The sequence below is a fragment of the Malania oleifera genome, chromosome 9 (assembly GCF_029873635.1).
Source record: "Malania oleifera isolate guangnan ecotype guangnan chromosome 9, ASM2987363v1, whole genome shotgun sequence".
In the NCBI taxonomy this organism is placed as follows: domain Eukaryota; kingdom Viridiplantae; phylum Streptophyta; class Magnoliopsida; order Santalales; family Ximeniaceae; genus Malania; species Malania oleifera.
In genome coordinates this window covers 79,421,820-79,545,439 of record NC_080425.1, presented here as the reverse complement: position 1 = coordinate 79,545,439, position 123,620 = coordinate 79,421,820, and the positions used below count along the sequence as shown (strand labels likewise).

The 123,620-nt window shown below is 35.8% G+C and overlaps 3 protein-coding genes across 4 annotated transcripts; 2 read left to right on the top strand and 1 right to left on the bottom strand.

Moving 5' to 3' along the window:
• Positions 1 to 4,576: 4,576 nt before the first annotated feature.
• On the top strand, positions 4,577 to 13,499 carry LOC131164172 (uncharacterized). Its single transcript, XM_058121167.1, has 4 exons — positions 4,577 to 4,852; positions 11,894 to 12,004; positions 12,087 to 12,990; positions 13,083 to 13,499. Exons 1-4 carry the CDS (start codon positions 4,673 to 4,675, stop codon positions 13,322 to 13,324), a joined length of 1,437 nt encoding a protein of 478 aa, XP_057977150.1. The 5' UTR covers positions 4,577 to 4,672; the 3' UTR covers positions 13,325 to 13,499.
• A 3,142-nt stretch (positions 13,500 to 16,641) lies between these two features.
• Positions 16,642 to 92,405, top strand: LOC131164692 (MMS19 nucleotide excision repair protein homolog). Of its 2 annotated transcripts, none has more exons than XM_058122082.1 (21): positions 16,642 to 16,878; positions 17,368 to 17,430; positions 17,571 to 17,625; positions 17,808 to 17,905; positions 20,537 to 20,695; positions 20,862 to 20,921; positions 39,550 to 39,738; positions 43,411 to 43,464; positions 62,353 to 62,439; positions 62,553 to 63,270; positions 64,204 to 64,583; positions 65,810 to 65,883; positions 67,000 to 67,105; positions 67,207 to 68,090; positions 75,816 to 75,891; positions 75,995 to 76,106; positions 77,619 to 77,695; positions 78,652 to 78,732; positions 78,973 to 79,052; positions 79,156 to 79,219; positions 91,988 to 92,405. In XM_058122082.1, the coding sequence occupies exons 1-20, from the start codon at positions 16,801 to 16,803 to the stop codon at positions 79,169 to 79,171; spliced, it is 3,447 nt and encodes a 1,148-aa protein (XP_057978065.1). In that variant the 5' UTR covers positions 16,642 to 16,800; the 3' UTR covers positions 79,172 to 79,219; positions 91,988 to 92,405. The 2 variants fall into 2 exon arrangements, with proteins under 2 accessions (XP_057978065.1, XP_057978066.1); XM_058122083.1 differs by having other exon boundaries at positions 91,985 to 92,405.
• Positions 92,406 to 92,788: 383 nt separating this feature from the next.
• On the bottom strand, positions 92,789 to 95,106 carry LOC131164316 (histidine-containing phosphotransfer protein 4). The gene is made up of 6 exons (XM_058121423.1): positions 95,047 to 95,106; positions 94,285 to 94,415; positions 94,070 to 94,138; positions 93,697 to 93,768; positions 93,157 to 93,229; positions 92,789 to 93,055 (listed from the first exon to the last, which is right to left on the bottom strand). The coding sequence occupies exons 1-6, from the start codon at positions 95,104 to 95,106 to the stop codon at positions 93,008 to 93,010; spliced, it is 453 nt and encodes a 150-aa protein (XP_057977406.1). The 3' UTR covers positions 92,789 to 93,007.
• Positions 95,107 to 123,620: the final 28,514 nt, after the last annotated feature.

The following is a 123,620-nucleotide window of genomic DNA, read 5'->3' as shown; positions in this document are numbered from 1 at the left end:
AGTATATGAGTTACAAAAACACAACAATCTCCACCTTGGCAAGTATACGCCCCTTAGGAGAACCTGAAAACATAGTTTGCTACTCCACTTTGAACTTGGGACGTTAGGTTGGGACTGTCTCCCGTCTAGCAACTAGAGACAAACTCCAAGTCCAAGCAACGCGACTTGAACTTGTCGATGGCAGCTTCGGATTCTATCATCAACCCTGATACAGTTGTAGATGCAATAGCCTGAGACTTTGCCCTAGGCTTCCAACAAGGCTTTCCCACAACAGTAAACACAAACGTTGCTGCAAGCCTTTTATTACCGAAGCCCCCTTACATAGTCTTCAACAAATCTCACAACTGACGGTCCACTCTATTGCCTGCCGAAACACCTCATTACACCATCATACATGACTTTTGATATATCCCGGACATCACAGCCCATCCTTAGGTACTGAGCGGTAGACATTTCACATCGATTCTCCACAAAACCCCTTTGAGACAACAAACGAAGTCTCCATAATGTTTCGTCCACAAAGCCACCTTGAGATAACACCAATCTCCATGTGGTTTTGTCCATGCGAATTAGCAAACTAAGACCCATCTTGGTCGTACCCAACACATTCATGTCAAAAAATTTCAACAAAGTTCCCAATTGATAAGCTTTAGTCAAAAATTTTCCCAGCCAATAATATGTCATTCACACACAACAGATACATCACCCCGCTGCATCCTATGTAATGCCCTAACCTAGGTCTACCAAGGAGCACTGCGTTTCTCCTCCTCCACCAACACCAGACAACAAGGGGGTGGGCCTTATCGGACTGATGACTAGTCCCACAGACCACACATGTCCTTTTTAGTGTATTTTGTCCTCACTCATACACTTCTTGAGAAAACTTCCCAAAAGGTCACCCATCCCAAGATTACCCCAAGCCAAGTACGTTTAACCGTGGAGTTCTTATAGGAAGGGCTCCTGAAAAGAAAGGTGTACCATGTTGATATGGGTAGTAACATCTAATCCTTTTAAGCCTTTCTTTTATGGGATATCACATCATATCACCCTCTTCCTCATTGGAAGTCTCACCAACTCCCACACCTAGTACATATGTAATACTTTCATTTCCTCCACCATAACACTTATCCTTTTATTTTCCCCTTTGCCGTGCACAACAACTTGAAAAATAGTAGGAACCTTGATGCAGGTAGTAATGAATGCATTAAACTCCAAAATACCAAATTTATGCCTAAGTGGTGGTCAAATAGTACACATGGCCCAACCGTGATCCAACTGGTCTTCGGAGCTGAAACTTCCTACAATATGAACAACGTCATCTTTGCCTTGAGTATGTAGCTTCACCTGCATCAAATGCCCATTCATACTATGATATTGTTGACCCAAGATAGAACACCCCGCATTTTTGCCCTGAGTATCTAACTCCACCTAATTTACACGTTTGTTGCTGCCACAGTTTTTTGACATTTGTTTCTCTTCCTTTACTTAAGTACGCTGCTCCACGGTTTTATGACCAAAAACCATGTCCTCGATCATCCCTTTGATTTTCATAAGATCATCCAACTTGCACCCACATTTCTTATACCTCAGAAAGATGTACTGTTCGGGCATAACACCAAGCCTAGATCCTTCATCACTAGAATAGTGCATTAGTGGACATCCACTCACAACCAAGTAGTTTATCGCAAAACTTGGCCACAATTCACCTGCAACTCTCCTATCTAGCGATACCTTTGGCGATCAGTCACACGAGAAACATGTCATACTCACTAACTTCACCAAGAAGTACCTTGCAAGCCCTACATATAACCTGCTTTGCTCACAATGTTTGGGTTATCCCACATCAGTTGTGTAAGGGGTTGGTGGTTAGTTATTAAGTGTGAGGGAAAGCTTCACCTCATGAGCTAGCTTTTGGGGTTGAGAAGGCCCAAGACCACCCAACACTAGTATCAGTGGCCATGGTTCAACATTCTCCCAGGATGCCGAGTATGTGGTCGATTTGGAGCCCGATGTGTAGGGGTTTTGAGCCCAATGTGTGAGGGGGAGATTGTTAGGGTTATCCTATATCGGTTGTGGAAGGGGCTTGGTAGTCAGTTATTAAGTGTTAAAGAAAGCCTCACCCCATGAGCTAACTTTTGGGGTTAAGAAGGTGCAAGACCACCCAACACTAGAATAAAAGCCCATGGTTCTACATTTTCCCTGGAATGCCGGGTACGTATGGCTACCAATTTGGAACCCGATGTGTGAAGGGGAGATTGTTGGGGTTATCCTACATCGGTTATGGAAGGGGCTGATAGTTAGTTATTAAGTGTGAGGGAAAGTCTCACCCCATGAGCTAGCTTTTGGGGTTGAGAATACCCAAGACCACCTAACACTAGTATCAGAGCCCATGCTTCAACATTCTCCCTGGGATGCCGGGTACGTATGGCTACTGATTTGGAACCCGATGTGTGAGAGGGAGATTGTTGGGGTTATCCTACATCGGTTGTGGAAGGGACTGGTGGTTAGTTATTAAATGTGAGGGAAAATCTCATCCCATGAGCTAGCCTTTGGGGTTGAGAAGGCCCAAGACCACCCAACAAATACAGAACAATCCACAACCACAAAAAGTATATGAAAGCAATAACAATAACAATGACACCAGGAATTACGTGGTTCGACAATGCTTATATCCACGGGAGCAAACAATAATGATTCATTGTATTCTTGTGTAAATTAGAATAGTAATACAAGAATCCTCTCAATTCTCTCAACAATCATCAACCAACACACTTGACTTACTTAGCATACTATATACAACGTATTCTATGTATATATAAGCCTCGTCGTAGGTTTTCCCCCCGAAACACAACCAAAATAACGTCCAAATATTCAAAATTCAAAATCTGCGAAGGCTATCTTGAGCCATACTGTCGACTAATTAAGCCAAATAGTCGACTGTTTCAGACAAAATGTAAATTGTCCAAATTCTGGAGCCAAATTATCGACTATTTCAGCCAAATAATTGATGGTTTCCCTACTACTCCTTAGCACATGTGATTTTCACTATGTTTTCTTCCTTGTTTATGCAATTCATCAAGTATATGAGTCACAAAAGCACAATAACATGTATCAACACTTGAACCCACTAGTTTAAACGGTCTCCTTTTTGGATATAAATAATATCCCTTGTGGAGTAAGCATAATTCTCCAATAATTGCTTAAGTGACCTCATCCCTAATGCCTTATGTGTTTCATATTACATTCCACGTGCTTTTGAATCGATTTTACTTTCCGCTTCTTAACCCTAGTTAGATTCATCTACCCAACTTAGATGATCTTTTTTTTAACCTTAGTCATACACTTGATCCTCCAACTATTAATTAGCACATTAGGAGAATTAGTTTTGTACATCAACTTTAGGATGTCACTCATTTAAAGTTATAATATCCTATAGGTTCAAATACAACTTATTAGATTGAAAGAGTCCTTATAGACAAACTTGATATGCATACGTAAACACCAACTTGACTCAAAAACATCGTTTATTTATTTATTCAAAGAGTACCTTATATAAATTGAAAAACTGAAAAAAAAAAAAAGAAAGTTAACTTTTTTATGATTATTTTGAAATCTAGAGATACAAAATGAAAACTTATTTTGTTAATTTTAAAGAAACTTTTGTTTTTTCTACCGTTTTCATATAATTCTTGAAAATTTTAAAAAATAAGCTAATTTTTTTAATAATTCTTTGGAAAACTAAAAATAAAAAATAGAAAATATTTTCCACGGCTAAACGGATCCTCAATTTTTGGTTCATATGTCAATACAATTTAAATAAATAAATAAATGAACATTTGTCTTTGAATTTCTCTCATAATATGAAACCTTTAAAAGTTTTTTGGCGCTTATAAAAGCACACTTGAGGCCTATTTAGAGATGAGTTAGTCATTACTCTATAAAGGATTGATACAATATAAATTGAATGTAAAAATGTATCAGAATTCCTCATAGGCACGTTTATATTCATCTTTAATCATCTATAAAAAAAATTATATCTCATCTAATTTAACGGTTAAACATACTTAATATCGAGTTCTATAAGCACACTTAAATAGATGCACGATACTAGCTAATGATGACATATTGCAAATGTCAAAAATAGTTTAATAATCATAGTTAAAATTATAGCCAAAGATTATATACATGGTTATATTTAATTAAAAATGATTATTACGTTAAATTTTTTATTTAAAGGCATTTATTATATATAAATCATTGCCTTTTATGTATAATGTATATGCATAAAATGAATTTTCTCACTCTGTTGATCATTATTGTGATTTCCTAAAATTTCCATATTAATATTGGTGAATAATAAATTCGATGCAATATACGAAAATTTTATATATATGTAAAAAAAATTAATTAAGCAATTAAGAACTAAGATATAAAATTGAAATTCTTTCTGTTGTGTACATTTTTTGAAAACTAAAAATATTTCTTAACACGCTCGGCTCGGCCGAGTCAGGCGGGAGCGACTCGGATTCCAGGAGAAATAGAAGTAATAAACAAATAGCCCGCCTTGGGGAAGACTGTCAGGGAATTCAAATAGAAGAGTATCGCTCTGTGTGGTGTCTGTGTGTGTGTGTGTGTGTGTGTGTGAGAGAGAGAGAGAGAGAGAGAGAGAGAGATGCCGAAGAACGAAGCCGGAGCAAGATCATGGAGGAAGCCGTTGAGGGACGTGTCGAACGGTGGGAAATCCTCGAAACCGCTGAAGAAGAAAGTCTCTGAGACCGAAGGCCGAACTGAAGACGACGTTCTCGATCGCCTTCTTCTTGTTCAGTCCGATATCTCCACTCTCCTCCATCAGGTAGCTTTCATGCTTATCTATCAACCTATCTGTCTATAGAGATAGGTGTGACTACCTTATTCAGTCGGGACAAATTGATTGAAGGAAATGAAAACGTTGTATTAATCTGAGGCTGTTGAAACCCTAGCATTATCTGAGTTTGAGTTCGCATAATTTGACTGGCAATGCTTGAATTTGTTGTAATTTATCTTTGCTTCTTCATTGTTTTTTTCCTTATGGAGAACTCTTTGGCATGCCCTTATGTTCTATTCGGTGAAGATTCTGCAGGAAAAGAGTGAAAATTTGAAATGCATTTTTTTTGTGGAGGGCGGGGGGTGGGTTTCTCTGATGACTTGCTTCATTTCACATTTTGTGTAGTGTAACTGTGTAAGTTCTCATTTTCTTAATGGAATTTGTTCTCATTCTGTATGTGACTTAGAATTGCATGACCTGCTAATTCATATGGTACAGGAATGTTTCAATTGTGATTATGCCATATATTTTCATTGAACAGGTAAAATTGGAAATGTAGTTTTATGTGTTTGATTGGACTTATTGGTTGATTCTGGTTGCATTAGTTGGAATTAGTGCACTAGATGTTATTTCGCAACGAAACCTAAAAATTATGTAGTTTATGCTTGCTTGAATGTAAAGCCATCTTGATTTCTTGTAATTGACATGATGCAAACACAACTCTAAGCATGTAGAAAGTGGAGGAAGATGCATTCTCTTAGTTGATTCTGTCTGTGTTAATAAAAATGTAATGCCATTTGCCTTCTCGCTCTCGGCTCAGCGTGTTCACCCATTTATTTTGCAGCTAATAATGCATAACTTAGTGATTTGTCTATGTTGAATGAAGGTCTGGATGTACGTGTATTTGATGTGATTTAAAAATAAAATAAAAAAATTTGTTGCAATGCATGACGGACAAGTCAAAATAATAGAATACAATCTTTGAAACTTTTTTTGTTTTCAAAGACATTTGGTTTTATTTTTGAAATATAGGAGCATAACTAGGATATCAACGATAATGCCAATTGGCTAGTGATTGAAGACATGATTTGCACCATACAATAAATTTATGTGTTCTGTTGACTTATAAAAGGACTTCTCAGATTTTAAGATTTAGGAATTAGGACTTGCACAACAATGACTTGGCTGTGCTAGTGTTCATCAAGTATTTTCAGGTTGCTTTTCATTCTAAATGCACACTTGCTGATTTTTTTTGATAAATGAATGAGTTGAAATAGTTGCTTTATTTTTACACTGCTGAAGATATGACCTAGTTAAATTGAATTCTGCGATAATGACGGAACAGTTTTTTCACTGCTCCTGCATTACGGTAAAATTTGTAACTTGTGTCTAGTATTAATCCCTCCCATGTTATCTATTGGATATTCTTCTTTTGTTCTTTAGCAAAATGCAAAGGAAAATTTGTGCATATAACTTGGTAGAAAATTGTCTACACCTTCCTTTATTTAATAGCTGTTCGCTAGAAGGCCTAGTGATGCACAGCGAGAAGCAGGTATTTGAATGATTGTTTTGGCCCAATTTGGAGGCCTATTAGGGTCAATGGATGATTGGGTCCTAAACGAAAATATGCTTAGTTAGTTATTGTTTTATTATGTGTATAGTTTGCTTGCAGTAGGTTATGTTTTTGGGGGCTTTTTTGTAATATTTTTGTATTTTAAGGGCGTGTTTGTAATTTCATGTATCTTTAGGGGTATACATGTAATTTATTGTATTAGGCTTTCTCATAAGTAGTGTGTGAAAGCCATGAAGGAGGTGGTTATTGATGAATTTGAATTGAGAAGTGAACCAGAGTTTTCCCTCAATTTTTTCTCTTTTCTCCCCTCTCTTCTTCCTCTTTCCTTGTTGTTCTTCGCCTCCTCTTCTATCCTCAATTTCCTCTAATTTCTCCCTTGGCAGCAAATCCATGATGCTGTCCTGCATCATTTGGTATTAGAGCCCAACCAAGATCTCTTTTTTTCCATTTTCAATCTATTATATCTGATCTCCCTATTCCTTGTTCCGCTGCTTCTAATTTCTGTTGTGTAACTCTAATTTCTGTCTTAATCTGCGTTTCTTCTCTTTCTTTCTCTTAATCCTCCTTCACTCTCACTCATTCTTATAGTTTCTTTTTTTTTTCTTCTGCTCATATCAACCCTGTAATTTTCCCTATGCTGTCAACAAAATCCTGCAGAAACTGAAGGATGGTGTGTTTGTGCAATGTTCTGCAACTTTTTAAGAAATTACAGTTTTGCCCCTCAAATTCAAACCCAAATTTTCAGCCAACATTTCACAACACCACCCATGTCCCATGCCGTTAAAAATAGAACCCCCAAACCCCATCCGCCCACAGCCCAAAAAATTTCTAGTTGTCACCCCTCTTTAATCGCTAAATGCTTGTGCTTTTCTTATCACATCACCACCACCATTGAAATCATCATCCTCTGATCTACCTTTGCCTAAGGTTTCATTGCTGGAAACTCGCGGCCAGCGACTCACACACTTGACATTCCAGCAACGCATGTGGAATTTGTCTGCCCTATTTCAAATCTGTAAAATATTGCTTCCAGCAATGTGTTTCGAATTTTTCATACAAAAACCTGCAATTTTTGAATTTATTTGATGGAAAGGTTGGTCACTTGGGTTTGGTACTCATTTTGAAGGATCTATCAGTGCTGCCAACAATCCAACATCATAATCAGACCAAATTGCTGCGATTTGTAATTTGTATACGAGGGTTTGTTTTACTTGAAGATTGTCCTTGAGAAATTGAGAGCGAAGTTTGTCGGTTGCCTGAAAGAATTGAGGATTCTTAGAAAATTGTATTAAGGTTCCTTAGTGATAAATGCAGCACACACAAACACATAGGCAGCATGGTAACTAATATTTAGCTGTTTTCAAAACTGGAATTATTGTCCAATAGGGTATAAAACATGGAGATACCTTGGAGACTATTGCTAATGCTTTGAATAGGATAACAGATGAAGTTGCAGCCTTAGTTAAGAGGCCCCTGGATTTCCTACCAAACAGGAAAGTGACATAGCTGCTGTCCCTCATACTTTTGAGTTGCATGAAGGCCAAAATGATCATTTGAGTGAGGGGATTAGACTACAAGTTTTAGATTTTAAAGTGATGGTTCCCTTGATGAATTTGATGATTGGTGTATTCTTTGGGGTACTATTCCCAATGGTATGACGTGATTGAAGCTAGGAAATTGTATTTGGCCGAATCAAAATTGAAGGGAATTTTTTTAATTTGGTGGATTAACACGAGATGTTTAGAAGGAGATTTGGTGAGATCACAATTTGGGATAAGATGAAACAAGCCATGCAGGAGCAATTTGTACTTTCCAATTACCAGCAATGTGTTTATCTCCAACTCTTTGATTTGAACTAAGAAGAGAATACGTTGATGGACTAGTAGGTTCTATAATTTGTGCACTCATGTCTCATGCCGATATAGAATGGAAAGAGGATGTGATGTTAACTTTGTATAGAAAAGGGTTGAAAAGCCAACTATTGCCGCTAAATTGGCTAGATGTCATTTCATTACAATTGGGGATGCAATATAAGTTTCTACTCAAATCGAGGAGGATATGGAGCATAATCACCCTAGAGCTACGTCATCCCTTTGATTTAAGAAGAGTACATGTGGAGTTGTATGAGAGAAGTTAGTTGTGCAATTGGGTAAAGGCGTTCACTCAAACAGCCCATCCCTTACAAGACTCCTGAGCATTTTGGAACAACTTCCAAGGTCCAACCAATCATCAAATATCTAGGTTTTGGGCATTGAACTGCAGAATGAATGTCCTAACCAAGTCATTGTTGCTGCAGAAAGAGCAGATGATGATGTTCAAGTAGTTGAAATTGAAGCATAAATCCCTAGTGACTTGAATGATGACGTCAATTTGAAAATCTTATTATTGTTTTGACATATGCTCTCTTTCCACAAGGTTGAAGAAGAAGATTGGAGGCGAATTAGCATCTTTTAGATTCGGGTGATTTGTCATAAGTAGCTTTGTACTTTGGTTGTTGATCCTAGTGGTTGTACACATGCGGTTTTGGAAGAAGTTATGAAGACGTTATATTTGGAAGTTGAACCTTATCCTGACCCGTATAAAATTGCTTCGGTGAACAATGCTAGCTTGAAGGTCCATGATGTTGCTTGCTTACCTTTAAGATTGGTTCAATCATGCAGACAGTGCAATGTGATAGTCTTCCTCTCAAGATATGTCCTATCCTTTTGGGCCATCCATGGTTATTTTATAGGAGTTGTTAGTATGATGGATATGAAAATTTTTATTCCCATCAGCAAAAGAAATATAAGTTGATGCCATCTTGAGCTCTTCCACTCGCTAAGTAGCATATCACTAGTTCCTTTCTTGTGAAGCTTGATGATTCTACATTCTGATGGACTTCTTGGAGGCGAATTAGCATCTTTTAGACTCCTTGGTACATCAAGATTTCTATATATTTAAAGTATTGAAGTTTTAGTCGAAATCAAAATTTAAAACCTTGAACTGCCTAAAATGGGAATCTTGAACCCATCTCCCCCTAGATTCTCTTGGATTCCCAGGGGAATCTAACTAATTGGACTAAAATGCCTATATCATTCTAAAAACTAAGATGTAGTCCCAAGAGGGGGGTGTGAATTGGATTTAAAAATTTTCTCTTAATTCCTTTTAAGACTCCTTAACCTCTTTTGCTTCTTTTAATCAATTCTTGACTTCTTGTTGATTTATTCAATACATAATAAATACTTATGTCTTTATGCAATTCACGGCCTTACAATTATTTAATCAATCAAGTAAACAACCAATCAACCAAATCCGCAAAATATTCAATCAAGACGGTTTTGTTTGCAGCCTTGTAGTGAATGAAATTTTGAATCAAGCCCTGTGGTTAAATGCAATATAAAATCCAATACTCTTTCCAAAAGTTTAGACGTTAAATAAATTTTCAGTTAAAGAGTCTTTGGGTGTTTCACCAATGAACGTACTCCCGTACGGTTTCCGCAAAGTATGGATTAACCAATGTACTCTCTTTCGGTTTCCGCAATCCCAAAAACTAATTAAGCTTAAGTTTATTTAATATCTAATTCACATAGTATATATGATTTAGAAACTTAAAACATCCACGCAATTTATATATGCTGAAAGTAAAGAGCAAGGGAAAGAGAGAGTGAGACCATGGTTTTTACGATGTTCAGCTTATACCCAGACTACGTCCTCGCCTTTGACAAATTACCAAAGGATTCACTAAATTAGTTCCTTTTTCGGGCGGAACAATATCGTTTACACAGTCCTTCAGTAGGCTAGAGCCCGCCTCTCCAAGTGATATCCCCTCACTCGGTCACTCCTTTAATTAGGTTAGAGCCCGCCTCTCTAAGCGATATTGCCACGCTTAGCCAACGATTCAAACAACTTGGTATCGTCAAAAATACTACAAGAATACAAAAGAGTAGCTGCGTACAAAAACACTCTCAAAACAGAGTAGATTAGTACAAATTCAGCACTATGTATTTCATCAATTTAAATACCAATATGAAATAGAATTGAAGCTCAAGTGTAGAGATCACCAAGGGTTCTTTTGTGACTGAGAAAACTCAGTATGAGAACCATATGTTGATGTTTCAGCAGCAATTCAGATGATTTCCCCTAGCAAGAATATGAGCAATAGAGAACTTTGAGAGAGATTGAGAGATTGAATGCAAGTTTGCTGTGTAATTACTTGGTTATTAATTTCTTGGGGTTAAGGTAGTATTTATAAACTTTTTAGGATTAGTTTCCTTGTTGCCCAAGTTACTTGGAGTGTCCACTAAGTTTTTATAACGTTCATATTTGAAAAACTGATTTTTAGAAATTTCCAGTTAAGTTAAAAAATTTGAAATCCCGTGGAGTCAGTCGGCTGGATAGGCGACTAGGTAGTGTATTTCACAGGGTTAGTCGGCTAGACAGGCAGCTGAGGCCTTTCTGTCTACCAGAAATAAATTCAATTAATTTGTCAGTTGGCTGGCTCGACATAGTTCAAAAATGTCAGTCAGTTGGGTGTGTCAGTCGGTTGACTGATCCCAGTGCAAACCATCAGTCGGCTGGGCAATTATTCATTATGATGTTTTCCTGTCAGTTGGTTGAGTAAACCCAGTGTAATCTGGTCAGTCGGTTGACCAGTCATATTTTTGGTTTTTTATTTTTAATTTTTCAAAATTAGTTTTGCTCTCTTGTTTTTGATCTTTCATAAAACATTTTTCGGGTTATTAAAATAGGTCTCTAAGTTCATAAATATCCCCTAAAGAGTTTTAACAATATTTCAAAAGATATTTAAAATATGAAGCACTTACATAAAGACTTCTAAAACTTTGAACATTTTTGGTGCTTGAGTCTTCATGCTTGTCTTTTCTTTGATCTTTCTTTTGCATTGCTTTCCTTTGCCTCTCTTGTTTTTCTCCATGCTTTGATATACTTTCAAGCTCTCTCTCATATACTTCAAACTTTAAAATGTCATCTTGAAATTCATGCTTTAAGCTTCATTTTCATGTTTGATCCTTGTGAGTCCTGAAATATTATTACTCAACAAATATGTTAAGTTTCACTTGTTTGTTAGCATCAAAACAAGATGTTAAGCCTTGTTAGGCCAACACATTCATCACAATGAGAAGACATTGCTCCTTAGTGTTGTTATGATGTACATATAAGTTTATATATTTAGGGACATTTTGGTAATTTTTATTGAAATAACACTAGAGTACCCATGTGAAGCCAAACACAGAAATCTAATATCACCATATATTTTAGGAGGGAGCCAAACAAAACATATTCCCAATAGCAATCTAGTTCTTGTATATTAGATTCCCAAGGGATTTCAGGGGCACTTTTATGATGACCAAATCATATGGCCTTTTATACTTAGCAATTTGCACAGGATTTCATCTTCTGTAGTATTCTCTCTGTTAAAAAAATCAGGCACTAAACTCATGGAAGCTGACAAAAACTGATTGCTGAATATTTCCATTCATTCATGGCTAATTATTCAAAGGTTATTTATTATATTGCAGATTGATGAACTTGTTGTGCAAACATTTAAACTTAAGCCAACGAGCAGGCAGGGAAGAAAAGAAATTGAGTCTTTTACAGACGTCCTATCTGAAATGCTTTGCTCTTTAAAGGTCAGCAACTAGATGATCTTTTTATCTATCCCAATTGCATAATTGCATGACTGATATGTAGTGTTATGTTCTATGAGTGCAGCCCTGGGTTCCCAGATTCCAGAAAGCACTTTCTAGTCCTTCCATGAGGGCTAAGGATCAGTTGGAACAGATATTGGCAAGTAAACCTCCGCCTGCTGTAAATGAAAATGCCAGAAATGTAGCTGACAGTCCACAACAAACTGAGTTGGATTCATTAATTTCTCCCTCACCTCTTGTGTCTTGGCGTGCTGACTGCACTATTGAGAGAGGCAGACAACTCTTTCTGCTCACGCCTCTGCCTATGTCAAAAGCATTGTCATCCAGGAAGCAGCGCTCAAAATCGATATTTGAAAGGATCGCTTCTAATGCTGATGCCGAGCTACCATCATTTTGTATTGTTTCTGAAGATGTTGATGATGGTTTTCTTGAGGGTGTAGCAGTAAAGTCAACACCAAACAAACTTCATGAATCCAGTGCAGCTGAAGTGGTAAACAATTCTGAATGTGGATTTACTTCTCCGCCGAGGTCTTCAAAAAAAGACTGCTCTTTTCTTGTAATGACTCCTTGCCTTAAAATTTCACCTCCTAAGTCTTGTGTGTTGCTTGAACCCATCTCTGAGTCCTCTCTCCCCGACAATGACAACGTCCATAAGTCAGAAATGTCTGATTCCTCTGGCAGTCAGGTTTCCAAGAGTTTGGCCTTAAAGTATCCTGAGCTCTTTGGAATACAACCGACTCATAAATTGGGAATCAGAAAGAAAGAGGTAGAAGCATCGCCTGATTGGTTTATGTCACCACTGAAAACTTGTGTGCTTATGGAGCCACCAGATGAGAAGCCCCTGAAAAATGCTGCTGCCTGCTTTCCCAGGACTACTCCGGCCCTCAAAAACCAAATAGACTTTTCTTCGGTACTAGGGAATGATGTTCAAAGCTCTCGTCATTTAAGGAACAAAAATTTTAGTCAGGGTATGTTCTTTTTTTTTTTTTTCTATTTCTGTTTTCCCTTATGCTAATGTGTTGACACAATGTTGGCTAACAATGCATTGTTTTACCAACAGAACTTGGTGATACCTCATATCTAATAGGAAGCACTCCCATGGGGGAACCTGAAAGCTCAATCCAAATAGGGAAGCATCCTGGTGAGACTACTCTAAAGAAGGAGTTATGGAAAAAGTTTGAAGCCGCCTCTACCAATGGGCTTCATTTTAGCATCTCTGTGCAACAGACTGCCCAAGGAGGATTTCTAGATAGGCTGGATGAGGTTTCCTGTGATGAGACAAGTTCAGAGGGTCTGAGATAACAGACTTTGCTCTTGATGTTAAAGATTGTGATATGTATGTAAATGAGGGTGTATATTCACATGTGTTAAGAGGCTCAATGAGCATTTGTTTACTGCAGTTTTCTGCTGCACTTGTATTGCATTAGAACGCATGTACTTTGGCCCAGCAAAAGTTAAAAGAGATTACTTCTTTTTTTCTTGTTTTGGCAGGCTGGTTGAGCTTCCAAACACACAGCTTTGGTTAGAACTCTCATTTATTAGATGTTTCATGTTCTTCCCCATCCCCTTCCAAACAGACCCCCTGTCTGTTTGAGATAGAAATTATTCAATTTCATATTTAGGTTGCCCTTTTCTTGTAGACTATCTGATTCATTCAGTAAACTGTCTTGGAGAAATGCCCGGTTGCAGTATTGCTGTAATTTTGTCATGCATCTCTGGAATTATTTGCACATATGCTATAAAACTAGGCCGAGCCATAAAGGTTTTTATTAATTTTTTTGAATACTTTCGTTGAAGTTGATCAACAAATACTGTTTTTTTTTTTTATCTTCAAAAACATATCAAATATCATTGGGACCACTGATGTGATAGCCTAATGGTACTAAGGTTGATTTTTCACATCTCCAATGTAACGGAATTGAGTAATGTTTTAAGTCAAAACGACTAGTGTGATTTTTGGACCTCTAGTGCTTTAGCGGAGCTGTATTGATAGGTTTGGCCTCTTAGGCTTAGTGGCTATGGCTCCAACTGGATACTCATACAGATTGAGCTCTAGTTACACCCTGGCCACTATAATTGCCTCCTTCCACCCTTTTTGATTAGTAAAAAAAATCACATAGAACCTTGTATCCTAAGGACATTGCAATGGTTAAGAGGTTAGGATTTTCATGTAAAGGTGTAAGATTTGAATCTTGAAAGGGTTGCAAGTGGTAGATTACTTTTGATTGTGTAATCCAAGCTAGTATGAATCTCTAAAGAACAAAATCAATATATATATATATATATATATATATATATATATATATATAGATAAAAAAAATGAAAAATTTGTGTCAAAAGTGGTAAGTCTGTGCTACATTAGAGCAAACTAAACTGCAAAATTTTAAGTCATCTCAAAGAGTGCGAATTAAAATTTGATTAAAGTAAAGCACGTAATAAGTAAAAATTTTGAAAAACCTTAAAAAATTAGCATATTCAATAATAAAAAATAAATTAGATGAATAAAAAATATATAATTGATCTCTATTGTTGATATTGGATTTACATCTCCTATGTTTTCTAAACAAGCGAAAAACTAGAAAATTATTATTGGCCTACTATCTCTTTGGAAAATTAGAAAGTTGCATATATAAATATGGGATTGAAGAAATGCTTTCACATATAAATAAAAAAATAAGTAATATTTTCAAAGATTGTGAGAACATAAATTTGTCATGAAAATATTCAATTTTGAGCATAGTGGGAACAATTTATGATTATAAATAAAATAAAATTGCAAATGAAAAAAAAAAATTATAATTGCAGTAGTAGAATTTGTCGGCTAAAGCACAACAATGTCCATTCTAACAAAATAGTTAAAAGATTCTCCATAACAAACACCTAATTCTATCTTTAAGCCTACAAAACTATTAAGTTTAATTGTCTAACTACGTTAAATATTCATAGGAACAAGTTTGAATGGTCATTGTTGGAAGGAATAATAAAGGTAATAACACGGAAGATATGCATATGAAGACGAAAAAAGAGTTTGGGGGAGATGATTGCCGACGTCATGTGAATTTATTATAATAAAGACTTGCTTAAGGAGAGAGACTAATACTCAATAACCTTCACAAGTGTATAAATAAAAGTCAAATAGATTTTTTCTTAATTAGAAGGATAAATCATTTATTGTATAAAAATTGTAAAGTTATTCGAGGTGAAAGCTTAACTATGTAAAAATTGTAAAGTTTTAGTGTTAGATATATGTATTAAAAAGTTAAAGATAGAAGATAAAATAAATTAGTGTAAGAGAACTAGGTGGTGGAATCCAACGAAAAAAATATAGTAAAATTTCGAAATAAAATGATCAAAGATAATGTTAGGACTATAGGATGATGCAGACACAAACATTCTTTGAAGTATGATAACTACTAGCTCAATTAAAAAAGACAATAAAAGAGATTTTAGATGAATCAAGAAGAAGATTTTCAGATAGTAAAGAAAATTGCTGGCGGGATTAAGATGTCAAAAAAGTCGTAAAAAAAATGATATAAAACATGACAAAATTGTTGAAATATGAAAAACTTTGAAAAGTATAAAGAGACAAAAAAATGCAAAAAGTAAAGAAGAGAAAAGAAAAGAAAACTTTTATTGAAGTTAAACACAAATCATTTAATAATTTGCATCCTATATTAGATAGAAAAGAAGGGAAAAGAATCATATTTGGACTTGTTAAAGTTAAAGTGAGAGAAATAAATAGTAAGGACTTAAGTAATGTAGAGTATATAAAAAGTGAGGATGATATTGTATTAGTTAAAAAAGAAAACATAAAAGAAAGATGAGAAAGTTTTTCAGTAATCTATTTAATGAAAACCAAGTAGAAGACTTAAATTTAAATTTACTAGCTGAGGAAAGTGTTAGATATATGAGATTTTTATTGCAAAATTAGTGTTAATGATATTAAGTCTGCACAAAAAAAAAAAAAAAAAAAAATAGAAAAGTTACTTACACACAAATTTCGTATTTTTATTTATCTGTTACTTCATGTCATTATACTATATTTAAAATATGCACTAAGTAGTAAGTAGATAAAAGTATAATACTTGAGAATTGAATGTAACATTCTTGCATAAAATAGTGCTATATGTTTTGACACTTAGCATTATCAAACACCAACCAGTGTCATTTTATAGATGAAATAGTGAAAGGAAGTTAAATCACCAATTATATCTATTCCATGATTTATACCACTCCTAATATCTCAAGAATTCTTCTTTAAAGTGTTCTTTTAAAAATATTAAATTTATCTTTATAATTATTAATGATTGTTTCAAAATGCTTTTTTAATTACCTAAAACTATTTCAAAATACTTTTTCAATTGTGTCAAATTTACATTTATAACTATTTATAATTATCCTAAATACCCTCATAACTATCAAAAAGTGTTTTTAAAAGTTTAAAAAAGTAAAAGCACACTAGTGGTGCCTATATCTAGTTTGAAATAAAAAAAATTCGAATTTTATGTCAAAGATATTTTATTTATCATGTGATGATTAAAAAAACCGGCAATTGGAGTTAAAATATTTAAAGAAATTAACTGATAGAAATAAAATTAAATCTTGAAAGTAAGACGCTCATGTTATTATTACTTAAACCCCGCGTTAGTTTCGCTAAGAATCGCCGGCCGCGAGAGCTCCAAAACCCTTCTACGTTCCAATTCTAGAGCGCAAAAACCCCTAGCAGCGAGCGCCCTTTCCTCTCTCTCTCTCTCTCTCTCTCTCTCTCAGGGGAAGCAATGGCGCAAGCAAAACCTCTTCAATGGGTTCAATCCATCGAGTCGTTCGTCGACTCATCTAGCTCTCCAGCCCAGCAGGTTCGAGTTCCACTCAGTTCTCACCACCGTGCTCCAATCTCACACGCACTTCTGTTCTCAGATTCTTTGAGAGGCTTCGTTTGCCTCCATGCGGAAGTGTGATCAAGACAATGTTTTCGTCGATAAATATTGATAAATCTCAGAAGTGCGAGCGTGCTTCACTTGTATTTTTTAAAAAAGCTTTCGTTGGATTTTGTCCTTTGAATTGAACTGAAAATTTAACGTTTATTTGGGTGTTTTATTTTATTATTTTTGGGGCAGCCGTGGGGCTGGGGAAGGCAAAAATCTGTCTGGAAACAATATTCCTTGAAACAAACGGACTAATTTTTTTTTTTTCCCCTTTCCAATTAGGCCAAATTTGGTGAATATTAGAACTGTTCTGGATACTCTATCTCCCTCTCTATTTCTCACATCTGGATTCGTTTGTTCAGTTTACATTTATACCTTGTTTGGGATAGTTTAAATTGTCTGTTCGTAAGTGATTCTCAGGATGCAAGTTTGGACGCCATTGCTTCTCTCTTGAAGAATGATAAATTAACCATAGAAGCATTGGTAAGCTCATGTTCTCTACCTTGTAGTCATATTTTCATCTACTTTTAGGCTCTTATGTAATATCTGCTGGCTTCCCCCCACCCCCCCCCCCCCCCCCCAACTCCTCTATCTCTCTCTTATGCTTTCCTATTGAAATTTAGGTGAGGGAAATGGAGATGTATTTGACCACTACAGACAACATCATTCGTGCTAGAGGTATCCCCTTTTTTTTTGGTTGCATCAAATTAGATTTTGTTAATCTTTGGTGATCATGCTAACAAATAAATCAAATTTAAGCGTTACTTTTGAGTTCATAGATCAATTTCTTCTGCATTGATTAGTTGTTCTTTGCGTGAATGACACAATTAAATTATATACACATTCTGCCTTCATTTCAGGCATTCTTCTTCTTGCGGAATTGCTTGCACGCCTTGCATCAAAGCCTCTAGATAATGCTACTTTACATAGCTTGATTGGATTCTTCACAGAAAGGCTGGTGAGTGGGCTACTCTGTTATTTGTATTTTCTTGATTTTTGATTTCCTTTTTTTTTTCTTTTTATTATTTTTTTAATTTTTATCCTTTTCTCCCTGGGGACCCTTATTTTTGTTTCCTTCTTCCTCTATATCTTTTTGTCCTCCAATAAGCTTTCAAATTACACTGGAAGTCAGGTAAGCACACGTCCTATTTTTTTTTCCTCAGAACAACCTTAGAGAATGAAGCTGGCACTTAAAAATCTTAGCAGTCCTCTCCTAAATGATAAACCGAATCATTGCAAACATAGCACAATTCCTCAACCTCTTATCATTCTTACCCTGCCTAAAGCTTTTAAAAGAAGTAAGCAAAAGAGCATCCAAACTTTTGACAAACCCAAGTTACCCAACACATTAAAATAATTAAGCAACTTGTATCACAAACTCTAAGTAGCAGATTAATGCCATAAGAAAAAAGAATCTGATTCATCTAGAAATTAAATATTTTATCCATATTCCGCATGATTCTTTTTATGCCATGCTTTTGGTGCCCTATGGGAAGGGCACTAGGGCTGCAGATGAGCCATGACAAGCTCGAATATACTTGCTCAAGTGTGTACGTTTATGCAATGAACAAGTTGAAGGATCTCTTACTCAGCCGAGAAGCTACTCACGAATAGCTTGGTTCTTCTTTTAGAACCTCTCAATCAAGGTGTAAGAAATTCTTAGGGTTTTAATTTTATCATTCAAAAGGTGAAAAGGAACTCTTAGTAATAATAATACCTTGGGTTTCTTTGCCCTTGCTAAGCCAGCCTAATAACGTTGGGTTTTGGCCTTATCACTGATTTCAGGTTATGGAACTTGGGTTAAACAAGTGCAGGCCCTAATGTACCCTACTTTTAGCCTAAATAAGCCCACTATATTCTTGTCAAGCCTGATTAAATCCTATTAAACAAATCTAATTTGAGCCTACTAAATGAGACCAACCAAGCCTAATAGCGAGCTACTCACGAGCCGAAACAAGGCGAGCTCATTTATGTTCAGGTTTAGCACATTTATTAAAGACAAAATTAGGTTTTGAAATCCCTCATTTACATAATGAACGAGCTGCTCTTAGTGTGCCACACTGTCAAGCTGCTCGTGAGTGGCCTGGTTCATTTATAGCCCTAAATATGAAAGATAGGGTCTCTTCTTTGATATTCATCTTTTTCCATATCGCCAAATTGGTTCATCTCATTGAACTTGAAAGAATAGTGGCCTTTTTTCTTTTGATAGCAAAAGAAGAAATTTCATTGATAGATTAAAATTTACAAAAAGTGGAATAAGAAATCTCCTTATAGAAAATCTAGGACATGCCAGAATGAAAATACAAAAACAGCAAAACAAAGAAATAGGAAGCAAATGAAAACCACATCTTCCATACTCAAGCTGTCAGATTGCGCCTATCTTGTTCAATATCCAAAAAGCTCACTTCCTTCAAAATGCCAGTAACCAACACCACAACAATGCCATGTAGTGACTCTTTTCTCAAACCAGCATACCATCCATTTTTCTTCACTCAAAAGATATGTGCATTATGCTCCAACATAACCCCTGCAATACTGTAAAAAAAAGTACATTTCCATAAAACAACCCAGCCCTTTGTGCTTCAAAATCCACAAATGGAATAGCCAAAAAGTGCTCCATTGATTCTGGACAAACCCAGCTTTTTCCCAGCTTTCTCACTAGTCAAATATGAGGGCCTTTCTCGTTCCCTTTAATTTTTTTATTTTTTCAAGTTATCAAAAGCGTTAAAAGTGCATTTGTCTATTGTTTTATCCCTAAAAACATTCTTCTAATTACCTTCATGCATAGCCATATTTTGTTAGATTTTCATGTTTATATTTATAATAACTCTGTATCTTTATAATTCACATTTCTCTGTATCTTTATAATTCACATTTCTACTGAGAGAGTAAATTTTGTGGATTGAAACTAGTTTGGTTTGTTTGACAAATTTGAGGTGATGCAAACATGAACTGTTTTTCAATATTCAATGCCCTTGTTTTTGTTTTTGTTTTTTTTTGGTTTTGTTTTTTAGAAGATAGAAAAATAAGCTTTATTAAAAGACAAAAAGTGAATGCAGTAAAGTGATTACACAATGACCTCTAATATGGAGGAAAATTACAAAAATGCCATTGATCAAATAAAGACTTTATGAGATTTTCTTAATTTTTAGAGTAAGTTTATAGGAAACCTTAAAACAATTCAAACGAGAGAAAAATTAGTGGATTTTGTTTATTTTAATTGTATAGGATGTTATAAAAAGTTGAATACCTTTTGTGTTAAGAAAAGGTGGTCTTTTCTGGTTTTTAAATAGTTGGGTTTTGACCGAGAACTATTTGTATCTGTTGGACTTTTGTCTGACGATTTGGATATGTTTGTCTTACTGAATCTTGAGCCATTAGATCTGATTTGCAACTTGTAAGATTTGTACAAGAATCATATGATTCATTGTCAATTCTTTTTTTGCTTCAATTCACAAACTAGATTTAAATTGATAGGCTGGTGAATGAGTTGAATCATAAGATTTAAATTGAAAATGGTAAAATTTGGTCAATGACTATTATAACTTTAGCACGAGATGGGTGACTTATGATGTCATATTTATATCAGGCAGATTGGAAGGCCTTACATGGAGCCCTTGTTGGTTGCGTGGCACTGATGGGGAGGAAAAGTAATGTTGGCATGGCCACTGTTAGTGACGCAAGAGCGGTTGCTGAGTCATATTTACAGAACCTACAAGTGCAATCGTTAGGACAGCATGACAGGAAGGTGGAAACCATGCAATGATTATAACCTCCAATTCTAATTTTTACATATTGAAGAAATTATTGCCATTACCTATTGATTATTATTAATTTTTTTTGCCACCACCTGTTACTCCAGCTTTTTGTTTAGATTTTGAATCATTGGCTTTGTCTTATAAATACTATTGCAGCTGTGCTTTGAGCTTCTAGAATGCCTGTTGGACCGCTATCCTGATGCTGTTGCTTCCCTGGTATCATCTTCAATCTCTGTTTCATCTAGAAGTTCCATTTGCAGTCTTCATTGTTAGCCTGCACAGTGCTGATGTAATTTTGGATGCTCTGCTGATATAATTTTGGATGTTTTGCATTGTTCTCCGTAGTGGTATAACATAGATTGTATGCTGTTGGGCCTTGGATAAATTGGTCAAGGAGTGTGGTGGGGTCAGGCTGCTACTTACCAAAAGAAAAAGTAAATATTATGTAGAAAGATCCGATACTGTTTAATTTTTGCTTGTACTTTCCTGAAATCTGGATGTTTTGGTTATTTAGTTGCTTTTAGGCTCCATTTGGATCACTTTGTGAGAAGAAAGAAAAGGAAGTGAAATAAAATGAAAATAATGTTCCCTTTGTGATTTCTCTGTACCACAAAATGTTCAAATATGATTTCAATTTAGGAAACTTCAAAGGTTAATGATATGTAAAATTTTAAAAATTGTTAATTGATTTTGTGTGTGTGTGTGTGTGTGTGTGTATTTCTTTATTTTTCTCCTTGATGACCAACAAGAAGAAGTGGATTCTCTCATATTTTATTTTTATTTTCTTATTGTTTTTCAAGTTCTAGAAAGAGCCTTAAAGCTGGAAGACGATAGAGTAGTATGGTTTAAGTAGTTTACTTAACAAAATTGTAAGCACTACAAAATTTTTAGATAAATGAAAGAAAAACAATTGTAACTGTTAATGGTTTTTTGGTTGTTTAGCATTATTAGTATGTGCTAGTGTTTTGTTGGTAAACATGAGTTAGTATGAGTAATATAGTCGTTGGCATGTCCTTGACATTTATTGTAAACAGAGGGTGATATGGTCCTTCAACCCCGAATACTTCGACAGTAATAACCATCATGGATTTAAGATTGTTCTGGAAAGGCTAGTTGAACAAGTTAGAAATGAGGGTTTTTTGAAGATGAGCTTGGTTTTATGCCTCTAGGATATTAGCCGCAGAGGCTATATGTGTATTGAGAAGATTAACAGAAAGTTCAGGTGAAAAAAGACTGACATGCACATGATTTTTATTCACCTAGAGAAGATGTTTGTATGCAAGTACCATGGTGGGTTGGGTTCGTTCTAGAAAGGAATGGTGTAGGTGAAGGGAGGGTAAGTATGATAATGGATAATGTTAAGGTTGGAGGGGGTGAGTGTAGGGAATTTCCAATCATTATAGGCATAAATTAGTGGTTTGCCTTAAGACCTTATCTTTTTGCTTTATTTAGGTTTGATGTTTTATGTTATTTGTAGATGAAATATTGCTTGATTGTTGACACTGGAGTTGGAGCAGAATCTAAGTTGGAATTATAGGGAGAAGCTTTTGAATCTATGGTTTTCAAGATGAGTAGAAAGAAGCAAGAAAGAATGAGTGAAATGAAATTTTAATCATCCTAGGAGGAAATATTAAACTTGATAGGGAAGAAATTCTTAGTACTGGTAAATTAGTTTAAGTAGAAGCATGACTGAATGCACGAAATGCATTTTTAACCATTCTTGGTGGAATAATGGGGATAAACTTGATTGGAAGAGATTCTTGCTATCGGTAGGTTTTGGTACATTAGATATTTTATGCAAGATGAAGGAGAAATTGAAGATGTGATACTTGGAGCTAATGCCATTTAGGTAAAATCATGGTTTAATTGTGGGCTATATTGGATTGGCTTGCTGGATCGGACTGGAACAAGTTCTTTACAGGGTCCAAGTTATCTCTTGAATTGGATTTTGATTGAAATAGGGTCAACTTGGCGAAACTTAGGCAACTCGGCCTAAACCAGTCAAACTTGGTGAATGGTTCGGTTGACTCGTAGTTACTTGGGTCACTGCCCCTCCCTCCTGGAATTGAGATCCAGATCAAGAATTTTCGTTCGAGGATCAATAGCGTATGGGATCGATGGGGGTTGATCCAATTTGCCTAAAAAGGTGACGGAAATTAGTTAATCATTTTCCTATGAAATTCATATGAAAACATTCAGAAATTTCAGAACAAATTGTAAGAAAATTGTGATTAAGCTGTGCTTGAATCTTGAATGGTAGAATTTTAACAGAGATGGGATCACGATCGAGAGATAGAGTTGTTTCAGTGACCGAAAAATTTACCAGACCACCAGAGAGAGAGAGATGCTTTGAGTGAACGAGGAATGCCAAACGTTAACCCCTTAACTGTCTTTGAAAGTTGTACAACGCCAGTAATTATGAATTTTAATTTTTTCTATATTGACTTGTTTATTTAAAGAATCTAACAAATTTGTTTACTTATTAATATAATAATATTATTAAAAAGGTAACACATTAATTTATATTAAAAGAAATAGATTGATTTACTAATTAATTATTGTTGTTCATTTGTAAAATTTATATAATTTAATTGAGAATAAATTGGATGATCACGGGTTCGAGCCCAAGGAAACAGCCCCTTTGAATAAAGGAGGGTAAGGCTGTGTATGCTATGATGATCCTTCCCTTACCCTTACAAAGAGGGGAGCCTTGTAGTTGAGGGACGCCCTTTGAGTGATGTGGTTATATTTTTCTCATTGAAATTTTGTAAAAAAAATTGAAAAATTGAAATTTGTAAATTTATTTATTATTATTGTTATTATTATTATTATTATTATTATTGTAAATGTTATTGTTAAGATTTGATTGAAAATGAATGACCTAACTTGAAGATAGGTCTCTCCCTCTATTTATAATACAAATATAAATACATTCTAATGACAATAATACCCTTACTAACTCTTACTGATTAATATACTAACACACTCTATAATAATAATACTAAAAGACATATATAACCTCTAACGCTCCCCCTCAAGCTGGAGCATAAATTTCATAAGCTCCTAGCTAGCTTGTTACAAATGAATCTAACACAGGCACCCCCAACGCTTTGGTAAACAAATCAGCAAGCTGCATATTCAAAGTCACATAAGCGGTTGTAATGAGCTTCTACTCAAGTTTCTCCCGAACAAAGTGGCAATCAACTTCAATGTGCTTCGTATGCTCATGAAAGATCGGGTTGGAGGCAATATGAAGAGCAACTTGATTATCACACATCAACTTCATAGGCTGAGAATGCGGAAAACCCAATTCTTCCGATATGTTCTTGGACCAGACAAGTTCATAGGTAGTGTAAGCTATAGCTCTATATTCGGATTCAACACTTGACCTTGCCACCACAGTTTGTTTCTTACTTTTTGAAGAAACCAAATTACCACCAACTAAGATACAGTACCTGGTGGTGGATCTCCGATCGGAAGGTGATCCAGCCCAACTTGCATTTGTATATCCATGGATATAAGTGTGACCTTGATTATGATATAAAAGACCTCTCCTAGGTGCACTTTTGAGATATCTCAAGATGCGAATTACTGTGTCCCAATGACTTGTCCCTAGAGAATCTAGAAATTGACTCACAACACTTGTTGCAAAAGATATATTTGGCTGAATAACTGTGAGATTATTCAGCTTTCCAACAAGTCTATGGTATTGTCCAGGATTTGGTAGCAAATCACCCATATCTGACATTAACTTGCTGTTTGGATCCATGGGTGTATCAACCATTTAAGATTCCAACAAGCTAGTTTCATCTAACAAATCAAGAATGTAATTCCTTTGTGACACAACAATTATGGTATGAGAGATTTCGATACTTTTATACCCAAGAAGTATTTCAATGGTCCCAAATCATTGGTCTAAAATTTAGTCCGTAGAAAAAGTTTGGGATTCTAAATACCTTTATCATCATCACCATCCACAAACAACAAGAAGGATCCTATCCGATGAAGTATGACGATGAAATATGGAATGATCCACAACACACCGTCAAAGACCAAACTCAAGTACTACAACACTGAAATGACCAAACCATGCTTTGGGAGACTATTTTAAACCATATAAAGCCTTCTTGAGCTGATACATTAATCTCGACTCTCCCTGAGCAACAAACCCTGGTGGTTGCTACATATAAACCTCCTCCTCAAGATCACTATACAAGAAGACATTTTTTACATCTAACTAATGTAAAGGCCAATGACAAGTAGTAGCCAAGGAGATGAACAGACGTACTGATGTAAGTTTGGCAACTTGAGAAAAAGTGTCAGAATAATCTAGACCATTCACCTGAGTGTATCCCTTAGCAACAATACGAGTCGTAGAACCATCAGGGTTGACTTTCATAGTGTAAACCCAGTGACAACCAACCACAGACTTGTTAGGAGGAAGAGGGACCAAGTACTATTGTCATGTAAAACATTCATCTCTTCAACTAAAGCATCCCTCCACCCTGAATGGGCTAAGGCTTTCGAAATAGATTTAGGAAGGGTAGTGGATGACACAGCAGTGATATAACAATAATAGGAGGGTGATAAGGAGTCATAAGAAACATAATTGGAAATGGGATGTTGAGTACATGTGAATTTACTTTTTCAAACAGCAATAGGAGGATCAACATCATGGGAAGTATTATCATCAGACGAGGAAACCAAAGGCCTGGTAGTAGAAGCTAGAGGGGATTCTCTTCCTTGGAGCCGCCGTTGTGAATACACCTGCAAATTAGGATGATTAAGACGATGAGAAGGACTTGAACTACATGGAGACTCAGATGGTTAGTTGGGCAAGGATAACAATATAGAATCTAAAAGATTAGGCAAACGAAGAGACTCATTGAGCTCAGAAGCGCTTAGTAACTGGGTGTAGTAAAGTGTAACTCGAAGAAGGTAGCATCTGCAGAAACAAAGAAGCGATGCAGCACAGGACTTTAACAACTATATCCCTTTTGAGTATATGAGTAGCCTATAAAAAAAACACATTTTATAGCACGAGGATCCAACTTATCCACCCCAGGAGTTAGTTGATGATCAAAGGACACGCACCCAAATATACGATGAGGAAGAGAAAATAAAGATGAATTAGGAAAGAGAATAGAGTAGGGAATTTTACCACTTAAGAACAGAGGATGGCATTTTTTTGATTAGATAACAAGCAGTAAGTACCACATCTCTCCAAAACACTTTAGGTACTTGCATTTGATAAAGTAAAGTGCGATTCATTTCAAGAAAATGTCTATTTTTCTGCTTTGCAACCCCATTTTGTTGAGGAGTGTAGGCCTAGGATGATTGATGAACAATACGAAACTGAGTCATATAAGTAGTGAATTGTGCAGTGAAAAACACTTTAGCATTATCACTTTGAGGTATTCGAACTGGAAAACCAAATTAAGTCTTTATTTCAGAATAAATGGCACTAAATACATGAAATAACTCAAAACGATCTTTTATTAAATATAATCAAGTCATTCTTGAATAATCATCCACAAAGGTTACAAAGTACCAGAAACCCAACTTGGACACGACCTTACTAGGACCTCATACATTTGAATGAACAAACATAAAAGGGCTTGCAGCCCGTTATTGACCCGGGAAGCGAAAGAAACGTGATGGTTCTTTCCCAACTAGGTCTCACAATCGAGACTAGACATGGAACTCAAACGAGGAACAAGACATTTTAACTTTTCTAATGAAGGATGACTCAAGAGACAATGAATTGGAAAGGTGCCGCAGCAGTAGTGCTAGCGGTAGAAGGAGATAGTGGCTCAAAGTGATAGAGTCCACCAGCTTCATGCGCTTCTCCAATTGTGTTCCCCGTCTTCAAATTTTGAATCACCACAGAATCAGGGAAGAATGTCATTGAACAATTCATGGATTTAGTAATTTTGTTAACGGACATAAGATTAAAAGGAAATTTGGGAATTTATAAAACCGAAGGAAGAGAAATAGCAGAAGTGGGATTTACAATCTCAATTCCCTTGATTGTAGTAGTGGATCCATTTGCAAGAGTAACATAAGGTAAATTTGCAGGATATTGAAGAGTGGAGAAAAAGCTAGGTATACCTGTGATATGATCATTGACAACAGAGTCTATGACCGAAAGACTAGGACGATAAGTATTGGATGACAGACAACTGTGTGCTTACTTGATTGGTCAAGAGATGCAATGGGAAGAGAAGCTTGTAGTGACGCTTGATACTGTTGGAACTTGGAATACTCTTCCTCTAACATAGAGACAGTACGTTGCCCCCCACTTGACCCCAAAGGTGAGGAGTTGGTGGTGGCTGCATTGGCTGCCCCCAAAGGTGTGAAGTTAGTAGTGGCTGCATTGGCAACATGTGAAGGTCTGTTGTGAAGATCCCAACACCGCTCAATACTATGATTATTTCGTCCACAATGAGTGTACTTGCGAGGAGTACCTCTGCCTCGTTTGTCTCTGCCACTACAACTACTCTAACCATCGCAATAACTTTTGCGGTTGTTTGGTAAAGAACTAGAATCACTCTGTGTAGTGAAGGCTGTCTTTTCTTGAGCCGGATGCAAGAATAGGAGAATGCGTGCTAAATTAAGCACGAAGGGCACGAGAATAAACATCAGCAAATGATTGCAGCTCGACACTACTGAGCTTTTGGGATTGAACTGCCTCAAACTTTGGTCTTAAGCCTGCTAAAACACAAAAAACTATCATCTACTCCCTCTGCTTCTACATCTCTCGAACGTCAGCAATTATAGGTTGCACGATGTTAAGCTCCTCATGAATACGCTTCATCTCTCCAACATAATCTGCAATGCTCCTATCTCCTTGTTGTAACTAAAAGTACTCCTGGGATGAATCATACATATGTATAATGTTATTGGAGTAAAGAAGTTTGACATAATCCCAAATCTCCTTGAACGTATCTAGATGCATACACATCTGTGTGATTTGTGGCTCCATCGAATTCCATATGAGGGAAACAATCAAGGCATCTTCTAGAACCCACACGCCTTTTCTCTTCTCATCAGAAGACTTAGATTGGAGCAAGTGATCGGATTTCCCTAATCCTGCTAAATAAATCCGAATAGCTTTAGACCATTGAACATAGTTCTTTCCATCCAACTTTTGAGTCATTATTTGTGGGAGAAATGTAGGAAACAAATTTTTGGGATTCATGGATTCCATACCAACACTCACAAATCAGCAATCGTACAAAAAACAAGAAGAACAATCAAAACAAATTGAGTACTAACACAACAACAGACAATATAGCGCTGCCACAGCACTCACAAACAGCAATCACACCAAAAACAAGAAGAACAATCAATAATCGGGACAATCACAAACCATGTGAAGCACCGAAGCAACCACAGACAAGATGAACAACTCATTGACGGATATAGCACTGCCACAGCCTCACAACTGAACATATGAGCGCTGCCACTGCTCCAAAAAACTCACAAGGAAGCCTTCACAAACCCCAAACAGAAATTAACAGAATACCGCGAGTGCATGGTTGAAAAAGGTTGAATTTTTGAGCAAAAAACTGGCCTAACAAGTTGATAATGTAGTCTAAAGAAGGAATGAGAGCATGGCAGAAGAAAAAAAAAGAAAAAATATGGCCAGAACTGCTCTCACATGCCAGCGCGTGGGGTTGGCTTTTCCGGCATTTGGCTGGCATGTAGGGGCACATGGGGGGCCTTTTGGTGATGGGGTTTTGTGGGGTTGTTGGGAGAGGTTTGATTATGGGTATATGGTTGGTTTTGTGATATAGTATGGGATGGAGGTGGATTAGTGAAGAACAGCCATGGGAGTAGTGTTTTTTGGCGACAGCTAAGGGAAATAGGGTTTAGATAGGATCATGCTTTAATACCATGTTAATGTTTGATTAAAAAATGAATGACCTAACTTGAAGATAGGTCTCTCCTTCTATTTATAATAAAAATTAAAATACATTCTAAAGACAATAATACCCTTACTAACTCTCACTAATTAACGTACTAATACACTCAATAATAATACTAAAAGACATATATAACCTCTTAACAATTATTTTGTTTTTTTGGTAATGTAAATATATAAGGGTTCCCACATCATTCTGGATTGGGGGGGGGGGGTAAAGAAGTTAGTTTAGGAGACCTGGATTAGATTAGCAACTTGGAATAGAGGGACACTAACGCGTAAAAGCATGATGATAGTGGGTACGGTGATGAGAAGAAAAATTAATGTAATTTACCTTCAAGAAACTACGAGGGTAGAGTAGAAAGCTAGAAAAAATGAAAAATCAGGATTCAAACTTAGGTACGCTGGACAAGAAAAACATAAGAATGGGGTAGGAATCATTATAGAGAAAGACTTTAAGATAATTTTGTAGATGTCCATATGGTTTTGTAGATGTCCAAAATGTAGGGGATAGAATCATAAAAATCAAGATGATCTTAGGCCTAGAGATAATAAATGTCATTAGTGCTTATGCTTCTCAAATAGGCTTAGAAAAAAATCTTGTGAGAGAATTTTGGGAAGATATGTATAGTATACAAGGGATATCAGAGATTGAGAAAATATTCATAGGAGCTAATTTGAATGGATATGTTGGAAAGGATAATAAAGGTTATAAGAGAATACATGTAGGACATGGATATGGAGACAAAAATGAGTTTGGGGTTATGATCCTAGACTTCGCCTGTCATATGATTTCATTACAATGAATACTTGCTTTAAGAAGAGAGAACACTTAGTAACCTTTGAGAGGTGGACAAAATAAAAGTATAATAGATTTTTTCTTTACTAGGAAGGTAGATTGTCTATCATTTAAGGATTGCAAAGTTATAGCATAGAGTTTTAGTGTTAGATATGTGCATTAAAAAATGGAAGAGAAAGGATAATATAAATCAATGCAAGAGAGCTAGATCATGGAACCTAAAGGAAGAAAATATAATAAGAATTTAAAATAAAATGATCAAAGACAGTGTTTGGACAATAGAAGATGGTGTAGACACAAACATTCTTTGGAATAGGACACTAGCTTTATTAAAAAGATAACAAAAGAGATTTAGATGAATCTCGAGGAAGATTCTCGGATGGCAAAGAAAGTAAAGTAGGTGGCAGGATCAATATGTCCTAAAAGCTGTAAAGACAAAAAGAGTTTGACTTAAAATATGACAATTTGACAAAAATGTAGAAACATGGAAAAATTTGAAAAGTATAAGGAGGCGAGAAAAGATGCAAAAAAAGCCGTTAGTGAAGCTAACCATAGATCATTTAATAATTTATATGCTAGATTAGATACAAAAGGATGGGAAAAATACCTATTTAAACTATCTAAAGTTAAAGAAAGAAAGAACAAGGATGTAGGTTATGTAAAATGTATTAAAAGTGAGGATGCTATTGCCTTAGTTAAGGAAGAAGACAAAAGAAAGATGACGAAACTTCAATAAGCTATTTAATGAAAATCAAGTAGAGACTTTACCTTCGAATTAACAAATGAGGAAAGGGCTAAAAATATGAGGTTTATTTGCAAAAATAGAGTTAATGAAGTAAATTTTGCATTTTAAAAGATGAAAAATGAAAGGATTTAGAAGCCTAAGAGATATTAGACAAATTGGATTTAAAAATGTGTGATGCTGGAGGAATTGAAGCACAATTTGTTGGGCGTAAATTTAAAATGAAGAAGAGTTAGAGGAAGCAAGCAAATCTTAAGTGCTGGGTGAATTACAATGGAAAGGGATTGAAAAAGAGTTTTCTTGGTTAATTGCTCATTTTGCTTCATTGTTTACTGTTTATTTTTATTGTTTTTTTTTTTTTTTCGTTTTTCGTTTTTTTTTTTTTAAATTTTTAGTTTTAATTATTTGGGGTGGATTTCTTGTCCCACAACTTATCTTTCTCAATCTAATATACTTTCTTTTATTATTAAAAAACATGAAAAGTTGAAAAGCTATAGGACTAGATAACATTTCAATTGAAGTTTGGAAATGCATAGGTGATAACAATAACATGATTATATGGTTAACTAATTTATTTAAGTCAATTGTAAAAAGCTAAGAAAATGGCAGACAAATAGAGGAAAAACACTTTCAAACCTATATACAAAAATAAAGGAAATATTCAAAATTGTAACAACTGTCGTGGAATTAAACTTACAAATCAGACAATGAACTATGGGAAAAGGTAGTTGAACAAAGATTAACTTTGGAAATGATGGTGTTAGAAAATAATTTTGGTTTTGTGCTTGAGAGATCTACTACAGAAATTGTATATCTTTTAAGAATATTAATGGAGAAGTTTAGGGAAAAGAACGGGGACTTACATATGGTTTTTATTGATGACTTAGAGGAAGCGTATGACAGTGTATCTAGGGAACTTCTAGGGTGGGTTTTATAAAAAAAAAAAAGGGCATATGTTGTAGGTACAGTGTAGTCATTAAGGATATGTATGGTGGAGTAATGACTAACATTAAGGCTATAGGTGGAGAGGCTAGGGAATTTCTAATCACAAAAATTGTACATCAAGGATCTGCTTTAAGCCCTTATTTTTCTGCTCTAGTGATGGATGAACTTACTAAGAGTGTTCAAAATTAGGTTCCATGATGTATGTTGTTTGCAGATGATATTGTTTTGATTGATGAATTTAAGGGTGGAGTAGAATTTAAGTTAAAATTATGCAGAGAAGTTTTAGAATCTAGAGGTTTTAGGATAAGTAGAAATAAGAAAGAATGTATAAAATGTGATTCAGTCATAGTAAGAGGAATATTGGGGAAAAGGTTAAACTTGATGATCAAGAAGTCAATAACTTTAGTAGATTTTTTTGATACCTTAGATCTATTACACAAGCTGAAGGAGGAATTCAAGAAGAAGTAATGCATAGAGTTAAAGTAGGTCGGGTAAAATGGTGTAGTGCTTTGAGTGTGTTGTGTGATCATAGAATATCCTTGAAATTAGAAGGGAAGTCCTATGGGATCTGTATGACCAGCTATGCTGTGTGGATCAAAGTGTTGGGGGACTAAGAAACAGCATATCCAAAAAGTAAAAGTTGTCGAGATGAGAATACTATGGTGGATGAGCAGTATAATGTTAAAAGATAAATTAAGGAAGACATATTCGTGGTAAGTTAGGCACAACTCCTGTAGAAGATAAGATAAAGGAGGGATGCCTCAGACAGTTTGGGCATTTGCAATGTGGGCCAAATAGTGTGCGAGTAGGGAGGAATAAGCTAGTTAGTGTTAGAGGCAGTATAAGGGGTATGGGTTGCCCTAAAATAATTTGGAATGAGATAGTGAGGAAGGATTTAATAGCCTTGAATTTGTTGGAAGAAATCGTGTAAATTCGCAAAAAAGGATTCATGTATCCGACCCCACCTAGTGGGACTTTAGACTTGTTTATTGTTGTTGTTGCTAATTAATACACACACACACACACATTTTACGTTGATATGAATATTATTGATAATAAATAATTCAAAATCAAGCTTCTGAAATACGCTAGGGTTGTAAATGACATAGTGTTCCTGATAGAAAATGACAACTCCTGAAAAATGAAGTAAATGTATTATGTTCCGTGATTTGGCATGGTTGTTCAAGCGTACCACGGCCAGAAATGGCGTACCAACTAAAGCTTACTCCCCAAGGTTTGGAACCTGGAACCTCTTGGCATGGCAGCCCATGGCCTGCCAACGTGACAGGTTGTCTTGCCAGGTTGTCTTTTTCTTTCATAAGGAGCAAATAAGTATAAACAGAGTTATATGCAGAAGTTTCACTGCATCTACATCTTGGGCAGTTAAGTATAAACATAGTTATATATGGAAGTTTCACCACATGTACATCTCCCGTCTCTTCTATTAATTACAGGAAACAAAGACAATTTTCAGTCGACCTTTTTCTCCCTAAATTGTTTTTAAAATTTCCTCTTTTATATATTCATGAGTAAAATAAAAGTTTTAAATGGCAAGTAGATTAATAAATTAATAAATTAAAAGAAATATTTCCTTATTTTTTTGTATGCTATTATGTCTAAAACTACTCAAAATATGTTTTGCACACTTTCAAGAATATTTTAAAAATAATAAGAAAAATGAAATAAATTCTTTTAATCAGCAAATAAAATCTTATTAAAAGGGCATCAAGGGGATGCCAACCGAGTACCACCAACAAAAAAAAAGATCACCCACACTGCAGGGTGTCACAGAAATCAAGAATTACCAGAGGATCAGTAGAAAACAGCCTACTGTGTCAACTCATAAAAGTAGCAATCCGCTGATCTTACTAATCTTTAGGGGCATAGCCGATTCTTCAAAGGCTCTCCAATTTCTTTCCTTTCAAACACATGAAAATATTGCTAGGGGGATGAGGGTCAAATCTTTCCTCTTCTCTTTTGTGGCCTGGATAGTGGATACCTTTCTAAGCCCATAAATCTCTCACAGAGCTGGCACTGGCCCACTGCTGCCTGGTTTAGGAAAATGCCATGCTCCAAAAGGTCCGTGGTCCAGGGGCAGTGGAGGAGAATGTGATCGATAGATTCAGCATTAACCGTACATAAAAAAACATCTGTCGACAAGGGGCTGCTCCCTTTTTTGCAAGTTAGCTGGGGTTAAAACCTTCTCATGCTTTGCCTCCAAAGCAAGAAAAGCAGCCTTTGTGTTGTAGTTTGTTCCTGGTGGGGGGCGTTTTCTGTAAAAGAAGTGAATCTGCCATTACGATCCAGGAACCATTTTGGTCCATTGCTAATGTTCCGGTGCCGGTACTTGTCCTCTTCCAGCATAAGTGATCCATTCATTGTGCTGGAGTCCATATTTAGAAGCAATGACTCCCTTCCAAAGGTGATCTTTTTCATTTATGAATCTCCATTGCCATTTGCCTGGAAGGGCTTTATTGAAAGTAGAGAATAGAGATGGATTTTAGCTCCAACCCTCCCAAAAAAATAGGTTGTTTAACCACCCCCCTTTTGATAAGGATATTTGAATTCCTCCCTGAGTTCCTCCAAAGGAATCTAGTTTGAATACCGTCAAACCTTTTTGAAACTAAAACAGGTAAAGGAAAAGGGACATGTAACAGATGGGGAGGTTAGTCAAGGTGCTCTTGATGAGTGTCTCTCTCCCGCCTTTTGATGAGAAGTTCCTTTTCCAGCCCACCAACCTTTTCTCGAACTTCTCAATTATGGGATCATACACTCCTTTTCCTTTGAATTTTGGCTCTAAGAGGGAGACTGAGTTACTTTATTGGGGAAGGTCTCTATCTTGCAGCCCAGAAGTGCAGCAAGGAGACGCTCCCAGTGCTAAATAATGTCACTTTTCTATAGATCCAACCTTTGGGCCGGATACTGTCTCAAGCCCAACCAAAATGCATAGAAGGTCAAGGATTTGGTGAGGGTCATCTTCATTGAAAATGATGGTGTCATTTGCAAAGAGAAGATGTGAAACTACCATAAACCTCCCATTTTTACCCATATTGAGACCTTTGAGGAGCCCTCTTTTGTTGGCTTAACACTTCCACCATCAAGATAAACAAAAAGGGAGAAAGGGGATCACCCTGCCTTAAACCTTTAGAGGAGCAAAAGAATTCAGGTGGGCTGCCATTGTTGAGCACATAGAGAAACTTGGGCATTGGTGAACTCTCCAAAAACCCATTATCCTAAGGATATAAAGAAGAAAGTTCTAGTTAACATGATCAAAAGCTTTTCTTTATGTTGAGCTTACAACCCCTTTTCTATCCTGACGATAGGCATCCACAACTTTGTTTGCAATAAGGGCTGCATCCATGAGCCAGCAATGAAAGCATCTTGGTGCTGCCAAATGACTTCTGGAATGGCCTTTTTCATCCTTGTAGCAAGGATTTTGGCCATGATCTTATTGATATTTCCCACAAAGATGATTGAGTGAAAATCCTTGATATTGCAAGCCCCAGATTTCTTTGTAATCAAGGTAATAAAAGTGGCATTAACACACTCATGAATCCGCCTATTCTGCAGAACTCCTAAAAAATGCTCTGAATATCATGCTTGAGAAGGCCCTAGTTTGTTGGATAGAAGACTAAGGAGAAACCATCAGGGCCAATTGCTTTATCCCTGTTACATTCCGTGAGGGTTTGATAAATTTCTGCTTCATCTAAATGCCTTTAAAGCCATGCTGAAGTGGAAGGGTTAAGAATCTGAAGTTGATTCCATCCACTCTTGGCCTCCAGGCTTAGATTTAGTATGGAGGTCGATGTAGAAATTGCAAATTCCCTTTTTTATATCCTCTTCTTTAGTCAAGATGACGCAATTTCAATGCTAGATAAGGTATTGAATCTGCGGTGAGCATTTGCTGTCTGGTGGAAGAAACTAGTGTTTCAATTCCCATCCTTGAACCATAAGGCTTTGAATTCCTGCATCCTAGTGATCTCTTCCATATTAACAATGCTGCCAATTCTTTCATGTGCAAAAACCTTCTGGCCTTCCTTTCGTGAGTCCTTGACTGAGTTCCTCTTCACCCAGCTCTTTGATGCCGTCAAGGATTATGGTCTTTTTCACTTGAACATTTCCAAAGGCACTTTTGTTCCACACCTTCAGTTTTTCTCTCAATCTCTTCAATTTCAAGACAAACACAAAGCTGGCTTTCTCCTTGAAGTTGAGCTTAAAACACGATTGCTTAATTTGGCACCAAAGCCATTGTTCTTGAGCCATATGTTTTTGAATTGAAAAGGAGTTGGCCCCCACTTAACTCCTCTTGTATCATGGAGTATAGGGAAATGATTCAAAATGGGCCTAGATAGGAGGTTCTGAGTAACTTTAGGGAAGTGAGTTTCCCAATCTGCAGAAGTTAAGAACCGATCGATCCTCGAAAGGAGACTCCCTAGAGTTGGACCAAGTGAAAGTGGCACCGATGAGTGGAAGATTAATGAGGGCATCCCTGTTCATGAAGTCCAAAAAATCTCTGATGCTTGTGTTCCCCGAGTTAGCACCGCTTCTCTTATAAGGATACACAACCATCTTGAAGTCTCCCTCAATGATCCAAGGAGGATCTTACTGGCTTCCAACACCCAACTAGAAAAGTTGTCTAGAGGATCCTTCACCCAAGCCAGGGTTATCCAATTCCACCACAGTATGTTTCCATAAAAGAATAATGCCCCCCTGCACTACCAGCAGCTCCAAGGAAATCTACCCAGGCCTCCTGTCCCCATAAAATTTTGACCATAGAATGATCTGCCGCTTCGAATTTAGTTTCCTGCAAACAAACGCCACCTCTCCAATCTTTGAGAAAGGAGTTAATTAAAATCTTTTTTGATCTGTCACAAGTTCCCACATGTTCTACGAGATCAGCTTTCTCCACATTAGTTCACCATAGGACCCCGGTTGCGGGTAACCTCCTCCTTGTTAGAGTACCCTCCTGCCTTCTTGTAATTCATTAAAACTCTGACTAAAAATTCCATTTGTTTTAATTCTCTGTCAGTGTCGATCTTATTACTGACCGTGTGTTCTTTGATGTTAACTCTCCATTCGTCCCTTTTTTTTTTTTTAATCCCAAGTAGTCTCAAGACTCCATCTTTGAAGCCTTCAAACGATGGGTTCACTAAGCAACTTCATGTTTCGGAGAACCCAACAAGAGACTTGCCCCTCAAAATGGGTGCCGTCTGTGTCTATACCTTTCAGCACCAGAAAGTTGGGGAAGGGGAGTGCACTGCAAAACTTCAATGCAAGTGCTTTGAAATGATCTCCAGGTCATCATTATTAGCCTGAGTATTGGTGGACTTCTCCATGTCATCCTCTTCTTCCCGAGCTCGTGTTTTTTGTGAGGATTCCTGTAGTGCAACAATCTCTCCAAATCTGATTGTGTTTTTCTTGGCACAAACTGGGCCTGCATGGAGCTTGAAAGAGGTGAAGGAAGTAGGTTGGCATTGAGAAGGGGGCCATTATTAGATGCTTGAGGGGGTGAGAGGCTAAACAGAAAAGACCTACCAGAGCCCAAGCCCAGGCCCACCCCAAGGTCTGCAAAAGAAGGGAGTGATTTGAGCCTGACTGGTCTGGCCCACAAAATTAAAAAAAAAAAAAAAAAAAAAAAAAAAAAATCTGAAGTCCCCTGGTTTGTCGGATTTTGAGTCAAATTTTCCCAGATGTTTATTATCCCTAAACACAAAACATTTACAGCCAAAGACAAGAAAGTAAGAGATGTTTGGTCTATGGCCATTCCACAGTTCTTAGGGGGTTTTGTTGAGAGAGGGCCTGATCAAGACTCTGTTGCTCAACAATACTTGTGAAGGAGCACATGGCACCAGTCGTCATCCCTGACCCTTGCAAGTTCTCTTTCTGCTTGATGGCCATGGAGACCCTCAAGGAGCTACTGCAGCAGGGCAAGAACATGCAATCTCTTGTTGAGTCTGAGTCGGTACTACTTTGATTGAGGTGAACACCTTCTTTTTCTCCATTTGTGGGTTGATTGGCATTATCATTCTTGGTGCAGAGACCTTCTTCCTTTTCGAAGTGGGAATCCCCTGTCAACCTAACTCGACTGCTGAAGATGAGATCTTATGCCAACCTCCGAGTTGCAACCTCTAGAAAGGCGATTTTTCTCCAGCTGCCACTGTTAATCTTCATCAGGGCAAGGTAGTTGGCAATTGGCATGTTAGTTGGCTTTCCAGTTGCAATGACAAGGTTTTGTCGTTGTTACTCATTTGACAGTACCAAGGCGTTGTCATGGGTCTTTTGTTTCTGGACACCTATAATCTTTCCAAGCTGCAAGGAGAGAGAAGGTCCTTAGTTATCTCTCACACAAATTTATATTTATATTATGTTATTTTTTGACTGTAATGGTTCAGTTACTGGTTTGACCTGATCCAACTGACTCAGTGGCCCTTATTTATTTCTCAAATGGATTTTTATATTTATATAATATATTTTTTGACATTACTGGTTCAGTTACTGGTGATCCAACTGACTCAATGGTCCTAGCTGTTTCTCATGTGAATTTATATATTTATGTAATGTCATTTTTGACATTACTGGTTTGACCTGATCCAACTGAATTGATGGTCCTTATTTATTTCTCATGTGAATTCGTCAGTTTTGATGTGTTGTGTAACAATAGAATAAATTAAAAAGAAAGTTATAAAGAAGAGGGTTCCAAAGGTAAAGGTTGTGCTAAAATGAGTGGCATAATTCTAAAAGATAAAGTAAGGAATGAATGCTTCTATAGTGAACTAGCATAAGATATGATGAAGTTAAGTTGATTTGGGCACTTGCAATGTATAACAAATAGTGCAATCAGGATGAGGGGTGAATTTAGTGGTTGTTAGAGTCATTAGGAGGAGGAGGTGCAGGCCTAGAATAACCTGAACCAAGTTAGTAAGGATTTCGTCTTAACTTCTTATGGAATAGAGTGTTGTCCTTAGATTCTTTTTTGCAGGTCCACTCTCTTGGTTTCTTTTGGGGTTTTTCACTGTCCAAGGACTGAAGGCAGCTCTATTGTAATCTTTCAATTAATTGATTTATATTTGCCCTACGCCTACTGTTAAGGACTTCTTGTCCTCTTCTCTTATATATTGTTTTGATTTCTAAAAAAATTCTCTTATCTGAAAAAAGTTAGTAAGGATTTGATCACATGCTATTTCGAGAATATTGCCTATCCATGCAGAAAATTGTAAATATGGCCAACCCCAAACTGGGGCAAGGGGGGCTAGTGGGACTCGTGGTTGGTTGTTGTTGTTTCAATCCAACTGTTTAAGGTCCAGTACTCGTGATAATTAAACTAAAACAGAATCTTGTGGTTGAAAGTCAAATATATGATCGTTTTATATTCAAGAAAAACTGCAAGTTTGGTCAACATGATGACTCGAAAGCCATATGGGTTAAAGATAAAACCTTTTATTCTGTTTAGTCAGTTATTGAGTTATAAAGTGACCACTCAATCAGGAAGCTAGTTCTTAGTCGTATTATGTGAGACCTCTTTCCTATTTCCAGATTGTGTTGTCTTTTAATTATTGGTTTCTAGTTGTTGCTGATTCTCTAGATGATCAATTGACATGCAACACATTAGGGAAAGATATGTCTGTGGCGTAGGAGAGCTTGGGTTAGGAAAAATAAGGAATTTAGAGTTTGTATTTAGGATAGAAAGTAGAATCATCGTTAGTGGTTAACTATGGCGATATTTTTGTAGTGGTTTAATCACAAGAAGGGTGGCATAGATGGAACATGTAGCTGGAAATTCTGTGAAGCAAGAAGACTTGGATTTTAGATAGATACTGTTAGGGTTTTATGGTGAAGACAAGGAAATATTCTAGGTTTTTAGGGCTGTGATGAGGGTTGTAATGAGAAGGAAAACTTCAGATGCTGTGAACAGTTAGCGTGAATAATGTCAGGGAGGCAAAAAAGAAGGATAGGGTCCACCTAGATTTTGTGAGTAATCCACTCAGAACCCCCATGAAATCACATGGATAAGTGAAAGTACTGTGCTGGAAAATTCTTATTCATTCATTTATCAAAAATTCAAATGGCTGCAACCCATTTTTAGACTGCACACTTACCATTCCTGAGAGAACTCAATTTCCTGGGAAAGCAAGGAACTTCTAAAACCAATCCATGCTTAACTTCCAAGCATATAATTGGAGAATTGGATGACTCTTAAAAATTACCCTACAAATAACCCGTGAAACTAACTTCAAAATAAGAAATTGTTACTCTGCTAGAAAATAAAAAATTATCACTTTGCCACAGCAAATAGCAATATTAAAAATCTTGCTTTTCCTTGATCTTTTTAGTGCCTGCATTTATTATATATAATTCTTGTGATCTCTCTCTCTCTTATGTGCATAAAAAGATGCTCAATTTGTCCAATTTTACAGTTTCATATGTGATTCAGGGTGATGACCTTGTGTATGGAATCTGTGAAGCCATCGATGGAGAGAAGGATCCACAGTGCTTACTTCTCACATTTCATATTGTTGAGCTTTTGGCACGGCTATTTCCAGATCCAGCTGGTCCACTAGCAAGTTTTTCTGGAGATCTTTTTGACATTTTGGGATGTTACTTTCCTATCCATTTTACACATGTAAGCTGAATCAGTGCTAAATTTTTTCTCTGAATATATTTGTCTCTACATTTGAATATTTGCATTTTTTGGGCTGTATTATATGAATCTTGGTTTTCAATAGGTAACTCTGTTACATAACATTTTTTGGGTTCTACACACTGGTGAATCAGTGTGAAGAAAATTCAGTTAATAGTGGCTGTTACGGACCGCTACCGTTACGGAACGGCCACTAAGACCATTATATAATTGCTAGAGGACTGTTACAGCAATTGTTTTCTTCTTTCCAATTTTCTTTTTTTACCCCTTCATAAATCATTCTTGATAAGCTATGTGAAGAGGTGGTGGAGAAGATTAAAATGAGGAGGGTGATAATTGTACTAAAATTATTTATTTTTATTGATATTGACAAGAGATGCATTAATTAACAATTTGATATGAACTATTTTTGTAAAAATATATTTACTTTGATACTACTAGTTTGATATTTCTTTTTCTATATTATTCAAATTCAACCTTCTTTTAGTTCTAGTGTTGTTGTGTTCCAGATTGTTAGTACTTGTTATTTAATGATAATTTTTATAAATTTATACATTATAATTGTAAAGCTTAGGCTACTTGTTGGTCTAAATTTATTTGATTTTTATTACTTTAGCAAATAAAATAATAGAACTTGTTTAATTTGTTGCATTATTTGTATTTTTTATGTTCCTAATAGATTAATGGAGTATATAATGAATTTTATTTTAGTCATTAATTTATCACACATGATTAGGGAAAAGGGACACTTATATATTTTTTTTGTCAATAATGGTTTAAAACAAATGTACAATTTTTTGCCCCTTACTAAACAACATTAGTAAGTGGACCTAAAGGATCCAAAATGCATTAAAGCTATTTTTAAGAAGGTTTGAGAGCTTAAAAATGCAAATAAACCAATATATATGAGATTGTGTGTGCTTGAAAAAAAAAATCACAGCCATTACACCTACTTCCCGTTATGTAGATCCACTACTCTCGCTTTTTTGCTACATCCATTACTGTTGTGCTACGCTACCCGCCGCCGCTATTTAAAACCATGATATGAATTTGAATGCTTTACTAAAGCTGGATTTTCTTATGGTATTTTTTTTACGATGTGAAATATTGTGTACTTTTTGATCTTTTGTTTCACTTTCATTCAAAATAAATGGTTCTGTTTTGTACCAGAATGAACTACGACTTGTTTCTTCTCAGTTTACTATTCTTCACTGTATCAACAGTTTCATCAAGATGTTCTTGTTGGGCATAATTGTATAGGGTGATAGGTGAATCAAGACCATCATGCATGTGCATCTTAGTCTGTGTAAGCACCCAAGTATGTCACTGACCATGTTTTGCATGTTTTAGCTGTGTATTTGTGTTTGTTTATGAATGTGATAATGTATTTAGGGGTCATTGTGTTTGTGTCTATTGCACGTATGAGGTTGGCACTTGAAGTAGAATAATGATGCCTGAAGGTAGTTAAGTAGTTGGCCAAGGATAAGAAAAACTTGCTGTTCAGGTGTAAAAAATAGAGAGAGCTCGCGTTTTAGAACAAACTAAGATTCAGTGGGAGATATAGCTCGATTCCCTGAAAAGATGTCTAAGATATCTGGGCAACAGGCAGTACAGAGTTTGGGATGCTCTGTTAATTGCCTTAAAAGTGAGAAGTTGCTGGATTTTCACCCAAGCAAGGTGATGGTATATTTGCACTCAAATTAATTTGGGATCTCATGATAAGGTGGTGTTAGGTTTACAGAATACAAAAGAGACTCCCATAAAATGATATTCCCAAGAATGAGATTCTTGGGAATGAGATGGCTGTCTTGAGTGAATATTTTTTGTTTGGTTTGTGTTTTCCTAGCAATGTATATGGGATACTTGCTTTGACAATTGGCTCAACATGGGTTACAAGCATTCAAAAAAGATGAGTGTGAGCAATATATGAATAGTAATCATATTTTCAGCACAAAAATCTAGTAAGAATATGTATCAAATTAAATCCATGCTCTGAAAATTTCAACTGTCATAAATTAAAAAGTCAACACTTCATGATCCATTTAACCAAAATAATTGTTTTGGGGGGGGGGGGGTATGTGATATCAAAATTTCCAGCATTATTTCACATTATTATAACAATATAACGTAACAGTAATATCACTTGTGCTTTATGGAAGAGACCAAACAGATCATCAAATTTCTTCCAAGGCTCAATGATCACTCATAAACAACAGGGACCTAGGCTACATATCTCCTATTCTTTCAATGCACTCAGTCATAAGTGGAAGAAAAGCTCTTTTAGTTTAAGTGTTTCAATAACTTTAAATTTTGTTGATAGTTTACCCATATAGGTTGTGGGTGACTGGATGCTTTTTTATATTATAAATTATGTTTTTGGGTACTTTGAGAGTGTCTCTTCTGGATTCTTTTTGGAAATGATACAACATACATTTTTCTGGGGAGAAGAAAAGGAAAGCCACCAAGTGAAAAGTTACCAATCCATTCATTGTTCCAAAAATAAAGTCTTTTTTTTCCATATTTCCTTGAAAAGAGAAACAACTGTTCTTTGGCTCACATTAAATCTAACATGCTTAAGAAACCTCTTCCCCAGACTGTGCATATGCGGAAGCTTTGTGCACTGGGCTGCCCTTTTTTTTTAAAGAAACCTCTTCCAAAATATCAGTTGTCATACTATATTGTAAGGAAAATTGTTCTATTAAACTTGAGAGAACAGTTCAGTATGATGCAGTTTGGAACTGCATTTTTTCTCGTGAACTGTATGGAAAGTTTATAGAGTTTACTTGTTAATAAGGGGAAACATAGTGATGAGATTGTTAGGCTCTTGTGCGGACAAGAATTCACTCTGGATTTTATTGCAAATCAGAAATTGATTTCCTGATCAAGGATTTTGCTTTTAGCTCCAAAAATGTGAAATCCAAGACTCACATTGATGGAGCAATATGTTTGTCACCACCACCATAAATTTGGATTATAAGAAGTTTCAGTGATTTGGGATTGTGTAAGAGAACTGATGGATCGGGGACAGGAATATTAAACTAAGGTGTGTTTGGGGAAAAGTTGAAAATATATTTAGATGTTTTTTATTTTATTTTAATAAATGTAATTATTTTTTTAATAAAATGCTTTTAGACCTCCCTGTATCATCTCAAAAGGGTTGATGATGTTTTGGTTAGTCCAGGCTGTTAGAGTTTACTTGTATATTTGAATTGTTACATATATGTAAAGTATAAGAAAAAGAAAAAATCACTAAAGGCACGAAGAGGACGCATCTCATGCACAGGAACAAAGATTTAAAGGAGAAAGAAACAATAGAATCAATGGCAGCTTGGCTACTAGCAACCTGTCCATTGTGTTGGAAATACTAGATTTTAATCAATGGCTGGTTGCTATTAACAACCTTTCCCTCCAAACCAGCTAAAAAAATCTGTTGCTTGGGAACTGCTCATATTGCCTGACCCTATATTTATGCTAGATTGTTGCTCTTACGTACTTTTTAGTTTATCTGTGTGACATATAAAGCGGGTTTTATTTATTGGCTGCATTCATTTCTTTGAAAGTGTCCTGTTTATTCTCATATACAGAAACATGCACTCATGCATCTATATGCTTCTGTACTTGTTAGTTCACACATTTTTTACCTTACTTTATCAGCCTCAAGGTGAAGATCTTGATTTGAAAAAAGATGACCTTTCAAGGGCCTTAATGGTATGTAGTCCATGTTCATATGTTTCATTGAGTTATTTTCCTTTTTGCATTTCATGGGCTTGAAGTTTCATATAACAACTTTTCCTAAATCAACGTTTAAAGTTTTTTAGATTATGAAAATCTTTACTCAACTGCTTTTTTTGGGTAGATTGCGGATGTTTCATTAGTTCCTGTATTTATTTTACTCTTAGGGAGAGATTCCATGGTAAGACTTGCCTAAGGTTGCTTAAATGTTTTAGTACATGATGCTGACAATATGTCGTTTTTATTCAAATGCTTCATCTGTACATGGGCATTTGCCATTTAGCATTACTTTTGGTTTGATTTTTGATAAGAGTTCACTGGCATTAAATAATGAAAATTTTTAGTTGACATTGGTGACGTTTCATTTGTTCTCATGAGTACTTTTCACTACAAGGAATAGATTTTATGGTAAGGCAAATGAAGGTTTAACTGATATTTTCACACGCACATGCGTGCACACACATGCTCATGGAGAGAATGAAGTAGTTCTTGTCATATTAGTTGTTACTTGTTACAGGTGCAGTGAAAAATGAGCTTTTGCTCTGGCAAGATATTGTGAGAAAGATCACATATGACCGCAAATAAAGTTACTTTTTTGCCTATGGAGAAAATTTGTGATGCTTAATGACATTGCATTGTTCTTTCAATTGTCTTTCTTGTCCTCCATGGTACATTTCATGCAAATTTCATGACGCTTACAGACATTTTTTTGGCTGCTTTATAGTGGATAAAAATTTTACTGATGAAAAAGTTGACAACGGCATGTTGCACACCTGATATAGAAGGATCAAGTAAGATGTTAGAAACAAAATTCAAGGAATTTAGCAAGGAAGTGCTGCCAGTAGAAAGTGTCCGGCTTAGAAGTTAACTCGGACAGAGCTCAGCAACACCAGTAAAAACAAAGCTTGGCACTTGGCAGCACTCTTGTAAACTCTTACAGAATATAAAAGTCCCCAAAACTGTTGAGGAGAGGTAATCCTTGTGCCCTTTCCATAAAATCATTAAGCTCTTACTAAGAACTGGTTTCCAAGTACTGTGAACTGCTTTCTTAAGACCAACTCCAAGATTTCTCCTTACAAGTTACAATTGCTAATCCACACACTTGCATTCCCATTTAGGCATGCAAATGGAACCCCAAGATGATATATCTCATCTCTTCCGCAGATATAATCCTAGTTGAATTTATTTGAATTTTATTTATTCTTCTAGAATGGAATGGGAAACAAATGATGTCAGATGGATAGAAAAGGCAGTACATAGAACCAAAATTAACACTCCCTTTGCCATCCATTTGTGATTTATCCTCTACTGCTTGCAAAGAGGTGTTTGGGATTGTCGAAAAGGCTAAAAATAATATCCTTGCTGAAATTGTTGGGTTGGATAGGTTGGAGGAGTGTGGTTTTCTAGATGAGGAGGATAGGGCTAGAAGGTCTAGTCTTTGCAGTGACTTGGAGATGTTGTTATGTAGGGAGGCTATGAGTTGGCGTTAGAAATAAAGGGTTAAGTGGGTTAGAAAAGGATTGCAAATCAGGCTTCTTTCTCCTAATAGCTTGTGGTAGGAGGAGGAAGAATGTCATTAAGGAGATGGAATTAAATTTGGGGATTAGGATTAGGGATCATTCTCAGGTTGGAGAGGATATTGCAAAATTCTATAAGCATCTGTTTACCAAAGATTGCTTGAGCAGGCTTATGTTGGGAGCCCCGATTACAGGCCCATCTAGGTGAGATCTGCTCAGTGGTTAGAGAGGCCTTTTGTGATGAAGATGTGTAGGGATGAAGCCCTGGACCTCACAGCTTCATGATGGCCTTTTATCAGGAGAATTTGGGGATCTTGTACAAGGACATGATGGGTTCTTTTTTTGAGGAATTCTATACAAATGAGGTAGTGGGTGATAGTGTGAACTCTACCTTCTTCACCTTATCCCCAAGAAAGAGATATCTATGAGGATGGGGGATTTTAATCCCATTAGTCTTGTTACTAGCCTACACAAGATCCTTTTTAAGGTCTGATCTATGGGGCTGGTTCTATGGGAGACAGTGACCATGGCTCAGTCTGCTTTAATTAAAGAGAGGCAAATTTTAGGTGCTGTATTACTGACCAATGAGTTCACAGAGGTTTTTTTTTTTTTTTTTTTTTGTGGGTGAGGGTAGGAAGGGGCTTGTCTTCAAGCTGGATTTCGAGGATGCTTATGACAGGATGAGTTGGGCTTTTTGGACATAATGATGAGTAGGAAAGGTTTGGGGCTGTGTGGAGAAAGTGGATTAGAGGGCGTCTGAATTGGACAAATATTTCGATCATTGTCAATGGTCAGCCTAGGGAGTTGTTTAGGGCCTTTAGGTTCTTAGGCAAGGGGATCTGCTTTCTCTGTTCTTGTTTTTCCTGGTGGCTGATATCTGAGCAGGATGTTCTTCCATGCTTAGGAGTTGAGGGGGTGATAAAGGGTCTTTTTGTTGGCAGGGAGGAGGTGGAAGTTTCTCATCTTGTTTGCAGATGATATTATGCTGTTCCTCGATGACAACATTGTGAAATTCTGAAAGGAAATTCTTGTGCCAAAAATTTTCAAAAAGATTTTGGGATTATAGATCAACTTGTCCAAGAGTGGAGTGGCCGGTATTAATGTGGATGACATGGTTCTAGAGAGGTATAAGGCCCTAGAACTTTTTTCAACCTTGGTGTGGCTGCTATCCTATCTCGGTCTCCCTCTTAGCAATACTAATTCAATGGCATTATGAGATCGTGCAGTTGAGAGGGTTAGTAGGAGGTTGGAGGTGTGGAAAATGCCTTTTTATCTTTTGGAGGTTGTACCACTCTCGTTAATGCATCCCTTTCTAATGTTCTTGTTTGCTTTCTATCCCTCTTTAAAGTGCCAAGTGCGTTGCTAGGAACCTTGAGAGGATGATGCGTGCCTTTCTTTGGTCTGGCTTTGTGGGTGAATAAGAAAGATCATCTTGTTAGTTGGGAGGTGCTGAGTAGGTCAAATCAAGAGGAGGGATAGGGGTTGTTGTTGTGGTTTCCAAGAGCATCTTCCTGATAGGGAAATAATTGTAGAGTTTCCTCTGAGGTTCACTCTTTATGGCACAAGTGATCAAAAGGCAGTGTGTGTCTCATCAGAATGGGCGGGACTCTTTAAGAAATGCAATATTTCTTATGCATGCCCATGGAAGTTCATGTCCCAAGTTGCTTCTCTTTTCCTCTCCTTGACCTAATTCAAAGTTGGGAATGGCTGCAGGGTTTGATTCTAGAGGATGTATGGGTAGTTGAGAGCTCTTTGGAGTTGAAGGTGCCTTGCCTATTCCGACTTTTCCACCCTTTCCGATACACCTAATAGTGATTTTTTTTTTTTCTCTTTTGAGGGGGTTTCTCTTTATTGGGACTCATATGATTTTGGGAATCTCAATGAAAGAGAGGTAGCTGTCGATGAGCTTCCAATCTTACCTCTTTGGTCCATTTTGTTCCAATCAATAGGGGGGTGATAGGGTTTGGGAGGTTGAATCTTTAGGCTTCTTTTGCACTAAATCTTTCTTCCTTCATCTCCTTAAATCTCCTTCCCTGAACCTTCTCCCTTGGAGCTGTATCATTTGGAAGGCTAAGGTTCTTTTCAAGGTTTGAATCTTCATTTGGATGGCGATGTTGGATAGGATTAACGCGCATGGTTTGTTACAGACTAGAAGGCCTTTCAAGGCCCTCAACCATGGTTTGAAATCGCGGTCGCGGGTAACGTCGCGAAACGGTCGCGGGAGACGCGGGTGTTACGTAACGGGAAGCGGGTGTAACGGTCGTGAATTTTTTTCACGCATGCACAACCATGCCAAAATTAAAAAATAAGCATGAAATCCATTAATACATGATTTTTAATGAATTTTGAAGGCTTTCATTCAACCTACAAATGCTTTTTAATAGGCATTATGATTTTTCTATTAATTTTAGTGCGCTGTTTACAAAAAAAAGATATTTTTTTATAGTTTACATTACTTTAATGAGTAAAAAGGATGTAGAAATGTAAGAATCAATTAATTAAAGTCATAAAGTTACTAAAAATGAATCAATACTCAATAGACTTAATACTCAATATACACATTACACATACATGAATTTAAAAAGTGATTAATATCAAATATCAATAAATAGTTGAAAATACATGAATACAATATTACAAATTTATAACATAACACATGTCACCACCAAAAAGAATGACGTGGAGGGTTTTCATAATTTGCATCTGTATCTTAAGATTGGGATGGGAAATTATCTCCCCATCCTTGTGGAAATACATAGTTGAATGAACCCAAATTTGCGTCATTTTGTTGTTGCTTTTGAAAATGTACTGGTGATGAAAATTCTCCTGAATAATGTCTATAAGTTGGGGCAGGGGCTGGCTCTGGGTAGTGTGTAGAAGAAGACTCACTAGATTTCGAGATTCCTGATCCACTGGGATAAAAATGTGAGTCACGAGATGCATAATGTGGATATGCTGGATGAGATTCATATGATTGTGATGATGAACCATCTAAACCAAAGTCGCCAAAACTACGAACCACACCATATGAATCTTCACTAGAATCGCTAGGGTCACCACGAGCACTCCTTCTCCTGGGTTGTGAAGATTGGTTCCCTGGAGGAATATCCAAGTCATAATTTTCAGGTATGTCATGTAGTCCATAAGGGTCAGAAGGATATATATCCCTTCCAAATGATGTCCCTGTATCATATCCATAATTATATTCTACACCGCCGCCTCCACCACCACCACTGCCACCCCCAGCTCCAGCACCACTATTACCATCATCATCACTTGGTGGGTTCAAACCAAGATTGTCATCACTTTGTGTGCGTTCAGGGCTTGAACTTGAATCATCATGCGCGTTTATTGGTGGTTGATCACCTCCTTCTGTAGTACCACCAACCTCTTCATTTAACCAATTTGAATTATCCTAACCGTCGAGTAGTGGTCTCTCTCTCTCCTCTAACCATTGACTTAAAGGATCATCTTCTTCGAAAATGTAGTCCAAATTGATAGGATTGAAACCCTCTTCAATTTCTCGTTGGCTTCTTCTCATTGTACGTCTTAACTTTAACCTCATGTTGTAATGTACGAAAACAAGTTTTTGTAGTCTCATGTACTTTAATCTATTTCTTGTTTTTGTATGGATGAGGCTAAAGGTGCTCCAATTACGCTCATAGTTCGAAGCTGATGTGGTATGGCTAAGAACTCTAATTGCTATTCCATTGGAGCTCAGGAGCACACAAGCCATAATGAATCCACCATTCAGTTGCATGAATAATTAAAAAGAGTTTTATGTTGGTATAGCGTATTTCAAAAGTCAAATTTGAACACAAAGAGAGAAAATAGAGTCATTCTCCATTATTTAGCTATATAGCCATATTTACCAGGATTTGTTTGTTTCACTGCCCTTTGAGCCAACGGGGTTCCAAAAGTCTCCTGCATATTTCGATATAGCAACAACTAAAAAAGGATGATTGTGAAATATAATCAGTTAATTAGATGTATTAATAATTATTCTTGAAAGTATTACAGAATACTAGAACAATTCATTATTCAATTTAATGGAACCAATACTTACTTGATTAATAGCCCGAATTTGAGTATCTATATCGGGTACCAACTTGGTTATCACTTTTTTAACTCCATCCATGACTTCTCTAGCAACTTCAAGAGAGGGTGGGGCACCATAAAGAAATTGTGGGTTCAAAAAATACCCGACAATTAAATTTAGAAACATATTAATCAATAGTTTTCTAATGCAACTATGCATAATTTAAAAGTTAAAATAATAAAAAATTGTATTTGATTTACACTTACCAGCATCGTGCAAATCTTGGTGCAACTGAAAACTCCACCAGTTGTCAATAATTTTTCAATAGTCTTTGTAAAATCGGAAATCTTTTTGAATGGCTAACTTTGCCCTATCAATTGCCTCGTATATGAAGCCCATGGTTGGTTTTTCATTACCATCAACCAATTTAAGAACTTTCACTAAGGGTTCTTGCACTTTAATTATATCAGAGGCCTTTTGCCAAAACTCTTTGCCTAAGATAATTTTCTTTGAATCATATGCTGGGCCTGATTTTGCCATTCCAAGCCTTGAGTTTTTCCAAGCATCAGATGTAAACATTTCCCTTAGTGCTTGTTTATGCCTGACAATAGTCTCCAAAGCAATGAAATTTGTGGCAAATCGAGTGATGGCAGGGCGAAGTAACTCTCTATTATTTGTGAATTTCTTCATGAAATTCACTGTCCATGTGTGGTTGTAAATAAATGAGGTTATTGTTCTTGCATCTTCTAAGACCTTCTTCATGTTACTTTTCTTACCAATATCTTCAAGAATAAGGTATATGCAATGAGCTGCACATGCTGTCCAATAGAAATTGGGCCTCTTCTGCATTAATAATTTTCCTCCTGCCTTCATTACAGCTTCATTATCAGTCACTACTTGGACAACATTCTCCTCACCAATTTCTTCAACCACCTCGTCCATTAATCTGAAATGAAATTATAGATTCAATAATTACTACTATTTAATTAAAAACATGCAAGTCCATAATACTATTTGCATATACAATTAAAATTGGAAAATTACCTGAAATAATATTCAGTTATTTTGCTTGACACATTAGAGGCATCAACTGATTTATGAAACACGGTGCCTCTATCGCAATAAACTAAAAAGTTTATAATGTGTTTTCTAGTTGGTCCTGACCAACCATCGCACATAAGTGTTACACCTCTCTCCTTCCAAATTCCAGCAAAAGAAGCTATATAATTTTTCATTTCTTGATATTCTTGCTCCAAATAAATTTCAGATATCTCATAGGGTGATGGACCCTTCACCCCCTTTCCAATCTCTGCAGCAATATCAAGCAGAGGCTGCATAAATGGAGAGTCAGCTACATTCGCTGGAATCCGATTATAAATTAGGAATTTTCCAACCGCTTTTCCTAATTTACTTCTTAAACCTTTCAGTAATTTTGTGTTGATTTTTGGTTGTTTCGCACTCTTGCTTCTTTCTAAAATAGGATCCATTGCCTTTAGTTTAGCTTCAGGGGCATCAGGATTGATCCATTGTCGTCCACTACCTCCAGCTTCTCGACCACTATAAGATCGAGCTCCTGCTCTATTGAAACCACTGGTAGCACCACTGCCAGAGCCACCTCTCTCTTCATAAATATTACCCCTTCCAGTTGTTCTTGCTCGAAATCTTTGTCTCTCTTCCCATTGCTGTTGTGATCGTATGCATTCTTGTCGAGCAAATCTCATACTTTCTTCTTCCAAGTCTTTTTCATCGCTCAAATTCTCAAAATCTCCTCTAATTTTTGCTTCTGCTTCTTCTTGCCTTTTTTGTTTATCTCTTTTCTTCTCAGCATACTGTTGTAAATGTTTCATCATTTGTTCTCTTACTTTTGTGGTCACATTTGAGCATCCAGCTACTTGACCTTTTTTATGTGCCAAGTGTTGTTTCAAGCGTGTAATGCCCCCTTTGATTATCTTCCCACATAACTTACACATAATAACATGTCTATTACCGTCTACCGCAGTACCAAAATGCCATCCAATATCCTCACTAGGTAAGTTTTCATTTCCTCTATCACGTGACATATTGATAGACTTGATTTGATGATCTCTACATAGAACATAAAGAAAATACAAAGTTACAACCTTTCTATAATGACAGGAATAATATAATTAGTAATTTAGTAAATATTAAATAATAAGTACTAAATAGTCCTAATTTTAAATACTTATTACGTAAAAATAAAGTATAATATTTGATTAAAAATAATAAGTAATGTTTATTATTTTTATATTTAAATAAAAAAAATTATAAAATATTAGATATTTTATTACAAAAAAAATATATTCCTTAATCTTTAAAAAGATATTTTCATTATTTTTTATAGCTTGATTTTATTTTCATTATAACTATAAGAAATTAACATTGTAATTTTAAAGGTGAAAAAGATTTTTGCTCTACTTTCATATACATCACAACATCACAAATAGAGATCCATACATTACAAATTGACAATTTAATTTTTTAAGCATTTTCTCACTATATGGATTAAAATTAATTTTTTCTACAAATTCCAGTAGTAATTAGTAAAAATCAGATTTATTAATGTATTAACTATTAGGTTAATTTTTTTTTATTAAGTTATCAATTTTTACTTTATATTATAACTAAAAACAAAAAATAGATGTAAACATTTATTTTACCTAATTTTAAATTTAAGGTCAAAATGATGTTTTAAAACTTAAAAAATATTAATAAACAGGGTCACCCTACTCAAGAAATGGCAAGTAGATACATATGTAACATAAAATGGGTGACAGATGTTATTTAATTTTTTTTTCTTTTATAATATGAATATTATTTAATATTTTTTCAATAGATGGGAGTGAATATGATATCTTCTTTATCAAAATGACCACTTTGTCCTGCTGATATAACTAGTATGTTAGCCAATTGGTGCCATGAATTAATTTTATTTCTATAAGTTTGGCAAATCCTAAGACTAAATATTGTAATAATTGTGCAGAGTATTCCTTCGGATTTTTTAAGAATGGTGAAAAATAGAGCTCAATTAAGCCTAGATAACATAAAATGCCATCACATGGATGTCTTATGTACATACATTATTTTAATGCTTTGTTTACCATGGTGAATGCAGTAGTGGATATTCAAATATTATTATAAAAAAGGCTTCAATTATTATTGGTAAATATTAATTATTTACTAACCTTAAAAAATATTAATTATATACTATTAATAATTGCTTGCTATGTCATGGAATTAATTTTCATAATTATCTTTCAAAAAATATAATACAATTAAAATATTTATAAATTAAGAAAATTTTATTTTACATAATTATTAATGATTTCTAATTTTTTACTCTATTAAATTACTTTTTTTTTTTAATTCAATTTAACAAACCTATTTTACAACAAAATATAATTAAAAAAAAAAAAAAAACATAATGATAAGTGCTGTGGGTGTTGAGTGTTGAGTGTTAGAGTGTCTTATACGCTAGGAGCCGAGAGTTGAGTCAGACTGAGAGAGGAGAGGGATTCGAGGGAACCCAGAGGAGCCTCGAAGGAGCGAAGGCTGCGAAGCACAAAGCAGCGATGACTCCAAGCTCCGAAGCTGAAATCGAGAGGCTGGCTGGTGGCGACTGCGACGACTGGCGGAGGAAGGTGCCGACGGGCTATCGGCGACTCGCAGGGGCGGCAGAGCTGCTGCAGACCTGTCGCTGGCGACTTGCCAAGCTGCTGCAATTGCAAGTCTGCAATTCTTGAGTCCTGGAAGGCTGCGAAGTGCGAAGATCTGTTCGGTGTGCTCACTCTCAGGCTTCGAAGGCTTCTTGTTGCTTCGGCCAATAAATTTTCAAGGTCAGTTTGTAACTTTCCATTTTACCCTTTGAATGGCAGATGCGTGTGGGGACTGGGGAGAGGGGGAAAGCAGCGTTGCTGCCTGCTGCCTGTAGCAGAAAGCCTTCAGCGAATCTGCGACTTGTCGGCCATGTAACGGTCCGTAACGGACCGTTATGACGTGTAACGTTGAGTATCGGCTGTTACGTGCCGTTACGTCTCCGTAACGGCCGTGAATTTTTGCCGAACCGCATTATCGGCCCGTATCGGTTTCGGGGCCTCCGATTTCCGTTACGTATCGGCCGTTACGCTACGTAACGGCTGTTATTTAAAACCATGCCCTCAACCTTGGCATGTCTTCTCTGCTATGATTTTTTTTTTTGTTTTTGTTTTTGGTGAAGCTTGGTTGCCTTGTGGGTGGTGCACTAATACCTTTTTGTGAGATATTGGGGGTTTAGGCAAGATATAGGAAGGGACAAGTTCATTTGCATGACTTGCTTTTTGCTATTAGGTGGGCCTTATGGGTGGAGAGTGTTGATGTTGAATTTTGTTTGGGGGTGCCGTGGTAGGGATTAGCATGGTGATCCCTAAACAAGAAAACCTGAAGAAAACCAAGACTCTTAACTAAGAAAACTCAAAGATTGGAAAAGTAGAGTCACCAATTTTTTATTTTTATTTTTTTCAAGGAAGGGAAAGCAAAGAAAAAAACCCTAAAAGATCTACGAATCATAGAATTGAGTCAGGAGTGCAATTGTGCATAATGGAGGGGGTTGACTAATCATTCTAAGAGCAATTGGTCAATCAACACCTTTATTGATATCCATTCTAAAAATAGTTACCGCTGTATATTGTGTATGTGCCTCTTGAACAAAAAATATAAGAATAGAACAAACCCCCTTTTCATTTTTTTGATGAAACATCATCATCAAATAGCACAAAAATAGGGTTGAAAAGTCTATTTACTCCTTTTGCAAAAGCGTGGTCTCAGAAAGCGTAAGTTTTGAAATTGAAATAATGGAAAGATGAGAAGATGTGATTTGTTTGGAATGAGTGTGTGGAAGATTTGAGATCCAATATGAAAACTAATGTGATAAAATCTTGCCTTGAAAAGGTGAGGTGAGATTTGATTTGCATGTAAATTCAAAATCAAATGAAAAAGGGCAATGATTTGAAAAGAATGATTTAATGTGATTTGGAATCAACTAAAGGGGGGATGGGGGAAGAATTTGAATTAGAAATTGATGAGATTTGAAATCAATTGAAAATGCCAAGGATTTGAATGACCTTGTCTTAAAGGGGGAAGATTTTTGAAAGAGGTGTTGGAACTTTTGTTTTTGGGTTGGGGGGGGGGGGGGAGGGAGGTTTGTTTTGCATGCAAATCAGGTATCCATTGAAAAGGGCAAAAAATTGAATTTAAATTTTTGAATAAGGAAAATTTTTGAAAACGATCTAAGGTATCATAATCTGTCAATTGAGGAAAGATATTGAAATCGCTTGTCTTTTGGAAGGATTTTGAAAATCAAAATTTGAAAAGATACGAGAGATTTCATGTTTACTCTCCATGACTCCTCATTGATTTGGATACCTAGTTCCCTCCAGCATATGGTCTAAAGGAAGAGTGCCCTCATTGTGCCTATGGAGAGAAGAGAAAGTATCGTACGGTCTTATTCTCTTAACTGCCCCATCATTAGTTGAGATGAGAACATGAAAAGTTAACCATGAAGGATACCTAATATTCTAAGATTATAGACACAAGGGATTTCCAAATCTCTAAATTAATTAAGCAAAGCCCGTAAAGGAATAACAGAATATAAAAGTAAACAACGTAATTACTCATGCCTAAAATCTGAGCTAAATGCGGCTTAAAATGGAATACTTCCTTTAAAAGCCATCTTTAACATTTTTTGACTTTCGAGTTGTGAATCTTGTGATGCAACGACACAGTGTAATAACCTCATAAGTGCTATGACTTCCTAACTTTTGCAGTTTTGGTTAAAGATGACTTTGATATAAAGGAAATATTCTATTTTAAGCCGCATTAAGCCTGTATTTTATGGATGATTGCTTACATTGTTTACCTGTATATTTTTTTATTCCTTTACTAGCTTTGTTTGATTACTTTAGAGATTTGAAATCTCTTGTGCATCTAATCTTAGAAATTTAGGTTTCCTTGTTAATTTTCATGTTCTTATCTTGGTTGATGATGGGACAATTGAGAGAATCTGACCATATGCTGCTTTCTTTCTTCTCTCTCAAGACATGGTGAGGGTATTTTGTCTTAAGACCATATGCTCGAGGAGTTCATGGAGGGTAAACATGAAATCTCCCATGTCTTTTCAAAATTTGATTTTCAAAATCCTTTGAAAAGATAAGTGATTTCAAAATCATTTTTCAATTGTCCGATGTTCATATCTTAGATTATTTTCAAAAATTTTCCTTCTTCAAAAATTTAAATTAAAATTGTTGCCTTTTTCAATGGGGCCCTAATTAGCAGCAAATCAAATCCTTACCCCCAAACTCTTCCAGAATATCTCTTTGAAAAATCTTCCCATTTAAGACAAAGTCCTTCAAATCCTTGCCATTTTCAATTGATTTTAGATCTCATCAATTTCTAATTCAAATTCTTCCCTCTTTTTTCAGTTGGTTGCAAATCTCATCAAGTCATTGTTTTCAAGTCATTGCCCCTTTTTAATTAAGTTTGAATTTACATGCAAATCAAATCTCATATAATCTTTTCAAGGCAAGATTTTATCACATTAGTTCTCAAATTGGATCTCTGATCGTCCACACACTTATTCCAAACAAATCACATTTTTTATCTTTTTGTCTTTTCAATTTTAAATCTAAAGGTTTTTAAGGTCATCCCTTATCCAAAAGGAGTAAATTAGGCGTTTTAACCCTATCTTTTGTGCTCTTTTGACATTGACGTTTCATTGGAGAATTGAAAAGGGGGTTAGTTCTATTTTTTACTCTTGTTTAAGGAGTGCACGTGCACACACAATATACAACGGTAACTATTTTTAAAATGGGTGTCAATAGGGGTGCTGGTTGACTAATTTCTCTTAGAATGGTTAGTCAAACCACCTCCCTTATGCACAATTGCACTCCCAAACCGATGCTATGGTTCATAGACCTTTTAGAGTTTTTTGCTTGTTTTCCCTTATTTAAAAAAGGTGGCGACTCTGCTTTCCAATCTTCGTGTTTTATAAGTTAGAGCTTCTGTTTTTCTTTAGGTTTTCTATTTTTGGGGATCGCCATGCGCCCTTTGTCATCATCCTTGGAAAGAATCCGGCATTGACGGAGAGGAATGCAAGAATTTTTTCAAGCATTGAAGTATCTCCTCCTTGCTTGTTGTGGGATGAGCTGTGTACTTGGCCTCTTGTGGGCCCATTCCTTTGGATTTTTTTTTGGGGGAATTCTGTTGCATGATTGGGTTAGGGGTTAGGAGGCAGCTTTAATGTAATTCTTTGTTTATGTTTTTTTTTTTCTTCTTTTGCCTATTCTTGTAATTTGGAGGATTTCTTGTCCTCTCTTTGAAGTTTGATTAAATGAATTTCTTCCATTTTCTTATAGAAAATTTTCTTTCTAAATATGGATGAGAAAATTTTCTTTCTAAATATGGATGTTTGGTCCCGAAGGAAATGAAGAGCCTCTGGATAGTGGCACAAGGGAGGTGAAGAAATGCTAGCAAAGATTTCGCGAACTTGCGATGTTTGTGAATTACAATGGCAGGAGTTTAAGAAGGGGTTTTCTAAATTAATATGGCTTTCTTTTTTCATATTTTCTATGTTTTTTCCTCCTTTCTGGGGCTTTTTTTTTTTTTTTTTTCCCTTTAAGGTTTTTTTGGGTCCTTTCCTAGGTTGTTATTCTTTCTATTCTTCCTCCCTATTGTGAAAATTGAATGCATAGCGGAAACAAATGATTTTATAACGCAGCAATCAATAGTGAAATATATAGAACCACAATCAGCAGAGTATAATGAAAGAAATAAAACAATGACACGAAGACTTACGTGGTTTGGCAATGCCTACGTCCACCGGAGCAATCAACAATGAATTTTTACTATTTGTGTCTAATGACATATTCATTACAACATACAACATGTATATATAACCCTCTTGAAGGTTTTCTCTCCGAAACCCAACCTATCCAACGTCCCAATTTAAAATTTGAAAACCAAGGCTGAGTAACTGAGCCAAACTGTCGACAGTTTCAGACATACTGGCGACGGTTTAATACCGAGAGTAAACAGTCGATGTAACAGGACAAATCAGTCAACTGTTTCTCTGCAACCGGACCAAACCGTCGATGGTTTCAGGGTAACCGTCGACGCTTTCCTCCTGCAGGTCAGCATTCCTGTTTTCTTCCATGTTTTCTCTTTGTACATGCCTTCCACTCAACATATGAGTCACATATTACAACAATTTCCACTTTGGCGAATATACATCCCTTAGGAGAAAATTGAAAACATAAACCCGTTGCTCCACCTTGGGACAATAGGTTGGGACCGCCTCTTGTCTAGCAACTGGAGACATTCAGCAAGTCCAAGAAATGCTTGAACTTATCTGTGGTAATCGGATTTGTCAAGATATTTGCTGTGTTCTCAAAAATGTGAACTTTCTCAAGCATAGGTTCACCTGAAGAAACCAACTCCCGAATTCTGTGGAACCTCGCATCTATATGTTTGGTTATTGCATGATACACTTGGTTCTTTGCCATATAGATGACACTTGGAATGTCACAACACAACTGAACTCCACCTTGCTGTATACCCAGCTCTTTGACTAAACCAATAAGCCACAAGGCTTCCTTGGCAACTTCGGCTACTGCCGTATACTATGACTCAGTTGTCGATAATGCAACCAGAGATTGTACCATGGACCTCCAACAAATAGGTCCTCCCACAAGGGTGAGCACATACCCTATTGTAGACCTCTTGTCATCTAGATCCCCTACATAATCAGCATCAACATGTCCCATAACTGACGGATTACTCTATTGTTTACCGAACATGATGCCATAGTGAGAAGTACCCCGCAAGTATCTGAAAATCCATTTGATGGCAACCCAATGCTGTCTACCCAGATTTGAAAGAAACTTACTTACCACGTTGATAGCTTGTGCCAGGTCTGGCTTTGTACATATAATAGCATATATTAAACAACCCACTGCACTAGCATAGGGTACCTTTGACATGTCACGAATATCATCATCCGTCCTTGGGCATTGAGTGATAGACAATTTAAAGTGATTCGCTAATGGTGTACTTATCGGTTTTGCATTAGTCATGCTAAACCTCTCCAACACCTTCTCCACATAACCACTCTGAGATAACCTCAATCTCCCTGTAGTTTTGTCCCTACGAATCTCCATCTCAAGAATTTTCTTGGCTGCATCCAGATCTTTCATGTCAAACTCTTTATTCAACAAAGTCTTCAACTGATTTACCTTAGTCATATCTTTTGCATCAATTAGCATGTCATCAACGTAAAATAACTTAAAAATGAGAGAACTATCATCAAGATTATTTACATACACGCAGCAATCATACTCGCACCTCCTGTAGCCTATCCATATCATATAGGAGTCAAAATGTTCGTACCATTGTCTCAGAGACTGTTTCAGCCCGTAAAGTGACTTCTTCAGTTTACAAACCCGCTGCTCCTGTCCGAGTTGACTGAACCCTTCTGGCTGTACCATATAAATCTGCTCCACCAAATCACCATGGAAAAATGCTGTTTTTACGTCCATTTGCTCCAATTGCATATCATAATGCTCCACTAATCCCAACACTACCCTGATGGAAGTGTTCCTGACCACAGGGGAGAAGATTTCATCGTAATCAACCCTTTTCTTTTGTGAGTATCCTTTTGCTACTAATCATGCCTTGAACTTCTCTCATTCCTTTTCTGATATCGCTTCCTTCTTCTTATACATTTACTTGCAACCTATCGTCCTCTTTCGTTCTGGAAGCTCCACCAAATCTCACATCTAATTCTTACGCAATGACTCCATTTCTTCCACCATAGCACCTATCCATCTACTTTTCTCCTAGGTGTGCATTGCCTCTTGAAAAGTAATTGGATCCTTGCAACTGGTAATGAGAGCATAAGACATTAGATCATCAAATCCATACTTAGGCGGTGGCCTCATAGTTTTTCTAGGTCTGTGTATAGTGATACTGTCATTCTGCTGGTTTCTTGAGTTAGAACTCCCTGCATTCTGAATGCTGTCATCATTGCCCTGAGTCTCTAACTCCACCTGCACAACATGCTCATCTCTGCACCAGTTTTCTGGCTCCTGTTTTTCTTCATCTTCATCCTGAGTACGCTTCACTATGACTTTCTCATCGAAAATCACGTCTCTACTGATCACCACCTTGTTTGCCACTGGATCCCACAACTTGAACCCTTTCACACTTTTTTGATACCTTAGAAAAATGTAGCGTCTAGACTTTGTGTTAAGTTTTTATCATTCCTCTCTAGAAATGTGCATATAGGCTGGACAACCGAATGCTCTCAAACCGGAGTAGTCTGCCTCATTATTTGTCCATACCTCCTCTGCAACTTTCTTCTCTAATGATGTCCTTGGTGATCGATTAACCAAGAAACATGTCATTCTCATAGCCTCGGTCCAGAAATTCTTAGCAAGACCTGCATTTAACCTGAGACACCGAACTCCTTCAGCTAGAGTTCGGTTCATCTTTTTTGCCATACCATTTTGTTGTGGTGTCTGGGGAACTGAGAAATGTCTCCGTATGCCATGCTGCTCATAAAACTCCATGAACCTCAAATCAGTGTACTTGGTTCCATTATCTGACCTGAGACATTTATTTCCCCTCCTGATATGGTTTTTCACCTTAGCTTTCCATAATTTAAACTTGACAAACGTCTCTGACTTGTGCCGCATGAAGTACACTTAGGCCTTCTGTGAGTAATCATCAATGAAACTCACGAAGTACATATGTCCACCTTGTGATACTACTCTCACCGGCCTCCAAACATCCAAATGAATGTAGTCAAGAATACCCTCCATCTTGTGAGTAGCTGTTTTGAACTACACCTTGTTCTGTTTTCCAAGAACACAATACTTGTGGAGATTCAGCCTGCATGTTTTAATACCCTTCAAAAGATTCCTCTTATGAAATTCCTTCATCCCATGCTCACCTATATGCCCTAGTCGCATATGCCACAAAACAATATTATCTAACTCAGAATCTACAGCTGCAGTTTCACCTACAACTGTAGTACCCAGCAGTGCATAGATATTTTTCGCTAACTTCAGCCCCTTCATCACCGTTAGAACGCCTTTACACACCTTCATGACCCCACTTTCAGACTTGTAACTAAATCCATTACAATCCAAAGTGCCTAATGAAATTAAACTCTTCCGTAGATCCAGTATGTGTCTTACATCACATAATGTTCTTACAACTCCATTATGCATTTTAATTCTGACATTTCCTATTCTAACTATTTCGCATGAAGCATCATTTCCCATTAGAACTGAACCATAATTAATTGATCAGTAGGTGCTGAATAGAACCATAATTAACTGACCAGTAGGTGCTAAACCATTCATGTGATAAGAACACGCTGAATCTAGGATCAAAGAATATGTAAGGCGATCCGACCCCGATGAAACATAAAGCATATCACCATCACTGCTCCATCTTGATTTTCAGCATTCCCCTTCTTCCTTTTCGGACACTTTAGTTTTATGTGCTGTTTTTTTTTTTTGCACCTAAAACACCGAATATCCTTCTTCTTCTTAAACTGATCGATACTTTTTATAACTCAATCTGCTTCAGAATTTGCTTCTCCCACGTTCCTGGTTACCCTTTACCACAAGCCCTTTACCATGTGAAATTTCATCATTGGCCTTCTTTCTTTGATGAAAACCCAGTAGTGCACTTGTTACCTCTTCCAAGTTCAAGGTTTTTTTACCCAATGTTAGTGTAGTGACCAGATTTTCATACGTGTGAGACTCAGGTAGGGAATTCAATGGCATCAACCCCTTGTCTTCATCTTAGAACTTCACATCAACACACATTAAATCACTTACAGTCTGACTAAATGCATTGATGTGTTGGTTCATATCTGAACCTTCCTCCATCTTAAGCCAATACAACTTCTGCTTAAGATACAATTTGTTTGTTAGAGACTTAGACATATACTGGCTTTCACGTTTTTGCCAAACAGCCGCAGGAGATTCCTCATCCATGATGTGATACAGCACGTCATCGGCCAGATGAAGTCTGATAGTTGCCACAGCCTTCGCTTCCCATTCCTTTCAAATTGTTTCATTCAGGCCTTCTGGTTGACTTCCGTATAAAACCTTCACCATACCTTGCTACACTAATAGATCGTTAACCCTTCTCTTCCATAGTCCGAAGTTTCCCATTCCATCGTACTTAACAACATCAAACTTTGCATAAGAAATTCCAGAAGCCATTACAACAATGCTCTGATACCAATTTGTTGTGAAAATTGAATGCATAGCGGAAACAAATAATCTTTCAACGCAGCAACCAACAGTGAAATCCTCGAGTTATGGTCCCCTTCTTTAACCCATTTAAATCTAACCTTCTGCCTTTAACACAATTCCTCCAGTTGCAAATCCTCAAACTCGTTCTTAGGAAGGCACTCTCTTCAAGGTCAAATCCTCAAAAAACCTCATCTGAATCCCTCCATCCTGTTAATAGAACCTATCACCCGAGGGGTATTAGCCATCCTATTCCTCACATCATCAAACATCTCATTGAATATGAAAATTAAGTTAGAAATATCTTTTTTAAATGCATATTTATGGTATAGACAATGTAGATTAATTTTTTTTTTTCTTTTATCCTGTAAGTAGAATGTTCATGGATAGTATTCTCTATGACCCTGTAAGTATATAATGCTTATATATAGTATTCACTTATAATTAATAATTTTTCTGTGTCATGAATATCGTTTATATTCATTATGACCCTGTAAGTATAGAATGCTTATGGATAGTATTCACTTTCTGTGTTATGAATATCATTTATAAGGGGACAAGTTGTGTATTTGGTAGTCATATTCATTTCACTTTTTTTGGGGAATTATAGAAGCATATTAGTGTTTACTGGATCTCTTTTGTAGGCACTGTGGATTTTGAGATCGTTATCGTTGTAGATGCATTCCTTTCAAATGGATATTTGTAATAGAGTATGCAACTAATACCATATTTGTGTTGTCTTTGAACAAAACTTTCTTCCTGCCCATTGTACCAAAACAGATTGTTGTTTATATGCAAGAGTCGAATCCAACTGCTATGAATGATTATTTATACTAGCACATTTTTAACCATATTCTGAATAAATATTAAAAGAGCTGGTATCTTGGATAATGTTACATATTCTGTTTTTTTTTTTTTGTAATTTTATTTTAATTCTGTAACTCATGCTTTATAATGTTTAACATGGGCTTTGTGACTTTGTCCTTTCCAGCAAGCCTTCTCTTCCACGCCTATTTTTGAGCCATTTGCCATTCCATTGCTGCTTGAAAAACTTTCTTCTTCTTTGCCACTGGCAAAGGTTGGTGACAACTGAATGAAACTGATTTTTGCTATGTTACAATTTTTGAGTTATATTAATTTGTTTTATTGTGTCTGTTTTAAAACGCCCTCCATGACTTCCCCTGCTTCCAGGTTGAATCTTTGAAGTATCTCAGCAGTTGTACATTGAAGTATGGTGCAGAAAGAATGGCGAAACATGCTGAAGCCATTTGGGCTTCATTAAAGAATGCAGTTTATAGCTCAATACAGGATCCTGTTTTTTCCTTTAATTCAGAATCACATGATGGCATGGGTTTTTGGGATAATGAAATTGTAACTGAAGCTCTCATGCTTCTCCAAAAAGTTATGAAGCAAAAACATAATTTGTTCTTAACTTTGGTTGTCAGTGACAAAGACATGAACATGTTCATTAATTCCATGACTAGTTTTAAAAGTTTCCGTGATATTCCATTGCAAAGCAAGCAGCAGTTATATGCAGTTGGTCGCATCCTGTCTGTTTCTGCCAAAGCTTCCATTGCTTCCTGTGGTGGTGTTTTTGGTAGTTTCTTCCCTCGCTTGATGGACTGTCTGGGGTTTTCTATGAAAAATTCATCTGGAGACTGTTCGTCAAATGGCAATTGTATGGTTGCTGAAAGACTTAATGTTGGGGCCCTTTATCTCTGTGTTGAACTCCTTTCTGCATGCAGAGATTTGATCTTGGATTGTGATCTAGCTCCAGAATCTTTCTCTGGACATGATGAATGGCACTCTATGCTTCACAGCTTTTCCAGTTCATTATCTGAAGCCTTTTGTTCTTCTTTGGTAAGAAGTGTAAATGATGAGGATCATGACTTTGATTTTTATGTTAGAGGTAATATTTTTCTTTTGCTATTCAATAGTATTTATTTATAAAAAAGTTTCAAATCCAAATTAATTGTCTTCCCTGAGAAACTTCAACGAGGACAACAACCATAATTCATGTGCAAGTTAGTGTATGTATTCCTTTGAATTTATATGCAAGTTGCAGTATGTGTCTATTCTGTATAGTCCCCAATTTTTAGGATCTTCTGATATAATTGATCTGTTTAAAAAGCAAAAGCTTCCCTTGTCTATCCCTTGGCTGAATTAAAGAGTTTGTGTTAGATATACCCTGTTGTGTACATCATATGTGCTTGTACTCATTAGGCGTGTTTGGTGATTTTAGAGTTTCTTCGCCGCTTCTTAGAAAGATGCCTTTTTGGTACATATCCAATTTCTGTATTTGTTTTACATTTTGTATTTGGCATTGGTACTAGCTCCTGTAGAAGATAAGATAAGGGAGGGATGTCTTAGACAGTTTGGACATCTGCAACATAGGGCAAATAGTGCACAGTGAGGTGTGAGCTAGTTACTATGAGAGACAGTAGAAGGGGTTGGGGTGGACATAAAATAATTTGGAATGAGATAGTAAGGATTTAATAAGCTTGAATTTGTTGGAAGAAATTGCCCATGACCGTGTAACTTGATGAAAAAGGATTCATGTAGCCAACCCCACCTAGTGGGACTTAAGGCTCGGTTTATTGTTGTTGTTTGGCATTGGTACTCCATATTTTCTATTATTTAGCATTGTATCTCTTGTATTTTAGTGATTAATGCATATAAGCATGCCGTAATGTTACTTTGTTGGTACATCATTTCTTTCATTTTTCACTTCATTTGTTGATTGATTGTTAGTCATGTTATTTTGCATATTATGACTAATATTAGTTTGTTCCAACTAAAATGATTTCTTTCTCTTTTTCCCCCCCTCTGTTATTGTTTGCAGTAAGGGGTTTGCAGATTATGGCTTCATTCCCTGGAGGTTTTTTGCCCATATCAAAGTCCATATTCGAAAATATTTTGATGATTTTGATATCAATTATCACTGTGGATAACAACAGCACATTGCTATGGAAATTGGCTTTGAAGGCAGTAGTCCAAACTGGCTCATTTATTGATAAATATAATGAGTCAGACAAGGCGTTAAGCTATATGAGTATTGTTGTTGAGAAGATTGTTTCTTTAATTACTGTTGATGATTTTATCCTTCCTTTTCACCTTAAATTAGAAGCGCTTTCTGAAGTTGGTACAAGTGGGTTGAAATTCATTCCGAGAGTTATTGAAGGGTTGGAAGAAGCTATATCTGCCAATTTTTCTGTGGTTTATGTATGTCTGACACATAATTTTCCTATTTGGTAAACTACGACATCTTTTCATTTAGTAATTCATGAGATGTCCTCATTGAAAGTAGTTTGTGATACAGTTTCTTAAATGTGGTACATAGGTGTAGGTGTGGCTGACATGTTATTAGCCTAAGGCGAGGTGTCCTTTTACAACATGTGAACCTATTCATCAAGGTTTATACCTTTGGTCTAGGAACTGGGCCCAAAAGAGGCACACCTGGTGCATATTGTCTATATTTTGTTCTGTTTCCTGGCTCAGCAAATTTTAGCGGAATCAACAGCTTGTTACATGAAGGAAAATACCTCTCATTTGAATTGAGTAGCCATACTTAAGATCAAAAAATAAAAAGTCAGTGCTCGCTTGCAAGAACAAAACTAGAAAGTTTTAGGATAATTTGACTCTCTTGCCTCCAGTTTTTGGCACAGTTCCTCAAATAAAGTTTTCAGAAAACTAAATTGGCATAGAACTGTTAGAAATTAAAATATCAGGAAAATTTCTTAAGGCTTTGGTCCAACTCTTGTCCAATATAAATGGTTTCAAACTTATACAAATTCTGGAATTCACCAACCCTACATTGACTCATTTGAATTTGATTTGAACATTTCCAAAATACTTCTAAACTATGAAATTAAGCTAAATAAGCAAGTAAATTTTGTTTCAATCCTAGAGAATGTATAATTAATTCCAACTCAAGTGCATAATTTTGGACACCGTCTATCATTGTGCATTGACTTAATTGATCATGCCTGCTAGAGCTTAAAGTTGTTGAGATCACCTGTACCATTTATGTAAGTGTTAGAGCCAACTTATTTTCTGGTTTAAAGTTTTTTTTTTTTTTAAGCATCTTCTGCTTATTTAATAAATGTGCATCTAAGCGTCACTGGGCAACCCCTCACATTGCCCCTAGGTCCCAAGTACCCTTTCCCCTTGTGTGCCTTGTGCTTTTAACAACTATAGTTGATGATTTGGCATCATTGAGCCTTATGTTGCTAGCTTATTTGAAGAGGTGAACCTTGGTTTTGTGGATTCATTTTGTGTATAGAATTTATTAAGAAACTCAGTCCAAGAAAGGTGTGTTGCACTGAGGACATAGCATGAGTTCTTTACTCCTGTCATTTTGTAAATTTTATTTTCTCAGTCAATTATTTAAAAAGTTGAAATGCCTTTTCGATATATGGTATTTTGAACATCACACGCTCTCTGTGTAGGTCAATGGAAATTTGATGCCTGTTGGAATCACAATTCAGCTTTTGGAGTGTTACTCCAATAAAATGCTTCCATAGTATGTACTTCTAATTAGATTATTTCTCTGTTCTTTTCAATTAATTATGGCAAATTCTGATTGCAAATGATCTGTTCCTGTTCGATTGTGTGCTACACTTGCGTAAAAGAGTGCAATGACGGTCTGGTTGAGCTACCATTATAAGTGACTATATGCTGCTGCATTCATTCTCCACGTCAAACTTACTTTATTAGCACAGCTATCTTTGGGGTTTAAAAGAAATTCTAATGTTGGTACATGAGATTTAGTTCACATTAAAGGTGGCTTGATGTTATTAATCTGGAAGCTCTCTATGTTCAATGCAACATATGACTACATTACTATTAGCTCAATTGCTCTTAAATGGTAGATGCAGAAAATAAGGCCTCTGTATCATTTGATGCTTCTAGTCGATTTTTCATGTGTGTTGATCATGGTTAAGAGCACTTATAAACCATTATTATGGTATTTGTTTAATCCTGGTACGTTTTCCCTTACAAAAATTGGATTTGAATATAAAAAACACTCCATCCATGCCAACCCCCTCTAGGTCAAAGCTTCGGAATAATGTGGAATTGTGAATGCTCCGAGAGGAACAAATTCTTTAACAAGATTAGGATTTTATGTTCAATTTCAATTTGGAAGGTAAGCCAAAGAAAAGGGGAGAATATTTTATTTTCTTGTATGGCTACAGTATTAGTACATTTTTCTTGTATATTTTTTCTTGCAACGTAAGCCACAAAATGCACCTGTGGGGCAGTAGAAGAGGTAGGGGTAGACCGAAAATAATTTGGGAGGAGATAGTGATTAAGGATTTAATATCCTTGAATTTATTAAAAGAAATGGTCCATGATCGCATAAATTGGCGGAAAGAGATTCATATAGCTGACCCCACCTAGTGGGACTAAGGCTTGGTTTTGTTTTTTTTGTTGTTGTTATTTTTTCTTTAATATTTCTTGTATGGCTAGAGAATTAATAATCTATGCCTGCAATGCAGCATTTTTTTCTTGTTATTTTATGTTGCAAAAAATTTCAGCATTTAATAAGGTTAAATTTCGGATTTATCAAAATAAAGGAATGGATCATGTTAGTTTTTGCTGACAACTCAATGTGAAATCCTTATTTGCATGTATTCAGTTTGCACAAAATTGGTGGATTTGAGGAAAGCCTGCTACGCTTTGCTGTTAATATTTGGAATCAGATTGAAAATAGCATGCCTTCTGGTGCTAGTGTACAGGCAAAGGTGAGTGCAGCTTGCTTTCTTCATTTTTGGCCTAGGAAAATTTTCAATTCGCTTGATTTGTTTCTTTTCTCGTTATTAGCAGTTTCTAATTTTTATTTCAGGAACTTCTTGATGCAATGATGACGGCAATGAAACTTGCTGTTGGGAGTTGCTCAGAGAAAAGTCAGACCAACATCATCGAAAAAGCTTATAGTGTGGTTTCATCAAGTTCTTTCCTATTGAAGGAATCCATGATGGTTGCAGCCACCAATCCTGTTGAGATGATTGCTCAAGATTTAGACAGTTTTTCATGTAGAGATGAATGGCTTACTTCATTGTTTGCATCAGTAATTATAGCACTTCGTCCTGAAACCAACATTTTAAATTTAAGAGCAATATTGAATTTATTCATGTCAGCACTCCTCAGGGGTCATGTTCCAGCAGCTCAGGCATTGGGTTCTGTACTCAACAAATTGCCCATAAAAGTGAACGGAGCATATATTCAGGGCGATGGTTCTTTGGAAGAAGCATTGGATATAATCTTCAGCACAAGGTTTTGGAATTTCCTTGAGAATATTTCTTTAAGGAGATGTACTGTCATTGATGAGCATAGTGACATTACCAAGTGCACTATTGTAAATGGTAAATTTCTTGAAATTCACGCCATTGCTGGACTAGCATGGATGGGTAAAGGTTTGCTTATGCGGGGTCATCAAAAGGTCAAAGATATAACTATGATTTTGATGGGGTGCCTGCTGTCAAATGGTGAAGAGGGTGCCTTGCCACTGAAGCAGGGTTCATTGGATGACAGTTGTGAGCATGATTTGCCATATTCTATGATGAAATCTGCATCAGATGCATTTCATATTCTTATGAGTGACTCTGAAGTTTGTTTGAACAGAAAATTTCATGCAACTACACGGCCCCTCTATAAGCAACGATTTTTCTCTACTATGATGCCTGTTCTCCTATCTTCAATAGTGAAATCTGATTCATCAATCACAAGGTATTTTGCATAATGTTCTTGGGTTTTCTTGCTGCTTTTCTGTTTTACTTCTCTACTAGGTTTTGTGTGATAATTGCAAATCATTTTAGGTTATGTTGGGAGCATGGATTTCTTTTTCAGTCCTTGGATTTGGATTTGTATTGGTTTGAATATAACTATATAAAATTTTGTATTGCATTCTGTCCAAGTTCATATAAATCCAAATCCAAGAAATCTATGCTCCCAAAAAGGCTATGTTTTAATATCTGTCTCATTTTTCTTATTGCAAACTTTTTAAATTGAATGTATAATTATTGCACAAACTGAGAATAATATCATTGATGTTTATTCTGAATACAATTGAATTACCATAGGGGGGTGGGTGGCTTAGAGGTAAGTACTTACTATGAACCCTGTCTATAATTTTTTGAAAAATCCATTGCAGAATGAAAGAATTTGGATAAATATGAGGGATTATTCTTCTGTTGAAAATTCATTTTGAAGATTTGGGCTAAAATGGTTAGGACCAATCCCCTAGTAAAAACTAGGGTTAATAATGCCCACATCCCTAAATTAAAAAAGAGAAGATTAGTGGAAAAGTTTAGGGGGAAAAAAGGGACTTGCTTATGGATTTTATTGACCTAGAGAAAGCCTATGACAGAGTATCTAGGCAAGTTCTTTGGTGGATTTAAAAAAAGAAGTGTCTTGTAGATATACTAAGATCATTAGGGATATGTATGATAGAGTAACAACTATTATTAGGATTGTAGGAGGAGATTCTAGAGAATTTCCAATCATAATAGGTGGACATCAAGGTTCTACTTTGAGCCCTTATCATTTAGTTTTAGTGATTGATGAACTTGCTAGGAATATCCAAAACGAGATCCTTTAATGTATGTTGTTTGCAGATGATAATGTCTTGATTGATGAGTGGAGTGGAGTCTTAGAACTATGGAGAACTGCTTTAAAGTCTAAAGATTTTAGGATAAGTAGGAATAAGATAAAATATATGAAATATAATTTCCGTAACATAAGGAGTATTGGAGATAAGATTAAACTTGATAATCAAGAAATTAGTAGGACTAGTAATTCGATATCTTGCATCTATTATGCGAGTAGGAGAAATGGAAGAGGATGTAATACCTATAGTCAAAGCAGGATGGGTAAAAGGGAGGAGTGCATCATAGTTGTTGTGTGATTGTAGAATATCTTTAAAATTAAAAGAAAGTTCTATAGGATGACTATAAGGCCAGCCATGGTTTATGGATTACAATGTTGGGCAACTAAGAAACATGTACAAAAAGTAAAAGTTGCTGAAATGTGAATGTTAAGGTGGGTGGTTGATATAACATAAAAGATAAATTGGGGAATGAACATATTTGCAATAAGCTAGGCATAGCACTGGTCGAAGACAAAATAAGGGAGGGGTCGCGACTTAGATGATTTGGGCAATTTGAAAGGCAGACCAAGCAGTGCACCTGCAAGGGGGAGTGAGTGAGTTATTGTTTTCCGTGTACAAGGGGTAGCGATAAAACCTAAAATAACCTGGAGTGAGTTAACGAGAAAGGACTTAAAAGCTCTTAAGCTAGAGGAGAAAAATTCCCTTAATTGAGTGGATTGGCAGAAGTAGACCTAGCAACAACAACAACAAAACAACAACAAAAAAACCACGCCTTAAGTCCCACTAGGTGGGGTCAGAAGTATACCTAACAAAGTGGATTAAATTATTTAATCCATGGTGGACTAGATAGATTATTGAGTATGCAAATTACAATCCTTTTCCAATTCAATGAAGTTGTGTTTCAGTTCAGATAATTTGTGGCAGTCGGCGGATGTTGGATAATCTTTCATTCCTAGTAATAAATTTTTTATTTGGTCGATAACTTATTTCATATCATAATAATTAAAATTGTGTTTGAATTTATAATTTGGTATGTTGTAAATCATTATTAAATAGAAAACACAACTTCTTAAAGCTACAATAAAAAATCTAAAATCCATCTTATTTTAACTAGAAAAAATAAATTTTCTTAAAATATTACTTTTAAGAAATTTACAAAAACTCACAATTAGAAATGTAATTTTCCATATAAATTTAATTATGAAAAGCATAACTATTAAGAAACCTGTGGTGTTTCGTTTCGTCACTTCTTAGCAGTCCACCATAAACTTGGCAAAGCGCATTGGGTTGGAAAATCTGAGGCAGATTAGACGAATAATCAGATGGCCAAATTGCAATCCATATCCAATTCATTTAGAATCAGATACGAGTTGATTTGAGTGGATTGGATTCGGTCTAAATTAAAGAATTTTTTTCTATTTTGTCAGGTATGCCTAGAAGGTTAGAACAAGCCACTTCTAAGTTATTTTAGTAAGAACTTTATTAACCTATCATTTGTAGGACCATAGCATCATAATGACAATCTAGTACTAGGAACTCTAATATAAGCCACTACCTCTAATAGTAACATCAAAGTGATAGGAATCCTTATGGACCAGCTCTCCTCAAGGTCAAGTATAGGAGACTTGCCCTGTGATCATCATCCCAATCTTGCATAATTTTATTCAATGAAAAATAACATAAGGACATGAGGTCACTTTATTGTTTTTAGGAAAAAATGAGAAAAAATCGTTGTTGATTGTAATACTTGAAAAGGCATTCTAAGTAAGATTAGGGGTCTGGAAGTTAATTACAAATTCAGGTGGTCAACAAAACATACAGAAGGCCTATTAAGCATTCAATTTATCTTTTTTATTTTTTTTAAAACAATTTTTCCTCAGTGTTTTCTTTGAAAAATTAGTAATTATTAGAACAGAAATAATAGCACAGCATCGAGGATGATTCCACTCATAAATAACAAAATACAAAAGAAATGTATTACAATGAAACAATTAATGTATCAAAATGTCCAATTGCTCCGAATTAGACACAAAGGAACTCCAGAAAAAGCACCATGGTGCCCAAAGCAAGTAAAGAGGGAGAGCCTTGTCTGCAAAGATCCTTCGGTTCCATTCTAGCCAATTGCACCATAACATAGCAAATAGAGCACAATGCTTTAAAGTTCTAGTCTTTCCAAAACCCGAAACCACAAAACATTGGAAAAAATAACACCTCCACTATATTTGGGCAGACCCAGCACTCCATCATTGTTAAAAGGAAGATTCCACCACCTTCGAACATAGGGACGATGTGAAAAAGATGGGTAATGATCTCACTACTCTGCTAGCAAATAACAGACTTATGAGGCAATAAAGCCTTATTAGCTCTCTGTTTGTGCAAACAATCATTGATGTTCATTGTATTCAAGATAGGAATAGAAGGATTTGCAGAAAAAGGAAGAAGACCATAATCTCCTATCCAGGAAGAGAGGAACCGACAAGAATCAAGAATGGAGATCAAAGAAGTAAATTTCTCTGCATCCTCATCATTAAGATTGCAAAAGACGAAGATTCAAATTAGTATAAGAACCATCCCAGCTATGTAAGTTAATAATAGGAGCATCATGCTAATAGAAATGCATCATGAACAGGAGTGTCCCCTATCCATAAATAATTAATTTAAATCTTTAAGAAACTTAAGCATTCAATTTAAGCAACATGCACATCTAATATAATAAATACCATCAACAAACAATTTTCATAATTATCAAGCATCAAAATACACGCTAATATAAAAGGAATGCCTCTATGCAAGCTTGATTCCATCATTGCACAATGTCTTGTTTCCTAAGGTTATGTGAAAATCTTGAGTGAGTAAACCATGGGTAAAATAATAATAAAAAAGAAACAATTTATTTACCATCATTTGATTGAAAACAAATTGAAGGTAAATTATTAATTGAAAACACACAAAATCAATATGGCTATAGGTTTGCCCTAAAATCCCAAGTTGTCTGCTTTATCCCCTTCTTGAATGTGAAATCAAATCCTTAATAGTTCAATCTAAGAAAAAGGTGCCAAAATCACTAAAAAGAAAGCATGCACATTAATAAAAAAGGCATGTCCACATCACCCAAATCATTCAATCATACATCAATTCTCAAATCATTTAATAAATAATCTGATCGTGAACAAAAGATATAAGGAAGTCATGATTGCATCATAACAGTCACCACAATGAGCCGTAGGCATGCTCCTACCCATTGTCCATATGAATTAAAACCCCAATTAGTCTCTTGCGTGAAAAAAAAAAAAAAAAAACAGGATCAAGATAACATTGAGCTTTTAAAGAGATACAAACTTTTTCTTTTATGAACCAGGTATGCAGAGCTTCGTTTCTATAGGACTATTGCACTTCTCACAATAGCACTCATTCTTTCCCTATATTTTTTATGCCATCAGGTGCCCACCCCTATGGTTAGGGCTTCACCTTCAAGGCCAAGGAGGCCATCCAAGGGTTCGTAATTTTCCAAAAATCAATCAATGGTTGAAAAGAAGGCTTTCATAAACATTGGGAACCATCTTTTGGGTGGGGAGGATATCACTTCAAAGTGCTGAGAAAGAAGGAAAAGGAGGTGACTGGCTTTGTCTTTTACTTGAGCAGTGTGCAAGGGTGGCACTGCGTTGCTTTGATCTCGATTTTTTCTTGTTAGATTTTCTAACAGGCTGCCCTGTTTTTATTTATTTATTATTAATTTTTTAAATACGAAAACCTCAAATTTGACTAAAATCCATCTATTTCTTACCTTTAGGCGTAAAATACTGTTGTAAGATCCAATTAATTACAAATTTTGTTTTCCATAGTTGGGCTTAAAATTATGCAAACAGATTTTGGGCTTCAAAAGGATCCTCTTTTTGAGTGTTCACATGCCTGGCACCAGTAAAACATGGAGATTGGAAATAGATCGAAGAGGGTGTGGGTCAAGCCATCAAAGTGTGGTGTCCAGTGCCAACAAATGCCTTTCATGAGAAACACCCCAATATTGAATAGACAGCCTATTTTGATGACAATGATGCATGGTATGGACTAATGATGGGTGCATTTGAGTGATGGATGTTATCAATGTTGATGATGATGGAAAAACTTCTATGCTTGATGTTCCATGCAAAAGATGCTCAACTCATGGTCAGAAGATGGCTCTAGGTCATAGTGAGCTTTGAGCTCAAGATTTGCTTAGAAGTGAGGTCGGGTCATGGCCTGGATGGGCTCAGGTCCGAGGAATGTTATAAGGGAAAGATTGACTCAAGGCAGAATGAGGATGAGCTACGGGGTTGCTCAAGGTCTTGGTCAGCTCAAGACAAGAGGAGGTTCAGGGTTAGGGTGAACTCATGGTTAGAAGATGGCTCTAGGTCATTGTGAGCTTTGAGATCAAGATTTGCTTAGAAGTGAGGTCGGGTCATGGCCTGGACGGGCTCAGGTATGAGGAATGTTATAGGGGCAAGATTGACTCAAGGTAGAATGAGGATGAGCTGCGGGCTTGCTCAAGACCTTGGTCAGCTCAAGACAAGAGGAGGTTTAGGGTTAGGGTGAACTTGGGGTTTGGGGTTGGACATAGAGCCTTGTTACTTTGCTGGTGTTAAAATCTACTAGTGGTTCTTGTTAAATGGGAAGGATGGAACCTTGTTAACACCATAATGTCCAATTCTCATATGGGACAAAAGAGTGACATAATTTTCTGATTGTTTGTATCCTTGTCAAAATGGATAGGATCTTGCTATTCCTCTTTGGCTAGTGATCATTATATGGGATCTTTTTGACTAGTGATTGTTATATGGAATGGTTGGGGTCCTTTTATTACTATTTGGCTAGAAACCCTTTTGGAGATTGAAAGAAGGATATAACATTGTTACTATGTTTGTGTCCCAACTTCAGCTAGCAGTTCTCGTCTTGTTATTACCTTGGCATCGAAGTGTGGAGTAGTTGTTCTCAGATGGAATAAAAAGACGTCATTGTAGAATGTTTTAGTGAGTCAGCAAAGGTGAGTGTTACATATGAAAAGTGGTGGTGAAAGTTGCTGAGACTCATGCAAGGGTGTGAGTTTGGGGCTTTAAATCTTTCTTTCTTTGTGCAAGCTTGGGGCTAAAAAATTTCTTTCTTTCTGCCTAAGCTCGGGGCTTGAAATCCTTTTCTCTTTTGCATTAGCTCTAGGCTCAAAATTCCATTTTCTTTTTGTATGAGTTTGGGGTCCCTTTTCTCTTTTATTTTTAATTTTTACAAAAGGTAGACTTAGAGATCAAGTGATCTGGTGGGCATCATTTGTTCTTGCCTTTCAATTGTGGATTTTTTTTTTTGATCTGAAAATTATAATTATAAGACCAAATGGATGTGTACAGTATCATTGGGCATACCCAGGAAGGGGAGAACAAACTCCCAGACAAGCACCTGCAAAGCAGTACAATCAGAAAGCCACACAAGGCTCAGATCAACTACAACTCAATACATCAAAAACCTGGGCATACCCAGGGGCCAAGGCCAGGTTAACAAACATTCATCAACTCTGTCAACTGAAGGATAAGTAACCCACCAAAGGATACAATCAAAAACCTGGGCATCCCAGGGATCAAGGAACATCCAAATAGGGAAATTTATCATAAACAAATCTATAAACATGGGTTTGGACAACTTTGATGATGGTCTCTGGCTGGGTTGCAATTCCCTCATACTTTCTCTTGCTCCTAACTTGCCAAGGCAGTAAACCATGATGGCCAGGCATGCCTTCTTAGCAACAACCTGAACTCCTGTGCCCTTGGCCTCTTTGTGGAAATTTGATTCTCTTTCCTCTTGTCTTTTTTTTTTTTTCCCCTTTCTTCACATTCCCCCCCTTCCTTTTCTTCTTCTATCTCCTTTGGATAGGCTTCTTGCACTGATCCAAGATTTTTACGATTGATTGTGCATTATTATTATTATTATTATTAATTTTTTTTTTTTTTGGTATTTGAATGCATGGTCTTCTTTGTCTTGATTAAAATTTATGTAGTCTATAATCATCTTTGAATGGTTCATGCAGTGGTCCCATAATCTTTGACGAGCAATTTTGAAGAAATTGAACTGATTAGGAAAGCTAGCTTGAAATATGATAAAAAAAAAAATGGCAATATTGATTGATTTTATCTACTTTCCTTTTTTCTTAAAAATAAATTGGTGGTTCCAATTTGGCATTTGCTTGAGTGGGCTTTTGTACTGTGATATGAAAATAACAAGGCTTGAGGGTGCGAGCATGAGAGAAGGGTTTGAAAGGGTTGAGCAAATGTGGGAGTTAAAAAATTAGTACACAATTGCTCCAGTATTTCAATAATTAGACAGCGTCATAGCACAATCAAGCCATGAATATGCAGGGCCCAACAAGGGTTGCATCTGAACTGAAAATAGCAAAGAAGCCCTAAACAACTCTTAAACCAGATGAAGTTTCTATTCTAAGAACCAACTAGGAAAATATAGAGGAATAAGAGTCTTAAATCCAAGTCAGGTCTATCAGGAGAGAAGAGGTTTAATGCTCTGATGCCATGTGAACATGAGAAATCCAACTTGATCATCTGAATAATGTTATATTAGGGTTGGGGGAATGAGTAGAGAAAAGAGAGAAGATGAGGGAAAATTTCAGCTGGCAGACTTGCAAATTCTTTAAATATAATTTTTAGGGTACAAATACCCTACGCTATAAATTATAATGCTGCCGCTCTTAACATAATTGTGTATGTGTTAATTTCGACTCACCACCCACCTACCTCTGCACATTGAAATGCATAATACGCGATCAGACTAATTTTTGAGCTCTGATTATTTTTAAAACTGTTATACAATTCCAGATTGATGCTGTATCGGGCTTTTGGGCATGTTGTTTCTGATGCTCCGCTCACTGCTATCTTGGCTGAAGCCAATAAGGTAATTTAATAAAAGCTAAAAAATTTCCATTAATCAGTTATATGTCATTCTTGAGTTAGTGGAGCAAATATTATTGCAGTAGATCACATCTTTGTTTTTGCAGATTGTTCCCGTTCTACTGGATAGCTTAACCAAGTTGAGCAAGGATTTTCTTAACAAGGATCTGATTTATAGTCTCTTGCTAGTCTTGTCGGGTGTATTGACAGATAAAAATGGTAAGTTATGGTGCATTTGCATATATATAAAATATTTTCTGGAAATTCTATACTTTCACATAAACTTCTGCTTCTTGAAATTTTAATGGAAAAATCATGTCTGTTTTATAGTTGTTTATGTTGCAAATTTATATTTATAGCTCGACTTCATGACCATTTAGAGCATCCATCATGACTGAAGATGTTCATGGGAGAAGACTTGGTTATTCCCTGTTCAGAAGGGTGGCATTTTTCTCTTGTGATGGTGGAAATTGGTATCTCTTAAATTGAGAGCCTAGAAATTTTGGTCAAAATCAAAATTCTCACTAGCATGATGATGTGGCTTTATTTGGAGTGTGTTTGGAATGGTTCCTAGGCAGTGGTGTTTCCCAGTATGTGGTCTGAGTTACATGCATAAAATTTTTAAAATTTTATGCTGATCAAATGATTTTACAATTTTTTGGAGCAACTCTTTTTGTGTGGTTGATTATTGTGCTCGGGAGAAATCTTTATCTATTATGATTATCTTCTCCCATGATATGTCCTTGCTGGGATATATTTTATTGTAATTTTTTGGTTATGGGAAATTTATTCTGGTTTAAGAGAGTGGTGCATTATGGATCTTGACAATTGCAGTCAAACTCTGTGCAAGTGAATCTTAAGAATTCTCCCTTTTAACTGTTTTCAAGATGGAGGGAAGTGTTCTTGCATCTTCCCTTTACAGCCAAGCCACATCCATGAGATCTTTTGGAAGATAGTTAATTATTTAGGCATTGTCCTTTGTGTAATTGAGACTCTGGAAGGGTGTTTTCATGTGGAAGGGTGTTGATTGGGCTCCAAAAATAATCATGTATGTGTGTGTATTATGCAATCATTTAAAGTGAAAAAAGGGTAGCCCAGTGCACAAAGCTCCAGCATATGCAGGGTTAGGTGAAGGGGCGGACCAATTCAGTTTTTTGGGCATATTTTTGAAATTTTATTATCATATTGAAACTGGTCATATTTTTGGTATATTTTTTGAGTTTTATTCCTACCCATCCTCTCTCTCTCTCTCTCCCCGCAACACCTTCTGTCCTTAATAATTTCCTTCAATCTCAATTCTTGGGTTGACCACTGAGTTGTTTGCCATTGGTTCTCTGCTCATGCTACATGACTGAGTTAGCACACAGTGAGCTAACCTCCATTTCCCAAAGAGGCTACTGACAATGTGAGGAAATTTGGTTGGGCATGGAGTGGTAGCTTTTAAGTTTAAATTCTGTTTATTTTTCTGGATGTTGATTTTCTGAGTGGCATATTATTAAAAACATGGATGGTGGGTTCATCTTTCCCCCGGCTTTATTTGACAATCATTTGCTTATAATCAACTATTTGTTGGCCGATTGTTGGCTTCTTTCACTTTTTATCACATATTTGCATGACTTATGAAATTTGAAAATTATTGAGCTTTGTTTTAGATGGATAAATCATTTATGTTGCAGTCTATTGAACCAAAAAATTTGTAATGTATTTATCTTTTTCTACTTGTGCATGCAGGGAAAGAAGCTGTTATAGAGAATGCACACATCATCATTAATTGCCTTTCTGGGCTTGTTTCCTACCCTTGCATGATGGTATTAGAATGTTGATCAATTAAGCAAGTCATTTAATATCTGGGTGTTGTTCTTGCCATGATCTTATTTTTATAGAATAACTAGATTTTCCTAGTTCTGTGAGTGAAGTTATCATTTTATGTCATTTATTAATCCTATCTCCTCTCACTGAGCATAACTGCATATTTTTGCTGCGTGCTCATCAAAGGCACCACATTGATTTCCATTCTTTACTGATCATCTTTTTTCTTTTATTACTTGTTTTAAACATTTGATGACATCTTAAATGTGTGTTTTTTGAATAGCGTATTGGAATTGGGGCCTTTTATTTTGAATATCTAGTTGACGGCACTTGATGCACTCTTTCAAAGTGGGATTGAAATTTCATTTCAAACCTAAGAGTCATAATTTTAGTTGGACAAAATCAGTTTACAATACCTACGAGGAGTAACACTATTTATGAATCATGAATCCAAGGGGATTTCAAGGGAGAGAAGTGGGAATAAAAGAATAAATAGGGAAAAAATAAATAAAAAAATAAGAACACATTCAAAAAGGCACGCCCCACAACTTATCCTTATGTCTCTGTGCACGCGCATAAGAAAGATGCTTGGTTGGGGCATGGTGGTTAGAAGGAGACGAGGATGTTCACTCCTATGACGAGTTGAATTATTTCTTTGATTTTATGATATTGCCACTTATAGACCCTTACTATTAGATTTCAAATTGCACATACTATTCAGTGCGAACTTCAACTATATTCTTGATTGATTCTTGGTTTTATGGTTTCCTCATTTTTTTTTTAATATGTTCACTTGTTTTTATTGTAAGAGAGGTTGACAGAAAGCTTCCTAATTACACTTATAATATTTAGGAGGTTTTTATTATATAACTCTGACTGAAATATAAGAATTACTTGTGTTAATGTATATAATTTATATTTATCTGCGCTTACCTTTTAAATTTGACATGTTCAGCTTGTTCGTGAAACAGCAATTCAATGTCTCATTGCTATGGCTGATTTGCCCCACAGGAGGATTTATCCAATGAGGCCACAGGTTAATTCAACTTCTAGTTTGTAAAAATATTATCATTGTTTACTTTATAGAAGTATTTCTTAGCCTGATCAAATTAGAGAGAATGTTGTATATAATAATGTCTTCATAGTCTTGTTTTTACATCATTCATCTTTGATTCTTTGATTTATGTGATAATTTTTTTTTTAACATACATCTCTCTCTCTCTCTCTCGGAAAAGGTGGATGGATGTGAGTATATAATTTTGTATTTTCCTTTTAGGTGCTGTGGGTTATATCAAAGGCTCTTGATGATCCTAAGAGGGCTGTTCGTCAAGAAGCTGTTAGATGTCGGCATGCATGGTCTGTGCATTTTCATTGAAATCATTGTTTATCTGATCTGTCTTTCTCCCTGTTCCAATTGATATTTTACATATACATTGGTTTTCTTCTTACCACCTAGCAGGGCATCAACTGCATGATGAGATCTTCGTCTCTAGATCTTAGAAGATTTCTTCCAAGTCTCTAAGGTGACGGCTTGTTTTTCTTATTACTTATATGAGAAATTTAGGGTCTGATTATGTTTCTTTAACAAAAAATATATTGTCCAAATTCATTTTTTAATGTGGAGGGATATGCAAGGACATTTTGTGTAAAGAGTAAGAGTGAACAAAGGAATGAAGATCCAACGGAATTTCAATATGGGAAAGAAATTGTAAATAAAAGAAATGGATCTTGATATGAAAAAGTCGGCGTGTTAGCATTTTTTTGGAAATTCAGTTGGGTACCTTCATTTGTTGACTTTAAAAAAGAATTAAATGCCCAACATGCTTAACTTCTAGAGGATATTATGTCCAATTCTGTCAGTTACCTTCATGTGTGCTATATGCTTAATTTAGTGACATTAGATAATAGATTACTCATAAAATCTTAGGGCCTGTTTAATTGCACAAACTGTCTTCATTTTCCATTTTTCTCAAAGAATTAAAGAAAAATCTGGCTTAATTCTTGTTTCATAACATTTGCATAATAAAAATGGAAAAGTAATAGAAATTTTGGGCAAAATATTACTTTTCAATGTCACTTTTCCAATTTTCTAAATTTGTGTACCAATGTTGAACATTTTTTTAATTGTTTTTTGGATTTCTGATTTTTTACTTAATTTTTAAAAAATTGGAAAAAACAAGTTGTGATTCTGTAATTATTAGGAAATCTAGTATGAAAAATAGAAGCTGTTTTCTGCAACTAAACATATATTTTATTTTCTACGTTTTTGATACAAATCTTAGAAAACTGAAATATAAACTGACATTTTTATTATTCTTTGAAAAAATAAAAATTAAATATGAAAAATTGTTTTTGACTAAATGGACCCTTAGGCTCTTAGCTTCTGCTAGGTTGGATTGCGGAAAACTTGCTAAAATGCATATCCTGAGCATATTAAGAAGTTGAAAATCACCTTCCCACATTGGAGTTTGACAATGCAAGGACAGACAATTATGGAAGCTGACGTGCTTTCACATCTTCTTGACCCCAAATGGCTACAACAGAAGAAAGAGTTTAGGAATTACTAAATATGGGACTATAGAGGCGCATTCAAACGTCAAAAACGAAAAAAAAAAAGAAAAAAGGAAAAAAAAGAAAGAGGATTTGATTTGAGTATTGAGGAGTCAATGAATTTAGGTCCAAATACCACATCCAAGATCATCAAATTCGAATCTTGGGAGTCATGTTCCAAGTTAGTTTCCACATAACAGTCCAAATTTGCACAGTAGTTCTAAAAACAAAGAGATAATGATTGTCATCCCTTTAATCTACACATTCCTGAAAAGTGGTGTTGAACAACTAAAATTGGATAATACAAGAAAGGTGGTCAATATTCTTATTCTCCGTGCTTCCACGGGGACTAGCTTCATTAAAGTATGCCAAAATTTTATAATTGGATCAGGACTGTTACGCCAAAAAAATATTTTATTTTTTACTTTTTATTCTCACTTTTTCCCTCTCTATCATAGATCATTCTCAATATACCATGTGGCGAGAGGAGGAAAATATTATAATGAGGATGACAATGATACAAAATTTACTATTTCTTTAAATACTCACAAGAGATGCATTAATTAACAATTTGAAAATACTAACTTGTTAGGAAAATGATATTAGTAATATGACATTTATGTTCTATATTTTTCAACTTCAAGCTTTTTTTCTAGTTATTTGTCTTGTGTCTAATAGATTAATGGACGGTATAATGTATTTTATTTTATTAATTAATTTAGCACACATAAGAATTTATCACAGATAAGAACAATGAGAAGTATAAATACGCACACAGGTACGTAATTTTTCTACCAATACCAAATAACATGGTTGAACTAAAGGGTCGAAAATATACTAAAACTCTTTCTGAGGGTTAAAAGCTTAAAACATGCAAATACGCTAATTTGCACAAGGTTGAGTGTGCTTGAAAAAAATTCACAGATGTTACACCCGCTTCCTGTTATGTAACATCTGCTATTGACACTTCCCGTTACACCCATTACCGTTACGTTATGCTACCCACTATCGCGATTTAAAACCATGTTGTTAATGGAGTTGTCGCTTTAGTGAATTATGTTGCTTCATGTTTACCGCTTGCTTGCCATTGCTTCCATGAATTGCTTACTGCTTCTACTTACATTTCTTTTAATGACAATTAAAGTGTTTTGTTGGTAAACTGTGGTAAACTTTCAGCTAGCTAGTTAAGCAAGAGTGCTTTCGTTAAGCAAGAGGGCTTTAGCTAGTGCCACATGGCCCTTCACTAAAGTGTGAAATATTTGGCCCATGACACATGCATCTTCTTCTTGTTGTTGTTGGTGTTTTTTTTTTCGATGAATTTTTGGACTTGGGGCTGTGGAAATGCTAATCTTCCTAGTGTAGTGATGTTGATCTGGATCCAAATAATCAACCTCTATAGAAGGTTACTATTCACATTTCTTATACTCAGCTATTTATTGGAGCCTTGTGCCTTTGGCTGACTTCTTGCATGCGTTCTTTTAAAGCATTTGATGCTGGAGAAACAATTGTTCTCTGAGACTCCTACCTTACTAACAAAGCTCACTACTACTCAGACTCAGCTAGGTTTATTGGTTGATTTTTGTTGTGCTTGTAGTATAGACTACTATACTGTCTTATGGGTTCCAGCATGTTCAGTGTTATTCTTTAATCCTAGTTAGTTTTCCATGTTCCCCCCACTTAATGTGTGACTCTTGAGAGTCATGTTCCAAGTTGATTGTGTAGTCTTCCAAATTTGCGCAATAGGTCTAAATAAGAGATAAAAGTTGTCATCGCTTTAATCTACACCTTCCTGAAGAGTGGTGTTGAACAAATGAAATTAACAAGAAAGGTGGTCAATTTTCTCATCCTCTATATTACCTTTGGGGATTAGTCATAAATACTCCTATGTTAAAGCATGCCAAAATTTTATAATTGGATTAGGACTTTGACTTGAGGGGTTATGTTTGCAGTTGATTAATATTCGCAAGTAAAAAAGTGTGAGAATTTGGAGCAATGCACGTAAAGAAATGTTTGAATGTTGGTGGATCTTGTTCAAGGTATTATGTTTGCTTGCCCACTTGTCTTGGGCACATTGGGTGGGTTACTATCATGTAAATATTGGTATAGGTTTTATTCCTTGGGTAAAGTAATGCATTAGTGGAATAGGGAGTATGATGACTCGGTCATATGGATTTCCTGGTGCTAGAGTGACATTGGCATGGAAAGCTCTTTAGGGGAGAATGGGTGTTCATTAATAATTGTAAAACTCACTAGCTATTGTAAATTTGTTTAGTTTACTTGCCTCCTTACTAAATACATGTTGCCTAGATTTCTGAATTGCATTGATTTCTAGTTTACTACTTGACATATGTTTACTTTCATGATTGCTTATTGCTTCATTTGCATTCTACGCTTGTGAACTTGTTCATGTGGTGAATTTGCAATTTACTTTTGACTAACTAGTTAAGCTTGTTTACTACATCTAGTGTCACATGACCCTATCCATGGTGTTAAATATTCATGTTGGCAATTTGGCTCATATTGAGTGGAACGCATGCACCGGAAAAGCATGGTGAAGCAAAGAACAAGGTAGCTGAACTGCAGGAAGAAAACGTCGATAGTATGGTCAATGATTTTGGACTACAAAAGGAACAACTCTTGGTAGATAACTGTCGACGGTTTGCTGAAACTGTTGAGGATTTACTGAAATTGTCGACGATTTTGTTTGGCGCGGATCACAGATTTTGAATCGGGAGATTAGTAGATTAGGAGATTTCGGAGGATTTTCCTCCGAGGATTGCTACATGAGTGTTTTAGATATAGTCTAAGTTTTCTATACGCATAGGGTTAGTGTATAAACTATATTTATAACCCTTGATGTAAGCTTGACTAATTGATATTGAAAATCAGCTGCTTGCTCCTGTGGACGTAGGTACATTGCCGAACCACATAATTTCTTGTGTCGTGTGTTCTTATTTGATTTTCTTTATTCTCTTTGTGAGTGATTGTTTCCGTATATTCGTCCGTTGGGTGCTTGCATTGATTGTTCCGATTTGATTTGTTGGTTTTCGCTGCGCATTGACATTTAGGCCACTTTGCACAGCAATTGGTATCAGAGCTATTAGTTGCAATGGCTGAGATTTCTTCTGCAAAGTTCGAGATTGGTAAGTTTAATGGAATGAAAAGTTTCTAACTTTGGCAGAGGAGGGTTAAGGACGTGTTGGTGCAGCAAGGTATGGTGAAGGCACTATACGGGAAAATAGTTGGAAGGCATGGATAACATAAGTTGGAAGCGAAGGCTGTGGCTACCATGAGACTTTGTCTGACCGATGACATGATGTATCATGTCATGGATGAGGAATCGCTGGTGGTAGTTTGGCTAAAATTGGAGCCGGTATATGTCCAAGTCTTTATTGAACAAGTTGTATCTTAAGCAAAGACTCTATGGGCTTAAGATGGGAGAGGGCTCAAATATGAATCAACACATCAACATATTCAATCAGATCATCAGCGATCTGAAGTGGGTTGATGTGAAGTTTGAGGACGAAGACAGGACATTGATGCTGTTGAATTCCTTACCTATGTCTCCTACGTACGAGAACCTGGTTACAACTCTGACATGGTGCAAAGAAACCTTGGAGTTGGTGGATATCATGAGTGCATTGTTGGGGTTTCATCAAAGAAAGAAGGCCAGTGATGAGAGTTCACAAGGTGAAGGTCTCGTAGAGAAGGGTAATTAGGATCGTGTGAGAGGCAAGTTCTGGAGTAGATTGAGTAATAATAAAACTCAGTGGTAGTCCAAGAGGAGGAAGGACGTTCAGTGTTTTTAAGTGTCGGAAAATTGGGCACATAAAATCGGAGTGGAAGAAGGGGAATGGAGAAACTTAAGAGGGGTTGTCAAAATCTGCGAATGTAGTAAAAGGAGACTCAGGGAGCAGTGATGGTGATATGCTTTCTGTTTCATCGAGTTTAGAATGTCTCACGGATTCTTGGATCCTAAACTCGAGATGTTCTTATCACGTGACGCCCAACACTGGTTCACCACTTACAGATTGGTGAGTTCTGGTTCCGTTTTGATGGGAAACGGTGCTGCCTGCAAAGTTGTCGGAATGAGGGATATCAGAATCAAGAGGTATGATGGTGTGGTAAGGATGTTATGTGATGTAAGATATGTACATGATCTACAGAAGAATGTGATTTAATTGGGCACTTTAGATTGTAACGGGCATAGTTACAAGTCTGAAAGTGGGATATTGAAGGTGTGTAAAGGCATCTTGATGGTGATGAAGGGACATAAGTTAGCAGGGAATATCTATGCAATGCTGGGTAACACAGTTGTGGGTGGAGTTGCAGCTGCAAATTCTAAGTCAACTAATACTATTTTGTGTAAAACAATTACACACAAAAAGTAGGGTTTTCTTAACTACATTTATTTGGATGTTTAGGGACCAGTGAGGGTAGCATCACAGGTTAGACATATGTACTTTGTGAGTTTATCACGAAAGGTCTGAGGGTACTTTATGTGGCACAAGTTAGAGGTGTTTTCCAGGTTTAACTTGTGGCTGTGGTGTAAAACCAAACTGGGAGAAAGATCCTCAGGTCAGACATTGGAACTGAGTACGCTAATGTTCAAGGCATTTTGCGAGCAGCATCTCAGGTTGTATGCAGGGCTGGCAAGGAACTTTTTGGTAAAGTTAGTGAGTATGACGTGTTTCTCGATTAACTGATCGCCAAGGGTATCACTAGATGAGAAAGTTGCAGGAGAGATTTGGACAGACTATGCAGTAGACCGCTCTGGTTTGAGAGTGTTTGGAGGTCCAACCATGCACGATTCTAGTAAAGTGTGATCTAAGCTTGTTGCAAAGTATAGACGATGCATCTTTTTGGGCTATCAGAAAAGAGAGGTTCAAACTATGGGATCCAACGACAAACAAGGTGACGATCAGTGGAGACATGGTTTTTGATGATAAAGTCATGGCGTAGCGTAATTAGGTAGATGAAGAGAAGTAGGTGCCAGAAAGTTGTAGCAGCAATGGGCATGTGATGCAGATGGAGTTGGAGACTTAGGGCGGAGATGACATTGTTTATAATGTAGGGAGTTCTAGCTCAGGAGGCTAATAGTATCACAGTATAAATTGGAGCAAAAAGGAGATTGTGATGCAGGTGGAGTTACATACTCAGGACAGAGATGACATCGTTTATATTGCAGGGAGTTCTATCTCGGGAGACCAGCAGGATCACAATGGGCCCAGATGCACTGTCAGGCCACCACCCATGTATAAATTTGATGATGTGATGTCTTATGCATTCATTACTACTAGCAAGGTTCCTACTATTTTTCATGATGCGGTGCACAACAAAGGGGAAAATAGATGGATGAGTACTATAGTGGAGGAGATAGAGTTACTGCATAAGAATCAGATGCGAGAATTGGTGGAGCTTACAGAGGGGAAGAGGGCGAAAGGATGCAAGTGGGTAATTATTTTGTTGTTTTATGTGAATGACATTTCAATTGCTGGGAAGATTTTGACTGAGTTCAGTAGAAGATTCTGTTGAGAAAGGAATTTAACATGAAGGTTTTGGGTGCAACCAAGAAGTTGGAGATTCGCAAGGATAAAGCTGCAAGGAGATTGGGGTTAACTCAGGGTGGCTTTGTGGACATACTTGCAGGGAGATTGTGATTATCTCAAGGTGGTTTTGTGGAGAAGGTGTTGGAGAGGTTTAGTATAGTTAATGTGAAACTTGTCGTCGGTACACCATTGGTGAATCAATGTAAACTGTCTACCACTCAGTACCCAAGGACGGATGGTGATATTCAAGACATGTCAAAGGTCTCCTATGCAAGTGCAGTGGGGTATTTCAGCAGACAACATAGTGATCCGTCAGTTGTGAGATTCGTGGATGCAGACTACACAGGGGACTTGGATGACAGGAGGTCTACAACAGGGTATGTTGTGGGAGGGCCTATTTGTTGGAAGTCCAGGGTACAATCTCAAGTTGCACTAGTTACAACTGAATTGGAGTACATGGCAGTGGTTTAGGCTGCCAAGGAAGTATTGTGGTTTGCAGGATCGTTAAAGGAGCTAGACATTCAGTTAGGTGGAGTTCTTGTTACCATGGACAAGTTGAAGTATTGCTTGGACTTGGTTAACGTCTCTAGGTGCTTGACGAGAGGTGGTCCCATTCTACTATCCCGGGTGGAGCAGCATGTTATGCTTTTATATTTCTCCTAAGTGGTGAATATTCGCCATGGTGGAGATTATTGGAGATGTGGCTCATATTGAGTGGAACGCATGCATCGGGAAAGCATGGTGAAGTAAAGAACAAGGTAGTTGAGTTGCAGGAAGAAATCGTCGACGATTGGGTTGACGATTTTAGTATACAGAAGGAACATTTCTTGGTAGATAATCGTTGACAATTTTAGTCCATATCATTGACGGTTTGCTGAAATTTTGTTTGGCGTAGATCACAAATTTTGAATCGGGCGATTTCAGAGGATTTTCCTTCGGGGATTGCTACATGAGTGTTTTAGATATAATCTAAGTCTTCTGTACGCATAGGGTTAGTATATAAACTATATTTGTAACCCTTGATATAAGTTTGACAAGCTTGACGAATTGATGGTGAAAATTAGCTGCTTGCTCTTGTGGACGTAGGCACATTGCCGAACCACGTAATTTCTTGTGTCTGTGTTCTTATTTGATTTCCTTTATTCTCTTTGTGAGTGGTCGTTTTTATATATTCATCGTTGGGTGCTTGTATTGATTGTTCTGATTTAATTTGTTAGCTTTCATTGTGCATTGGCATTCAAGCCACTCTGCGTAACTATTCAACCCATGACATTTGGTATTGGAGCTCATTTTATTGACTAATGATTTGATTTCCTTTGGATTGTGGGATTGTGTGAAGCATTTGTGGGAGGACTATAGTGCACACTATATGAGTAGAATTGGTGCGCTATGGGCCCAAGTTGAGACATTAACTATGGCTCTAGAGGTGGAGCGTGTTGATATATTAGAGGGATCCTAAAAACAGCAACAAGGTTCTATTGATGAGTTACTGGAAGATTTTTGTGGTATTGGGGAAGTGCTATGACACCAAATGGGTGAGCTTACTCCCAAGATGAACTTGGTTCCTACTTTTGGAATGCCAATTCTACAAGGGTGGACTATAGGAGAGCAAGGGTATTGAAACCATGAGCATTTGGTGGGTGCTTGCGATGCTAAGGAGTTGGAGAGCAAATTTTTTTTTTTTTTTGGGGTATGAAAAATACTTTTTCATGTGGTTAGGGCCAACTATAAGGAGGCAAAAGTATCCATGGCTACAAAGCGCTTGAGTCGGGATGCCAAGTTGTTGACTTGTAATGGTTTACCAAGTATAGCGATATTCAAAATGGTGTATAGTGGATACTTGGGCAAACTTGAGAGAGAGCTCAAGGCCCAATTCTTCCATGAGAATGTTGAAAACAATGCTCGGTGCAAACTGAGAGATCTTAAGCATATTGGGACAATAAGAGAATATATATTAAGAATTCTTTGCTTATTTTGGATATTCACGACATCTTAGAAAAATACAAGCTGCTCTAAGGTTTAAAACCATGTGCAAGGGTTGAACTTCATTGATAGAGTTCAAGATGCCTACTGCACAGGCTGTTGTGGAACATTTGAATGACTATGATGGAGAGAATTCCCTTGCAATTAAGGAGAATGGCTTGTCGAGTGCAAACAATGTAAAGCCTTTCAAGAATGGCTAACGGTAACCCATAAGTGGGGGAGCTGACACCGAGGCATCATCTTCAAATGAAGCATCCAATGGTAAGGATATGACTGTGTGCTTCTTATGTTGAGACCTTCATAGAGTTGCCAAGTGCCATTTGGAGACTTCCATTGCAGAGGGGACACAAGGACCATGTTGTTCTAACACCCGAGAGGGAGGGGTATGAATTTGGGATTTTAGAAATTAATTTTGACATTTTTTTACAATCGCAATTTAAAACAAAAATTGAATGCGAAAGAAAAATTTTAATCACGCAAACACAAACAAGAGCACAAACACAAGCACACCAATTTTTCTAGTGGTTCTATCCACATGACCTCTATCCACTCCCAAGTAACCTTCTCCGTAATCTCGCTATATCAAATAGCTTACAATAATGTGCCTGTGGCAGATTGACGACATTGTTGAGTCCAGTGGGAATACCACCCAATTCTGCTCACATGGCTAACAACTACTTTGAGTATATGAGCTAGCTATCATAGTCACTCATGGACTAACCAAGCTAATTATACACACACACACACACACACATGTATACTCATGTATGTATGTTCATCATTGTAATATTATCCATTCATATACTTTGTGGCAAGACTAGACAGGTTTTCCTAAAATACATATTTTAGGCTTCTTTACTAAGTCAATCCAAAAGATGAATTTTATAAGAATTCAATTGGGTACTTTCAAGCCTATTGAGAAGAATGAGAGGAGATATTTATGGATCTTCTCAAATAATACGGAGTAACCTGAAGCTTAGGAGCCTTGTCCATGATAGGTCTCTTAAATTAACCTAGCAATACTTGGAAACATTTTTTGTTTTTGTTTTTTAAATATGCTTCTCACTCTCTCTTATGATATTGCTATGACTGATTGTAGTTTTCTTTTGCGTGTTGTTCTTGTCTTGTTGCTCTCTCTTGTTCTCGTAACACTTCAATAGGTTTTTGGCACATATATCGAGTTTGCTTCAATGGCCACCTTGCTCATGAATTTTCTATGGAGTCTGAGATTTTAGGCCAGTCAGTGATTTAATATCAATCAACATTAATTACAATAATTTGAACAAGCTTTCCATTTTAGCAAGTTAACATGTGAAGGAGAGATGTAAACAAGGTGAGTAAACATGTTTAGTAAAGAGGGAGTACGCAACTACTTAAAATTAAATGATAATTAAAAATCAACAAGAATTAGAGAAGCATGCCTTGTTAAGAGAATATTCAATCTTATCGCAAATTCTCAAGAGTTAATCATGAGTATTTCAATAACCTTCTTTAAAGAGAGTAAAATACAAAATCTCAATTCTAAAATTGCAGTCAATCTACATATGATCAGTTTAAAAACATGCCAATCAACACTTAATAAGGAGAGACTTCCTAAATAAGTTAGTTCAAATTGTATTCAATGAATTCACATTTGAAAGATTAAAAATATTTTGAATTTGTTTAACACAAAATGTGAGTTAAATAAATGGGGTCTGCATATAGTGAGGAGAATAATTATTTTGTGAGAGAAAACCCTGCAATAAGAAATTATATAACTAGCATGTTGAAGAATATCCAACACAGAAAGGAATATCAGCACATAAAGGAGATGCTGCCATTGATGAGACGTCTTAAGAGTTGTCCCATGACCAAGCTAGTTATCCCATAACCTAAAGTCAATTTATGCATTTGTTCAATAAGATAATTTAAGTATATTGTGTTGACAATCTAGGCATAAAAATTTAGTTTTGGAAATCATCAAAACATTTAAACATATGAAATATATTGAAATTCAAATAAAAAAGCACAAATATTGAAATTTCAACATATTTCTAGGATGAGGAGGGAAGCCCAATGAATCGGCATGATGCAACTACTTGACTTGAAGAGGCATACGAAAGGAACCCAAAGTGGCCCAATTTAATGTTTGTGGATATACTATGATGGGAACAACACCCTTGCTCTCATGGATGTTGGGACTACTCATAACTTCGCCTTGAAAGTTGAAACTTAGATACTCAACTTGAAGTTGATAAGGACTCAAAATGTATGAAAGCAGTTAACTCTGCAGCCCAACCTATCCTGGGATTAGCCATGCATGTGACTTGCCTCTGCAATAAGGTGTAGAGCATGAGGTCGAGTTGTTAACGGGAGTGATGCCCCGTGCTAAAGAACCATATTAGATGGCTCCTCCAGAGTAAGGAAACAGCTTCATGAGTTATTTGGAAGCGGGTTGCAAATGACCTTCCAAAGTCCATTCAAAACACTAGTGTTGTTGAAGAGGAAACATGATGGGAGCATGTGGATGTGTGTGGATTATTGTGCATTCAACAAACTGACTATGCCACAAGTATCCTGTTCCTTTTATTGTTGATTTACTCAATCAACTTAGTCATGCCTAGTGCTTCACCAAACTTGATTTGTGGTCAAAACTACAATCAATTGGATAATAGAAAGTGATGAACCAAAAACTGTTGCGTGACATGCTACAAGGTATGTGAGTTCGCAATGATGCCCTCCGAGTTAACAAATGGGCTAGGGACTTTTTTGCATGCTCATTACTTCCTTGAAAAGTTTATTGTGGTATACTTGACAATATTGCTGTCTACAGTTGTACTCTGGGAGAACACAGGAATTTATGGAGCTAAAGGAGAATAACCTGTGTGTGAAGGAGAACTACTTTTTTGTTCAAAAGAGTATTAAATTCCTTGGTCGTGTGATTGAACAAGGTTGTATTTGGATGGATATGAAGAATGTGAGAGTTATTCAAGATTTGAATATATCAACTACAGTGAAGGAGTTGCGTTTATTTCTTAATCTAGTCAACTACTGCTGCAAGTTTGTTGAGGATGCCTAAGGAGGACTCCCGTGTTATTTGATTTGAAGGAGAACTTTCTTGCGCGCGGCTGGACACAGGAGTACATGGAGCCTTTGACAACTTGAATAAAGCCATGATAAGGGATTCAGTACTTGCTTACATTATGAAGTCCTTTGGGGTACAATTAGATGCATCAATCTATTCCCCTTTATGGAGTCTTGTTGCAAGAGGGGGCATCTGGGTGTGCACTAAAGCTGTAAACTTAGTGAAGCTAGTTAGCAGTACACAACTCAAGAGAAGTAGATGCTAGTATTGATTAATCGTCTTTGTGTGTGGTAGCATCACTAGCTGAGGTCTAAATTTGCGGTGAAAAGGGATAATTCAGTTGTTAGATACTTCTTTACACAGCCAAAGTATCCTCTAATGGCAAGAATTCCTTGTGGAATTTGATTTCTTCTTCAAGCACTAGGCATAGCGCATGAAATGAGTCATATATGCATTAGGCAGGATAGTGGAGCTTGCAGCCCTCTCACTTGACTAGTAGCATGGTTGCCACGACAATTTGGGTACATATTAAGGAGAACCTTGTTGAAGATTCATTTGCCTAGAGAGTTCCACTATAGAAACTCCTGGCTGTCCAACATTAAAACAACGCTTGGACTTTATAGTTTTTAAGTATTGTTCATGAACATCCTCCAAAATTTTCCCTAGCCAAGGGAGGATTGTTTCCTAAAAATTTCCCCCTTCCATTCTCATTTATAAATCAAACATGAAATGTAAGGAGAGTAAGAATTTCCTTTCTAATCTAGTATGGTGTTGAAGTTCTCCTTTGTCACCTAGAGCAAAGGATTTTGTGCCCTCTTTTTGATTAGTTGCAATTTTTTAAACCTTGAATTCTACTTCAATTCATTTGCATATTTACTGGGAAAAGAAGAAAGGTATTGCATTTGTGACTTGGTTTTGTTCCTCTATTGTTGGTTTTCAGAGGTGTACTGCTCTCTCTCTCTCTCTCTTCAATTGCTTGCGAATTTTGTTTTGCCTGGAATGTCACAGTTCATTTGTACATATATACATTGGAGAAAAACGTTTGCCTTTGTGACACAGCTTTGTTCATTTTTGGATTGCAACTGAACTTGAAATATGAAATCCTCCTATGTTTATTCCAATTTTTTTTCCTGATTCAATAGCAGGTGGGGATAAAAGATGATGGACGGCTTTCAAGCCCTCAATGATACCTAGACCTGACTGAAATATCTTCAACCTGCCTTCTGCAAGTCAAGCTGGAACCTTAAAAGCATCTCACCAAGCAACAATAGGTTTAAGCATTATCTATGTGGTTGAAGAGTAGGGGGTTTAAAATAGTTGAAACAAAAAAAGAAATGGAGGAAATGGGTGCAGGGATGATTTATTTATTTTCCAATCTAGGGAATTCAAGAGGCAGAACTCAGTTTAGTGCCTCGGGTGATAATGTATCAAGTGTCTGGTCCGTGAAATTCCAACAATATGACTCGAGGTTATAGAAAATATGCTTGTATGGTCATGGAATTCTTGTTTATATTGCACAGGAAATTTTTGAAGGAAGAAGTTGCATCTTCAAACCTTACCATATCTTCTTACATGATGTTCTACTGCTTGTGAATGTAATTTATAAACGGGCATATGATCTTCACTACTCTTTGAGGGCAGTACTAACATTTCCAAGAATCAAAATGAATCACAAGTTCAATATATAGAAATGGAATGAATTTTGATAGAACCAAAATGAATTTTTCTCTTGATTTTTTAAAATTATTTTTCTTTTATTTTACATTTTTCATTTGAAATATATATATATATATATATATATATATATGTCATTTCATTGCTATTCGATTTTATTGTGCCAAGACAATCTTGCATTCTGTTGCTCTCTCTCTCTCTCTCTCTATGTTACGGGAGCCATTAATGCCCCAAATTCTTTTAGAAAAATGTAAACCATTTAAAGGTGAAACTTTGGAAGATTGTAATGTCATATATTAGCCTGGAAATCTATTTTCTTAATATCAGGGAAGACACCCACAGGTGCCAAGCAAACGATACCCTTCAATCTTATTTTCCCGTTTCTTACACATGTTTTGATGGAACTATCTTAGTCTTTAAAGTTTTGGGTCTACAAACATTCAGTACAAGATTCACCGCCAGCACCACCACATCTCTGCTTTGTAATTTCCTTACTCCCTGTGACATGCTGTCTCAATTGGCCCTGCCTGTCTTGCTAGCTGAGATGACAAAAACAAGGTGAAAATTAAAACTAATGCATGTTTCTATGTAATAGTCTATTAAGTATTTTGTAGAAATTTTAAAGCAGAGAAAAATGGACCTGAAAATAAGTTTCAAGCTTCTTCTTGAGCGCTGCATGTTCCATCTTCAATCGCTGGAATGTCCTCATGCATCTGCTTACCTCATCATAAAAAGGAAAATTCATCTTGAGAATCGAGAAATATGATCACGGTCATGGTCATGGTCATGGATCGAATTTTTCTAGGGTTGGGAGGAAAGCAGAGAAATAACTTAATTGTTCAGGGTACAAATTTTCTGATTTCTATATCCAATTGGTAATGTGAAATTGCTTCATTTATGAATGAAATGATGTAATGTCAATCCATAAATAGCCAACCCCTCAAAAGAAAAATTTCAGCCATTTTCATTAAGACTCTTGTTAGAAAGCATGAATTTTAAATCTTTTATTTGGATTTCTGTAGATGAAACTCAATATTTTGTATTACAATTTATTCAAATCTAAACAAATACAAAACTAAAATTTGAATTCCAAACATTCAGATAAGAGCAATTTGAACTAATGTAGACTCCAATGTGTGTAATCACATATGACCATCCAAATATGCAGGAGTTGAATTACCCTTCTCCATTTCCTGCCTTGCAGTATTCCCTGAACTGCGTGCATTCATCTTTCACCTTTTTGGCTCCAATGCTGCACCACATAAAAACAAAAACAAAATATAAAGATAGAGAGCAAAAACAAAATATTGTTTTGGATCAACATTTTCATCTCTCTCTCTCTCTCTCTCTCAAACAGACACACTCACTCACACACACACACACACACACACACACACACACACACACTCAATTATACAAAGAAGAGGAATTAGATTTGGATCAATATTTTCCCCATTCAATATTCCTGGAACAGAACCCTTAATTTTATAAGTTATCAATTAAATATAAAGGTTTAATTCAATTGAAAAACCCTTTTTGTAGTTTTGAATTACCTTGAACTACTTCCCTTGAGCTGGTGCATATAGCTGTCCAAACTATTATAATCAAGAGGACTCCTCTCCCTGCATGCACACGGAAAGGCCAACCATTTGGGAAGAAGCTTAGGATTCATGAAAATCAGAGAGAATGTATTTAAAAAAAGAAAAAAAAAAAAAAAGAGGAGAAATATTGGGGAAAGAAAAATCCAACATAGTAAATTATCACTCACAGTGCTTGCTGTATATTAAGGATTATTCTGGCTGAATCTCTGTAAAACAAGGTAACAATTTCCTCTACAAAGTTTGGATTAGCATCGTCCTGCAGTTCCTCCAACTGAATAAATTGCTCATCAAGAAACCCCTGCCACATGCATTCATATATGTATATATATATTCCAAAATTTATTAATAATTTATACATATATGCCTATATAAAAAAGAAGAATAAAATTTGCAGAGAATGTGAGTACAGATATTTGCCTGTGACTGCATATGCAAAGATTCATGTATAATGGTGTATAACCATTCCATGCTATTCAAAATATCTGTGTGTATATATATATATAACCGCTTAAAAGATTAACATTTAATTCAATTGGAAAAATAGTAACCCAAATGAAGCCTTGGGGCAATAGTAGAGTTGTTGATGTGTAACTTGGAGGCCGTTCCGTGGGTTCAAAATGTTACAAAGTGTAAAGTAAGGCTGATATTATAAATTCATTATGGTCCAATCTTTTTTCGGGTCTTAGATATGTAGGAGTTTTGTGCATCGGTGTCTTTTTTGAAAAAACCAAGAAAGCCTTGTGTTTATATGTATGTGTGTATGTATGAGAATGCAATGCAAATCAAGGCATATATATGATAGAGATTGAAAAATGAAACCTTTCCTGTTAACGAAGTCCCCAAATCTGACACGTGATCGAATCTATAATAATAATAATAATAATAATAATACTATGCAAGTAAATGGTAATTAAGAAGAGGAGAAAGACCTGATCAAACAGGGACTGCTTCATGAGGGCAACTTGCCTGTACAGTTGATTTCTCTCCATTATGAGGAAAGGTGCCTAGAGCACAATTTAGTAAGCTCTGTGGTGTGTGTGTGTGTGTGTGTTTGTGTGTGCGTGAGAGAGAGAGAGAGAGAGACAGAGAGAGGGAGAGAGAATGAGAGAGGGAGGACAAGTTTATAATAGGAATAGACTTGAAGGAGAATACAATAGGACAAAGGCCAAAGGTCGGTTTATATAGTGGTGACGAGAAGGTGGAAGTTTACATTTCTCTAGCCGGCGAGAATGAAAAATATCATCAAGGCTAGCAGCTTATCTTTACTATTTTTTCTCTCAAAAAAAAGAAAAAAGAAATTGCAAATAGATTCTAAATATTAATTTCAATCTGCTTTTAATTAAATATGGAATGAATTCTACACTTTTGATGCTCCCATGCCCCTAAAAGTCTATTACGAAAATAAATACTGCAGCAAATCATGACAAATCAAGTGTAACTGCACCTTGATTCTAGGAGTCCCCAATTACGGACATAAATACATCATGGCAAATCAAGTGTAACTGCACCTTGATTCTAGGAGTCCCCCATGACTATAAAATTAATTGCTTTTCATGTATATCTCATTTCCTTGTTTATAGTTTCCTGTAAATCATTGTAGAGTTACTGATATAAATATAAATCATTTCTCGCTGCAAGGACATGGGAGTTTCTAGCATTCTTGTTTTATCTTTTAGGTTATCAGAGCTTACCATAACCTCTGTTTTTCGATCCACCAACATGGTCTCATCTCCTTCCAACTCGGTTACTCCCATAAATATCCATAGTCTCGTTATAGTTAAGCTCACCAAGGACAATTACCTTCTTTTGAAAACTTAGATTGTCCCCTACCTACGTGGTCAGTGCCTGTTTGGGTTCGTTGATGGAACCATCTCTAGTCCTAGCCCCACCATTCCTAATCCTGAAGCAGCAACCTCCCAAACCGCTCCCACTAAAATACCAAATCCCAAATACATTACCTCGTATGATCAATATCAGGTTGTTCTAAGTGCCTTGGTTTCCTCCTTATTCGAGAATATCCTGGCACAAATGGTTGGCCTCAAGACTTCAAGAGAAGTCTGGGCCGCCCTCGAGAGAATGTTCGCCTCTCACTCTTCCGCTCGCGCCATACAAACTTGACAATTTTTTGCCTCCACCAAGAAAGGTGACTTGTCAATGTCCGATTACTTTCAAAAAATGAAATCATTTTTGAACAACTTGGCTGCCATCGGTTAGCCCCTTCAAAACCATGAATTTACAACTTGTGGTGGTCTCGATACATCTTATGATGCTATTTGTCATGTCAATTTCCACTCAAATTGACAAAATGACATTGAAAGATATATTTTACCATCTTCTTGCATTTGAGTTACGCCTTGAGCAACAACAAACTGCCGTTGACACCTCTATTGGCTCGGTAACGTGGCCACACGGAATGATTCTAGGTCGCGTGGTGGAAAACATCCACAACAACAACGATCTTCTCAGAACCAGTCCCATGGTTCCAACTCCAACGACAGAGGAAGGGGACATGGAAATACAGGAAGAGGTGGTCCGCCTCAAAATTACTCCTCAAACTCGAGACCACAATGCCAAATCTGTGGATGAAATGGCCACACAACCATCCAATGTTATTATATGTTCGATCATGCCTACCAAGGCACTCCTCCTACTTTGGCGGCTTATGTTGCATCTCCCTCACCATAGCATGATACCAATTGGTATCCGGATACTGGTTCAACAAACCATCTCACCAACAACTTCAGCAACTTGTCAGTGCAATCATAACCTTATATTGGCAACGATTAGATTAATGTCGGCAATGGGGCAGGTTTACCTAGAAGAAATATTGGTTCCACTACCCTTTTGACCCCAACAAATTCTTTTATTTTAAATAAGTTGATGCATGTACCTCAAATTAAGAAGAATTTGATTTCTGTGAGCCAGTTTGCGAGTGATAATAATGTTTATCTTGAATTTCACCCTTCTTATTTTTTGGTGAAGGACGAGGCAATGAGGAGAGTTCTTCTGCGCAGAAAACCTAAAGATGACCTTTACATTTTTCCGACTCGTTCCATGACACCAACAAACCATCCTCAAACATACCTATCTCAACGGGCGCTTCTTGATGTCTGGCATTGTCGGATTGGACATCCTTCTTATCAAACTATCCACCATCTTTTTTCCAAGTTTTCTTTACCTACTTCGTCTAATAAAATTTTACCTTGATTCTGGGAGTCCCCAATTACAGGCATAAATACTGTAGCAGATCATGGTAAATCAAGTGTAACTGCACCTTGATTCTAGGAGTTCCCAATGACTATAAAATTAATTGCTTTCCATGTATATCTCATTTCCTTGTTTATAGTTTCCTGTAAATCATTGTATAGTTACTGATATAAATATACATCATCTCTCACTGCAAGGACACGAGAGTTTCTAGTATTCTTGTTTTATCTTTTAAAATCTATAACAACTATAAAAAGACTAGAAAATAAAATGTAATGTAGTTGCTTAGTGACCCTCTCTTAAAAAGGACATTTCAATAATTGATTAGAGTTTATTTTTTCATGTTGAAGATTTTAAATTGAAATCATGAGAGAGGGGTTGAATAAGTAAGAGACAGTTTTTGGGAAATTATCACGAAATTCCCAAAAAAACTTGTGAGAAAAAAAATAGAGAAAAACACATGCCAAAGAAAAAGAAAATAATCACATGCACAAGACAATATTTTCGTGGTTTGGAAATTTGCCTACGTTTACAAAGTTGCAGGGATTTCATTATTATCAGGGACAAAATACAAAGTGCAACAGTACAATTTCTTTTCTTCTCTCTAAAATGTTGCATAAAAACCTTAATAACCAAAACAACGGTTTCTATATCTTGCGCACAAGATTCACAATGGGCCTTTGCTTCATGGACTAAGCCTTAGAAAAATCTCCCATTAAAAAACCACGCAGCATTATTTCGGGTTGGGTCATCATTTGGATCAAACACAATTAGACTTCACAAAGCTTAACAAGAATACCTCTCGATAGTATTGCCTGAAACCAATGAATCAAAAGAAAAACCAATTGTCTAGTAAACCATTCAAATCGTATAATAATATGTAAAATATCGAAAGCGTAGAATCTTCTCATCGATCACATTTACATCTTTTAAGGATGATTATAAAGTCATTTGTAGGAGTTGAGATCATGCATTACAATTGCCATGAAATTTTTTTATTTATAAAAAAGTACTATTTTTAGAGAGGTAAATGAATCATTGAGGGTTATATTTCAAGAATAGACCAAGTTTTGTTTTGATTTTTTTTGAGCTTTTACTTCTCATTTTCTATATATTGTTTTATAAGTTATAGCAAACACTTGCAAAAAAGTGACTTGTTCAAAGTGATAAGTTTCAAAGGTCATTTTTAAAATCCATGCAAAAACCACCATTGTAACGACCCCAAATTTCTCCTATATTTTTTTTCCACATAATAACAATAATCATACTCTGATACCATAAAACGCAAACAAAGTCAACCCAGACCCATTGGTACCGGGAATTCACCTGTTTATACAAACATGTCAACTAAGCAGCGTAAACCATGATATAAAACTTATACACAATACCATAGTTTTACTGTTTCCATACATACACATATACATCCCAAAAGAACCACAAATCCTAGAGTCAAGCCCAAAAATCCATCCTAATCTTGGCTCAACTACTTACCTTGCAACTAGGGTGGTACCAACGAACTCCTCTATCTCGGAGCATGCTCCAAACGTTTGTCGGGATTTCCTAAAATGTTTGTAATGCAGGGGTGAGACACCTCTCAGTAAGGGAAATAAACTAGTATCAGTGTGTGGCAATATGAGTATTATTGTGTTATAATCATATCTAGTACATGATAAACTGTATTTGATAAGTAAGGAAATTCTGTACATAGTTGAACTTGCATTTGAAAAATTTGGTAAAACTATTCTGTATAAAATCTGAATAAAACATAATATAACATAACATACTAAATTTCTGTATACGTGCAAATCATTTGTTATGTCTATGTATTACTGGAATTATACCCTAAATGGATAGCTAGCTGACGTCATGTATTATCCCCACATGACTGGGTTGTGCGGCCCATAGGCGAGACCTAGTAATGATTGGCCTATCATGTTAAGTCAAAACTGATAAGTTTGTAAGTACGATTGGCCTGCCTAGCCTGGTCCAGATTGCTAGGGGGCACACTACTCTTTCCTGATGCCCAATCGACTATCCAACTCCCACACTCTATATGAGATATGTGGTGGCATTACTTGATCTAAATGGCTATGGTATTGTGCTCTAAATCTAAATTAAGCCATCCGGGTTCTGTTATCATATAATATATATTTCATAATACTGATATATAACTATTTCATAATTTGTATAACATCTATAATGATAATATTTCCTAAATAACTGTTATACATAAATATCATGGCATTTGTGCTAGCTAAATAATCACAACATTTGCGCTGGTTGAATAATCACGACATCTATGTCGGCTGAATATCATAGTATGCAGAAAATATACTTTCTGTACTATTTATAGTTTTTGTTGGAATTGGTGTATTCTCAAGAGGGGGGTGAATTGGGTATTTAAAATTCTCCCTAGGTTTGACCAGACATTTGCTGTATTACACAATCTAGAGTCTGTCTATGTAATCCCAAATGCGTAGATAAGTATAATATGCGGAAATTTAAATCATGCGCATCATTCACACAATAACATACATGTGCAGGAATATAAATTGCGAAAATATAAACGAAAACACATGATATGTTATCGGGGTTCGACCAATTGTGCCTACGTCCCCGTCTCTAGCTCGCAAGCCTGAGGATTCCAATAATGGCTCACTTCACAGGTGGAGTGGCCCCGATTACAACCAGGTCAATTTGCAGGGCTGACCTCAACCTAAACACACCTTAACAGGATGGTGCACCTAACTTTCCTAACTGGGTCTAAGCCAATTTGGGACTATTTGATAGGGCTAGTCTCCCTCTTCAGGCCCTTACTTAGAATATAATAATGAAATAAAAACGTTTGTGTACAACCAAATATGCTTCTTACACTAAGCAGATGTGTACAATAATACAGCTCAAGATACACTCACATATGATGTGAAAATAAGCTCAGTGTGAGTATGTGTTTTTCTTGCTAAAAATAATCCTTAAATAAAAATATATATGATGGATGCTCAAGGATTTAAATCCTAACAGAATATTTCTCCAAATATGTTTTTCCCAAATAAAGTGCAGGAGAATCTAGGGTTTTTGTTTGCTTACAAATGAGCTTGCAAAATAGTATGTGTGAGTGTAAGCATGATTGCAATAATACTTTCCTAGCACAAGTTATATGTGCTCAAGTTTTTCAAAAATAACTAATATAAATTTTCTCCTAATGATATTTATCAATAAAATATATGGGAGATCCAAGCAGCTAACTCTCAAAAATAAATTTTCACAAACAAAGAACAAGTGAGAGTATAAGCTTTGAATGAAGAAAATAAATGCCCAAAGATTTAAGTGCTCTCTTTCAAAATGATTTTTTTAAGATATGTAAAAGAGAGAGGAAGTATGAGTAGTATACTATGAAAAAGATTGAAAGAATATGACCAAAATGAATATAAAAATTTAAGAGAAAATTTTCTTAATGATTTTGCTAATCTCACTCTAATTAAGACAAATGAAGGGGTATAGATAGACTTGGGGAAAAATATGATCATTGGGGATACGAAGGTCATTTTAGAAAGATATTAATGATGTTTAATTAAAATTAACCTCGTTTAAATTTGATAAAAAATTGGGCAACCCGAGAGAGTCGATCGACCGTGGTGCCCAGTTCGGTCGACCAGGGATAATTTGAACTACGAGTTCGGTTGACCAGACTTGAGGCGATTTTTGATCTCTGAGGTTCGGTCAACCAAGGTCTTTTGAGCTTGAAGATTCGGTCGACCAAACAGTTGGAACATCCCCCGAGGTGGTTCGATCAACCAGAGCGTTGCAGCTTATTTCTAGTCGGTCGACCGAAGAGTTAATTTGTTGACCTCAAGGAGGTTCGGTCGATTGAAGATCTATGGGTGTTCTGGTTCGGTCGACCAAGTGGTCAATAGTCAACCTTAGCGAGGTTCGGTCAACTAGGACGTTGGAGTAGATTCTTGGTCGGTCGACTAATTGGTCAAACTTTTGACCTTTGGGAACTTTGGTCGAGCGAAGTTCTCTGTGTGTTGGGGTTCGGTCGACCGAACACACCGAACTTGTGCAATTCAGCCCTATTCTTCTTATGAAGTCACCCCTGTTCACATGATAATTGATTCTAAGATAATGGAGACTTTTCGTGTGATAATTTGAGACCTAAAGTTAGTCTATGGTCGTCGACTGAAGTTTTTGTAAACTTCGTTTTAGCCATAATCTTTAACCCAAACCGGTTAGTTATGTAAGAAATGTAACACCCCGACCCCGAGGGGCCTGGGATATTAACTTTTTACTATTGATTTACAGCGGAAGCAAATAATAAACTCAATTTTTATTATACTAGAGTGCTAATTATCCATATTACAATCATTTATTTCAAAAAAAGAAAAATTACATAAACATAAATATCTGACATCATACTAATATTTATAATCAATCTTTATTTTTCTAATCCCCACCCGCATGCTTGCTAAGCCTGATTTCCGACATGTCTTTCAGAGTTATCTGAAATAAAATATGATTGGAGTGAGACGACGCTCAGTAAGTAAATAAGATTATTATTAGTGTGTGGCCAAAATGAGCTTTTAAAGAATTTCGTAAAACAATATTTAATACTATAACTTCAAGACTGCTTTTAGAATAAATATAAATTTAAAAAAATTTCTGCATAGAACTTTTATCATCAATTTCAATAGTAAAATTTTGTAATCATATATTATAACTGTTAAATTAAACTTTTAACTTTAAAACTATAAAAATATTTAATGATAAACATACATATACTTTTCTTTATACGTTTTCCTTAGATCGTCATTTAAGTACCACAATGATTCTTTTCACGTAAACTTACATTTTTCCTTCAAATCATCAGTAACTTTGTACACGTAATTAAATATGTATAAACATATATTATAAAAACCACCCTTAGGCCTATTTGCCGTAAGTCATGTTTATCCCCATGACTGGGTTGTGTGGTCCGAAGACTGGACTTAACTGGCTGGCCGATCAAACTAAATCAACGTACGTAAACTTTAAGTGAGATTTTCCTTATTAAGTCCTGGTTCGGAACTAGGTGTGCACTCAGGAGAAATCCACTAACATAAATAACCACTCTGTAAACAGTGTGGGTGCACTCTAATCCGTATAAACTTTAAGCTGCGGTACCGAGCATCTGTAACTTTGAACTTTCGTTGCCATAAGGGGTTTTAAAATCATCTTATTATAATTTATACAATTTAAAATAATATCATAAAAATCTCATCTTTACTCATATTTAAAAAAAAAAAATACAACGTAGAAATAAACTCATGCCACACAATTTTTGTATTAAAAATATATATAATTTTATTTTTGAATAGAAAAAAATGCTGAAAATTTACCCGAGGGGATTAGAACATTTTTTAACCCAAAAATAGATACAAGTATATTAAAGATAGAACTGGTATAATTAAATATGCGTAAAAATAAACTTATGGAAATTTTGTGGAACTAATTAACATAATTGAAATTTACTTATAAAATAAATTCGGGTATAAATTTTAAATAAAAAAAAACTAACATAATCAAAATTTACTTACCTTCTTCCTTACGAACACTGTAACTATCTCTAAGAAATGAGATCGGAAAGAGTGGGTGATTGAGAACTTATTCAAAAATTCTCTCTCCACCACAATTTCTTTCACTTACTAATTCTTCTCTTCCTTGGAAAATTGTTGTGAAAAATGAAGGTTGAGAGCTCCCTATTTATAGGAAAATTTGGGGGAAGAAACGAAATTTATAAAAGTGCGGGGAGATGGGTGAAATTATAATTTTTAAAAAATTAAAGAATGAGCAAGGGATGGGTAAGGTATGGGTTGAGTATGGGATGGGGATGGAGGCCATGTGGGAGTACTTGCCACCATTCCCATTAAATAAATTTTTAATTAACTACTTACCTAATTAATTAATCAATTAGTTAATTAATTATTTTATTATTTTATTATTTTTCTTAATCATTATTATCATTATTATTATCATTGTTATTACTTTTAAACTATTTTTAGTATTTATTTATTTTATTATTTATTTTTGAACAAGAATTAAATTTAAAATTTGAAAACTCATGTGGGCCCCACACAACTTCGAGACCCGAATGGTTCCTACGTAACTCGAATAACTCTCATATGATTTTATGCATCTTACATAATTTTAAGACTTGTATAAACCTCCATACCGTTTCGGGACTCATGTGGGCCCCACACAGTCTTGTGGGCCCCGCATAGGATACCTATATTATTATTATTATTATTATTATTATTATTTTATCATATATTTCTACAAATTATATTAGTCAAAACATTATTTTATGTACTTATTTACGTATATAAATAGTGTCTTGTGGCTTCGGGACTCATGTGAACCCCACATAGTCTTATGGGCCCCACATATGATACATATATTACTATCTTATTATGTATTTCTATAAATTATGTCTGTCAAAATATTATTTTATGTATATATACTTATTTACGTGTACAAACAGTATCTATCCTATTTATCCTATGAAATTCCATTTTGACCAGGCCGACCTCCAGGGAGTGACTGAGCCGCAATGGTCTCTGAACACTCGTTAAGATAAGGTCTTTCTTAGGCATCAAACATGGAATCAAGGATCCTACAGAAAAACACTTTAGTATTGATATTAACTTAACGACCATTTTTATTATTTTATTATTATTGTACTTTAATTATATATATATTTTTGGGTCATCACAAGAAATGAGTTTCTGTGTATAGTGCTGATCTCTAGGGTTTGTCTATGGTCATTCTGAGCTATCCATTCACATCATGCATGTAATGCATTATTACAGACTAGAATAAAAAAACAAATGCAATTACAATAGAAAGTGTACGTCTTCTTTTGTCTTGCTCTTCAGGTCCATAGAATGCACCAGATTGATGTGAGCTTTAAGTTCATACTGGCTTCCATTTATTGGAATCTTATGTCTATGCTGAAATGAAAATTTGTTCACACACTAAATGTATACATAAGACACTGATGGTTTGTCAGTATCAAAATAGAGATCGGACTCAAAAAGTCAATAATTTTTTTTTTCTAAAATAAACTGTTATAAAATCATGCTTGTTTTGAGAAATCATAAAATATCTTGACAAGCTATTAATGTTGTAAAATATATTTACTCATGTCACATGTGTGAGAGCTACTATATATATATATATATATCATGCTATCTATCTGGGAAAAGCATATTTTACTGAAAAACGCATTAAATCTATTTCTAGGGTTTTCTTAGTTCAACATCGGTATTCCCAAAAACTATACTAAATCATATATAAATTTTTGAGACAAATATTGTATATTCAATAATTAATTTTCTAAAAATACCTCACTTAATCTATCCCTTTACTTGATTCCTGAGAAATCTGTTAAAATCCTAAACCACGTTTACAGTTAGCATCCATAACTCCAAACCCTGAAATCGTATTAACCACAGTTCAATAAACTCAAACCCCATTATATTACCGTCTAACACATTTCCTAGGTGCACATATCCCAAATAACCACATAAATCCTAAAATAACTTACTTACCCTAATTTTGGGATGGTGCCTAAGAATCCCAAATCAACTATCCACTCCGACTATCTTGTAAAGAATCACCTCGGGATCATCGTGGTAACTTTCAATCGTCGAAACGGGGTGAAACGAAGCCGAATTTGAAGAGAGAACGTGGAAGGGCTGAAGGTAGAGAGAGAAAAAGAGAGAGGAAATGAAATTCTTGCCAAAAATATGATTTTTGGTCATATATAGGAAGCTGTCCACGTGGCTTCATCGACGAGACACGTGGACGCATCGACGAACCAAAGAAGGAAGTTCGTCAACAAAACCAGAGAGTTCATCGATGAACATTTTAGGGTTTGAAATTTTTCTCCTCTCAGTATCTCCTCGTCGACGAGCCACATGTACTTCGTCGACAAGACTTAGAAGGACATTCGTCGACGAAGACCCTGGGTTTGTCGACGAATTCTTGCTGATGCCCCTTTTTATAATCCCTTTTCCTTCTTTTCTTTCTATTTCTTTTCTTTTCTTTTATTACTTCCATAAATTAAATTTTTACGGGTCTCTACAACCATAGTACACCAAGCATATAAAATGTTCCTTTTAATTATCTTTTTTGAAAATTACTTTAAGACTTAGAAAATATCTATACAAAGTAAGTCTTTTAAGAAAGAGATTTATGTGATAGGTATTTCAGATTAGAAGAGAGTTTAGCTACCACAACTCTGATACTAATTATGCACTCAGTGTAGGATCGATAGGAAGAAAGAGTATAAAGAAATGATTTGACATGAGAGGTGGACAGTTCTCATTTTGTTGTCTAAGTCTAAGGAGCCCCCCACTTGGAAAAAGAAAAAAAGATAGGCAAAATTCTTTTAGTATGCTTATTATACTCACATGATACATTAGAAGGATTAATGAGAGAAAATTTTGACATTGGTTAGCATGCATGATACAAAGTTAGAGAAGCAAACATAATTAACAAGAAGGTGATAGTTACAGTTAATCCTAGCTAATTGGTGGTTTAAAAATCATACAAATTGGGGGTTCGACAAAGCATGAATGACTTCTACAAAAGATTGAGGTATGATCATCTAAAAAGCTTGCTTATATACTATTTTAACCACATTATTCTTAATTGATTTAGGTGTTAGCCTTGGTGTATTCCCAAGAGGGGGGGGGGGTGAATTGGAATTTAAAAACTTATTCCTAGGTTAAACTAGATGTTAGCAGTATATCACAACCTAGGGTCTTTCTATACAATCCCAAATGCGCAGATAAATATAATAAGCGGAAATTTAAATCATGCGCATCATTCACACTATAACATACACGTGTAGGAATATAAATTGCGAAAATATAAACAGACATACGATATGTTATTGGGGTTCGGCCAATACTACCTACATCCCCGCCTTTAGCTTGCAAGTCCGATGATTCCACTAATGCTCACTTAACGGGTGGAGCGGCATCGGTTACAACCAGGTCAATTAGCAGGGCTGGCCTCAACCTATACCTTACCAAGATGGAGCACCTAGCTTTCCTAACCGGGTCTAAACCAATCCGGGACTATTCAATAGGGCTAGTTTCCCTTTTTAGGCCCACGCTTTGAATACAACAAATGATATAAAATTTTGTATACAAAAATGCTTCTTACGCTAAGCAGGTATGTACTACAATACGTACAGTATAATCAATACACCCCAAGTATGTATGAGCTATAAGTTCGGTGCTTTACGTGTGCAATCAACACTCAATAAGATATATAATCTTAAATATGCGCAGAGTGTTCTAACAAACTAATCTTTGAAAGCAAAGTATATCAAATCTCAATATCAAATTAATGTTTCAAAGATGCTATCAATAATATTCAAACGAACTCAAAAAATATTTTCTCAAATTGTATCAAGCACCAGAGTTGTTTGAAATCAAACTTTGTAAAATATTTTGCATACAAAAATACGGGCTAAGGTACCTTACAATATTTATGTAAGAACCACAAGCCTCAAAGTCTTCCTACACAAGATTTATCAAATAAAATAAGTGGGAGAACTTTAAGCTTTACTCTCAATAATAAAATCAAACAATAAGCACAACAAATGAGAGTATGAGCAAATGAGGATTAAGCACAAACACTCTAAATATACTCACAACACTTGAAATATCAAGGAAAATAAAGTTCTGGAGTGTTTGGGAGTAGTATAGGCTAAAATAGGATTTTTTTTTATTTTGAGAGAATTTGACCTTAATTATTTTTGCTAATCCTTGCTAATCTAAGCAAATGAACATGTATATATAGGCAAGATGGAATTTTTGACCGTTGGGGACTCAATGGGGATAATTAGAAAAGTTTAAAATAGATTTAGAAAAATTAACCTAGTTTACCCCTTTTAATTTTTAGTAAAAATTAATTTACCCCGCGAGATTCGGGTGCCCGGTCTGAGTTTTGGGTGCTTGAATAGACTTAGTCAGAAAAACAATTTTTAACGGTTTGGGTGCCCAAAGTCATGGTCGATTGGCTGAACAAAAGACAGAATGTTTATATCTGCGATTCAGGTGCCTGGATACAAGTTCGGTCGCTTGAGAGCTTTTTGAAAGTGAAGTTTCGGGCGCTCGAGTTGGTGAAAGGGTGTCTGGTCAGGGATTCAGTTGCCCGTGAATGATGCGATCAAATATGTTCGGCCACCCGAATCCAAGTCAACATGTTGACTTGTCCATGGTTCGGGCACTCGAGGCATTTTGAACGCCATAGGTTCGGTCCCCCGACCTCTCTCAAGATTTTCAATTAAGTCCAATTTTTGTTTCAATTAATTCCCTTGATTATGTAAGTGATATGGGGACTGTTTGTGCATTTGTTTAGGGACCTAAGGTCATTATATCCTACCAAAAAAGTTTGGCGTCGGTCGACCTTCAGGGTGATCCCTAAGGTCTTTCTAAGGTCTTAAGTTTATAAGTTCCTACATGCATGATATGCAGATTATTACAGACTTTTTTGAAATGAAATTATTACAGACCCAATGATAAAAAATACAACAATAAATATGTTGGGTCTTCACTTCTCTTCAGGTTGCCACATGCCATTATATGAACTTGCTAATAAAAACCTGTACACAAACTTGACAACCATTAAATACGAGAGTATTTTTCATTATCAAAATTGGGAATGACCCATATGGTCAACATTAGGTATTGAGGAGTACTTTAGATGTCTTAACTTGACTAACTTATCCACAATTAGCCATATAAATTGTTATTCATTTAAAATATATTGTCTATAACTCCTAAAAATTATTAATACCCAAGAATTTGATTAATTGTCAAAAATTTGTTGTGATTAAAGAGCATAAATAATTTCACTCATTGGAGGCAATGTAAAGAATAGACCATCCATAACTCATCATGTATCAATTTGATAATTTATAACATTCTACAATGTGCTCACTAGTTACATGAACTTGTTATGAATTATTTGAATTGCCAAGATAGACTCTCAAACAGAAGCATCATCTCCTTGACATGGGGTGTATGTGAAGGATTATTCTCTACTCCCATATTCATATGATATATATGTCATAAAAAATCAGGACATGGCCATCAACCCATTTTAAAAGTATTATTTTTGTTATATCAATGGAGTAATGATATGATATATCACTTTTTTTTTTTCACTAGCTATGATATGATTTATCATTGATCATTCAATACTTATAATAAACACATGTCTTTCAAATATGTACTAGGCGTCCGTTCTGGATTGAAGGAGAAAATATTTCGACCCATCAACAATAAATATTGTCATCCTCACTTGTGAGTGTGGTGAAAGGGCTTCTCAGAGGATTTCAAATTTATGGGTTTATGTTAACCTACACATAAAGTTTCTTTATTGGAGGGAGTAGACTTTTTTATGAATCATTTGTATAGAGAAGGGAATAAATTGACAGATTCATTGACAAGGTGCTATGGGGAGAAATAATTTGTTTATAAATAATAGCCAACTTCTTAGAATTATCAATGGTTTATATAAACTAGATAAGATGAGTACGGCTTATATGAGGTATGGTTAACAGGTTTCCTTTTTTTTTTTTGATATATGTTTGTTTTTTTTTCTTTTGTTTGGTTTGATGCGTGAGATGTTTTATTGGTTAATAGGTCCTTGTTTTGATTTGTTTGAATTTGTAATCCTATTTTGATTGCATGTTAGTGTTGTTTTTGGGAGGCTTTTAAATTTTTTTCTATATGTTATCTCCCATTACTTGCCTTGTAACCACGGTATTCTTCAGCCAAAAGTGAGGGTATATTAATAAATAAATGGAGGTGCCATACTTCTTTAAAAAAAAAAAAAAGTATAGATTTTGTTTAACAAAACCTTAATCCTTAATTCTTATACAACTGACAAATAATATGTTGCAAGTTGAATTTCCATAATAAATTTGAAAATATGTTGAAGTTTAGTAACTACTAACAAAATTTACCCATATTATCTTTATATAGTACAAAATTAATGTGATAAACACACACACACACACACACATACACATAGTTGAGCTGGTAAAAATTGAATGGAGCTAAACCAGTAACTCAAACTTGAGTTTGGATTAAAATTTTTGTTCGATTGAAAATTTCACCCTGAATAAGAGAGTTTTACTATCCAAATTATTATCATACATGTGGCGATGATTTTTAAATACTTTTTTTTTTCTAGTGAACATTTTATGTGCGCCTAGTATATGTATTGTATAAAACATATTACAAGCATTCACTTAATAATTTCATGCACTTGCAGTGACATAATCCACGAAAATACCAATAAATGATGATGGTTGATTAGTACGTACACATGTTCATTAGTTTTCATGCAAAATCGAATCCAAAAGGTACTATTACTAAGAATCTTTACCATTCACCCATATCCACTTGAACCATTTGATACTTTTATGAGAATTTTTTTTTTCTAATTTCTATATGTTTGCTTAGAAAAAAACAAAAAAAAAAACGGAAAATCCATGGGACAAGCACAAAGAATGCTTATTAGATCTTAATTTTTTTTTTAAACATAAAATTAATAAATTAACAAATAAATAAATTAAATATGCTTATTACCCAATCTACTAAAAGGAAATGGAAAAGCTGCAGAACGTTTCCAAAACAGATGAGTGCAATACTAAATGACATGACCAATATTGTTTGCAGAAAATGGCATGAGGAGAAAAAACACGTGCTTTGGCATATCCTATTTCTACGAGCTTCTGCACATCTGCCTTTGGCAACAGGAAAACATCATTTTATGGGTTTAATATTGCACAATCATCCTTTTTATCACAAAAATCAGAATTTATCCTCTTAACTTTGTAATAAAGTTTGTCTTTAAAGATTCAAAAGGTGGTATAGAATTATACGCATTATAATAATTTACGAGAAGAAATGAACAACATATGAGCATGCAATAGTGTCATAGTAAGCGATAGACGTGAGATTTTTATATAAACTAAATGGTAAAATTTGAAAGCAATGGAGAGGAATGGTGGGCAACTATAATTTTATTTTTTGAGAAATGGAAGCCAGGTTAAAGAAAAGCTCAAAAAATTAATTCCTTCGTGTTATATAAAAGTGGGTTTGACAAAGCTTCGAGAGGTGATTGCTGACACTAATCTCTCCTCGAACGCCCTGATGTAGGTAGCAAGTACAGACCCGTAAGAATTCATAACATAACAACTAATGCATAACCAAGTTATTGGTATTGTTCATCTCCAATTTGTTTTATTTCTCTAATGGCTTCTATGTGTTTTTTTATTTATTTATAGAAATTATTACAACTATATTTCACTTATTAACAATCTATACTAATTAATTAAAGGAAGCCATGATAGTATTTAATCTGCATTTTTTGCCTATTATCCTTCTATTTTTACAATTTTTTTAAAAAAAATGAAAATTCACTTAATGGGTAATTTAGTACGTATAAATTCTATCCATAATTGCCAAAATACTACCAATAAACAAACCCATGAGGCCATGAGTACCAATAATTACCTACTTCTCTTCTTAAATTTTGTAGACATGCATGGCACATTCCTATTCATGGCACATTATCAGAAACCTAGGAACATACAAATTGTGTGTGCTCACATTAGTTATTGATTATGGGAAAAAGAGGCAATCTCCATATTTAATTTGTTATCCTCATTATTCTTGGAATGCCCTTTTACAAATTTTAAATTAAAATGAATGTCTCACCCTAGGTAATTAGTAAACTGATCGATATTCTTGAAACCCTGCTGATCTATATTCACGAAAACCTGTTCATAAATCCTCTATTATCTCTCTAAATACGAAAAATTTAAGGTTGTGGAACACACATACACAAGTGGTATGCGACCATCTCGTCCCCACCTCAAAAAAAAAAAAAAAAAAAAAAAAAAAACAAGACAAAACAAATTACTATGTAAGCACAACTAGTTTGAACAATACCAAGCTTTGTGTTTTTGATATAAATATTTGTTATACTTCCTTCAAAATGGGAAAAAAGGGTGCTAGTGGGTTTTTGAAAAGGGGGACAACAAGTAAGTTAAGACGGTGAAAAGTTGAGGCAAAAGTGGGATTCCATGGAAAGTATGTTATCTTATGTGTTGTGTTCCCTTGTTCTTAAACAACAGTAAAGCCCATTTTCATTCTGTTAACAGTTCCTACTCAAGCAGACAATCTCCAATAGTTAAAATTATCTCTGTCTTCTCAAGAGAATATATATATATATATTCTCAAAATGTAAAGTAGCAGTGTGGGAAGCATGGCCATGGCGGCACCATATTGGCGTGCAACCCTGCGTGCTCATATGTTGGTTAATATAGGTGAATAGTTATTTAACCATATAAATGTTAATCTTGTGTTTAAGCAATGAATATGGCAATATCAAACAATCCCAAAAAATTTAACCAAGCAAATATTCTTCTTATATTTGAACAATTTATCAACCAAATTGAAATTATCTCAATCGATTAAATCAATTCAGAATTTGCAACTCCAAGAGCGTTTGATCTCATTATGTATTTCAATCATTCAAATCATCCACAAATCTATCTAAGCATTCATACCAATCCCAAATCAATAAATCATTCAAAAACAAAAATATCAATTTATATGCGTGACAAATTTAAAGAGATAAGGAAAAGAAGAACACCAATTTTTTACAAGGTTAGGCGGCCTGCTTACGTCTTTGCCTCAAGCAACCCATTGTGAGGATTTCCTCTAGTCTCTCTGTTCAACAGGTGGAGTTCCTGCTCTCTCTTTTCAATAGGTAGAGACACCTCTCAAGTAAAAACACTCTCTTGCTTGTTCGATTTCATCCCCGAACTGAAAGTTCAAAACGCAATACAACAGCAAATTTTCATTCAAGTAAATACTCTCTCAGAAGAGTGGATTTTTACAATATAAAATCACTAATGCACTCTCAATAACAAGATGTAATGAAGTTCAAGAGAAATCTAGGGTTTCTTGGACTGAGAAATATGAAAAAGAAGATCAAAAACTATAATTTCAGAGTGGAAAAGTATGAACAACGCACAACAGCTTTAGAAGATGAAATCAATATGATTTTTGTGCGATTGGATTGATTGGTGTTTTCCTAACACAATTAGGGTTTTCTTTAAATAGTGGGTCTTGAAATCTGGCCGTTTGCCTAAAATTTGGAAACAATATATACTAAAAACAGTTAGAAATTGCACTATTTAAAGCTTAAATCGTGATACTTCAGTCGCCCGATCTTATTCCTTAGTCGCCCGAACCATTAAGAAATAGGAATTTCAAAATAGGTAGTAGCACTTCGATCACCCAAACCTACATTGTTTGGGCTTCTTCCATGGTAGTGCCAATTCGACTGCTTGACCCGAAAGTTTGGTCACCCAAACACACTGATTCTAGACTAGTTTGTTTAGTTTGTTGTGAAATTCAATGCTCTTTATTTCAAAACTCTTTTGTGTTCTTTTAAAAATATATTTCAACTTTAAAAAGACATTTTATGAGTTTTAGAAATAGCTCTCTAAGTCCAATTTTATCCTATGAGCTTCATAAACGCACTTAATGCAACGCCCCGAACACGGTAGGGTCCAGGGTGCGAATTTCCGTAAATAATTTAATGTAAGCAGATGAAATAATTTAAAACCTCAAATATTCTAAACCAAAATACTAAACAAAATTAAGGTGTAGTCCCAAGAGGGGGGTGAATTGAATTTTTAAAAGTTTCTTTAAATCTTTTTACAAATTCACAATCGTTTGTAAGTTTAGCAAATATACAAGAATGATTTGATTTTTAATTAAACCAACCACAATCCACACTCAATATCAACACAAGCCATATACCTTTGACAATAACAATCAATCAACCAATCATTCAAACACATGATACTTAACCAATTATATGAGCTGCAACACTTCCTTGATTTAGCGTTTGCAAAACTCAGCTTAGAGTTTAAATAAAATCCTGTATATATGAATATTGGTGCACTTCCTTTAAACCAAGATTTCTACAAACGATTAATCAATGTACTCCCTCAAATTAAAAATTTTCTTAGTCTCAAACTTTCAGCTACCTGCACTTAGAAACACAACCATACAATTTATATATACTGAAAAATTAAAGAGTAAGGGTAGAGAGTGAGATCGAGTTTTTTATGAGGTTCGTCTTATACCCAGCCTACGTCCTCACCTTAGGCAAACCACCTAAGGATTCCACTATAGCGATCCTTTACAGGAAAAACAAACCATTACAATCCCTCCTTCAATTAGGGTGGAGCCCCCTCTCCAAGCGATACCCCACGCTTGGCACAATGATCCAATAAACCTGAACCGTCAAAGAAAACAAAGAAACAAGAAAAGATTCTTGTGTACAAGAGATGCTCTCAAATAGAGCTGGTTAGTACAATTTATAGCACTAATATACTTCAAAGTAAATATCAAAGAGAATGATATTTGAAGCTTAAGAATGTGTCACCAGAATTCTTCTCTTGATATGAATCAGTAACTCAAAAGTTTGAGCTCAGAGACGAGTGATAAGAAACTTAGTATATCTCAGAAAATCTTAGTAAGAATATGTGAGCAAGAGAGCTTTGAGAGAGAGAGTGAGCAATAAGGCTTGAAAACTGATTTTCAATACTTGGTATTGATTTGATTTGAGAAACCATGTATTTATAGGATCAAAAAGTGTTTAATTCATGTTGCCTAAGTTACTTAGAGTGTTTCCCAAGTTTAAACGAAGTTTGAGGCATAAGCAACATAAATTTGAATTTAAAAATCTGTTTAAAAACTAGCCGTTTGAGGGTCAGTCACTTAAACCTTCTGAACACTGTGTAAAGTTTGAGTTTAAAACAAGGTAAGGCACCTAAGGATTTAGAGGTCGGTCTCTTGAACCTTCACTGCCTGTTCAAAATTTGTTTAGAAAAATCTTCAGTCGCCTGAGGTTTGAAGCTCAGTCGCCTGAATAGTTACAAAACCTTTTTTTGAGGTTTGTTTCTAAAATCCTTAGCCATTTTTTTTTATACATTTAAAAAGAATTTTTCGGGGTTTTCAAAGTAAGGTCTCTAAGTCCATATTAACCCCTAATGAGCTTCAAAGCATTCAAATTGATATTTATAATTAAGTACTTACATAAGATTTCCTAAAGACTTAAAAACTCTCTAAGTTTGAAGTCTTCATGTATTTCTTTGCTTTAAGACTATCTTTGACTTGAGTTTGAGTCTTCTTTAAGCTTCCACATGTTTTGAACATCTTAGTCTTCTTGAGCTTTTGTTTTGATCACTTTGATGAAGTATAGCTTTATGGTACTTGTGATCTTGGATTTTCATTTCTTTGAACCTTTTGAACTTTGTCATACTAGGTTTCCTAAAATAGCATCACTTAAACAATAACTTGTTAAATTAACCTTTATTTTTTATCATCAAAACAAGATTCGAAAGTAATGTTAGGCAACAATCTCTCCCTTTTGATAATGACAAATAAGAAGCAAAGATGAGAGAACCTTGATAAGGCTCCCCCTTACAATAAGCATGCCTTTTAACATTTATGAAAAAATTAATGATTTCAAATATAAGTAAGTTCAAAAACTCTATAAGTCATAATCAAGTATTATAGTATTACTTCAACATACTTAATATTAAGATCATTTTTCAATGCATTATAGCTCATGTGTATGTTGCTTACATCCTTATTTGTACTTTCTCCCCCATGCTATATCTCATGTCAAGAATATGTGTTTCACATGTTTGCCATGCTCTCATGTTCTTATGTGTGCTTTCTAAGATTCTAAGATACTCTCTAAGAAACTCATGTTCTTATGTTTGCTCACTAAGATATCTCTCCCCCTTTGACATCAATCAAAAAGAGATAAGGAACATATATAGTCACAAGGAGTCTTAGGATATAATAAACATAGTCACATATTCATCAAGAGTACAAAAAGGTATAAATAAGGGAGTTACAAGCCAAACTAAAAGAAAAAAAAATCAAGCAACACAAAGACTAAGCCAATAAATACAACACAAAGTGACAAATAGATCTATTACATCAGCAGCATCATCATTATCATCATCAGTTGTAGCCTCTTCTTCATCACCCTCCTCACTTCCTTCTTCAGATTCTTCATCAGATGAATCATCGCTGCGAGGGGAAGAACTGCTATCCATGGGATCAACACTACAAGATGAGCTAGCCCTATACTACTCTATGGGAGTAAGGCGCTGGTCAAGTGAAGAGCAGGTAGTGTGGAGTGAGGATATGTTCTCCTGAAGTGATTGGAGGCCTGAACACATATCTATACTAAATGTAGTGAACTCATGGTGGAAGGGGATAAATCAAGAAGGAGTGTCAGCTGGAGGTCCTTGTTCCTCTTATGGAGGAGGATAAGGTATAACTGCTAGCCTTTGTGGTCATTTTCCTTTCAAAAACCAACCCTACTCATGCTTTTCATACCCCGTTTGTTTCAATGTTGTGGAATTGAAAAGGTCATACCTTGTACGCTTTATGAACAGTTTAGTAGGGGCAGTAACATTTAGGTGAGCAAAGAGAAGATTAAGAACACCACCATATGGAAGAGTGACTCGAATAGCTTCTAATTTTGCCCACATCCACTTCAGAATTAAGTTAAATAGATCGAGTTTCTTCCCTTTTAGCAAACACCATAACACAAAGCAATCTACGTAGGATAGGTGATCATATGAACTAGCTTTTGATAGGATGTTGTTTGTGATAATTTTTTGAAGTATTTGAGCTTGAAGATTCATCTGTTTGTACATTAGAGGATGGACAAAGTAAATAGGTTTCTCTACCATAATTAGTGGCAAGAATTCTTTGAGAGTGAATCCTTGCACTAGAATCCATGTTTGAGCAAATGCGGGACACTCAAATTCTCCTGGGATAATATGCAAAATAGGAGCTAAAGTTTATGGAGATAAAACTATCCTCTTTCCCTTAACCTTAGTGGTTAGTACATTTTCTCCATGTATCATATTTTGCATAGAAGATTTTTACTAGGTTTGGATACAGGCCTTTGGATTGATAAGCTACAAAATTCTTCAAACCAATATTCTAAAACATTGGTAGGATTTTCGGAAATTCTGAATCAAAGAAGGAGGTATCTATGACCTTACCAAATATTAGTTCCATAGAACGAAGATAAGAGCAGTATCGATGCATCGATTGAGGAGTTATGAGCCATTGTTCTATGTTATTATCATCTCTCCCTAAAGAAGGACCTTATTTTGCCGTAGTTTTGGTGCGAGGCATCTTTGATTTTGGAGGAATCAACTGAATAGCCAATGTGAAACCCTAGAAACTGTGGGAAAAGATGTAGGAGAGTGACTGGGAGGCTTTGATTTAAGGGATTTTGAGCTAAGAACCAAGGGAGACCAAGAGTTGGAGCCTCGGGTGAGTGATGAAGCAGGGTTCAGTAGCCTGGAATCTGAAAAGTTAGGGCTTTTCATGCTAAAAATATATAGGACTAGTGAGGTCAGGTGCTTGAAGATTTGGCTCAGTTGCCTGACAATTTATGAAATTAATTTTTCAACAGGCAGTCTCACATCAGTCGCCCGAGGTCTAATGGCTCAAGCGCCTGATCCTCCAATTTACACTGCTCAATCGCCTGACTCCCTTAATCTTTTAAATTTTTTTTTTACTCAACATTAACTCTTCTTAAACAACTTCCCTACTACGTACCAAACCTAGTTCTCTTCTTATGGATATAAATCTCTTTTCGGGAAGGGTTTTGTGAAAATGTCTGCCCATTTGTCGTTTGTATTTATAAATTCAAGTAATATGTCTTCTTTTTGTATATAATCTCTTCCTTCTTTTTATTATATTATCAGGCTTCAATTATATTTTTAATTTGGCTTTTGAGGCATATGACTTCCTTGATTTTGAAGATAAGCCTTGTACAATCCAAGCTTTCTTAATTTGGCCAACAATACCATTTTTGTATTTGTTTTAATGTTATAGTTTGTCAATAAGCTCATGAGCTCTTCTTTAAGTTTATGTCAACTAGTTCTGTAACGACCTCAAAAATCTTACTATAAAATAAAACATAATAAATAAAATTATCAACCCGAATCCATGGGTAATTGGGACACTTGTCATTCACAGTGGAAACCTACGCAGCAGTAAATATAGATCATATTCTCAAACCGTAATATACATAATACCAGAGTTTACTACATCACCAAAATACTGTATTTATATACAACCTCCAAAACATCAAAATAATCCCTAGGATCATACAACAAAATCTCCTGATCATAGATCAACGCTTACCCTTATAGCAGGAAAGCTCAACTCACTCAACGACGACCACAACCCACTGGTTTCTCAGGGTCTCCTGAAAAAATTATTAAGTTTGGGGGTGAGACACTTTTCAGTAAGGGAAAATAAACTAAATACAGCTGTGTGGCAACATGAACGTTTAAGGAAGTTATACATATACAGTATATTTTATACTGAAAGCCACATCAACTATTCATCTCCCACCTCCTCGTAGGGTGGTTAGCACCAATCTGATCATAGATATCTGATCTATAAGTTACGGTACCGCACTCCTGAACTGAACTAAACTAACATTCGGGTTTTAATAACATATAATACATGATAATATAGCATTTTTCATAATTTCATAAATACGGCCTCGCGCCGAACATTTCACAAATACGGCCTCGTGCGCATTGTTTCATAAATACGGTCTCGCGCCGAAATCATACATAAATACAGTGTCGCGCCGAAATCATTTCATATATGTATATCATTCTGAAAATAATCAATTTATCATGTATTTTCAATATCATAATGTACTGTATTCTTTCATAATTTCTCAAAACATATTTCATTCGTATCATTGTCATATCATGATATTCTTCCATGTAAAATTATATTCATGCCACACATTTGCTGTATAAAACCATACATTGTATTCTAAAAATTATACTTTTTGGCATCTCATACATATATATACACTTCAACATAGTAGCAGTATTTTCCCAAACGAGCATTTCCTTCGTAATATACAGATATAATACGTGCTTTCCTAAAAATAAATTTTCTCATAAATAATAATAATTTGCATGAAAATAACTGCTTTAGCTTATTCCCTTACCTGACTACTGAGAAAAGCTCTCTAAATTTTGGTCTCACACCCGTAGGATTTCCTAATCAATACCTTGAAAATGAAAACTCTCGGTACTAAATTTCAGTATTTTCACATGTATATCATTTCCTATAACTATCATAAGACCAAATTTGGCTTAAAAAGTCTTACCTTAACTCAGGGATGAATTCCAACTTACTTTCACCAACGATCCACCTCGACATATTTAGAGAGAACTTCCACAAGAGCGTCGTGGTGGCTTCAGATCGTCGAACTGGCGGAAGTCCAGCCCGAAATTAAATAGAGAAGAGAGAGAAACCGTAGGGAGAGAGAGGGAGTAAATTTTTTCCTTAATTTTGGCATTTAATCTAGGTTTTTGATCTTTATAGGACTGGATTCGTCGATGAGCCACATCATCTCGTCGACAAGTCCTTCAATAATTTTGTCGACGAAACCCACTTCTCGTCGACAAAATTCAGACTGCTCAAAACCTCTTTCAGTATTTCCTCTTCGACAAATCTTGTCTTCATTGTCGAGGTCCTCTTATACCCTCGTCGATGAATCTCTTGTGTCCGTTGACAAGACCCTCCTTTTGTTACTATTTCCATTTTCCACCCTCTTAATCATTATTTAAATACTATTATTCTTCGGGTCATCACAAGTTAATTATTCTTGTATTAAATTGGATTAAGTGATTTTATTATTTTCTAAAAAGTGAATAGTTAATCCTAATATCTTCGAAATTCTTTTTATCTAGGTACCCATACTTTCTTGGGTCCGGATGGTTTAGCAAGTGATGTTTCTTTTATTCTCCAAACTTGTCTAGTTTTCATATCCTTTCTCTTTAATGGAAATTCAAACTTAATGTGTCCTTTCTTCTTACATAGAAAACATGTGGTATGTGTGTAAGCGTTTGAAGAGGTGCTAGTATAATCTTTGGAGGCATTTGTAAAGTACCCCATGAAGCACTGAGAGGCAAGATAGAAAATTTTTTGCTTGAGAGAGGATTTCTTAATCTTTTTGTTAATCGGTGCTTAATCCATCAAATGAAGGAGTATATATAGACATGCTGAAAATTTTGACCGTTGGGGACTTATTAGGAATTATTGGAAAAGTTTAATGACACTTAAGATAATTTAACCCTGTTAAAAAAATTATTAACCGCGGTAAAAATAGGACCAACCCGAGAGGTCCGGTCGACCAAAAGTGGTTCGGTCGACCAGGACTCAAGTAGCTCGGTCGACCAGGGGTATTTTGAACTAAGTGGCTCGGTCGACTGGAGAGGGCGATTTGCCAAATTTTCGAGGTTCGGTCGACCGGCCCCATTTTGAACTGAGTGGCTCGGTCGACCAGACCGTTGGGAATTCTCCCAAGACCCCTCGATCGACCAGGTAGTTGGAGTACAAATCTGGTCGGTCGACCAGGAGGTCAAAAAGTTGACTCCCAAGAGGTTCGGTCGACCGAGGTCAAATGACCTATAAGGGCTCGGTCGACCGGGCCTGGGTCAAACAGTTGACCCGGACCGGTTTCGGTCGACCAGGCCAGATTGAACTGAGTTGGCCGGTCGATCGAAAGTGCACCAAGTGTGCATTTCAGTCCCGAATTGACCCAAATAAGTCTATTTCAAGTGCCTAATAAACATATGTGACATATGTGTGTGTCCTAAGGTCACTTGGGGTCCAATTTGGAAACACCGAGAAAGTCTGGTGTCGGTCGACCGAAGGTGCACCCTAAGGTCCTATCTCATCCATGGTTCGGTTTGAGCTTAAGTAGTAAATCATACATGTGATGTGCGTGAGCTTATTACAAACCGAATGCCCTAATTACTATTACAGACCAATATAAATATATTACAAAGAATATGATTTGGTCTTCAAGCTTTTCTTGCTTTGTGCACATCTTGATCTTATCATTCTTGATTCCTGCACAAAACCTCAAACGTTCATTAGATACAATGAGTATTTGTCATAATCAAAACCGGGCGTGACCAATAAGGTCAACACGAACCTACAGTTCAAAATTGCCACGGTCAATCGAACACAGTAATATGATTGACCAAACCTATAATACGGTCGAACAAACATCTCGGGCTAGTCAAATTTTTACCACAGTTAAACAAGATTATTTTTCACTAAACATGATTAAACATTTTTAAAAAATACCCAGCGTGTCTCCAATGGTCATATTTTCACCCAACTTTATATATACCCTTTCATAAGTCATAATTAGTAAGATAATTAGTTAGAAAACTATCTCAAATTGTTATATCCTATTTTCATCTTCCCAAGCCTATTTTTTCATCCTCTCTTATTATTACTTCGAAAAATCAATTTCCAAAGAGAGTGCTTTACATATATTGGACATTTGTTTTTCAAATCAAAATCGTTTTTACTCTCATAGTTTATTCATGTTTCATATCTTAGTCTTGAGAGTAAATCAAAGTTTTCTCCATATATATTCATTGATATATATCCTTGGAGAAAATCTACTTCTTTGCTTGTGAATCTTGCACACTCATTGCAAGATTTAAAGGCTCATTTGCTTGTGCTTGCGAAAATATTTTTGAGCCATAAACCCTAGGTTCTCCAGCACTTTATTTCGAGAAATATCTTTTGGAGAAATTTATTATTTGGGCATAATACTTTGAGCACTCATCATACACATATTTATTCAAAGATTACTTTTTATGAAAATCACATTCTCATATTGACCTTATTTGTGTATCATATGTGAGTATATTTGCAGTTAGTGTTATACACATCTGATTGTATTAGAAGCATATTTCGTTGTACAAAAAATATTCATTTGTTGTATTCTCAACCGGTTGTCGGAAGAGGGAGACTAGCCTTGTGAATAGTCTCGGACTGATTCAGACTCGGTTAAGAGAACTAGGTGCATCATCCTAGTAAGGTGTTGTATTAGGTGCCGCTCCACCCGTTAAGTGATCCATAGTGGAATCCTCTTCCTTGTGAACTTGAGGCAGGGATATAGGCAGTATTGGCCGAACCCCGATAACATATCATGTGTCTATTTCATTTCCGCACTTTCAATTTCAGCACATGTATGTTTTATATTTGATTTATTATATGCAGTAGATGTATTTAATTGTTTGAACATTTGATTGGGTTTATGATTATATAGAAAGACCTCAGGTTTGCGAAATACTGCTAATATCTGGTTTGACTTAGGAGAAAAGTTTTAAATCTCCAATTCACCCCCTCTTGGGATTGCACCAAAGTCAACATTTGCTATGTTTAGCATAGCCAAGGAATACACATTCTCTTCCTCACTCACCTAAATTCCCTATCTTAGGTTTAGGAAGCCTTACAATTGCTTTACATCCCCAAATCTTAAGATATTTTAAATTAGGCTTTCTTTTCTTCCATAACTCATATGGAGAAGTCTTACTCCTCTTAAAAGGAACTCTGTTTAATATATGACAAGCAATTAGTAAGGCTTCACCCCCGATAGCCTCTACTTAGTCCTGAATTTAACATCATGACATTGACCATTTCAACCAATGTTCGGTTTTTCTTTTCGGCCACTCTATTTTTTTGTGGAGTATATGCTGTAAAAGTTTCATGTATCACACCTATAGATTCACAATAGTCGGGGAAGTGATATTCACCTCCTCTATCCGATCTAAGACACTTTATCTTAGCGTCACATTGGTTTTCAACTTCTGCCTTCTAAACCTTAAACTTATCAATTACTTCATCTATAAATGTTTCAAAATATTTTTTGCCTCCTATGGTAGGTGTTCCATGTAAATCACATACATCACTATGCACTAATTGAAGTAAAGAAGAAATTATAAAAGTTTTGTTAGGAAAAGGTTTTCTGGTTATTTTGGTTTTAATACATACACTGCACTTATCATCCATGTCATTTACATATCTAGAAATTAATTCCATATTAGTCATATCATGCAATTTTTTAGTGTTAACATGTCCTAAACGATTATGCCATAAAGAAAGTGAATCAACAACATAAATAGAAATATTCACCTTATTGATATTAAGTTTAAACATACCCTCACACATATAGCCCTTTCCCACAAAGTCTCCACCCTTGGAGAGTACAAATTTTTCAGATTCAAACACTAACTTAAAACCAAACTTATTAAGTAAGCTTCCAGAAACTAAATTCTTCCTAATTTATGGTATATGGTATACATCAATAAGAGTTAAACTTTTTCGAGTAGTAAATTCAAAAGTGACATCTCATTTGCCTTTGACTACAACAGTGGATGAATTTCCCATGTAGAGAACATTGTCATCTTCCACCAGTTCATACTTTGAGAATGAACTCTTGTCTTTGCAAACATGCCTTGTTGCACCTGATTCAATCCACCATGCACAGTCATCTTCAATAGCATTGATTTTAGAAATCATAACCACAAACTTGTTAGAGTTTGTTCTATCTTGCTTTTTCTTTAGAAGACGACACTCATTTTTGTAGTGTCCAGGTTTTCGACAATGGAAGCATGAACCTTTCTCTTTTTAATTTTGATTCTTGATAGAGTTGAACTTCCTCTCCAGATTCCCTTTTTTGGGATGATGGGCTATTTAGAACTTCCTCCTTCTTCCATCATATGCACTCTGGAAGTATGCTCTTCTGCACCTTTTTGGTTTTGCCTAAACACTTTCTTAACTTGGAAATGTTAGCCCAATTGTTCAAGAAACATATCATTCTTCTTGTGCTTCAAAGATTTTCTAACATCTTTCTAGGATGGAGGTAACTTATCAATAATAGATGAAACAAAAATGCATTCATCCATTTTCATATTATGTTGATTAAACTGGTTAAGGATATGTATAATTTCATGAAACTGCTCTACAATAGGTCTACTATCAAGCATGATATAATTGAAAAATTTTCCAATCAAAAATTTCTTACTAATCGCATCATCTATGAAATACTTAGCTTCAAGTGCATCCCACAATTCTTTCGCAGTAGCCATACTCTGATACAGATCGAACAAATTATCTAACATTGAATTGAAAATGTGATCTTTGCATATATAATCATCTTGTTCCCATTTTAGCCTTGTACGTCCTTGAGCCAAAGTATCATTCTCATTCACAGCAAGTTTGGGGGTGGTTAGAACATATACCACTTTGAGACCCGC

Bases quoted from the DNA above. Each gene is read 5' to 3' on its own strand.
- LOC131164172 (XM_058121167.1), top strand. From the start codon at position 4,673: ATGCCGAAGAACGAAGCCGGAGCAAGATCATGGAGGAAGCCGTTGAGG. The intron at 4,853-11,893 runs GTAGCTTTCATG...ATTATATTGCAG, and splicing joins TCTCCACTCTCCTCCATCAG to ATTGATGAACTTGTTGTGCA. The intron at 12,991-13,082 runs GTATGTTCTTTT...TTTTACCAACAG, and splicing joins GAACAAAAATTTTAGTCAGG to AACTTGGTGATACCTCATAT.
- LOC131164692 (XM_058122082.1), top strand. From the start codon at position 16,801: ATGGCGCAAGCAAAACCTCTTCAATGGGTTCAATCCATCGAGTCGTTC. The intron at 17,431-17,570 runs GTAAGCTCATGT...ATTGAAATTTAG, and splicing joins AATTAACCATAGAAGCATTG to GTGAGGGAAATGGAGATGTA. The intron at 63,271-64,203 runs GTAATATTTTTC...TATTGTTTGCAG, and splicing joins CTTTGATTTTTATGTTAGAG to TAAGGGGTTTGCAGATTATG.
- LOC131164316 (XM_058121423.1), bottom strand. From the start codon at position 95,106: ATGGAGAGAAATCAACTGTACAGGCAAGTTGCCCTCATGAAGCAGTCC. The intron at 94,416-95,046 runs GTCTTTCTCCTC...TGCATGTGGCAG, and splicing joins AGCAGTCCCTGTTTGATCAG to GGGTTTCTTGATGAGCAATT. The intron at 93,769-94,069 runs GTAATTCAAAAC...TATGTGGTGCAG, and splicing joins CTCAAGGGAAGTAGTTCAAG to CATTGGAGCCAAAAAGGTGA.